The sequence below is a fragment of the Opisthocomus hoazin genome, chromosome 9 (genome assembly GCF_030867145.1).
Source record: "Opisthocomus hoazin isolate bOpiHoa1 chromosome 9, bOpiHoa1.hap1, whole genome shotgun sequence".
NCBI classification, from domain to species: domain Eukaryota; kingdom Metazoa; phylum Chordata; class Aves; order Opisthocomiformes; family Opisthocomidae; genus Opisthocomus; species Opisthocomus hoazin.
The window spans coordinates 21,194,916-21,339,094 of record NC_134422.1 but is presented as its reverse complement, the minus strand read 5'-3'; the positions used below and the strand labels follow the sequence as shown (position 1 = coordinate 21,339,094).

The window sequence follows — 144,179 nt, the reverse complement described above, 5'->3', positions numbered from 1 at the left end:
CCCTAGTAATGTTTCTTTTCCCAACACTACACTTCCACCATAGGTACCACGCCAGTCTCCAGCCTAGATCAGGTACATCTCACAGCAAACCAGACATGCTGATTTAAAGGAGAGTGGAACAAAGAGCTTTTATGTTTTGATATGCACTAAGAATTTTAAACTCTGTAACTGTATTTACATACTTGATTTTATGCTGCCATCCTTCTCCAGAGAAGACTATGAAGTTTTAGCTGTTGAAGCAGAAATTCTCAGAGGTGCCTTTCAGTAGATATTACTTGAATGACTTGCAAACCTATCAAAAAAGTTCTGCATTTTGTTTAACTTAGTCTGGAATGCAGACATGTCCTATGTTTTATTGGTGTCATCTAGGTTTTATCAATTTTATAATCCTTTAATATGTATTTATTAGCACATTGTAGTATGGGAGTTTTCTGAAGTCCAGGAAGAAAGTATGTCTCTCTCTCTGTGTTAAAATTCTGCTGTTAAATTGAAAGACCCCCCTTAATTGTGTCTGATTTTGCAATAACAGTCTTCTAGTGCTGAAAGCATCCCTTGTACTGGCTCTTGAGTCAAGGGCAATTTTGTGTTCGAAATGAACTGTAACTGATACAATTCAACTGTAACTGTTCCAATATGTGGTTTTCTACTTAAAAGACTTTGCATGAATAAATCCACACAGGTGAATTTATAAAGATACAAGTAAACAGTCTTTTTAAAAAAATCAGGATTGACAAAGAAGAAAATCATGTGCATAACAGAAACAGCTTGATTCTTACATTTATGACCCTATTTATTATTTCTGAAACTGGATTGAAACATTGCTATCTATCAGGCATATGCTGCTTGAGAAAATTCTGTAAGAAAACGTTCTAAACTTGGTTACATTCTAGTCCTCTGATTCTTTTAAATATATGGCTATTGATTTCATCATGGTTTGTTAAATTTTGGTGATTTGTTACGTTCTCCGAAATTCATTTAACATAAAGGAGTCACATATATATATGCATGTATGTATATATATGTATGTACATACATATGTATATATAAACACACACACATAAGCCTATAGAATATGAGTAATTTGAAGTTGAGAATGAATAATATGAGTATCCTCTGTATCAGTGCTGGGATTTTGAAAATGTTTTGTTATCAAATCAAACTGTGGACTTTGAGTTAGTTTTTGCATTATTGTGATCATTGTGGTTCATTTGCCAACCATTCCTTGACAATTAGATGTATAATGCTACTCCATTTTTATGCTGCTAAATGAGATTGATGATGGTTTTTGTCTTCAGTTCGTCCTGCGTGACAGCTATTTCACTTAAGACTTCTCAGTAAATAGATCTTTAAGCAAGAGTTACTAGATGGTGATAATCTCTCATGAGCTTTTCTGTTCTTTTCACTGATTTTTTTATCATTTCTTCAGTTGAAATATGTTGCCCTGTTTCAAGTATTAATGATATGCTAGCCTTGCTTTAGAGGGTCAATGGATTAATTTATAGGATGCATTGTAGTATTGCCTGTTCAGCTTAAAGATTCTGCTGAGGCTGTGTCAATATTAAATCATGTTTACATATCCTTTATGAAGGACAAGTCTTTTCTACTGTATAAATGCAGATTTAAAGATCTTTTGTTTCATGATGCTTTGTAATTTGAAAAGTGTAGACTCTAAGGTAGTAATGGTCAGTCAAATATTTTCATTGCTGATGGAGCTCCTTTTGCTCTTAAATGTTTCTTTTGCCAAAACTAATTGCATTAATGTAATCATACGCTCAGTGGTTTTCATTCACAAATTTGCCAGGTGACGATGGGGCTCTCGCAACCATAAGTATACAGAAAAAGGGAAGTCAGACATTATGGATGCCAGAATTTAAAGTTAACTGCTATTTGGCTGATGGCTTTAGAGAAGCTATGGTTCCTTCCTTTCCAATATTACAGAGTGTATTTTCCCTTTACTGAAATGACAAATAGAAATAACCTGCTATATGCTTTCCAGGAAGTCTGAATACAGAAAGAAGCACCTTTTTATTTCATAATAAAAATTGTGAGAGTGTTTTTTGGAAACAGTTAGGACTCCCAAGAATAGAGTTGTAGCTATCATCAAAAGCAATACTGAAAGCATTTAAGGATATAAAAATAAAGCTGTTAGTAGGTAAGTCTTGATGCAATAGACGAAAGGTATGTAAACTTAAAAGGAAACATTACAGCAAAGAACGTACAACCACACTACAGAATTACTAGCGAGTATACTTAGTTTAAGCTTCGAACAGAAGTGTCTTTCTGTGACCAAAAAAATAAGACAAAAGCAGCAATTTGCAATCTGGTAGTTTTAGTGGAGCTCAGTGAGAATGAGTGAAAACTAGTTACTACCTGTGTAACACTGTTGGGCAGACTTCTGCACTGAAGTGTGTACTTTAGATTTGTATTTATAAAACAGATTTGGTTGGTGAACCAGAGGTATTTAGCACTGCTTAACTACTGAACAAATCACAGCCTCTGGCTCTTTATCTTTTAGTACGATGCTTTCTTTTCCATCTCAGTGTTTTTTCAGATTTTTATCTTGTTTTGGCTTGTTAACAGTTCAGACTGGGGTTTGTTCTAGCTCTGTAAAATCCATTGGGAAACTCTCACTGGCCTCAGCATGTGCAGGATCTCACCACTGCCACAGTACTTCAAGCAGAGGTGTGCTGTGCACAGAAGTGGAACAAGTGCTAGAAGCAGCACTGTCCCCAGCTCCAGATCCTCTGTGGTGACAGGGCTTCACGGAGTCCAGGCAGAGGGAGAACAGCAATGTTCCACAAGCACTTGCTGGCAGGGTTTTCACGTCAAAAGCTGGTAGTGTGACTCACTATTTCTTCCAAGTTCCTCTCTCCACATGAGAAGGCATTTCAGGACACCAAATGTACAATTACCATTCTTACAGGAGCTAACCAGACAGTTTCTAACTAGAGCAGTGTGCTTCTTATCAATCACAGACTATCAATCATCACAAAATATATTCTGAAAGTTTGTCAGCTGAGCAAACCCCATGTACTACCACAGACTCCCTAGAGAATTTTCCTTCCTCCTGAAGTTTCTCTATGGAAGGAGGGTGGAATGGCTCACATTTGCTAAATAGGCATAGTTCTATATATTTTTCACACACAAAATCTTTATATCTCTTATCACACACATTATCCGGATCTGGTATGGGAAGGATATTTGTCTATTTCATAGATAAACTGTTTAGTATTTGTGACTCGGTAGCAACCAAAACTTAAATGTAATGTGAGGATTTATTTGGACTCTGACTGGTGTGAACACTGAATAGAAGTTAGGGACGAAGACAAAAAGGTGGCAGAGTAAACAAATGTATTGTGATTGCAAAACGTGAGATTGAACACATTCCCATAGCAAGGAGGGAAAAATCGAAAAACAACCATAATGCACAGAATTTTATATTTTTATAGTAGTTGTGTTACGTGGAGATCTAATTTAAAAAAGCAATTCTTGAGTTTCAGCCTAGAAACTCTGTTGCAACATTTGTTGTTTGGACTTTTTTTACAATTGGAATAAATTCTACAAAGTAAAGGATTTGAATCCAGGCCAGTGAAGAAAATAAGCAGAAGCTATCCAGTTTCTCTCATTCGGTGCTGTTGGAGGAGATGAGATTCAGGTATATGCTTCGTACAAATTCGGCATTTGACTCAAAACTCTTCATATGGAGAAATTAAATTATTTGATTATTCCTCTTTCTGCATATTTTTCTGTTCCCTCCTAGCTAAATGTTGATTCTGGGTGCTTCAGAAGACAGTACCATATGGAAAAGCTATAATTGCTGTATAGAATTCCAAAATCCAAATTCCAAAATGCATCAGGCATTTAGGAAAACTTCAGGAAGATCTGAATTTTCACATGTAGTTTCCTGACGGGTACGATGGCCACTAAACACTAGAAATTCCCAGTAAAATTCATGGCCTTACTGAATTAATAAGAGTACTGAAGTAATGCACTGAAGACAGAAAGGAAGTTAGAAACGAAGCGAAGATGGCTGTTAGACACTTCAGGAGTAAATTACAGATGTCATTCTGTAAAATCTGCATTAGGTGGGATCATGCAAATCAGCTTTCAATGGGAAGCTTATGTCTGCCACAGCAGTACACTTGGTGACTCAACTGTAGCAGGTAGGAAGCTCTGTACTGAAATAATGCCACATAGCCTGCTCCTGTTACCTCCTATTTTCCTTTGACTCCAGCGGTGTCCTTTGTTTTGGTGGCGGCAGAAAAACTGACAGCGGTGATATTGCAGCCTTGCCAAGACTGACTGACTGAGATTTCGAGGTGGTGTGTTGTATGCATCTCTCGTGATTTTTGTTCTGAGAGGCAAGGGCTATCTTATTTTATTTCTGTGTTCATATATTGCTTAGTATAGTGGCTTCTCGCTGATGACAGGGCCTCCTAGGTGCCATAGTAATGTAAGCAGTAATTATTATACTTGGGCCATATTGTGCTGTTTTGCGATCGTTATATTTTGTCCCTGTCATGAGTGAGTAACATATATATATATGTCACTGGGTGACGGAGGATCCGTTTGCTTTTGGTTTTGGTTCAAATATTTTTTGAGGAAAAAAGGCTTAGAAGATGTCTGCGTACTTGGTTCACTGCATTTTGTGCCTCTTCTGAAAAGGACACAGGTGTCAAAATACCTTATTTATGTAGCCAAAGTGGTTAGCAGTTATTCTAGGTTTGGGAAAAAGCAGTATCCTGCCTGTTACACAGAATATATTCACATACAGGGCAGGCCTGGCCCTCTCGGAACACTACTTGGCTCTTCAAAGGAGTCATGGCTGAAGTCACATGACATTTGATAAAGTGACAGCTGACTGATTTTGGCCTTCTTTCATATCAGCTGATTTGGAAAGATAATTTTGAGGGCAAAAGACAAGTATTTTATTTTAAAGCCAAAACTGACTGCTTGGATAAAATCTAAATGATTAAAGATAGACACTACAGGGCAAAGAAGTTACATGGTGACAGAGGCATATATTTAAAACTCTTTCCCTTTTGCTGAGCACTAGCTTTTTCCTTTCATCCTGCCTTTGTATATGATAGAAAATAAATGTTTCTAATGAACTTCAGCAAGTAAGTTTCAGGCTCTTTTCTGTCATATCGCAAGAGATGTGTTAGCTGAGAAGAGGCAAACACAAGTACCTTCCTACGCTGTTTGATTGAAGAAGTCACTCCACTAGGCACTAACAAAAAAAAAAAGGAAAAGAGATGATAAAACATGAGCATATTTAAACAATGTTCAGGTCACATAAATTTACTTTTGCTCATTTGCTCCTTCTATCTTTCCTCTGTTTTATTGCTTCACGGAAAGGATTGCCTGTCCTTTGAATCAGGTCCTTTTATATCCCAGCTCAGTACTCTGATGTGTGAAGCACAAAGTCTTTTCTCATCCATCTATTTTTCTTTACATTAAAATTCTTGGCATTGGCCTACTACAGAATAATAGGTGTCTTAAAATAATAAGAGTTTTCACAGAAGGATTATTACCTTCCCAGGACTATGTAGCTAGCTGTCTTCCAGACAAGAGAAAAATCCCTAAAATGAAATTTTGAAGGAGGTAAGGTATAAGACAATAGCATAATACATTGTTTTACAGCATTTTGAATGAGCTGCATGCTATGTGCTGACACCAAACATTTGTAACAGTGCTAGTCTACCTGCAGTGCGAGACAAATCATGCTCTTAGACTCAATTCATATGTTTAACAACATATATTAAATCTGCATCTAATGACTGGGCAGTGGGATGGAAAAAAAGATTCTTTCTTCTAATAGGACAGTAATTTTTAAACTAAACAAAAAGATTATGGTGTAGCCCATTTTGTGTAGAAATCTGATTATCAAAGTACCATTTATAGCGTGCTGGTCGTTCCAGAGGCTTCAGAAACCACCATGAAGCCTGCCTGGAGAGGTGGGACAAGTGTGAAGTTACCCAGTCACCATAGGATAATTGACATTTTCAGTCCTTCAGAAATTTAATCCTGGTTTTGTAGAAGAAGGGTAGGCCTCAGTGATGAAATGCAAATATATAATTGATGGCATATCAAATCATTGCTGGTAGGCTCTGTTGGGCTTGTCTAAACTTTGGGAAAAGCATGTGGATGCAGCAGTTTTAAACCAGTGTGTTGGAGAGAGGAAGAGGAGCTAGAACCTAGAGGTGTGAAGCACTGCCAATTTTCTTAGTTCAGGTCCAGCTACGAAAGCAGTGGGAATCAATCATTTCTTCCTTGTGATTCCTCCCTTCAGCCCTGTGTTCCCTGTATACTGCAGAAAGTGGTTTACAGGGCACTGTAATAGGAAAAGACCATGAGTGAGCTGGATCAGTATTCTGACTTTGTAGGCAGAGAGATGAGAGTGTGAGAAGCTTTAACAGAGGGAATGATGTAGCTGTCAATCCTGCCGATGCTGCAGGTGCGCTGAAGACCCATGCCATGATACTTCAAGGAGAAATTAGTCATTGTGAAACTGGGTAAGAGACCGAATTTCATTTCTTGCACATGCAAAATACAGGTAACGTGGCACAGGAAGTTTGTTACTTTAAATTAAGAACTGATACTTTTATCTGCTTTCTGCAAATATCTGATCTTATATTGCCTAAGAATACCAATGGTAAAGATACTAACAATTCTGCTTTCTGTAAACAAATCCAGGCTTTTGGAATTTATGTAGTCAGCTCTTGTCTACCCTGAAGTCCACTGCAACTATTGACTAACAATTCAGGGAAATGCAGAAAGATGCAAGGAAACTTGAAACTAGTCTTTCACTTTGGTGGCATCTGCTATGTTACTAAATGTCAGCTGAACCAGGAAATCAATATAAGCATTTTAAATGGAAGTCTTTAATATATATAGGAATTCTGTTTCCTCTCATACACACATCTGTAACAGGAAAGAACTGTGGACTTCTTAGAGCAGAATTCGGTCTAAAAGATTCTCCTAGTTCTGTTGCATGCTACTTTGTATATTAATTGCTAGTAGTCTGTTTCTATCTTTTATTAGGATGCAGTTCTTCCTTAGATGGGCATTCTATTTTATTTTTTTTCCTTGGAAGGCTGAAACTTATAGATGACTTGCAGGGGGGCTTATATCTTGGAACTGAAGCAGGATGCAACAAGAAAAACATCCTGAAACTTTAGCAGAGCATCAAAAGGGAGCCTCTGGGAACTGAGGAAGGAACTTCGCTGAAAATTTGCAGGTACTCCCAACTGATGGTTAATGCTTCTAAAACCACAGCCAAAAAACCCTCAATGTTGTGCTTGCTGTGCTATACTTAGATATAAACTGTGAGCTCACTTGGAACTCTTGTTGGTAACATCACTATTTTAACAATGTAAACTGCATTTCATCGGACTGTATTTTTGAATTGTTGAGATAAGAATGTTTTACAACTAATTATTGCTTATGATGAGATTTAGTAACTTGTGCAGCACCTTCTAGCCATTTCCTGTAATAAGTGGGGTGGTGCCAATGTGGAATTATAAAAGAACAGATCCTGTGCATCAGGATGTTACTGGGTGCTGGACAGAGTATCATGGGACTGGTAGAACTTTATGAAGTGTATCACTGTGACCCAAAAGAACGAAGTTGTTCGTGTGAAAAGATGAAGAGAACTAGATACAACCAGGCAACTAGATAAACTGTTGTGTTAAAATTTTTAGTTAATTTTCCTTCTCTGTTAAACAGTGATAAATAAAAAGTTCTTTAGATGTTTTCCTTGTAGTATACCTACCCCTTTTAGAAAAAAAAAATGAGCACAAACCAAGCCTTTAAACTGCTGTTTTGCAAATGCAAAACTAATGTCTTAGTTGGAATATTAAAACAGGTGCAGAAACATTTGTGTTATTCCAGGATCTTCACTTTTGGACTAACTCTACTATCAGTATTCTTGTAAAGGAAACTCTGTATCAAAGCCATTGGAATTCCTGCAAATTACTAATGCGTATTAAGAATTCATTGTGCTTTCTGTTTTTAGAACCATCTTCATCCAGACTAACAACTTGGACATTTTTTCTCCTGTATGAAGTGTTAGTGTTCCTTGAAGTATTAAGTATATTTCAATTCTGAAAAGACTCCATTAATGAACAGTAGTCTTCTGTGTGCTCTTTTACTTGGATTTAAATTTTTGCAAGCCTCCACAGGGCTCCAGAGTCTCAATCCTGAACATACATGGTTAGCTAAAAGTATAGAAGCAGTCCTATTTACTTCAACATGAAAAAAGAAAAAAGGTTCAAGTGTTTGTTGGAATATTGTAGGAATCAAGATTTTACGCTGACAAGTCTACTATGAAATACTGACTGTTACACAGAATATACCCAGATTGACTCCAATATTCTGAGCAGTAGACAAAGCAGTTGTGGAATACATATAAATTATTAGTTCAATTAACTGCTAGTGTCTATCCAATAATTCAGTACTCAAATTAATTAAATAACTGTTCAGCATATTAATGGACCAGCATTTTATATATAGGCCTTGAAGACTATACCTTCAGTTTAATACTAATATTTTTATTTAAATTATTGATATTTTAAAAATACCTTACTTCATTATATGTGTGTGTGGTATTTAAGTATATTTGTCAAAATGTTGGAAGAAAGTGGCAAGATGCAAATGCTCTCTTCTAAACTGAACATTACAAGGCAATTCAAGAAGGGTGTAAATTTTATACTAATCTTTAACAGAAAGCAAGTACAGATTTCTTATGTTACAAAATATTTTGGTAAGTTCAAAATTAAGCAAATATTTGCTTAGTGTTCTAGGGAGAAGGAGAAAAGAAGGCGGCTCCAGATTTGCTAATAGTTAACCCCGTCAGAATCCAGACTCCTAAACATGGGAACTTGTCATCTTGTCCCAGAGGAAATGTTAGGTCTTTCTCTTTCTGGAACGGAGTAAAAAGAAAGACAAGAAAAGCAGATGGCACTGGATTGCTAGGAGCAAGAGTAATTGTGATGATATATTTGAGGATGAGGTTCTGTCTGTAGATTTCTCTCCACCACTTTCCAGTGGTATCTGAGAATCTGCAAGAAATAAAAGACGGCAGTGATATCTCTTCTTTCCTTGCTGACAAGAGTTGTGGTAGAGGTGACATATGGTACGTTAAGACAAAAACAGTGGCCAAGTTGCTTTCATTTTCAGTGTACTTTAGAAACCTTTTCAGCTTAAAAACCTCACTGTGACAGGCTTATCTCAACCTATGTTAACCACGGAGCAGCTGTTTTAACCTTTCCAACACATCTCTTCTATAGCTGTCCATTACTACATTAATTTTATTATTTCCTCTAGTATGATAATAATGCATGACTTGTGGGAACTTTTAATAAATATGTAACAAAAGAAGTGGTAAGTCAATACAGGCCTGCTATGTATCTAGAGGTTACCAGCAGTTGAGAAATTTGGTTGTTGTTTTAGAAGCAGACCAGCAGATGGTGCTCAAAAATTAATCGCAGCATAACTGAGCTGTGATGATGCGTTTTCAATTCATTTATTTTTCTTTTTTATTCTTTATAGAATGGTTATTACACACCTTTCTTAATTAAATGGAAATGTGAATAAGGATAGAAGAACAGAATACCCAACAATTCTTGGAAAACAATCTCTGAATCCTTAGTAGTTTTCTTCTAGCAGTAATTGTTGGTTTTCATTTCATCATTTATTGTATTACTTAATTTCAGTTCAAATGTTAATAGTTTTATCTTAAAACTATAGATTTACTCCTAATCAGATATATGGTTTGCCTTGTAGATTTAAGAATAATTGTAATGATATTTGGAGGGGTGATGGCAGCTGCAGATGATAGCTACTAAATAAAAAAAAAAATAGAAAAAGCCCCTACTTGAATGAAAGTTAAGCTGAAAAGTTATACCAGTAATCTTTAGAGCCTTGGAAATGTTATACACAATATATTAACCATAAAACCTTCTGCAAATCAGAAAATTTAATGTTAATTTCATGTTCACAAAGCACACATTGGCCTGTGTTAAAATGCAGTAAAATTAACATGCTGTGCCATCCCGTTAAGTCTCAGACTACGGCTGTGACAGCCTGTTGACATGCTGTATTCTAGATGCTGCAGATGATATGTTGAGGTACTTTGAAAGCTGGCAGCTTTACAATCCCTGCTCCCTTGGATATTTTACTTGTAGGCACCTTGAAAAACACCCACTTCAGTTTGTGCAACAGAATGTGAAAAGGAACCTAGCTTGGGAGCTTTGGTAAACCCCACCCAAGGTGTATAGTCTGTTTTTTAATTAAATGTATTGACAAGTTACTGAAGCTGTTTTGTTTCAATATTAAAAGCTTAACATTGGCAGTAACTGCTGTTAGGTAGCTGTACTGGAAAGAAGAGATTTGACAAAGAACTGAAAATGTGACAAATGGTATACTGGTGGTGGCATTTTGTGAAGGAAGGATGAATTAGACTGGTCTTTTGCAGGACAGGGACGTATACAGTGCTAGCTTGCATATCAGTGGAGACAACTACAGAACTCACTATTAATGCACGAAGTATACGTAACAAATTTTGGGTTATGGAAATTCCAGGAAAATGCAAGCAGAGTATGCACTACAGTGGAGCTTATGAAGTAGAAATTATATGTGTGCATACACACACACAAAATACCCAAAACCAAAACAACCTGTGCATTCTCTGGAAAGAATTAAATGCAGTTTAGAAGCAGGAAAAACTTGCAAAACAGATAATTTACACAGCATGCAAACAAAACAAGGTACCGGTCTTTGTCTGTTGCTGCAAAGCCCATCATTACAGACTTATTCTTGAAGATAAACTTTCCATTAGTGTTTCAACAGATGTATTGGAAGAAAGTAAAGGTTTATCTGCTTCCTGTAAGTTTGCACATAAAAGGAGAGGCATTAATATAGGACCTTCAAAAAAAGCATTTTCAAATAATTACAGCTCTTATAGTTGCTCTATATACTCCTTGGTGCTTGGCACACCCACAGCATCCATGAGAAGCATGTCTCTGTGTTAGGTTTTCTGTTGTAAGCTACTGAGATTGCTGCATTTCCAGCAGAAAAAAAAGAAAAAAATTACTAAAATGTAAATTAGGATTCAGTTCAAAACTGTGTAAGCACGTATATAATGTGATTTTCATGGACATTCAATATGACATAAGATCTTTGATAGACTGAGAATGAATCCGACTACCCAACAAGTCCAAAGCCATATATATGGAGACTGACTGACTTTCAAGTATGCTGTAGGCATGACCAGGAAAAGAAAGATTTTTCTGTAATTGCCAGTGTCACAATAATCCAGTTTGGATGTTATGTATGCTGTGACTTGTCTTTGAACTCAAAGCTGACCAAACAGTTTTCTGCTCCTCCGTTCTTACTCTGCTGGCAGCTTAGGCTCCTGTATGTTGAACACCTCTCTTTGCTTTCTCAGATACAGGTTGGAAGTAATTTGTTCACATTTTTAGTGAACAGACAACCATTGTAATGGTGTATATTGGTTTTGTGGACTGTATGCTTTACCTGAACTTCCATACCAGTTAGGGACAAATAAAAGTGAGTCGTTTATCTATACAGCTAGTGTTTTTGAATGCAGCTATTGCTTTGCGCTGCGTATGAAGTTAGAACTGCACTTCACGTGCAGCTTGAAATCAAGGCCATTCACCCCAAAGCGAGATGTTTAGGGCATGTTCTCAGAGAAGTGGTTAGGAGCTCTTTTTGGAAAGCATGGCCATAGATTTTTCTTTGCCACACCACCATCCTGTCTTGTTTTTGATTTTTAGTACTGTTGTTGCTTTGTTACTCTTGTTGCATATGACATTTAGTGCGTTCCACATGGTGTCCATCAGTTCTCTTATTCAGTAAAGACTGTGTTTAAAAGCCTTGTTTCCTGCTCTGAATCCATAATAGTCTTCAAACAGTTTTATTCACATTCATCTTTGGCTAGGGGATGAGATCATTCTTCTTTTAAACCAAGTGCATGTATTTATATTTTTGTTGATCTCATCCACAGTAGACTTGGCCAATTGGAAAACCAGCATGGGTGTGTTGAGGTGGAGGTCATGGGGCTGAATGTCACAGAGTTCAGGCATGCAATACTTGCTGACTGCTGTTTCGCTGTGGAGGAGATCGCTGTGCCAGAGGCTCTGAAACCTCTGGCAACACGTAGTGGACAGAGACAGCAGTAGGCTCAGAGCAGGCGTATGTAAGCCTGGTGGTTTAGCATCTGTTTTGATAATAGGTTCAGTAGGAAGCTATTTTCACCTGATGCTTGGGGGCTACCTAACATATGGTGTCCCCCACACTAAACTGGCCCTTCAGGAAAACGCAGTATAGATTACCTCAAAAGCTGGCTCTTGAAGTAAGTTATGGAGGCTTCAGAGAGATGGGGCTGGTCTCTAGATCCAAATGGCACAGAACTGGTTATATCCACGGTATGTATCAGTTGGCCCTTGATGTCGCCTGGACAAAATGCAGTACTGCTATGGCTCTAGGCGTAATTTGTGTGTGCATGCATATGCGTGTGAGAGAGAAGGATACTTTTTTCAGCTCAAAATGTTTAAAATGATGTGAAGGATCAGAATCAGAGAATCACAGATGGCAGGGGCTGGAAGGGACCTCTGTGGGTCATCTAGTCCAACCCCCCTGCCGAAGCAGGGTCACCTACAGCAGGCTGCACAGGACCTTGGCCAGGCGGATCTTGAATATCTCCAGAGAAGGAGACTCCACAACATCTCTGGACAGCCTGTTCCAGGGCTCTGTCACCCTCACAGGATGTGCAGCAGCTCATGGGACTGGTAAAACATTCATAGATAGCATTATACAGAGGGTATGGGAAAGAATGGTAGCTGGTACAGTCAAACCACGCCAGGAGTGTTGTAACAATTAAGCACCATTGATGAACAAGAGTGCAATGTTCAGCCTTACTCCATGTTCCTGTATAATTCAGCAGTACAGACACAGCTTGCCTTTATGACTAGTGAAAAGTCTGTGATATATTATCAAGTGTCTATCAGCGATGTCAGGGAGATACCACTGTACCATTTACAACTGTCAGACAATGTCAATAGAGGCTAATAAGGACTAAGATAGGCTTGTTTGTTTAGTACCTACTTAAAACTGAAATCACTCCTAGAATTACAGCGGTTTCTTGTTCCACCTGCAGAGGGCATTCATACTATTCAGTACATCATTCCTCTCCAGTTGACACTGAATTTGAGGGATTTCTTGTTTTTATTCTAACCCTTTGCATTTTAATAGATTTTTACACTTAGTGTGCGCACAGTGCTAAACTCTTAAACTCCTTTTCAGTAAAGCTACTCCACAGAGCCTGCACTGAACTTGCAGAGGGCGGCAAAATTTGCAAATATGAAAATTTTGGAAAAGATATAATGAAGTCAAGCTAAAGTATAGAAAGATGGTATTTTATTTTCTTGGAACCAAGAAGCATAAGAGGAAAAAGATCATTCTATCAGGGCTATTAATAACAATATTTTTCAAAGCATTTTTTTCAGTTTTAAATTTATTATGGAAGTGAATATTGTCATTTTCTTAAAGAGGGAGCATGCCCCTTTGGGAGGCTCAGGAAGTATCTTCATAAAGGATCTCCCCATCCTGGAATTTGGGAGGGCAAGGAATGTAGACTAGCTGGAAGAACAGGTCTGATAAACGGTAACCCAGGCCCATTGTATCAGACAATGGCAGCTGCTGAACAAACACTGGCAGGGCAGTATTAGTCTGCACAAGAAACAAGCTGAAGCACAGAACACTTGAGATCCTATTCATGAGATAGCTGTTGATTCTTAGATGCCTCTGGAAGAGAAGATGACTGTTAGAAAGTTAGCAGTCTAAAACAGTTGAGAATAGAGCTTTAAGAAACAGAAGGATAACAAGAGGAGTTTCTGGCTCTTTTGGAGACTAGTCATTCTACTTTTGGGTATTCATTCTTCTCACAAGCCATAAGACAATATTCCGAGGAAGTCTGTATCCATTATGTCAAAGTGACTGTGAAGTGCATCACTGAGGGTCCATGGCAGCGAGATGAGGATAAGGTGCTTGTCAGGAAGGTCATCCTTGGCAGCAGCTCCAACCTGTGTTGCAGAACACACTATCACTGGAACGGCAGTTTCCTTTCATGTAGTAATTCAGTGCATATTCGTGAAACTGAGAGTGACTGAATGCTGTATTCCAACTTCCAAGTGCCTGACAGCTCTCCCCTTGGATGCATATATTTCTGTAGTCTCTTTATACTGCCACAAGCTGCTTGACACACAGCTTTCTCCTCTGAACTCTCATCAGCTCTCTGACAAAGCTTATTGATTATTCCTTTGTGGAACTTACAGAATAAATATTTGAGTACCATCACTGCAGATGGTGTGCTAAGACTTGCTGCTCTCAATCATATTTTTAATACAGAGGTCTTTCTGCTTATTCACACTTCCAGTAAAATAGTTTATGAGCCTTAGCAATTTGAGAAGTGACTAGGGTTACGGTGATTGCCAGGTGTAAGAAATGCAGGAAAGTTTTTGCTGCTGGCTGACACAGGGATCTCTTTATGTAGAATCCCCTCACCCTTACCATGGGCTCTATAATACTGTAGTAAATTAGGCTTACGATGCCTAATGCACGTATCTAGGTATGGGAATACAAAAAAGTACTCTTAGGTCTGCCGGGTCAGATGTTGCTAAAGAGATTAAGTTACTACAGTTACCTAACATTTGTATGCCTCTGGGTAGTGAAAGGGAGGACAGGAGTTGTTGGAACTTGCTGTTTGTTGTAAATTTGGCAGGAGATTCTACCCATCTTATTATTCCTCTGTTCTGTTTCATGTACTGCAGATTAAACACAAGTATTATTCAAGCAGGATCTGCTGGTGAAGTAGATTCTGTAGCAGACAAGGAGTGAGCGAGATTTCTAGCAGAAGTGGGAAAAGGTATTATGACCCCATTCCTTTACCACCAATTCCATGGCAGCAATCATAAAAAGTTTAATAGATAAGTGTATAATTCCACTATTCCAAATAGGTCCCATTTTTTGTCATGCCTGCTATGTAAATTTGAGGCCGGATTTAAGAGGTGTTGAGCTGACTTCTACGAATCAGTAAAATCGCTGTGTTTTTTCACTGGACAAGGTGAAACCATTAATAATCTCTGGAAAGTATATTTGGCCTTGATGAGACGTCTCACATAAAAATGAGAAGCTGTATGCAAAAGCTAAAACATGTACTACAGTCAGGTCCTGAGGTTTTCCTAGAATTTGCAGCATGCCTTTTTTTATACCTTGCTTTTAGCAGCTACAAATTTTCTCCTTCAATGAATTAAATAACTTCTGTTAATCTGTAACTGAAGTAGACTGTTTGCAAATGAAATGCTACAGTTCTAATCAGATTGCTGTCTGCTGTCGCATTTTGCAGTGTGTGATACTCGCTGGTATCTGGTGCAACCTGGAGAGATCTCTGGAAAGGCAGATTTGCTGGATAAACACAAGGAGTAAGCTGTATTGCATGGAAGGATTTAAGAAATATGATTTCACTTTCTTCTTCCGAGCGTCAGGTTAAAGTTGTCATGACTTAAGCATATTACAGATTCCTGGTGTTCTCTGTCATATCATACTGAACTTGGAACCTTTACTTTGCTGTACTCTTTTTTTTTACCTGCATGGTATTTGACTTGCACAGTCATCAGAGAAAGCTGCCCAATTTTAGTCATTTTTTTAAGGAACTATATACAGCTTAGATTCCTGTTTGTAACAGTTAGCTACACATAATTGCTACAGCTCTTAAGAGAAGATTCTCTTCGCAGTAGCTGCAATAATGAATTCAGAATGCTGCCCTCACTATCTCCCCCATTTTCTATTTTGCTGAATATTGCAAAGTGCTTTTTTCTTATCATAGCCCCCAGATGTCTAGGAATCTTTCACAGAAGTAGCTTTCAGAATATTATCTCATGATTTAATTTGGAGTTAAGAGAGAGACTCAGTTAAAACTAGAAGAATGGACATATATAAGGATAGAACGTCAATATATTACAAAATTCTTGCTCTGCCTCCTGGCATTTTTCTCCTTCAGCACTCTGGTTCAAATCTTCCTCTGAACGTAGAGGAAACTGTGGAATGTGTTCAAAAATTACATTGAAAGAGACATCAGTTAGGGATGATCTTTGCAAGGATCAGTAATTGTTAGTGGTACCCTTCCAGGCACGCATATAGCACAGATGGAAATCCTGATACAAATTCACTAAGAAGATAGGACAGCATTTTCCAGCTGTCTGCCTCGTGCAGGTGAACAGGCTTCTAATTAAAGTCTAAGTCATAAACTATGCATGAAATAAAATGCTGTAAGTAGCATCAGGGCTAGAAGTCGTAATAAAAGTATAAAGCAAGGTACATGTTGTCCACAATAATAAAATTTATTAGGAAAAAGAAAACAATGAAAAAGCTTCTACATACATTGAAAATAGCTTAAGATAATTCCCCCTTTCTCCTTATTCCCTAAGTGATCCCTATGTAAGTCCTGTCTTTCACCTGCTTTTGTGAACTAATCTAAACAGAAATGGGGACTTAAATGTATGACCTTTGAAAAATTAGACTTCTTAGCCTGAATAGTAGGAAGAAGGAAAACCTTGAAGACACCTTGGCTTGAACCTTGAAACATCAGGTAAATTTGCACCCCTAAGAATCACAAAGGATCTTGCCCTTGAAGCCTGTAGACCGGATTTCATCCGTGGTGTCTGACTTCTGCATTTGTGAATCAGTAGAATAGGTTCTCTTCTTTGTAGAGAGTAATTTCTGTTATTTTTTACTGGAGAAGCAATACATGTTACTGTGACTCCTTGGCTCTTAGAATACAACAGGTTCACTTTTATTGTTTGCTTTGCTTTCAACAGAACATATATTTAGTCTAATTTGCAATTCATAAGCATCATATTAACTGAATAAAGATGTACCCAGGATACCTATCAGTGGTTTAAATCTTTATGAACTAGAGGGGTTTTTTTGTCAGCTACAAATTTATTCTGTAACATAATTTTTATCAAAAGAAGGATTAAAAGTCTGTTGTTTTACTGAAAAACATGGGCAAAAATAATTTCATTTTCTATTCAGTAATTCCAACCAAAGATTGCAGTAGTCTAGGTAATTAGGAATTTAGTTGTCTCTGCCATTTCATTTTGAAAGACCTAAATTCAGATTCACATTCACTACCTTTCAGGTTTACATAGGAATGATAGCTGCTTGATGAAGCTGCATCAATTTGCTTCTGTTCTTTTCCTTGATTTTCTGACTCAGACAGTTGATCAAAGTTATCAGAGTGCAGACCTTGAAGAGCAGCAGCATGAAAATCTCACTCTTGACTAAGGATGAAGTTGTGGCAAAATTCGTACTGCACTTTTCTTTATACACTCTGCATTTTTTTTATCAGTGGCACGTGAAGTGGAAAAAAGGTGGCTCAAAAAATTAAAAAAAAAAAAGAATATTTGCTAGGAATGATGGCAAATAGTTATACAGTCTAGCCTGATAGTCACTCTGATCTAGAGAGTACACAGTGACATGGAGATTTAAGCCTCAGTATGCAAAGTTAACCATCTGTCCAGCCCAAGAACATTATTTTTATTTGTGCCATGAATCTGTTCCTGTGCCTTCGTGTTTCTTAACCTGTAGCCTGGCCTTGCTGGACATTTTTACTTCTTTGTTCCCTTCCTCTCATGTCAGTCTTCATATTTTGTGCTGAAAAATGTGTTTCCTTTTAATGTTGATAATCACAGTCTATGTTTTAAAAGAACTTCCTTCAGCCCTCACAGGAATCTATCTCTTGAGCCACTGTGCAGCTTTATCTCCGTGTTCTTTTTCATTCACTTCAAATGTTTCAAAAATTTTCTGCCCTTGGGCCAAGAATTTTCTAAGGTGCATCTTGAATTCCTTAAAACGGGTTATGCAGCAGGGTTCTGTCTGTACAATCAAGCAACAAGAGTTAGTTCACTTGAAAAATGGTTGTGTGACTCGACCCAATTTGATATCATGTTGACCAGAGTCTACAGTGGCTTATTTCTCAAATGCAGTTTCATAAGTAGTGAAATAAAAAAGAGTACAAACCATTTAGGGTGACTCTTTATTCCCCTTATTTTCTCCTGCTTCTGCATTTGGGCAGCTCAACACTGTTTCAATCTTTTCTCTGTAACTGTTTGGCCTAAATAGACTCTGGTGCATTTAATTAGCATATACGTGTTTATCTTTGTGAATCTTAGCCTGGAATAAAGCCCAAGAACTTGCATCTGACTATAATGGGATGACTTTTAAGGTTCAACCAGGTCAATAAGCATTTCATACACTTCTCGGGAGAGATAAAACATCTCCTTGTCCTAGTGCTGTCACTTTCACACATGCTGGCCTCAGAGTTGTTAATGAGGCCATTCAGCATCACCACTTTACATAGAGCTTCGAAAGTCAATACCCAAGCAAGCCATTCAGCACAGCTGTGATTTACCTTCTAACACCACCAAACTGCCTTTACCAGCTCTTTGAATGCCTAATACTTGAAAGATGTGGTGCATTACAACATAAAAAAGAAGACTGAAGGCAAAGTGTTGAAATAATAATTACAGTAAGTTCAAAGAAACCACAGACATCTATAGAATTCCTTTACCTTTATTAAAAAATTAGGCCTTTCTGTTTTAAAGTCAGACCTCCAAATATATCTAAAGAACCTCAGAACATAAGAATGGCCTCTCCATGTCAGACCAAATGTCTTATCTAGCCTGATATCCTGTCTCAGACAATGTCCAAATACGGATGTTGAGGGAACACTGTAAACGAAGGGAAAGCATATATACTTCCACAAATACTCCTATCATCAAGCAATCTGTGGTTCAGAAACTTCCTGAGCCAGAGATGGTGCTTTGTATTTAATACCTCTTGATGGATTTCTTTTCCATTAACTTGCCCAGTCTTCTCCAGGAAGAGATAGGGGAGATAAAAGCGGGGCCTTTTTCATTTTCTAACCTTTATTTCTGGGAAGAACATTGGCCCCATTCCACAAAGCCAGAAATAGCTGTAGTGCTGGTATAGCAGCTGTGTGGCCTATGGTTCCAGTATAGAAGGATGATGGTAGTTTCACATCTCCTGGCATAAATGTGTGACACTGGAGCTACACGTTGGTCATAGAGTGGGACTGACTGATGCATTCAAATTTTTTTTGCTGTATTTAGTTGGGTTCTTCTTTTCGAAGTAAAAGGTTAAAAAATACCTTTAATGAGTTACTTAAAAGTTGAATCTTAAAATCTTTTAATTGTGCAGTTGTGCTGCTATGCATAAAACATTGCACAGTCTTCTAAATCCGGTCCAATGCCCAAGTCAAATTGGTTGAGCTAAGGGCATTTCTGTTTGCTGGTTCCGTATGAAGCATTTAAAGCTCTAGCCTAGCTTGTTTATTTTTTACTTTATTTTTAATGAAAATACCTGGACAATTTCATGCAACCTTTGTCTCTGATTTGTACACAGTACTCAACTACAGTGAATTAATAGGTATTAATGTATAGTCAAAAGCAATGTAAACTGCTGCATGTATACATAGTAATTAGCATGTGAGAATTCTAAGCATCATTATATTTGTTTTTATGCTGTAGTAAACAGAACAAAACCAAACTAGATTGTTAAACCTATTTTATTCCCTTCTGAGTGTGTCAAGATGCGAATGAAACTTTCCAAGGCATGCCATGCTCCATGGATAGTAAGCAGCGACTTTAGCATAGCAGTTTGGAGGGAAGAAAGAATGGGGTAACAGCAGCTCTGATGCCAGGAAGAGTGCTTCCATGGTCTATGGACACAATCCTTCCATTAAAAAAATGGGAAAACTGGTGCTAGAAAATGCTCCATACATTTCTTAAATAACATTAAACTTTGCTAAAACTTAACTGCTTAAATTAGAAGTGTTTCAAGGTGCAGAGTATATACACTGCGGTTTGGTAAATGAACAGCAAATAGGTGTGCGTACAAGTTATGTTTTTATACAACACACACAAAGGCTAGACAGTTCTCAGTCCGTCTTGCTATGGCCTTACTGTTATGTGTGAGTCTACTTTTCTGCTTAATTACCATTTTTTGCTTACAGGTCAGATACAGTGATATACATACTGGTGCATACATACCAGAGAATATACTTGTACTACCCTTGAGCTGTCCTGTCCTGTGTACTGCTGCTAAGCATAGCCAAAGACATAAAGAATTAAGCTTCTATATTCTCCAGGAAACTTGGCTCTGAAAATGAGTTGTTAGTCCATGCTGAGCTTCATGCAGCTGCTGGTTTCAAACGGTCTTTGACACGTCTGCACAAGCTGTGTTGACTACACATAGATGCTCACTACCAAGGTAATTCTGTAAGGAGACACTGTAAGGTCTGAGTGTAGAAAAGAAACAGAGTCAAAGCTGGGCTTTGAAATGACTTGAAATTATTTATGCAAACTATCAAACTCAGATCAGTAATAATTTTCAGCCGAAGACCGCAAAGAATTTCTGCAGCTGATGTTTCTTCTCCCTCTGATGAGGCAAATACTAGACATAAAGCCACATTCAGCTGTAATACACAGCCTTGAGCTCTCGTCCATGTTCATTCTTGCTTCTTAGAATCATAGTGATAAGTGATCATAGTGATAAGTGATGATTCCTTGGAAAATGTGTTTGAAAAGGTTGTGGGAATTGTCACAGTTGATAAACTCAGCTAGGTACTCTGACTAAAACCTTTATATAAGCATCTGTTCATTACTTTTATTCAGAATTTTAATGGAAAAAAAATCTGGCTTTCTAAAAGCTTAGAGCACTAATAATTTCTGGATCTATGAAGCGGCACATGTGCCTACAGTGTGACTTAAATGGAACTTGGTGCAGTATGGTGTTCTTGAAACTGCCACCAATTGAAGGTGGGATGAGCCTTTTTCCTGATGAATATATTTCCAGGTCCCTAAAATTCACTGTATGCACATATGTGACCAGAATTATCTTGGATCTGTCTGTGCTGAACATCTCAGTACCATCTTGTGTTTAAAAGAGACAAGAGACGTACTTCCCTTTGGAGCTCTGTTGAGGGGTCCCTTCCAGTAGCAGGTCCCTGAAGCACACCTGATAAGCACACTGCACACAGAGCAGCATCTCTTCTCTTGCTAGAGTTTCAGAGGAGGAGTGCCTCTTCCCTCTCTCTTCCCCATTTATTCAGTTCTCTAATCAGAGCACGCATTTCATAACATCCGAGTTAAGTATTTTAACTCCCTCGCCATGCTTCAAAAGCATCTGAATGTATGGCACTAGATTCCACCTAAATGTATGTCGTGCCTCAGAGGATGTCCAGAAAGCATGAGCTCTGTAAATTTACCCAGGCTAATTCAGAATGCCAAAGTACCAAGAGGTACAAATTCATGCAACATAAAGCTTCTCCTGGGGTAATATATCTTGTTTTCATGATAGAGTACAACCGTAGCAATATAGCTTTTGGGACCTAAGATAACTCCTCTACTGATAGCTTAGCTATTGCTTCATTTTCTGTATCTCTGTTGAAGAAATTGCCAAATCTCTTCTGGGTCAAAGTGTATTTTTCTAATAGAACAAGGAGATTATGTTTCTTGTAGTGTTATTTTATGATACAATGACATATGCTAATGTGTTACGAATCACTTGAACAAATACTATATGAATGTATTTTTCCAAAGGTGTTTTTCTTCATAAATATTTTTCAGTGCTTAGACTTTACAGGCTTCAGTGTTGAGGATTTTTGAACAGCATACTTTTCTACTTATATATGGACATTCATAATTTGTAAATTTAGTGCATCATAGCCATTTAGTGAACTTGCAGTTTTTTCTAAACCCTAGGTGAGATTAACATTTAAATTCACTCTTATCTATCCTTCATTGCAACTATTGTGGTTAATATGATTTCAAAGCATTAGACAAAGCTGTTTTAAAAAATAATTAACATTGCAATAGGATACTTCAGGGCATAGAAGATTTTATATCTTAAATCACTCACTACTCCGCATCATCTGAAGCCTTCTAATACTACTGAAGTGCAAAGTTATTCCACATGAATACCTCACTAATTGTTATTTAATGCATTCCCCAAAATACTGCTCAACAAACAAAATAACTTACAAATCATGACATGTAATGTGGTAAAACATTCACCTTGATGAACAAAAGGCAAAAATAAAGCACTAGCAGAGTAAGAACATAATGGTAGCAATGGGAATGCATCACAGTATTATGCTAATCTTAAATATGACCCAAAGGAACAATGTATCTCTAAGAAAGTAAATGCCTGTAATGTATGCATTAGGAGCAAAATGTATTTGGGACAGTATTAATGGAAGAAAAAAATACTTTTGAATCTGACCCTGCACTTACTATTATATGTAGTAGAAACTATTGGGAAAACTTGTCTATAAAAGGCAAAAATTAGTCCTCTATCTGACAGTACATGGGGTTCCTTTCGGTAGTCTTACTTGTAGTTCATCTTTCAGGCCAAAGAGTTAACCAGACAACTGCATTGCTTAAAATTCAGAATAACGTGATCCGTCTCCTTCTCAGATTGAAACTGTGTAGGTGGCCAGCATAGATATGACCTACATATAAATTATTAAAATGACAAAGACTAAATGGTCCTATTTGTGTAATCCTGTTTAGGTTAGTGGAGTCCGTGATGCTTTACTTACTGTAATTGGTCTCCACTGCAAAGCAGTACACCAGTACAAACCCAGCTGTAGGGTAATTTTAATATTACTTTGGGTCGCATAGATGGGACAGTATTAACTTGAACTATTTTTTACTTTTTCCTGGTGTAAGAGGAGTGTCCTGGGTTTGGTCAGGACAGGGTTAATTTTCACCGGACTCCAGGAAGGGGCACAGCCGGGGGGTGGGGGCTGACCCCACCTGGCCAAACAGAGCCCGGTATTCCATACCATGTGACGTCACGCTGGGTTCCGGTGGGGGGGGGGGGGGGCGGCGCGGCGGGAACTCTCTCGCGGCTTGGGGGGGCGCGGCACCAGTGCTGTTCGGGAGAGCGGCTGTCTGGGTCGTACGGTTCGTTGTTGTGTTTTCTCCTTATTTGTATCGTTGTTGTTCCTGTTCCCTGTGTTTGCTGTTCTGTTAAACTGCCCTTATCCCGACCCACCAGTTTCTGCCCCTTTCTTTCCATTCTCCTCCGCACGCCGGCGGGGGGAGGGGCGGCCGCGTGGCGCTTTTGTTGCCGGCGGCAGCCGAAACCAAAAGAAGGAGATAAACCATTCTTTTATATATTCCATTGCACTTCAACAATCACCTGGTCCAAGTGGTCAGGCAGTTGGACTATATGATCATTGCAGATCCCTCAACTGAACTATCCTGTCCTATCCTATCCTATCCTGGCCTGGCCTGGCCTGTCCTGGCCTGTCCTATTCTATCCTAAAAAAAAAAAAAAAAAAAAAAAAAAAAAAAAAAATCAGTAGCCCTACCAGAAACTGAATATAAATCCATTAACATATTGCATAGGATGTCTTTATGTTCAGATGTTTACCAAATCCATGTATCAAGGCCCTACTTGGTAAATCTCTGATGAAAATTTTGAGCCTACTCATTTTAAAACCAGTTTAATTATTTTCTATGTACTTAAAAATACAGGATCCACCGAGGCAGATGCCTTTTATTATTGTCATCCAGTTTTCTTTAAGATCATCTGCTAATGAGAGTAGAGAATACAACTAGTTGTGATATAAAGTAGTGCTATCCCAGTTGTGCTGTTACCTAGCTGTGATTTTAGCAAATTGCATAATCTCCAGGCACCAAAGTTATTTAACATGAAAAATAGAAATAGTAATTTTACTATTTAGAAATGCTCCCTGAACTCCTTGGAAAAAAGGTGTTAACAAAATGCTTACTATTCCTCTTGTGTATTTATAGATGAGATGTGTATAGTGTTCTTCAATTACATGCACAGTTTAGATGGGCACAAAAACCTGTCCCTGTGCCTGCAGCAGTGCTTTCAGTGGCTATATGCGTGTGTGTGCATGCTTCCCGAAACCTCACCCGCATGCTGGAATGCAAACACAGAAAAGGCAACTCTTCAACAGGATGAGATGTAAGCTGATTGCCTGCCTTGTAGAAAAAAATTACATGTAGATTTAGTTTTCATTTAAACAAAAGCAAGAGTCATATAATAATTCCTTGTTTTATCTTTATACTATAAGGGTAAAAACCAGATTTTTATCATGTCTGCTATACTGGTAGAATAAAACAGCTTAGCTTCCTAATATATTTTAATTATGCGTCGTATAATTAAATTAACAAGGAAAACACCCTTCAATTGCATATTCTATTTCACACCTATATTGCACAATATTACTTAAAAAAAGTACTGTGTGATACAGTATGATTTTCTATGTACAAAACCACATGGAGAAAGCATTCAGGTTCCATCCTTAAACCAGGAAATGCACTGTTATATATGAATAAATTTAAAACTAAAGACCTTGTAAACAGACCTTTACAGCAGTGAAAAGTATTGTAAGACTCCAGTGGTCTGTTTAACACTTCTAATAGCTTTCACCACAGGCAATAATGGGCATACCTGTTTGAAAATCACATGGTCTATTACATTTCTACAGCATCTTTCATCCCCAAATATTTGTATTCGCATTTCTGGCACCCTCTTGAACGGAGGAGAGCAACCACCAGCACTGTCATACCGTGTGGGTGGAGGCATGGAGATTTTCCCAGAGCCATCGAGGACAACTCCTGGACTGTTATGAAAAATGCCATGGGATATTACTGCTTTTTCAGAACAGGCAGGACTTTGTTTTTAGTAATTTAACTTGTATGAAATCCCCATACTTAGCTGCCTGGAACTCCACGTCTCTACCTAAGATAGAGGTTCTCCTTCAAATAGCAGTTGGAATTTACAGTTCTCGCTACGAGCATAACTTCAAGGTTATGCTAACAGTAGTCAGCACTGGGTATTAATTTACAAACATTTGTATACTGAATATACAATGGCACCGAGTACATTCACTGAGCGCAGGGGGTGGCAGCTTGTCACACGGATTAATGCCTCCAGCTAGAGGATTGTTTTGCCTCCAATCATAGACAAAGGATGACATTATTGCAACTGTGTGATTAATAACCTGCCACTTTGTTAACTGCTACAATGATATCTTCACAGATCAGCTTGAAAACAACTAGGGAACTTTTCTTTAAATGTGCTTTCTTTTGACTATTGAGTTGGAGAGACGTGAATAGTGTATTAATAGCCCATTTACTTGGTATTCCCTCTTGCAGCCTTCTGTTTATTGTGTATGAGAGTTACCATTTGCTTTATATGAGCTACAATTTGAGTTCAGGACAAAGTTGTGAACTTTTTTAAAATAGAAAAATAAAAAAAGAGTTTTACTCTGTCAACATCTTATGAAACTCAAAGACAGAACTGATTTTCTATTGTTGAAAAAACAAAGTGCCATAGGAGTCTAGAATTTGTTTTTGAAAACTGAGATCCCTAGGACAAGTGGTATCTCCAGTATCTCATAAAACCAACTATTTTAAGTCTAGTCATCGTAAAACTGTCACTGCAGAACATGGCCTGCAGGCATTCAAGTTTAGAGCCTACAGTGTTTCTAGTTATCAGCAATTTGGACATGTTTCGTTAACAACCAAAATTTGAGTAAGAGAAGTGGTAGTGTAAGATGATGAGCGTAACCTGTCCCCTCTTCAGTGAGACTGGCATTATTTGGTGAACTGCTGTTTCAGGTAATTCCCAAGTCTCTACTGGAAGTTGCCACCACTAACAAAATGTTTTAGGCTATTTCCCCAATGTCCCTTTTCTCCCTGGCACTGCCGAGTTTCTATTATTAGCCCATGTGAGCTCTTCACTAGGTTGCAATCTTCATGCATTAGTACTTGCCAAAAGAATTGGACTATAGCATATAGTGGTTTTCAAATGAGATTTTAAAGAGAATGATACCACAATTCCTTACGTGTTGCTGGTCCAGCAAAGTTCATTAGAAGGGATGACAACATCACGCCAACCTATGTAATTATTCTAATGTACAATCAGCTACGATGGTCTTCAGTTCAGTTGAAACAGCACTGTAGTGTCGAATCATCTCTTTTGCAACATGGGAGTTTCATTACCATTTAAAGATGCAGTCACTTAATTGGTTTTGCCCAAGAAGTAGCTGTTGGGAACATGATGTTCTTTTGTACTTCAACTGAGGCTACGCTCAGAATGCAGGACTGCAGGAACAGTCAACATATAAGGGAATTACTTGTCAGCCTTCGTCCTAACCTAGGAAGTGGCCAAACAATTTGAGCAGCCTGAGAAAAGAAAGTGGACTGTCCAAAGAGAAAAAGGGTCAGAGACTCACGTAAGGTCTTCAGTGGGATTGTTCTTGCGATCCTTCTTACTGGTCAATTCATTGAACACCATCTATTTGAAAATTGGACCCTGGAAAATGCATCTGACTCATCACTGATGAATTTTTTGGTTTAAGAAACGTCCACAGATTAATGGGGCGTGCCTGATAACGGCATGTGGTTGTTGAGGGTGTGAACAACCCCTACGGTCTGTCAAAACAGGCAGCTTCAGGGTTATTTGATCTCTATTGAAGAAGCACAAAAGCAGAAGAAAATCTTTATGGAAGCACAGCACAGATGAGAAGGGCATACTGGGAGAAGCAAAATGTTATTGAAAGTACAATACCTATGTTACACTATATACCGTATTATACTAGACAATGTCCGTATTATGAATAATATCAAAGTGGAATGGTCAATTTATGATATTTTTTCCAGATATGTAATCTTGGAACTAGTCAGAAAAAGGACATTTATACTAAAATGCGATGTTCCACTTTTTCCCTGTGGAACAGAAAAGGTGTAAATGCTTTGTCGCTGGGTATTGTTCAACTTATGTTAAGCACTTGGCAAAACATTCCCTGCACAGAGCTGGATTTTACTGTGCCGTATCGTCCCCTGCTCGCAGGGGATCAGGCACGGGCAAGGAGCGCGTCCGGCCGGCGCTGCTCAGCGGCTGCTGCCGGGGAGCACCCGGTCGCCTGCCAGGACCCCAGCGCTGCCGCGCAAACGGCAGATGTGGCCGAAACCGCCCCGGGCGCCGGCCGGCGTGAGGAACCGCAAGGGAACTCCAGCGCACGCCCCCGGGACAAGTCCCCGACGCGACCGAGCTCCGCTCACCGGGCAGAGCGGCGTGCCCGAGGGCGCCGGGTCCCACTGGGACCCCCGCCGGGCTCCGCTCAGCGGGCAGAGCGGCGTGCCCGAGGGCGCCGGGTCGCACCGGCACCCCCGCCGGGCTCCGCTCACCGGACAGAGCGGCGTGCCCGAGGGCGCCGGGTCGCACCGGGCCCCGGCCGGGCTCTCCCCACCTGTCGAGCGCTCGCCCCGCGCCCTGGCGGCTGGAATGGGGAAGGGCTGGGCCCGAGGCGGCCGCCGGGCCGGTCTGCTCGGCGAGAGGAAAATTCCAGCCGAGAGAGCGGCCCTGCCCCCGCCGGCCGCTGACAGCCCGCGGCCGGGGCCTAGCGGAGCCCCGCACCGGCCGGGCGGCCCGCCGCAGGGAGCGGCGGCCTGTGGAGGCGGGCGGGCGGGCGGGAGGAGCCGGGAGGGGAACAGGGAGCCTCTGTTTGTCCGCGGGTGCCGGAGCGGGGAGCGTTCCGCGTTTCAAGTTTCTCGCCGCGAAGTTTTTATTTTTGTGTGTGTGTGTGTTTCTCTCTCCCCCCGCCCGAGGTGTTGGTCAGCGTTCAGCGAGCGGCCGCCGCCCCGGGAAGGCGCCCCGCGGCCGCGCAGCGAGCAGCGGCGAATGCCTGCGCTCGAGGGGGGCGAGCTGGCGACGGGGGCTGCGGCGCGGGGCCGTCCGCCTCCGCCCGCCCCGCGCAGGTGAGGCGGGGAGCCGAGGCGCTGTGCGGGCGGATCCCAGCGGCCGCGCCCGCCCTGCCCCCGAGAGCCGACCCGCGCTAACGCACCGCCGGCATGGACGGCCGCGCTCAGCGGGCGGCCGCCCCGCCGCCCTCGGGGTAAGCACCGCTCAGCGGGCGGGCGGGAGGCCCCGGCGCGCTGCGGCTCCGGAGCGGGAGCCGCGGTCACGCCGGGCCGTGCGTGAGGTCGGGTGAGGAGAGGTGCGAGGGGGCCGCTCGGGGCGGGGAGGCGCGGCATTTGGGAGGCCTCCGGGGGCGAGAGGCGGCTCCGCGGCGCCGGGGGTCGAGCGTGGGTGCCCCTTCCCCTGGCTTCGGCGGCGGAAGCTCCGCGCGGAACCGGGAGCGAGGAGGCGGGGGCAGAGGGAGCAGCGCGACCGTTAAACGGCTGCCGGCGCGGCCAGAGCGGGCGGGCAGAGCGCCGTCCCCCGCGCCTCGGCGGCGTCGCGGCCGGTTCCCCCCGCTGGAAGCGGCCTCCCCGGCGGGACGGGCCCCTCGGGTGTCCGGACCTCCTCGGGGCTGCCTGCCTATCTGAGACGCGGCGTGCGTCTGCGGGCTGGGCCGCCAGCGCTCGCCCCTCGCCGGGGGCGCTGCCGGGGGGCGAGCCGTGACCTGCCGGGCTGCGGCTCTGCCGGGCTGCGGCTCTTGCCGGCGGCGCCAGCGCGGTACCTGCCGGGCAGCGCTGCGGTGGCGGAGGCGCGGCGTTTGCCAGCCCGCGAGGGGTGCGTGTGGCGGCGGTCGGCTCGGTGCGGGGGGGCCGGGCGCTTCGCGGGGCTGCGGTGGCTGCCCGCGTCGGGGGGGGGGGAGGGGAATACCCAGGCAGCGTCTGCTGGGGGAAGGAAAGGGATTGGTTTGCTTGTAAGTGTTGGGCTTCTCTGGCGGGTTGCTCGTAATCTGACAGAAAATGTAACTTCAAAGAATGTAGTTTTAAATCTGAGTGAAACCACGGCAGTTCCAGGGCAGGAGGATGGGGAGGACTTCCCCTGAAGTAGCCAGGTGTGTTTGAAGAAAATTAACTCAGTAACTTCCGCGGGAGCTTGGGGGATTCAAAATACCGAGGAGGCTGCTGGAGTTACCTGTAGATAGAAGGGACAGAATACACAGGGAGTGTACATTTTAACACCAAGACTTTCCTGAAGCTTCCAGAGTACATACAAAAATGGATTAACTGGATTTCTGACCAGGCGAATACAAGATAAACAAGTGCAGCTGATGGTGATTTACCGTAGCCTTTGCGGTAGCAGTCAGATCGGTTTGAAGTCCCGGCTGTAGGGAATGCAGAAGGCTCGCAGAGGAGGGGTATTTATTCACTCAGGGCCTTGGGGTAATTCCACGTTTATGTATGGCCATTGGGAAATGTTAATCAGCGTAGAAGGTATAATTACAGTGTAGATAGGTACTGAGTTTGAAGACTTTGGGTATGTAAGCACAGCTGAAAGGACTGAGCGTGTGGTAACAGAGCACGATACCAGGTTAGAAAGTGACTAAAACAGCGTGGCTTAAAGGTCCTCGGTTTTACTTACGGGCAGGAACATGAAAACAAGAAAAAAGGCACAATTAAAATTTTGTCTGTTCTGACAGCTGCCCTGGGCCTGTCGCCTGCCATAAAGCTGTTGGTTATCCTGAATTTTGGCTGCTGCTTGACTTCTCGAAGTCAGGAAAAGTAGTCTGTTCCCTTAATGTGACTTCAAGCATCTGTCAGCATTCACATCTCAGTTTTGAAAAACATGTAGCTAACAGCAGTGTTCATTTGCATTAGCTCTGCAGATATATTTTCAGGCCTTTTGTCAGCTGTTCCCCTATAATTTGGTACTTAGGAAATCAGTTTATCATTCCTTTCTTGTTACAACATGAGTTCTTTATTGGCAGTCTTAATTATTTCCTGAAGGTGGTCTAATTTGCTCATCCACACAGTGTATCTGAGGAAAAAAATCTGGATATATCAGCAAAAACGGCAACTCCCAGTTTACTGAAAATGATCCACAGATACATTTTTGAATCATAAGCAGTACTGTAGTTCTTTCTCAGAGGTGATAGGAAAAAGTGTGCAATCTGGGAAGAATTTCAGTTGAAATGGCAATTTTCTTTAGGTGAACTACCAAATCATATGATACTGCATTGCATCTCTTCTTAGCCTGTCTAGCCAGGTGGAGGATGTTGTTAATCCGCAGTTTAAAACTGTTTACCAGTTAATGTGTTCTTAAAGCGCTGTTTGAAGTTATGTGGTGTAATTACTGATAACTTTTCACAACTTAGAAAATCTATTTATGCTAACTGCCAAGAAGGCTAGAGGTGTTAGAGGTGTTTTGTGAGTTGTCAAGCCTTGATGTTTATTTAGCCTTGGAACTTCTATATAACTTAATCATTGGTGGCTCTTAATAAAGTTCTGTGTTGATCAGTTCTATGGCGACCAGCTTTGGGAAAGGATCCTATAATTACATCGTGGAAGTCGATTTTTTTCTATGCAGGATTATACTTTCCTGTTGAAAATAGTATATTAAAACCAGTTGTGGATAAAAATGTTTGCTTGAGTTTGGGGAAGAATATGCCAGTGTTATTCTCACCGTGCAGTCAAGCTAAATCAGTAAAGAACTTTCATCCCCGGCTGGAAATTTTTTTAATATGGTGAATAGGAGGTGTTCCCAGAAATTGGCTGGATTCTTCTGGAATATGGTGATAGGAGGTGTGCCCGGTAACTGGCTGGACATGACATGTAGTTTGGCTGGGCCTACTTTTAAGGCATTTTGTGGCTCATCTATCTTCCCTTGAGTCTGAGCAGCACTCATGACAGTGTGCTCCTGTCGGGCCAGTTGACAGTCTGCTCCTGTTCGTCACAGAGCTGAATTGGCTTTATGTACTGGCTGCATTACAGGACAATAGGAAAATGTGTGTTTTAATACTTAAAAAAAAAAAAGGGGGCTGTGGTTGGTATCCTGCCTCTTGAATGCAGTTTTCCTGCTGTTGGTAGATAGCAATCCTGTACCCTGGAGTAAATAAATTTTTACATTACCAAGTAGATTTCACTAGTTGACACAGGCTTTTACCATGAAGAACTGTACTGTAAGTTAATATGCTGCTGAAATATCGGAGCATATTTGGATTTCGGTAAACGGAAGATTGATTTCCTTTGAAAAATTAGAATGCACATTGAGGTTCACCTTTAATTCTAATCAGTTTCTGATAATTTTACATTGTTTAATTTCTTCCCTTAAATTATATGTAAAGCTATTTGCTTACTTTCAAAAGAACAGCTTCTGACCTGCTTTACCTAAGCAAACCCCCTTTGTTTTGTCACTTTGGTTTTGTCTGTCTAATGAAAACATGCTTAGGAGATACAGCTGCTCTCCAGGGGCTGAAGGTAGAGATGGTTGCATTGGGAAGGGCAGAGCCAGGCTGAGCTTTGGTTGGCTTACTGCCAGAAACACTCCTCTCGTGTGTCTTCGTGCTCCCGTTCCCTGGTTGCTTGGCCTAGTGAACATATTTGAAAAGTTTAATAAGAAGAACAGGAGAGAAGTTTTTTTCCCATGGTTAAGGCTGTGTGAGGAAGTGAGAGATGTTTTCAGAAAGAACAAGAAATTTAGCTTTTCTTTTGTGTGTGCAACCGTTGAGTTTTCATCAAATCATTTCAATCAGATTATAGATATCTGGAGACATCAGCTGTGGCTCAGTGTTGAGAAGTATCTGGCATCAAGCTTAGAATTACTGATTTGAGCTCTCTTCCTCTCTTTCACGTTGTCGGTTGAGTCAGTTCATAACATAGCCATAGGTTAAGTATGAATTAAAGGTCTCCCTGTTGTGGAGTGTGGGATGGGACAGAAAGTGCAGCAATAGCTTCAAACCAGGCATTCTGTTGCTAAGCCCCAGCAGCAGACTCGGGGGGGTGTGTGTCTGCATTTGCTCAATTTAGTGAAATTTAGCTCAGGGCTGAAACTACATTTTGTATCTTGCAATTAATTAGCTGTAGCTATTGCTCTGTATACTGCATTATTGTATACACATATTCATGAATAAATGCAAGACCTTTTGTGCTTGTGCTACTAAATGGTAGCACTCTAGGATCAGAAGTTAGGCTGGCATGGGTGTAACAAGCAGTCCAGTCTTAGATGTGCTTTATCTCTTAGACTGAGGACTGCAAGATAAATAGTTAGCTCATTTTTTTCTCAGTCCCATGACCCTGATGAAGATCAACTGACTGAGCAATAACAAAATGGAAAGAACTTTGAGAATTTGTGACCATAGAGTTTGCTGGATGTTTGAAACAGAGTTAGCTGCATTGTGGGTGGATCCCCATCAGGAGATACTTGAATGCTAATCATTCCAGGGGGTCATTTGCCAACTGAGTTCTGAATGTACACGTAATACTTCTTGAGGCAATTAGGTTGTTCTTTTTAATGTATCTGCCGTAACCAAGGCAACATCAGATAGTTGCATGACACAGTGGTGCCATGAACTGAATGTTGTGTTTAAAAGCTGGTTTGATTACTCAAACTTTGTCAAGTCTGGAGTCATAGCTGGGTGCCTATCAAGTAGTCAGTGGTAATGCTTGCTGCTGGAGCGTCGTCTTGTGGGAATGAGATCAAGGAAACATTAGGGGGTTGAGGAATGTGGATACTAGGGTGAAAAAATGTGTGGGAGGGTAATACACAAATAGAGAAATCAGCAGAGTTATTTCAGAGCTGTCCAAGTGTGATGGTATCCTGCAAAAAGAAAAGGGAGAGTTAGTTATTAGTGAGGTATCAAAAGCATGTGAGGGGAAGAATTGCTTGACACTGCAAGGGGTTTCAATGTTATCTGAGGATAGGTTCTTTCTATTGTTACTGGATTTTTTTGGTCAACTTTAAAGGCGATTACAGTGTTTATGGAAACCTAAAGATCATTGCTGATGTTGAGTAGGTGCATCTGTGTTGGGTGGAAGAAGAAAAGAGCCCATTGTAGGGGACCAAAAGCTTAGATTCCAGAGGTAACTGAAAATCTTTACAGGGTTCCTGTTGTGTGACAGATAGATTAACTCACTAGGAATATTTTAAAAGCCGCAAATAAATGCTTTCTCCTGTAATCTGGCAACATCTACATAGGTCTCCCTTCATGAATTCCAGTACTGCTTTGGACTTTCTTGATTGTAGCTTCGCAGAAAGTTTTTAACCATGCAAGTTTTTCTAGCCTGACCGCTGTTGTTTCTAGCTGCCACTGTTGTACTTTTATGTGTGCTGGGGAGTAGCAGATGCCAAGTTATCCAGCCAGCCATGGGAGCTTTAACAATGTTAGCGCCTGCTCGACTAAATATTTTCTTTTTCTGGAAATTAACAAGTCAATATGATGAACTGCTCTGCTCATGTACTGGATACAAGGAGTGCTGGGTGTTCTTTTCTATGGCTGCTTGCAAGTTAAAACAAATCTGATTGTGCGCATGCTTTTCTTTTCACCTGGCTCTCGCTTTCCCAACAGCTGACCTGCTACTCTGACTTAAGTTCACGTAGCTGCCTGCTGTTTGAGAAAGAGGTGCTCTTTGCTGTGAGTATTTGCTGTCACTACGTACTGCTCTAAAACTCAGAGAGTTGACGTCAGGGCATTAGAGGATGACAAGAAGCCGAGATGTTGGCTCCTGGACTCCTGCGGAGTTCTATGGCCACGCCCAGCATTAGCACAATGAAGAGGAAATTCTGACTGTGCAGCGTACGACAAGGGAGGGTTCAAGGGGGCAAACCACCACCTGCCGCCTTGAGCTGTGACAAGCAATTAAAAACTTGAGGTTTCACATGAATTCTCTCCTAAGGTAAGGTCCCACAGTTAAAAATGCAACTCTTTGTTTGAAAGTAAACTTAACCAACTGGAGTTCTGGTAGATGTGTTCTGACTTAAAATCTCCATGGTGATGGACTAGTGGATAAACGTGCAATTTGTTTTTTTTCATAGTTTAAGAAACATTTTTTACGCATCCGAAGTGGAATACCATGGGAATCTTTGCAGAATTGAGAGTTCTTGGATTTGTTGTTTTTTTGCCAGGAGGTTATCCAATTCAAAGGGGGCGTGTACATTTATATCTTTTGGTGGTTATAGATGATCAAAGTGCTGTAGATGGTTAAAGGATGGATCCCTAATCTGTCTACGAAACGTTTCCCTGGGGAGCTTGCATCTATGTTGACTGTGCTGTGAGACTCAGGTTGTCAGGACTGCTATTTTCAGTTAAAGAAAATAGAGCATCTGAATATTTTTAGCTAAGCATAGGCTTTCTTCTGTGAGAAAGCATTGGTTTTGTTGGAAGCTTTAGTTCTACAGAGTTTTTCATTGAAGAAATAGCTTCCAAGATGTACTTTCTTAGCTGTAAAAATCCTTTGTGCACATTTCTTTGAATTTTATTTCTGTTCTGGAAATATAGCTACTTGGTTTGGAAAATATAGATCAATCTTATTTAAAAACAAACAAACCTCTCCTTCCCAAACAACGCAGATGATTATGCTAAACGGGAAACATTGTGAGCTTGAATTTTTCTCAGATACCAACAATGGTACAGTTTTTGTCCTCTGCCCTACATCTCTTCTACGAAGAGACTGAAAAAACCCACACCACTCTATCTCAGAATAACAGCATTAGAAACATGGGCATTTTCTTTAAAATCAAATCCCTTTTCAATTTAATATTATTGAATATTGATTTATTGTTTTAAAATCTTATTCTTTTCATGGGCCTTGGTTTCCTGTTGGGAATGAATTTTCGCTTTTGGTATTTTACCTGGCTTTCATGTCAGACCTTCAGATGCATTTTCTTCCAAAGACTAAGGCTCTGTACATGGGTTTTTAGCAGGTAACTTTCAAATATTTTGCTGTGGGAAAGGCATAAGCATCTCTTTCAGTTGTCCCTGTAGTACAATCATATTATTGACAAAGTTGCCTGGAGGGACTGCTTTTTCTACTATGTTTGTGAAATGAATTGTGTTTTTTATTGTATGTTGCATCCAATTTGACCAGTTGATCCTATGTCTCACCTGCCCTTGTCTGTCCCCCCACCGTGTGTGTCCCCCGAGTTTGACATGCTGGGAGCTTTGCTGAGTAAAGTGGGTTAAATAAGAATGTTCCAGCATATGGGACCATCAGTTGGGTAGCAGTGGAGACTTTGTGTTATTATTGCCCAGATACTTTTTATGTGTAGGTATCAAGGTAATTGGAAGGGTAATAGGGAAGAATGGTGTGTGAAGTTTGCGTTTCGTCATTTACTATTTTGCAACGTGTTTAAGTATCATTGTATTTCTCCTGACCTTTGTAAAACATAGCATAGGCCTTCTGTACTGTCAAACTAGACTGACAAAACAACTGGACATAAGACTGCAGGTAGAAAATAATTTACTGAGGTATCTGTTGTTTAACTCTTCTTGTCACAGCAATGTTGAAGGCATTTTTTACTTGGGTGGAACAAAATTTTGTCTCTGGATTTAGTGAAAAAAAGTAGAGGAGCCAAAATGTCTGTTAGTAACAATGCTGAGAAAACAAATGTTTACAACTCGTCATGCTGGGTTGTAACCTCTGCAGGCAAAAATGAAGTATGTCTGTCTTCACTACTAGATGTGGACTTGAACCTTTCGTTCTTTTCGTTAAAAATGCATGTTGTGCAGAATTAAATATGAAACCATTCTGGCTTTGAGAGCATAGAAACTATTCGCATGGCTGAACTTTTTTTTTTTTCAGTTCTTTAGTTTCCCAGACAAATAAGGCGTTTAGTTAGTTGATGACGATTGTGTAGTAGGTGGAATTTCTGATGATTTTTCAAGACTTTGTGTAAAATCAGAAATTCAAGGTGTGATAGATATCTGGACTTTGACAAGTGTGGTGTTTTATTTTTGTTTGTTTTTTTGTTTTTACTTCAGAAACTTTAGTTCCTCAAAAATCAGGTACCACTATGTGTTGAAAGTTGTCCCTTGGTTCCCAGATTTTAATGTCTTAGGGGTTACTGCTTTCTCCATCTACTCTATGAAGTCTCTAGACACAAACTTTTCTGTATCCGCTGCTGGTCTCTGATTCATGGTCTCTCACTTCCCCTTGCCTGCAATTTTGATCCTCTCCTTCCACCCACGTTACAAAGTAGCCTCACTAATTCCATCCTTGGTGCCCTCCTTGAGCTATTTTTGCATAGTTCAGTTTTTAAAGTACTTGCTACTTGGACAAAGTCCTGTTTTGCTGAACTTCAGTGAGCTACTGCTTCTTTTCTAAAAGCCTTTCTCATAGATCATGCTTAGGAAATTTGAAGAATTGTAAGAATTCCTAAGGTACTGTAACTGTTGTGGTCTAACATTTGGAAGCTGAAGTGGTCTTTCCCTATCTGCTTTTATTGGTGGCAGATGCTGTTGAAGACAACACTTGGGGTTTGGGTGTTTTGGGTGTTATGGGGTATTTATTTTCCTTGATGGGGGGAGGAGATTCCTTCCTCCTGTTACCCCAAACTGTTTTTCAGTGCACGACCCTGTCCTTAAACTCTTTCATGGGTGACTCCTGTTTTTAGTTTTTTGGATTCTGGTTTTTTTTGTGTTCTTTTAAATCTTGAGATTTAAAAAGAACCTGGCCCTTCAACTTGGTCCTTCTATCTGTGTTGTTTTTTTCCTGTGTCCCATTCTGCCTGTATGTGATTTCTCTTCCCCTGACTTCACCCTGAAACTATAGATTCTTCTCTTTTGAAATGTGGCTTTGTGTTTGAATATTATGTATCACGATTGTCCTAGGTTAATGCATCTTATTCCCTTGCACTTACATGGGCATGGAGACTGTTTTTGCTACCCTGTTTGGGGGAGAAGGGCTTCCCAGGCCCTTTCGTATGGCACTTTAAAGAGGGGTCATTGGCTGTCTGCGCAGTTACTGTTCGTGTCTGCTCACTTATCTGCAGTTGAGTAATGCCTTAGACATTGCAGGGCTTGGAACTAAGATCTTAAGGCAGCAGTGATAGCTAGAGACATGAAATAGGATTTATTTTATTTTTTTTTTCTCCTTTCAACTAAGTCAGAGTTTACTTATGACTTTGTTGGCCCAGTAGCAGTAACTTTCTTAACGTATTAAATGCTGTCCTTTCTCAGAATTAGATATATTTAATCTGGTGTCTGCAGGACAGGTTATCAGGACATTTGTTGTAGAAATGAACTGATGGAACTGGGTCAGATGTCTCTATGGCTTCAGCTCCTTAATGCTTCTCTTTTGTTTTCTGTTGGTTGGTTGGGTTTGAGGGGGGCTGGGGAGAGGGATCTGTTTTTCTTCCAAGTGATATGTACAAGGATCAGAGGATTTTGAAATCTAGGTAATTTTGGGGGTTTGTTTTGATTGCTCTGCTGCAGTATAGGGCACGTATTTCCCCCCCACCCCCCAGTGTTATTGAGATAATCTCAATACACCAGGCAATCCTTGTTCACTTTGTGGAAAAGCACGGTGAAAATCTAGAAGATATGGAAAACCAAAGACTTTTATAAGCTTTCCTTCAGAGCTGATTGTCAGTAATGAGGGGGATAGGGGAGAATCTGAAGCAGCTTATTTTGGAAAAGGAATAAGGATATGACATCATTGTCTGAATTGATGAAATCTCTGTCTTATTTCTAAGTATCTTTCTTTGACTGTTCTCATATTTCCACTGCCCAAGCATTCTTACAAACTTTCCAGTCTTCGTCCCAAAACACACTGCTGTAATGCCTCTTTATCCGTAAATCTCAAATGAATAAAAGAGGAGAGAAATGCATTGTATTGTAAATGTTAAATGAAACCTTAAAAATGTACAATGATTTATTTTAGAACAAAGATGGGGTTTGATGCAATGATAGTTTCAGAACTGTTCAAACAAATCAATTGATTCCTATTTTTTCTTTCTGACGATACTGCTTATAGGCTTCTGCCTTTTTTTTTTCCCTTCTTCCTGCTTTTACTTACCAAAAAAATTTCCTGGATTCTGTAGCTCCAATTTGTAAAGCCTGCCAGCTAACAGGTTTATGGGATTTTTTTTTTTTTTTTAAAGACTGCTTGCCAGCACTTAGTCCAAAATAAGTTTTTGTGGTAGAGTTGAGAATGTTTGGAAATAATGACACATAACATAAATGCTGAAATTCCATCCTATACAATGCCAAGCAGTACTTTATATGTGTTGACTATAAGTGGAGATTTTAAAATTACTTGGTACCCTGACTGACTGATCTTGTGTAGAGACCTGTATGGTATCAGTCCAAGCTCTACCCCTCTGCAGAAGAGACAGATGTCCTGCATGCTGTCTCCCCTAGAGAAGAACTGGATTTTCCTTCACATTTCCTACATGAAATCCGTCTGTACTCCCAACGAGCTGATGCTGCCCCTTCCTGTTTGTGGTGCAGAGATCTGTAGCAGGAAGGGAAGTGGCCAGTGAATTGTTTATTTTGTAAATAAATGTTTGTCAGAGCCACTTGGAGGAACTCTGGCAACTTAAAATAGACATACCCTCGCGAAATCCTGCCCTGATTAACTGAGAAGCATGCAGTTCATTTGCTAACAACATACTCTGAGAGGAACATGATTGAGTATGTAAAGACTTCTTCTGTTACATGTAAACAAAAGGTCCACGATTAGAAGTAATAATGAGTTTTTAGCTTTCATTTAAAAAATAAAATAAAAACCCAGTGAGATCTGGAGAACTATCTACAGTTACTGGCCTCGCCCACATCCTGTCACATCACGTTTCACATCTCAGTCATACACTGAGAGTCAGTGTTTCCTTGAGTCAGTTTGTGGTATCTTGTGAGTGCTCAGCGTGGTGGAAAGATCTCCAGTCTTTTTGAAAGAGCATGTGATGCTTTATCAAAGGTAGGAAGGGATAGCTAAAGATGGCATCGCATTTGTTGAAATTGTAAAAATTCAGCCATTAAGCTCAACCCAATAAAAAACTTTTGGCTTCTGACAGAAAAATGAGATCTGTCAGAAGGGTGAATCACATCCTCAAACTGATGTAGCTGTACCAGTGTTATGTACCCTTGTGTTTACCTGTGGCTTTGATTAACAAATATTTTCGGTTAAATATTTAAATGACAGTGAGAACTAAGTGGTTTGGTGTCTCTTTATGAGAAAGACTGATTCATTCGGAGATCTGCTGCTGCATATGGAGATTCACACACCCACACACACCCCGCCCCTTTTTTGTTTTAGTTTGTGTTTTTGATAATAGTTGAATAATTAACAGAGGTTGCACACCTATCTCCCCCCTCTTATGGACAGTCTAGATGGAAGGAAGTTTCAGTGTCTTGTTCTGAACCAAGTAGGTTTGCTGCTGCTGTTGAGCTGGTGGAGTAGTTTGTTGCAGCTTCTTTATGTCTTTTTCTTCAGTTACAAGTTGACAGTGATAAGCTGCTGGTAATGGTAATCACACAAGTCTGAGGTAACTTCTTTTTCTCTTTTTAAGGTTAAGCAAGGCTTTTGTTGCTTTAGGCCCTCTTCCCTTGACTGTATTCACCTGAGGATATGCTTCTAGTTTGAGGATGTTTTTGAAGTGTCAGCTTTGAATTTCTGTATCCAGAGAGCGCCTTTCCGCTCTAAGGTAGCGGCACTATGGTAGTGACTTTATGTCCATGTAATAGAAATTCCAAAAATTCTGGTCGTTGTCATTTTAAGTGTGTCAAAAGGACAGCCGCATGGCCAGTAGCCGCAACTTGAGTCTCTTCTCCGATCCCCAAGTGTAAGAAGTCGGGCAGAGAAGGGAAGAGACTGGCATGGCTGAGACAAGAGATGCTGGTCAGACTAAGGAAGAAGAGGGAACTGTACAGGCAGTGGAAGCAGGGACTGGCTTCCTGGGAAGAGTATAGGGAAGCTACCCGGTTGTGTAGGGATGGGGTCAGGAAGGCCGAGGCACGGCTGGAGCTGAACTTGGCAAGGGATGCAAAAAATAACAAGAAGGGCTTCTACAGGTATGTCAGCCAGAAAAAGATGGTCAAAGAAAGCGTACCCCCGCTCATGAGCAAGACCAGCAAACTGGTAACAGCAGATGAGGAGAAAGCTGAGGTACACAACAACTTTTTTGCCTCAGTCTTCACTGGCAACCTCTCTCCTTACCCCTCCTGAGTCGATGGATGGCATGAAGGAGACCAGGAGGGTAAAATCCCTCCAGCTGTAAGTGAAGACCAGGTTCGGGACCTCCTGAGGAACCTAAACGTACAGAAGTCCGTGGGACCTGATGAGATGCATCCCAGAGTCCTGAGGGAACTGGCTGACGTAGTTGCCAAGCCACTCTCCGTGATATTGGAAAAGTCATGGCAGTCAGGGGAAGTCCCCAGTGACTGGAAAAAGGGAAACATTGTGCCCCTTTTCAAAAAGGGTAGAAAGGAAGACCCTGGGAACTACCGACCTGTCAGCCTCACCTCTGTGCCTGGGAAGATCATGGAACAGATCCTCCTAGAAGATATGCTAAGGCACATGGAGGCCAGGGAAGTGATTCGAGACAGCCAGCATGGCTTCACCAAGGGCAAGTCCTGCCTCACCAACCTAGTGGCTTTCTATGATGGTGTAACAACAAGGGTGGACAAGGGAAAACCAATGGATGTCATCTGTCTGGATTTTTGTAAAGCCTTTGACACGGTCCCCCACAACATCCTTCTCTCTAAATTGGAGAGCCATGGATTCGATGGGTGGACTGTTTAGTGGATAAGGAATTGGTTGGATGGTCGCAGCCAAAGGGTAGTTGTCAACGGCTCAATGTCCGGATGGAGACCAGTGACGAGTGGAGTCCCTCAGATGTCCGTACTGGGACAAGTGCTGTTCAATATATTTATCAATGACATGGACAGCGACATCGAGTGTACCCTCAGCAAGTTTGCAGATGACACCAAGCTGAGTGGTACGGTTGAGACACCAGAAGGACGGGATGCCATCCAGAGGGACCTGGACAAGCTGGAGAGGTGGGCCTGTGTGAACCTCATGAGGTTCAACACGGCCAAGTGCAAGGTCCTACACCTGGGTCAGGGTAATCCCCGGTATCAATACAGGCTGGGGGATGAATGGATCGAGAGCAGCCCTGCTGAGAGGGACTTGGGGGTGCTGATAGACGAAAGGCTGGACATGAGTCGGCAATGTGCGCTGGCAGCCCAGAGGGCCAACCGTGTCCTGGGCTGCATCAAGAGAAGCGTGGCCAGCAGGTCGAGAGAGGTGATTCTGCCCCTCTAGTCTGCTCTGGTGAGACCTCACCTGGAGTACTGCGTTCAGCTCTGGAGCCCTCAGCACAAGGAGGACATGGAACTGTTGGAGCGGGTCCAAAGGAGGGCTACAAAAACTATCCGAGGGCTGGAGAACCTCTCCTATGAGGACAGGCTGAGAGAGTTGGGGTTGTTCAGCCTGGAGAAGAGAAGGCTGCGGGGGGACCTGATTGCAGCCTTTCAGTACTTAAAGGGAGCCTATAGGAAAGATGGGGACAATCTTTTTAGTAGAGACAGCAGTGACAGGACGAGGGGTAATGGTTTTAAACTAAAATAGGCTAGGTTTAGGCTGGATATAAGGAAGAAATTCTTTACAATGAGGGTGGTGAAACACTGGAACGGGTTGTCCAGAGAGGTAGTGGAGCCCCCATCCCTGGCAACATTCAAGACCAGGTTGGACAGGGCTCTGAGCAGCCTGATCTAGTTAGCGGTGTCCCTGCTCACTGCGGGGGGGGTTGGACTAGATGACCTCTAGGGGTCCCTTCCGACCTAAAACTTTCTATGATTCTATGATATGAAGGCAGAATTCTTTCCATGGATTTCCTCCTTTGGGCAGCATTTGAAACCCAACCATTACTTATTGAGAGAGAGAAAATGTGGCATTTAGAAGAGGTCGATGGGGTTTGTGGTAGGGTGAGGGTGAACCTTTGAGTTTCACAGAGTTTGCAGCTGAATTTTAGCACGCTCTTGTCTATGTCTCTGCTTCTGTCAGCTGTGGAGATAGCTGCCTATGAACTTTTTTTCCAGGCTGATTGGCTGCTTTGTTTTTCAATGTGTTAACTTGAGTTTAGAACAATATTCTGTGAAGCACTGATCTACTGCGATTAAGTTTGGGGAAATTGGGACAAATTTTGGAGAGATTTTAGCAAATGAGCTCTCTGCAGTTTGTCTCTGACCGAGCTCCTACCGCTGAGCACAAGAGTAGAGGCTCTGGTCTAGGTGATGTTCTGATCTACACACCTTGTCACTGAAGCTTCTAGCTGTAGCTGCTTTAGTGGTAATTTTGCCTATCCTCCCGCCTTCACCCCCGCCACCCACCCCACCCCAGACTTTTTTTGGCCAGTGTAGGCAAATTCAAGGTTCTCTAGTGCTCTTGAATCAGAGTTGTTAGTTTCTAATGAAGGTTTGCCCTATATTGGTATTAGTAATTGCCTTTTTGTTTCCACTGACGTTCTGCTGGCATGCTGCTTACCACCTGCTTGAAGATAAATTGGCGAAAAATGTGGATGTCTTGTACATATAACTAGCAATACATTCCTCATAAGTTTTTAGTGATTTAATGTATTCAACGAGCAACAACTTCTTCTAAAACTGTTTTGAACAAGAGCTGTGGTTAAGAGTTAAGCACTTTTGGTCTTTCTATTTCTAAAGCGTGACAACATGTGAATGGCATGTTCATGAGTTACTGCATGGTTGCAGAGTATGAGCATGTCAATAATTCAAATGCTATTTGGCTGGTTACTTTCATGGGTAGGAATGTGGAAAATACTGGATTTCTGACAGGATTCTGACTGTTGTGATAACACAGGATACAGAATTGTTAAATAAATAAAATAATCTGCGAGGTGTGTCTAATCAAAATTTTTTATACGTAGATTCTTTTAGGCATTTTACAGATCTTCTCAGTTATATTCAAGGAAAACTTATAAATCCCGGGAGAACTTACAGAGGCGGTTTCAGATCTCAGGAATTTTTTTGTGTGTGTTTTAAGGGCTTTATGAGATCTTACAGCTTAGATCATTTGAGCGGTATTTCTGTCCTTTCCTCTGAAAGCCATAAAGTAAAAAAAATCCTTTTTCTCTGAATTTTCTTGGGTGTTTTCCCATGACTTCCTGGGTGGGAGAAGTGTGTTACTTTTGTTAGTTAATATTTATAAACTTAAGTCACATTGTTACAGAACACTTGGTATACCTCTATCTACTCTGTGGATCAGGACGGTACCATATTAGATTTTTCAGAAGGAAAGATCCAGGAAGATGAAATGCTCCTAAACTGGAGGGTGCTGTTTGTCATAATGAGAAGGCGCTCAGTTATAGGAGCTCTGATAAATAAAGCCTGTAGACGCACTGCCCAGCTGTACTGTAAGATGAAAACAGGATGTTGGTTGTGTTGCTGGAGGACTACTGTATAAATCAAAGGATATGCTATTATTGCTGTGTAAGGAAGCTGTGCTCGCTTAGAGTAGTTCTGTACATAAAAGAATGGTAGTTGCTGTGCTTATCAAGGACTGGCAGTTCTCCTTTTCCAGTTATGACCTGGTGAATCCAGCTCTACTTCATGACTTAAAACAAAATGTTGCCAGTTATTTTAATCCTCTATTCAACAAGACAAACAGAATATGGTTATTTTTATCTCTGTATGGTTCCTTAGATTATACAAATAGAAAACCCCTTTCTTATATTCAAGCCAAAGGTGGTTTACTGAGGGGGATGTGGATTTTTTCCCCAGTGCTTGTTAAACCCTGCCAGTTCAAGCTGTGTCCACCTAGTCATGTCATGTGGAAATGGCCAGGTGTCTTTTTTCCCTTGCTGGTGTCTGACCTTTCCTTCTTCTGACTGGTGGGTTTTTTGTTTTGTTTTGTTTTTTTTTTTTTTTTTTGGCATTCACTTATAGCCCCTTTAAATTTTTGTTTTATAGGCTAAGCCTTTTTTTTTTTGTTTATTCTCGTAAGGTCTTTTAAAGCGCTTCTCTGCCCCTGTTCCACTCAGGGTACTGTTCTACTGTTCCTCAGTGCTGACTAGAAAGGTGTTGCCTTTAATTTTGTTTTTAAAATTAATAATTTTACGCTTCTAAGCACTATATCAAAGTACACTTTCTCTCTTTAGGAAGGAAGTATGACAAATGACTTTTCTGCTTTTTTGCTTCCACTGGTTTATTTTTCTCTTCAGGGAAATCATAGAATCATAGAATTGTTTGGGTTGGAAGGGACCTTTGAAGATCATCTAGTCCAGCCCTCACAGGAGATCTGTAGGATAGCCTAAATTGTTACTTAAGAAATATAAGTAAGTTTCTCGTAGGCAGAAGTAGCTGAATCTGGGACAACAATAAGTATATGGGTAAAGGTTAAATTGATGTTCCTGTGATATTACATGTGTTTTTATAGCAAAATATTGGGAATAAGTCCTCAAAACCAGAACTCTTTTGGTAGAGTGACTTTAGCATAGCAGTTTACACTGGTTAGTAGAGAGTTGTCAGCCTCTTAGTATTTGTACGCAAGTGCAGAGTTAGCCTCCCTGCAGTAAGACTCCTGAGCGTGAGTCAGATTTGAAACTAGTCCATGCTGCTGATGCGTACACGGAGGAGAGGAACAAAGAGTCTGATAAGAAAGTGAGAAGGCGGCAGTGGTGAGTCAGTTACACAAAACTGTAAGGGAAAGCAGATATGCTTCACTCATGAAAGAATCTTCACTCCTGAAGGCTTTATGGCATAAACTTAATATTGTTTTAATATTGATTTTAGTTTGTATTGAATTATAAATTAATCTTTCAAATTCATCGTTTTCATTGTTTGATAGTCATAATGACTTTTCTATTATTTACTGTTACTTATCTACATTTCCCTGAAGTTCTGTGCAAGAAGGATGTTGCAGGAGCTGTTTTGGCTTATAGAACAGGTCTTTGTAATACCTAAGGAAAAATATGTATGTAATGCAATGTTCCAAAAGACACTTCAGTCTTGTTGTTCAGATGGTAGCACATTTGAAATAGCTGCTTCTTTAAAGGGCTGAATAGTGCTGTTACTGGAACATTGCTCTTTTAAATTTTCACAGTTGAGAGAACTGGTTGTATTAGGTTAAACAAGCTATGCTTCTGGTCTTTGAGCTGTTTTCTAAATCGCACTTCAGTTCCCATGTTATTTATGTACACTAGAATACTATTCAGTCAAAGTACTGGAGGTGAGGTGCTCTCAGGTGATACCTATTGAAGCGCTTTCCATTATTTTTTAACATAAATGCTGATAAAATAGTTGATATCGACATATACTTTTAAATCTAAAGTGAACTGATGTATTTCTGAAGAAGTAAGGCCTCACTAATCTGCTTCTTTCTGCTTTTTCACAAGGGTGGAATAGGAGGGCAAAGTCTCAAAATCTTCAGTTTGTTTCATGTCTGTACTCAACAGTTGTAGCAATTAAGCAGGAATGAAGTCTTTTTGCTGAAACACAGTGAGTTCTGTAGTACAGCTCAAGTTATATTGGATGCACTTGGGAGGATACCATATTACATGTAGAGATATGTACTTTGTATGGAGGGAGAACCTTTTCTGGGGCAAGAAACTAATTTATCTGAAAACATATTTGTTAGACATGATGTGGAATTACCCTGGTGTGACCTTGTAACTGGTGGATTTGAAAAGCATTAAGCGTTATTTGAACTGGTCCAGTACCCTGAAGGCCTCTTAATTATACTTCTGGTATTATTTTTCTTAAGCTTTTAATGAAGGGGGATGTATTCTGGAGTTCTCGTCCCAGTTACGCACTCACATGGACAGTTCTCACTGTGCAGGTTATACTCTACCTTAAAATGATTGTGATTTTTTTGTTTGTTTTTTAACTTTTTGAGCAAGTATCACAACTTTTTATTCACAAAGCAAATAGCTGTTGCTTTTGATTAGTAACTTGAACCTTGGCAAGTATGTAAATTCCTCAGCAGGGCACTTGTTTTGGAGAGCTACTTATGTTCCAGGGAGAAATCTTTTGAACAGATTGTTTTAGAGCATGTGATTTTTATTTTTTTCTAAAACTTTTTTTCCTGCTTCTGTATTGTGTTATCTGCACTGATTTACTCCTTTCCTCCAGGAAACACATTTGCATTAAAGATCCGGTCTTCTGTTTATTTAGTTCCTGCTGCTTATTGCTTCCATGGGATCCTCTTTGACCTTATAATTAACAGAAAAATAACTGATATCCTGGGAATTAAATCAAGAAGAAATTAAGTAGAAAGAGCTGATAAATGTCAGAATTTTTTTTTCACTAATCAAGCTTCCATTTCGACATGTAAAGATCCTCAGTAATAAAAATAAATTAAAAGATTAAAAAACCCTCTGAGGAGCATGTTTTCTACAACGTCTCTGGTGCTTGGTGGAAAGCTTTAAACTACAACAGTCAGGGATACCACTGGTTCCTATTGTTAAATGTTGGCTTTGTCATTAGAAAAAAGTTCAAATGTGGTTTCTGGAAGGTACTCTAACCTGGCCCGAGCCAGTTTTTATTTATTTGATCTGTATTGGCCTTGTAAGTAGAGTATTTGCATTATGCCATAGCATTTCATAGTCCCAGCTGATACACCCCGACTTCTATTTTAAATTGGTCTGCTAGAGTAAGGATTTTTTGCTGCAATGAGTGTAATACTGAAATAGTAGTAAGTATAAGAGATCATTCAACTAGCTTTTATGCTTAATCACATACATCAAATGCAGTGAAATAACAGTGATGGTTCTGAGATCTGCTTTGTTTCTTTATATTGTATTATAATTCTGTGGGAAATAAAGAAGGACAGATAAAACTGGCATATCAAAGAACTGAAAAGATTGACTGCAATGTTGTCTGCTTAATGTCACTCTGAATATCTAGACTTGCTGATTTGGTCTGATTTGAATGTAACAGTGTCACATTGGAAGGCAGAGGATGCCAAGAAAGGAAGGAGACAATTTACATCCCTGAGCTTCCATAAGGGGGAGTTTCAGATTGGATTTTGGCTATAAAATATTCAGATTTTTCAGAAAGAACTACATGATAAAACAGGATGAGGCACCAAGGCCTGTAACTGGGTTCTTTAACAATTAAACTTGTATGTACCTTTTCTGAAATGTAGGAAAGGGTCTGCTCTGTCTTGGTAAACAGCCAGCTTGTTTCAGTTTCCACTGTCTTGAGCTTTGTAATGTACTTACATGTTTGAAAAAGCCAAAAAAATTCAGGCTAGTATCATAAACAAGTTCTGCTGTACATCTTGATACTAGGATCTCCTGATGCTAACTGGGACTAATCTTAAATTCCAGTTAGAAGACCAGACATAAGAATGCCAAGCCTTAGTATTGGTGAGTATGTGGAATTGTGTTTCATTGTGCTGGTGAAATTAAGCCGTCCATTCATCTGTCCATATTTGTTTGTGGCATATAAGCAAGAATAGGTTTTGCAGGTGGAAGGATCTGACTCCAGATACTACTAGAATTGCTGTTTACTCATTCAACTTGTTCTGTTGATTTACATATGCTTACATATAGTTAGGTATGTATCCTCACTGACAGTGTTTGAGTTCAAGCATTTTCCTTTGTTTTCTAGAGCTTAATCTTACAGGTTCTGCATATTTTCAGATAACAATGTATATGTTGTCACCGTTGGTAGTTGCCAACAGTAGAAATAATCTGCCAAATGTTAATTCTGAGTTCACGCTTTCCTTAACACATCTTCTAAAGAAAGCTGAGTGTCTTGAATTCCAAGTACAGAAACCGGTACACTCAATATACATACTCTTCTTCAGGAATCTGTGGTGACAGCTGTCACTGGCCACAGCTGGAGCTTCACCTGAGCTCAAGAAGAGCAGAAAGGTTTTTTTTTTCTAGTTTCAGTCTGTGTTCTTGTCCACTTCCAGCCCGCTCACACAAGAAGCATGGAAGGCTGGGACTTATAGCCACTGTTACTCAGCGGGATGTTGTGGGTTTGCCCACTATGAGCAAGGGAGGATGATTGCCTTTCTTCTTTTTCTTCTTTAAAAGAAAATTAAAAGAATATGAACAGGAGTAGACAACCTGAAGAGGCAGTCTCACCCGTCCAGTGAAGAAGGTGAGGACTTGGCAGTGTTAGGTTTACAGTTGGACTTAATGAGCTTGAGGGTCTTTTCCAACCTAAATGATTCTATGGTTCTGTCTTTTCCTTCACCAGTCACTTAGCTGCATCACTTAGCATCAGTTGTGATAAGGTTATGCAACCATGTAATTTGGGCTAAAAAAGACCAGTAAAAAGAGAGAAATGATAGCTTGGCCTACCTGTAGAATTTGCTTTGCAATTTTCTCAGAAGCTGATGTTGTTGTTATGATTCTTGGCTTTTGACAGCCACCTGGTATCCTTATTAGCCACCTTTGACCCCAGAAGGCAAATGGTATGGAATATTTTTAAAGGCTGCTGGATCATACTTTAACTTGCAGTCTGAAAAAATGTTTCACATAGTCTGCAGTGTTACTGTGATGGTTGTATCCCCTGTTCAACCCTGTTGTTTCACATCAGCAAATATCCAGAAAGTTGAATTATGAGACTAAAACTGATGGTGAGCTTGAGAAACCACGTGACTGCACACACAGAAATAGTGCACTGGTGCAGAGTGTTTTATGAACAACCATTATTTAGCCACGTTAATTTTCGTTTTTGTTTGAAGAACAGATTCAGCCAGGCTGTTGGTGAGTAGTTAGGAGGTGTGGTCTAGTAATTCATACGGTGATTAGCAGCGGGGTCCAGTGAGGTTGTGTAGCCAGTGGCTGGACCTTAGATACAGAAGATGGTGAAAGGTTGGTGGACCTTATGAAGAGGGGGAGGAGGAGGGTAAAGGCATCCAGAATCACGGTGTTTCCTCTGTCTTTATCCACTGTAATCCCTAATATGACAGGTGAATTCTAATATGTCGTAGCAGTAAGTCACAGCTTGTTTGGTACTCTGTACGTATCTGAAGGGACAAATAAAGCTGCAGCCTATTTTTCTGGTCCCTATCTGTATGTCTGAGTCAATACTAGACCAACTTTATCTAACAAACTTCATTTGTGGCTGTCCCAGCACTTTCAACACAAAACCACTTATGTATTATGGTAGCTGCGGTTACATGATTACTCTGTTTTCCATGTACATTCACTCCTCAGTTCTACGAAAGTTGCTAGTAAGTCTTCATGTATCCAGGCTACATTTTAAAACTATAGAAATCCAGGATGGAAATACCTTTTTGATCCATTAGATAATCTTGGTAGCTATTATTAATCTCTCTTTTAAGTAGATGGTAAAATAAATTTATTTGTCTTAGAAAAATGCAGAAAGTTAGCATAAGTCTTAGTCATGTGTCAGCAACAGACAGAGACAAGATTGCCATAGTGTGACTGGGCTTCTGCAGCATGGTTTTTGGACTCCTCCTGGGAGTGATCCTGATGATAACAGTAACCTCTCTGAAGTTTGTAATTTGGCAGAATATGTACTTGTAAGATACTCTGGTACTGTTCAGTGAAATAGGAGTGTTGCCTATATTTCTAGCTTATGCTGTCAGGCACACCATACTAGCAATACAGCTACTTTTGTCTCTTCTGATTTTTTTTTTTTTTTTTTCCCCTGGATCTTGCAGTAATTGGTTGTTCGTTTAACGGAAGACATTTGTGTTCTAAAAACAAATGACACACACACAGCTGTGTAGCCAAGTGACCCAGAGAAAATGAGTTCTCATGATCTGTGTGTGTACAAGTGATAGGGCCCAGAACTTGTTCTTTGTCCAACAGTTTAGTTGTGCATGGCCTCAAGGGAACAAGTGGCCATGCTCCTTGGCTGTTGACTTTCCGTGGGAATGTAAGAATGTTCCTTGCAGTGCTGGCTAGGAATAGTTGTGTGTGTGAGGGGGTGGTTTTGCTTTTTAAAATTTGTTTTCTTATATGTAGATTCCTACGTGTTGTGTAGAAATTTGGCCTACATATTGATTGCACTTTTGAGGAAGAGTGTAAATTGTGTGATACTGCAGTTGTGAAGAATTGGACATAAAGGTTTTGCGTTGCAGTGAAAAAAGCCGTGCAACTGTTTAATTTCAGTTCTTTACGTTCTAGAACAAATACTTCTGTTCTAGAATATTTGAAAAATGAAGGGAACTTCTTAGTCATCTGCATAAATAAATAGATCTGAAGTTCTTGGATACTTGATTTTGTGGGTTTTTTAGTTGTTATTCTACAGTGGGGGAGACAGGACTAGGATTGGCAGAATCCTTTCTTTGGTATTTGATTTTTGTGAGTTAAAATTTTAGTATTGGGGGGGGGTTTGTTTTTTTTCTTTTTTGGTCAGGATGTGTGTGTGTAACCTCTTATCTATAAGAGTTGAAAAATTCTGTAATACCATATCGTCGACCAAGTGCTGTTCAAGTTACTAATGACCAACTGTGGAAGCTTAATGCATTGGCTAGTTTTGAAATTATGATTAGCAAAATTAGCAATTTAATTGCATAGTGTTCCTAGTGCCATCTTGAGGCGTTATTCCAATCCTGTGTAAAATATGAACAAATGAACTATGAACAGTTCTCTGCCTTAAGTAAGGAAATGAAAAAGCAGAAGAAAACAGAACTCAAACAGAAGACATGCTAGTTACTTGCTCCATATATCGCATTGTACATAGATTTCTCAGAGGCCGTACTTCTAAGGGTAAGGCCTTGATGAGCAAAGTACCTGCTTGCTGAATTTGTCCAGTTCTGTTTAGCTTTCTAGTAATAATGGTAGAGGTGGCAATAGGGGTGGCCAGAAAACCCATGTGAAGCACTATTAGATTGCATCTAATGTGTCTGTTTTTAACTTAAATAGTTTATTTTATTTAGAATTAATGGACCTTACTCCTGTTAGTTGCATCAGCACATGACCTTGCTGTGTTATATCTAAACAATGTTATAGTTTGTGTAATTGATGAACTGGGAAGTTTTTGTGTGAAGTGTTCTAAGTATAGTTGCTCAGTGTCTACAGGCAATCACTTCAGCAGAAGCCCTTGTTTTCCATGTCCGAGCAGAGGAAATAATAATAGCTAAATAATCAGTAATAAGCATTTCCCTTTGTGTTGTATTTTTGGTTGGTCGGGATTTGGGGGGGGGGGTGGTGTCTTAAATACTTTTCTAGCAAATATATATGATTTTTAATAAATACTGATTCCAGGCACTGAAGTTTTGGTACCAAAATAAATTTATTTTACCAGGTCACTAACTTGTTAATTTAGTATTTGTCAGGCATATGTTCTGAAACTGTTTATTAGACTGTTGAGTGCTTTAGTATAGCAGTCAGCAAAACAGGTAAATAATATGCTCAAAACAAATTTGTATAGCTTTGGAGGTCAATACTGTTACATAATCATCTGCCTTATCACATGTTAAAGTCACTGCTCTGTTGGCATATTTCTCTGCCAGTATATTAATGTCATGTTATCTAATAGCAAAGTAATCTTCATGTACGAACAGTTTAAGAAATAGAAGGAGCAATCTTGTAGCAGAAAGAATGGCTTATAGTTACTTGGCAGTTGAAACAATTACCAGTCCACTTTTGAACATCTCTCTGAGGGAATAAAACTTTCTATTTTTCAGAATTCTTGACTTGTGGAGTAAGATAAATGATGGCAGGTGAACTGATGTTCCAGTTTATAATATGATGCAACTGAACTAAAACACAACTTTTTGCTTGTTTTCATTTATTACTAGAAACATTGACAAAGACGACTGTTGCTGGTCATACTTTCAAACTGAAATGATCAGGTTTATACTTTGAAGGAATATTTTGGTTTATAAAGTGGAAAGTAACTGTTGCAATCCTGGATGACCTCCAAATCTCCTTTGAAAACTGGTTACTTCACTAAATGAACAGAAATAGCTTTTCTTGCAAATGTTTTGCCTTTTAACTCAAATGCCAGGGATTTGAGATGTGGGGGAGAAGCAGCCGATAAAGCAGATTAAATTCAAAGTCTAGCTTTGAAATATTGCTGTACTAAGTCTTTTATTTTGGATGAAATGATGTATGATTCTTTTATACATGAAAAGGAAAACGTTTTAAAAGGATATGATAGTGTTGAATGCAGAACTAAGACCTTTTCACAGACTTTCATTCAGTTTCTCAGAAGTTAATACTTTCAGAAGAAGAGAGAACTGTTTGGAGATTTTGCAGTCTCCGTACTGATAAAAAGTCATGATATGAAGAAAATTCTTTAGCTTTTGTATGAAAATGTACATGCTTTATGAAATTATTTCTTAAATTATTTCAAAATGAACAAACAAACCCAAAATAAGTATCAATCCTTAGAGTATCTTTACAGTAGCATTCTGTTATTATGCTCTTAAATACCATTTAATGAATTTATAAAATACCCTGATATCTCTACACTGGAGTACCTCTTTTAAGATTTATATTCTAGGGATATTTGTTGTTGGACAACACAATGTTTGAAGAAAAACCAGTGAATCAGTCTCCTGTTTTATACAGATGGAATTAGATACACTCTGATTTATCTGGAAGAGTAAGAAGCTGCAAAATTGAGCCTACCTGCAGTGCCACCCTGTGGCTTTTTTTTTCATGGCTTCTCTTAAACTAACCAGTTCCTGGTGCCTCGTCCCCAACGGGAAGATTACTTGTGAACTTCTGAAATGTCTGTATTCTTGGCCGAAGACCTGGTCTAACCAGGACAGTACAGCACAATTCTTTGCCCGACTTCTGTGGGGCAGCTTTATTTCTCTCTGCTGAAACCTGCTTAGGTGGAGAACCAGAACCAGGATTTCTCGGTGATACTGATTCATTCACCTACCGCATCAAATCACTAAGCAGTGGCTGGTTTGGTCATTGAAAGTGAAAGATCACACTGGAGCTGGAGAGCAAAAAAATGTGTCAATTCACAGCGGTGACTTGAAGGAGCATGTTAATTGGTTTCATCTGCTCCAGCAATGCTGCGTATGCATGTCATTTATTTCCAGGTAGTCAGTTTTCTAGGAAGATGGTTTAATTTTAAAATTAGGTTTTCTGGGTCGACACAGCAATTCTTCTGGAGCTAGCTGATATTATTTGGCATTCAAGACATCTGCATTATGTTAACTTTAATAGAAGGATGTCAGAGAGGTTATGTTCTTAACAGCAGCGTTATGCTTTGACAGATATGTTGTGCTTTGCCACGCTCCATTTTACAGAGTCGCTCAAATCTTGATGGGGTAAGTACCTGCAGATTTAAGACTCTGAATTTCACCTATGGGAGGTAATGCAGTGTTGAGGATATTTCGCCCCAAGTAAGCGTATAGCAAGGAACTTTTCAGCACTTCACCTGCCTGGCCTGCCTCGGAGAGCAGAACCTGTTTTCTTCCCCTCAGCCAGCTTAGTCTTATTAACATCTCTGGACAAAAGGCAGGGTTTTACCTGTCTGTGTTTTCTTCCTGCCATTCTGGCAGGGAGCAGAGTGGAGTCTCTTGCCCCTTCTGTCTGAGTGGCAGCACGAACATCCCCACTTAGAGTGGGAGCATGAGCAGCAGCTCCTGGGCTGACCCCAGTGTACTCATCTAGTCCAAGGAGAGAGTTTGGCCACATTTTTGAGTATTTAAAATTGGTGCTTTTAATGTTGTAAGCGTTTTTATTGTAATGCTTTTAACATGCTTTCAGTATTTTCTTCCTACAGAAGTAGTTATTTGTTTTAATGAAATGAACTTTCCATGCTTGTGTTGCTGTGCTGTTGGCCCGATCGCTCTGCCTTGGTTTCCTCACTTTCACAGAGGGCTTGGGGCCTGCCCCAGAGCTACTCACCCTGTGCGGAGGCAGGACGAGTGACTAAGGGGACAAATTGAGTCTGGGCTTGCAAAGCCTTGGCATGTGTTACTCAGACACCTCTGGGCTTCGGCATCTTCATTAAGGGCTTTGTATTTTTCTGTAATAGAAACGTAAAATGTGAGAGCGTGGTAAGTATCCAGCTGTATATTTAATGTGTATAGGCTTTCTCTGATAAGCAGGTGCTTATGTTCACATTTGTGTCCTAATTATAGAAGTTATACCTGGCCTTTTCTAGAAAGCATGTTTCTTTTTCGGAATTCACATATCTTGCTTGTAAACTGTAAGTAGAGGCATGTGAATGTGGGGCCTGGGTTCTTGCGGAATCTTAAAGCCAGCAGCAGAAACATCTGATACTACAGTCTGTACCTGGGGGTTGTACTATTTGTTATGTGGAGCTGGAAAGTCTAAAATAGTGAGAATTAAAGATGCAGAGTTTTCTTGTTCCAGTGTTGGCAGAAGGATTTCCATTCTTTGAAAAGAAGTATAGCGTTTTTTTTTTTAATTCTGTTTAAAATAAATGCAGTGTGTGTGTAAGCAAAATGATGAACAAAAGTCTGAAAAAGAAACAGTTAAAAGATTGTACTTTATTTTCATAAAACTGTTTTGAGTAGTTTAATACTTGCAGTTAAATACATCCTTTTGGAAACCTTTGATTACTCATCTTTACTTAGGAAGCTGGTTTGCTCTTTCCTACCCCACCTTAGGCTTCTGCAGTATTGGGGTTGTGTAAACTGAAGAGTCTGGGATTTAAGGTAGTTATTGCGGAATCTCTTCAGGCTGCTATAAATTGCAATGTAAGGAACAGCTTCATTGTACTTTAGATCCTGGGTTTTATTCAGAGGATGATTTTCAAATGACTCAAATGAAAGTCGTGGTCAATTCTGATTAATCTTCTTAAAACAGAATATTGAAATGTACACCTGCATGTACATTCTTGTGCACCGCAGGTCCTGGCTTGAGTCCTTCCTGTATGAGAAATTTTGGCTAGCAAAATGTTTCACTTCATACCCTAGATCACAAAAAGGCTGCAGTTTTATTTTAAGAAAATACATTTAAAAACTTATATACATTGTGATTCAGGTTGTGGTAAAACTTCAGCATTGTGAATAAAAGCCTGTTGGTGTCTGTGATGCAACTTTAATTTACTGGGAAAGAAAATCTGTGCTAGCTGTTGTGAAAGTGGCCTTCATGACCATGCTGTATGCCTTTCCCTGTCTTTGTAATAAGTACTTTTTAAAAAAAATATTTTTCTTTAAAATAAAATTTTAAAAATTGTCACATGAGCTCATCTATAAAACTTTCTGTCTTTAGGAACCTTTATGAAAAGATGCTTTTTAGTTGTAGTAACAGTCCACAAGAAAAAAAAACCACCACCACAACAAACCAGTGTTTATATGTGCTGTTCCTTCAGTTCTGTGATATGCTGTGTCTAACTTGAGCTGTTTGATGTTTGATAGAAAAAAATTTGCCAGAAATAGCTACCTACCATAACTGTTTGCCTTTCTGTTGAATGCTTGCAAAGTTTACAGGGCTAAAGTAAAACACTGAATCGTAAAAACTTGGCTTAAGTTTAAGAGTGGAGAATATCAGGTAAGCAGACTGAATGTTCTGTGGCTGGTATATCACTCTACAGTAGTGTAATTGTTTTCAGCAGCACATCAAGACAATACACCTAGAAACACTTGTGAACTTACTATGATGTAAAAGGCCTCTTACTGGATGAGTAAATATTTTTCTTCTTCTCTCTCTGTTTTTTGTGTTTTTTTTTTTTTTTTTGTTGGGTTGGTTGTTTTGTCCAGCAGAACTCAGCTTCATCTAACTGTACTCTTTGCTTTTCTTCTTTCCTCCTGCTTTCATTCATGTTGTTCTTTGTAAGCTTTTTCATTTGACAGGAGTTCAGTATTTGTACTCCTCACAAAAAGAAGTGTTTGAATACTTATCTTTTTTTTTTTTTTTAATCTTACCTGAGTAGGTAGAAAAATCAAGCCGACAGTCCTGCTTTATGAAGACCTAATAAGAACTTGGGACGTTTTAACGTACAAAATTTTGTTAAGCATCTGTTTTGTACTATTGTGCCGAGGAGACAGTCTGCACAAGTGGTACAGCACTGTCTGATGAGCTGTGCAGCCATGCAATATAGGGTGTTGTACCTAGTTTCTGGAATATCTGGTTTATCTAGTAGCAGTTTCAATGAGCCTATGAGCTACTGCTGAGGTAGTGCAGGGAGGTTTCCTGCATGCAAGTGGGCGTTTCAGCAAAATATTAGAAAAGTGGAGGAAGAAATATGAATTCTGTCAATTTTTGCCAATGTGAAATACTCACCTCCTACTCACCCCCCCCTCCCACCACCCCAATGTTCAAGGCAGGAGCATTTTTCTAGGATAATACTGTAGGTTTTCTAAAAACAAAATAAAAAAGTAGATTTCCTGATACTATAATGTATAATAGAGATGGAGTATGACTGGAGCACTTGCACTTCTGAATATTACTTTAGAATTATGGTTTGAGGGAGACAAAATCAAACTTGAGCCTTTTTTTAAAAATTTAAATCATAATGGTGCAAATAGCAGTTTCAGAGTGCGAATCTGTTACGTTTGATCTTCTTGGAGGTATTTTAAACAGTCTTGTTATTGGTACCATACTGTCTCTGCTATATCTAAGGTGAAGTCTGTATTTTGGAAGGCATATTTTCTTTTTTTTTCCGGCTTTGTTGATTTGAGCTTTATTGTTTTGAATGCTTAAGAGATTCCCCAGGCATAACTAGCTGCCCCTTCCAGAAGTTGCTATGGTACGCTCCCAGGTTAGTTGTCCGTGATACTGATTCCAAAGATACATGCTTATCTGAATTAAGGAGCTTGTTTGTGTGCATATTAAATAAGAAAGAAGACTCTATTTTTCTTCCTCATTCCTGTCTTGTGGGTAGCAGGGAACTTGAGGCATGATCCTTCCCACATGCCATCTTTGCAGCTGGGGTTTTTTTGCTCCCCAAGTGGCTTTTTACCCCTTTGGAATGAGGCCCTCCTGTAAATCTGTTTCTGTTCCTGTAAAACAAACTCTGATCTGAATTGTTTGATGTCATCATTAAAAAGGGGACGGCTTTTCATTACAAATTTTAGTATTGATCCCAATGCCATTAACTGTACAGTTTTTCCACAGTGTTATGCTTACTTCACTTAGAGGAGGTACCTGAAACTAGCACGACAAAGTTGATAACTGTAGTATAACATTTGCTTTTGTTCTTTTTTTGTTTTCTTTTTTTTTTGTTTTTCTTTGTAATTTATTGTCTGACAAGCACAGGAACTCCAAAGACTAAGACAGCACCACCAGATATGCAGTTCTGAAGAACTGAGGGAGTGAGTGCTAGATGAAGCAAACACAAGGTGTCATTGCTTCACAAACTGTTTAGCATTGAAACATTGCAATTATTTTTAACTTTCTGTTTTGGGAGGGGAAGAGTGAATGTTACTAAACTTGACCAGAGGTCCAGGTTTTTAAAAACAGCATTATACTACATGTAAACATTCAGAGCAAGAAACTTGTTCAACTTTTTATTAAAGCTACCTCAAAATTCCTTACAGCAACAGTGCCATAAAAAGATCCATCGAAGTACAGACTTTCCTGTCAAGGAATGGATATGATTATGAAAACTTGTATGTGAAACTGGATCCCAAAGTTTCTGAATTAAAGCATGGGATTTTCCAGAAGAAAATCACTGTGGGAGCTTTGTTTTGTCTGTCATTTTTTGATTAACTTTCGAGGCCTCTGTGAGTGATTTAAGGAAGTACAGTAAGTCTGTTTGGAGCTATAATTCTCAGATCTCCAAAAACACGGTGGGTTTTTTTAATTTCTTTGTTTCTGATTACATTTGATTGTTGAATCCCATAGTGACATTTAGTGTTCCAGAAGATCTTTGTTGTGTGTGGCTCCAGCTTCGGCTGGTTAAGGAAGATAACATAAAGGAGAACTGAAACAGTATTATCTAAATAAATTGTGCAGAAATGGGAGGGCTCCAGAGTCTTACAGAACAATCATAATAATAATGCGTTTGTTAAATAATAAGGTGCTTGTTAGAAAATCCAAATTCTCTTTCTCTGCAGTTGTCTATCATAATTGAGTTTGGGGGCTTAAAAGATATTTTTTGCATTACAACTTTGAAGTAGTTGGATGCTGTCTCTTTTTAACAACGTAACTTCAGTCACAAGTCAGGTTTTCCACATTACGCCCCTTTCATGGTGGCTTGGCAGTAGCAATCCGCTTTTGAGCCGCTAGCACTTCAAAGAGCGGTATGGTCGTTTCCATTGGTCTTTGCCCGGTAACTCAGGATGTTACTGCTTGTACGAGAGTGCTGCATTTTTCTCACTGTAGATTTGTGGTGATGGCAGTTAAAAGAAAACCAAAACCACCAACAACATTCAATAATATTATGGGAGCTGGTTCTGCCAAATTACCAGTTTTCTTGTGCTGTAGCACCCGCGCAGGTATCGGTTGTCTGGTGATACGCCTGTACCTCCCAGGGAAGGCATGACTGGAGCGTGGGTATGGCTCATCACTGCAGCTTTCATTTTGTAGCGTAAGTAACACAGTAATGAAGGCGCACTGTCATCAGTTAGTGACTGGTGTGTGGATTATTAAACCTCAGAGAGCTTTTAGCTGTGACTACCACATCCTTCACTACTATTTTAGTCATATTGTTTAAGTTATAGCTAGCGTTATGCCTGTTTGTATTACAGCAACAGCTTCATTTATGGAAATAACCTGAGCACAAGATTCGTGGTGATTTTTTTTTTCTCTTTCTAGATCCCAGATTTAGTGATATCTTGGTGTTTTGCTAAACATATGTCATATTTCAAGCTTTTGTGGAGGGTTATATACTGGGATTTAAAAAAAAAAGAAATTATTTAAGCATTAATCAATGATCTTATGGTAACATTGTAGCAATAGACCAAGAGTTGTTGATTCTTCTTTTTCTGTAGAGTGTTTGGTGTAATGTGTATTTGAAAAATTCTCTAAGTGTAAGTCAGTATCTCTAACAAACAAGCTGAAAATTCCCAGAGGCAGCTGGATTAAGCCTGTTCATGGCTTTCCTGCCTACACATTGTGCTAAATAAAATAATACAGTTGTTTCATAGAGGGAGGGTTATAAAGGTAGCTTTACTGTGACATTAAATCTGTCTTGAGAGCTTTCCCAGAAATATGAATATAGTGATTATACGATTAAACAATAAGGAAACTTTTTGGGTTCTGCACTTCCTCAGGCTATTAACCTAACCACTAATTAATCAACAGGAAATTCCAGACCTGAAAGTTTCACTATTGCTATACTAAACTGTGAAAATGTAAGTGTGTTAATGAGGATTTCATTATAGCCATCTGTAGCTTGTTTTTAAATCGTGTCAAAGCAGGAAAAACATACCATCTGTTACCTAGCCATATCAAGTTGACATGAAAAATATTAGGAAAAAAATCCCTCAATTTACAACCCCAGTTGTATCTTATTTCTTATATTTTATTTGTGGCAATCACTAGTGCTAATGTGTCATTTACTCCTCAAATGATGTATTTTGTTTAGTTTACAATTTCTATATTGTAACTTCAATATTTGGGGAGGAAGAGGTGCTGACTTTCCAAAATGGTAATTTCTGGGCAATTAATAACCTCTCAATTTCAGTGTTGTAATCTCTAAAACATGTCTGAATCATCAAACTCAGAAGTTGAGGATTGTCTTGCAATTTACAGTTCTTTATGGTTTTAAGTAAATAAAAACTTCTGGATAACATCTATTAGTATTCTCTCTTTCTCTGACTAGTGAGCATGAATTGAAGCATTTTGCTCTCATCAGATGCTGGGGCTTTTGCTCCTTCTTTTACCTTAACCCTTGTATTCCTCAATAGAGCTTAATCCACACAAACTTTCCCAAGTCCCTTGACTTGTGGCTCTCCTTGACCTTAAAAGAAGGGAAGTTGTAATGTATTACCATGCACTTACCAAGAATATATTATGGATTCCTAATTGTCAGATGTTGGTAGGTGTAATGCAGGTAGAGTCTTAGGTGAGAAGAAGGTGGTGATCCCATGGATAAAGTTAAAAAAATTGTTGTTGGGAAGAGAATTGGCACAGAAGAAAATACTAAAACAACTGTGGGATAGTGAGGCAGATCCTTAGCAGCTGACATGAAATATGACTCAAGTCATAAAATGTACCAATGTTTGCATAGTACCTTTTGTGCTGAGGGGGTGAGTGTTCTAGAATGTGAAAATGAAGATAAAAGTTGCCATTGAGATAGAGAGATGGAAGGGTCATGCAGCAGTTTCAGGGAAGTCATGCTGTGGAGAGGCAGTCCAAAGTATGGGCTTGGCCTTTTGTCCCCAGAAGTTTCCTGGGTAGGTGCTCTCTGCTTGTCCTGAACTTGCCCAGCAACTAGCACAGCTTTGGTGGGGGCTCTGAAGTACTACCTTAGTATTCAAGACAAAGTATAAGTGAACAAAACGTGTTTCTCTGCAGACTGTGATGTAGTAAGCACAGTTAGAATAAAATGAGGAACTCTTCGATATTGCAGTATATCTACAATGTAATGTCTTAGTGCTGTAAAAACATAAAAAGAATTTAAGTGCTATGCTGACCAAATAGATGAGGAAAAGCCAGCTGATGCAATCTTTTTGGTCTTTTAAAAGGCTCCTGCTAGTCTTTAACCTAAAGCCTTTTCAGAAAACTAAGCAAATGTAGCAGAAGATTGTAGATCTTGCATGGCTAAATAATTTGTCCCAAAATAAGAACAGAGGTATGGGAAATCATCTACTATGAACGTGAAGGGACGTCATCTTGGAGTTCCACAGGGATCTGTGCTGGATCTCTTAGTTCAGCGTATTAATAATCCAGAAAAGTGGCTGGATAGTGAGGGGGCAATTTGGTGACAGTAGAAGAGTTGCTGTTTGTAGTAATTGGAGGAGACGTGACTTTGAAGACTTGCTGAAGGATTTTACAAACAAATGGACAATAAAAGGAGAGTAAATTCACTTTAGATAATACACATCAGTTGGCCATGTGCATTAGTAAAGCACAGAGAAGAAAAGAGAAAACATGATGATGCCACTGTATAAAATTATAATAACGATACGGTGCATGGTTCTGGTCTCTGTCATCTCCAAGAGGATATAGTGGAACTGGAAAAGGTTCGGAGAGGATTGACAGGGGGTGATCAAAGGTGTGATATGGCTTTCATATAAGGGACATAATGATGTGGTCTCTCTGCTCTCATGTTCATACGTTTACCATTTGTACATGTACCAATTTGTTGCATCCTGACTGATACAAGTAAGTGAAAAGAGAACATGCAATAGAAATGTCTAATTATGCTGTGTAAAATCCTTAAACGAAATGTTAATAATAGAAAAATAATTAAGTCCCCCTTAATGTTGAGTTGTTACGCAATCTATAATCAACTTCCCTTGTTGATGTGTGACTTGCATAAGAAAAACAAGTTCTTGGTCTGCTTCCAAGCTGTTTGGAAGCCTCTTGTCTATGCTCTCTTCTCCAGTTCTTTTTGATAGAACAAAACTATTTGCCTTTCCTTGGAGACTTGACTGTGTTGATCCTTCACAGATGAGATGTCATCTCAGTAGGTACAAAGCAACTGAAGAAATAGAGTATTTAATAAAGCAGGAATTTAATCTGGAAGAATGCCTGTTCTTAGCCTAGTAATCCAGGTTTCCTGCTATTCTTGCTGCTTTCAGACTTTAGTTTCTCATGGATATTATTTTAAAAAAATAATCATTACTATTTCAGCGTTAGATGAAATATCAGATAGTTTTAAAAAACAGCCTTTTGTTTATAACAATAGAGACAATAGGTTCAAAGAGCTCTCGGCTTCACAGATATGTCGCTGTTGGGGATTTTTAAAAAATTCTGATGAACTTTTCCATATGCAGATAATTGGTATACATCCGTTGAGTTCTAACAGCCTGCTGGGTTTTTGGAGTGGTTGTTTTTTTCTTTTCCCCAATGCAGAAATACTTAATGCTCTGGGTAATCACAGACAAGTGAATCTGAAGGTATTAAAGATCTAAAAATGAGTACTGGGGCTTTTGTTTTACTGCTCCCAGTAGTATACACAAGTCTTCATATCCTTTTGGTCTTGGAAGCAATTCTGTGGATTAAAGAGCATGAAACATCTGTACTAAAACTGTGACCTAGACAGGGATCTCTTTAGAAAGTGTTTAGAAAGCACTATAATGTCATTGTATTTAGAAAAATTAGATTGTTTACTTCTTTTAAAACATACATACGAGAAATAAAATACATTCCATGTTTATGATCCATTCACATTCATTCCCTTTTGCTGCTGATACTAGTCAGTTGATGCTTCCTTTTTAGGCAATGTTTGCTAATACAGCAATGCCAAGATGTGTAGTTTCAGTAGATGCTTTATGGAAAAATGAGAAGCATTTGAAAATTCTAACAAAACATTTAAATTCCATTCCCTTAGATTCCCCCTCCCCCCCCCAATACCTTGTGTTAGGTCTCCTCCCACCCTGTCTTTTAAAATTCTCAACACTTTACCTTGCACAAGCGTTCTAGGAACTTACAAAAAAAAATAAAATACTGGTAGCCTATGCTGAGTGATACTGGTGGGAGGAAAAAGTAAAAGTAAGCTCTGTGAGATGCAGGGGAAATAGCCAGGCACATACTTATAGAAATGAAAAACTTTTCCTTTCTTCTCTCTCAGGTTATCTGGAATGTTGGGCATTTGCTTATCATGGTTGATAGTACTAAATTCCACTGGGGACTCCCTGAATGGAAACCACGTGATTTTTAAACGGTGATAAATTTACTGCTTAATATGGCTTTCACATAAGAAGGGAATTGCTAAGTAGATAAACAGTATGTAAAATTTAGTACTGCAAGATACCAATAGGACTGAAAAAAAATCAGATATTTTGTTTATAGTGAATATTGACTGAGTATTTCTAGCTACAGCCCTTAGACCCGGGTAGTAATTAATGCCTCCAAGTAGAATTCCCAAATGTTTTGTTCTGTGTAGGACATATTAGCCATAGGGAATGTGTTGGCATTTTAGACAACGTTGATACTCTGTATGCACTGAAACTTTTACTACTAGCAGTCTAGTCCTGCAGGTTTGGCTGTGTCTGTGTTATTGCTGTACCCAGCTTTTCAAGCAATTAAAGTTGCTTCAAGGGTTTCTGTTCTTCATATTGTTAACTCTTGAAGTTTGATTACAGAGTGCACTTGACTTGGAACACAATTAACAATTGATTTAACTTTGTTTCATTCGACCTTACACACGTTACATAAAACTGACTTGGATTTCTGTTTTTTCTGACGTAATGGGGGATGGATGCTGGTGACAGGACTTCTCAGGTGAGAGAGGCTAGATAAGGAATTGTCAGTGATGTTCACTCAGCACACATGCACTCAGATGTTACCCTCTCACTGAAGTGGTGCACAAGCCACTTCAAAACACTGCGGGGCCTGATGCAGATCTAGAAGCAACGTTTACCAATGATAGGAACCTGCAGGATGTTGCTGTTGATGATAGGGCTTGCCCAAAAGAGTTTGTTGACTGCTGTTGTGGTTTAACTGGGCAGCCGGCAACTAGGACCCGACAGCCATTTGCTCAGCCCTCCCTGTCTCCCCCAGTGGGATGGGGAGGAGAAATGAACACAAGGGAAAGCTTGTGGGTTGAGATAAAGACAGTTTAAGATGGCAACAAAGGCAATACTAATACTACTACTAATAATGATAATAATGAATATGCAAAACAAACTATATACAATATAATTTTTCTCACCACCCGACGACTGATTAGCAGCCAGTCCCCAAGCAGCGATCACGGAATGCCAAACTTGTTAATTTTGCAAGTTTCGCAAAACTCCCCCGAAAGACCGAACTTCCAGAAGAAGTTCAAATTCCCAGGCAAGAGAGGATTCAAACTCCCGGAAACAAGAGAGAAAAGAAAGATTCCTGCCAACTGGCCAACGCCTTTCAGAAACTGAACACGACGTCCATGGTATGGAATATTTCCATTGACCATCTTGGGCTATCTGTCTGGCTGTGCTCCTGCCCAGCTCCTGCACGGCTACTCGTTAGCTGAATTTGAGAAACTGGAAAAAGTCCTTGATTTCTTAGCAACAACTGAAAACATCAGTGTCATCAACATTCTTCTTGTACTAAATCCCAAACACAGCAGCTACTGGGAGGAAAACTAACTCTATCCCAGCTGAAACCAGGACAACTGCATTCCTTCCCATTCTCTGGGCACTTAATTGTAAGCAGCCCTCACATGGCTGTAGGTGTTAGGTTGGACTTTGGAAAGAGGTAACTGAATTGAAAATTGCTTTTAGGCAGCTTCTGTTTTTAATTGACAATGAAGTCAAACTTCTATAAATTACCCTACTTCAGACACTGCAAAGTTGTTTTTTGTTTTCCTAATAGCATAAATACTGTACTTTGGTTTGTGAAATTGATTTGTCAAGATCTTAAGCTTCAGTAATTTTTGTAGGCAGTACTGATGATCAAATCAACTGGATGTAAATGGGTATCTGCCTCTGCTGCCTAAATATTCCAATGATCACTAAAATTTGCTCACCTGAACTGTTCAGTCGGGTATCTTACAGACAGTGAAATAGGGAAGACTAGAAAGCATGGAGGGAAGGAAGAGTCCCAATCCTAAAACTTCCCATTAAAGTTGTCTTGCAAAAATAAAAGGGGTGCAGCAAGCAGGGTTGGATTCTTTTTATGGTATAAAGCCACAGAAGACATAACAAAGCTACTTAATGCTCTGTTTTGAATTGGCTGAAGTAGATGTGTCAGGATTAATGGCTATACAAATCTCTAGATGTACTCTGTAGGCTGCTTGGTCAGGTGGTGGGATTATAAATAGGTAGGCTTACTGGTGTCACCAGCAGTGGCAGGGACCAGCGCTAAGCTGGCCATGCATACACACGCTCCGTCCCTTATACCTACATACGATATTGAAAAATATTTATTTGTTTTTAATGGAGAAGAAAAACCTGTGTTATCTTGTAGGTAAGCAGAAAAGTACTTTAATCAGTTTTAGCTGTTCTTCTTCCCTCTCCTTGTTTAGATGATCAGCAGAATGGCTTCAAAGTAATACTTTATTATCATACTGGGGAGTGTCATGCTAACAATAATTTTGTTTGCTATGCATGGATAAAGCTTTGACCCACAGAACTGTTCTGGTTGGTGTAAATGGGAATCCTGGAAGTGTTTGTGGATGTAAAGTAACACATACTTTGCAAGACTAAGGAAGCAAATGTTGGTGTTTATACAGCACTTCCTTGCTTGTTTGGTTGAACTTGTCTGAACACCTGCTGTGAGGAAAAATATTTACCAATAATTGTTTATGTGCAGCAGCATTTAAGTCATTGCTTTCCGAGGGAAGGCAGAATTTGGGTGTAGGTCAGTATATAGATTGCCAGAACTCAAACATGGGTCTGTAGAAAGAAAGAAGAATTAATGTCTGTTGTCCTGTTTTCAGAGAAAGTATGTAATTCTTCCAGTCCAAGGTACAAAAGCTTTTTCTTTAATCCTGTTTCTGGCTCAAAGATGAGGGTGTGTAAAGGTCTATAAATCTATCCATGTGGACGGACTGCTGAAGTTTCAGTGGTGCATTTCTGGGTATAGAAGCTGTTCCATATTTTCAGTTGATGATTGGGGCCCAGAAGCTCAAATGAGGTTACTGAGATTATTTTAAATGAGGAATGTTGTTATTTCATGCAGACTGTAAGGCTTTTCTGACTTGAATTATCTTTCATCTGATTTTGATCTAAAACTTCATTTGAAAAAAACAACTTGTTCTTTGTAGTAACTTGTAAAAGTCAATACCTTGAGTGTTTAATATGGCTGAGTCCTTTCTGTGTATTCTGTGTATTCCTTGAATATTATATAACACTTTCATTTATCATGGTGTTTTGGTTTCGGCTGCCGCCGGCAACAAAAGCGCCACGCGGCCGCCCCTCCCCCCACCGGCGTGCGGAGGAGAAGGAAAAGAAAGAGGCAGAAAACTGGTGGGTCGGGATAAGGGCAGTTTAACAGAACAGCAAACAGAGGGAAAACAGGAACAACAACGATACAAATAAGGAGAAAACACAACAAAAACAGACCCGCTCTCTCGGACCGCACCGGCGCCGCACGCTCCCGAGTCGTGAGAGAGTTCACGCCAGAACCCAGCGTGATGTCACATGGTATGGAATACCGGGCTCTGTTTGGCCAGGTGGGGTCAGCCCCCACCCCCCCCCCGGCTGTGCCCCTTCCTGGAGTCCGGTGAAAATTAACCCTGTCCTGGCCAAACCCAGGACATTATCCACCCCTTATTCCATACCATCTACGTCATGCCCAGGTCCCCCATTGTCCAGTTGATCACCACCACTTCTCCTGTCTCCAGATATCATTCCCTTAGTCTATGGATCATCACTCTAAAGTGTCCGTTGAGTTCATTTAATCCATGACTTCGGGCTCCATCTGTCGTAATGGTCTTCCGTGGCAGGGGAGGTGATGTGTGGTGATGGGCGGTCGCTTGCTGCATCCGGAGCTCACGGCTGATGTATCTGGTGCGGCCCGTGCCCACAGTCTGCAGGAGATGTTGATCTTGATGAAGTTGCTGGATGCCAGTTGTTGAAAACCAGGTCCAGTTCCATCATCACTGTGCTCTGCTAGGTTTTCATCGAAAAAGTCCATCCTTCTTTAATCTGGAGAATTTTTACTATGCTACTACTGGTACAAAATAGAACAATTATAACAGTGATAACAGACAGTGACAGGGTTATTTAACAATTAACTTTATACAACTTATTTATGGACTATTCTCACCCAAAATTAAATCCCCATGAGGTACACATCGGACTTCGCCATCCTTCTGCGTTACCCACCAGGTACACCCAGGTCCTTGAGCAAAAGCGATCCCGCGGACGGGCTTGCCTTTGCCCGAGGCAGGACTAACCCAAACCGTCTTCCCTAACATGTTCCGCATGTGCACTACAGGGACTTTATCCCCTTCTACTGGGCGCTGAGGTTTTGACTGGGCAGGACCAGCCCAGTTGGTGGACCCTCTGCTGTTAACCAACCAGGTGGCCTTTGCTAAATGGGTATCCCAATTTTTGAAAGTCCCACCCCCCATTGCCCTCAAAGTGGTTTTTAGCAGCCCATTGTAACATTCGATCTTTCCAGAGGCTGGTGCATGGTAGGGGATGTGATACACCCACTCGATACCGTGTTCTTTGGCCCAGGTGTCTGTGAGGCTGTTGTGAAAGTGAGTCCCGTTGTCCGACTCGATTCTTTCGGGAGTGCCATGTCACCACAGGACTTGTTTTTCCAGGCCCAGGATGGTATTCGGGGCAGTGGCATGGGGCACAGGGTAGGTTTCCAGCCATCCGGTGGTGGCCTCCACCATTGTGAGCACATAGCGCTTGCCTTGGCGGGTTTGTGGCAGTGTGATGTAGTCAATCTGCCAAGCCTCCCCATATTTGTATCTTAGCCATCGTCCTCCATACCACTGAGGCTTTACCCGCTTGGCTTGCTTGATTGCAGCGTGTGTCTCACATTCATGGATAACCTGTGCGATGGTGTCCATGGTCAAGTCCACCCCTCGGTCACGAGCCCATCGGTATGTCGCGTCTCTTCCTTGGTGGCCCGAGGTGTCATGGGCCCACGGAGCTATAAACAGTTCACCCTTATGTTGCCAGTCCAGATCCACCTGAGCCACTTCAATCTTAGCAGCCTGATCTACCTGGTGGTTGTTTTGATGTTCTTCAGTGGCCCGACTCTTAGGGACGTGGGCGTCCACGTGACGGACTTTTACAGCCAACTGCTCTAGCCGGGCAGCAATATCTTGCCACAATGGGGCAGCCCAGATAGGTTTGCCTCTGCGCTGCCAGTTGTTCTTCTTCCATTGCTGCAGCCACCCCCACAAGGCATTGGCCACCATCCAAGAGTCGGTGTAAAGATAGAGCACTGGCCACTTCTCTCGACTGGCAATGTCTAAAGCCAGCTGGATGGCTTTCACCTCTGCAAACTGGCTGGACTCACCTTCTCCCTCGGCAGTTTCCGCGACTTGTCGTGTAGGGCTCCATACAGCAGCCTTCCACCTCCGCTGCTTCCCCACAATGCGACAGGACCCATCCGTGAACAGGGCATACTGTTTCTTATCTTCTGGCAGCTGGTTATACAGTGGGGCCTCTTCAGCACGTGTCACCTCCTCCTCTGGCGATGCTCCAAAATCTTTGCCTTCTGGCCAGTCCATTATTACCTCCAGAATTCCTGGGCGACTGGGGTTTCCCATTCGGGCGCGCTGGGTGATCAGAGCGACCCACTTACTCCACGTAGCATCGGTGGCATGATGCGTAGAGGGGACTCTTTCTTTGAACATCCAGCCCAGGACCGGCAATCGTGGTGCTAGGAGGAGCTGTGCTTCAGTGCCGACCACTTCTGAAGCAGCTCGAACGCCTTCATATGCTGCCAGAATCTCTTTTTCAGTGGGAGTATAGCGGGCCTCGGATCCTTTGTATCCCCGGCTCCAGAACCCCAGGGGTCGACCTCGAGTCTCCCCTGGTGCTTTCTGCCAGAGACTCCAGGTTGGGCCATTCTCCCCGGCTGCGGTGTAGAGCACGTTTTTAACATCTTGCCCTGACCGGACTGGACCAAGGGCTACGGCATGAACTATCTCCCGTTTAATCTGTTCAAATGCCTGTCGTTGCTCAGGGCCCCATTCGAAATCAGTCTTCTTCCGGGTCACGTGGTACAGAGGGCTTACAATCTGGCTGTAATTTGGGATGTACATCCTCCAAAAACCTGCAACACCCAGGAAGGCCTGTGCTTCCTTTTTGCTGGTTGGTGGAGACATAGCTGCTATTTTGTTGATGACATCCATTGGGATTTGACGGCGCCCATCCTGCCATTTTATTCCCAAAAACTGGATCTCTTGAGCAGGTCCCTTGACTTTACTTCGCTTAATGGCGAAACCGGCTTTCAGAAGGATCTAAACTATTTTCTCCCCTTTCTCAAAAACTTCCTCCGCGGTGTCACCCCATACAATGATGTCGTCGATGTACTGCAGATGTTCTGGGGCTTCACCTTTTTCCAGTGCAGTCTGGATTAGTCCATGGCAAATGGTGGGACTGTGTTTCCACCCCTGGGGCAGTCGATTCCAGGTGTACTGGATGCCCCTCCAGGTGAAAGCAAACTGTGGCCTGCACTCTGCTGCCAAAGGGATGGAGAAGAATGCATTAGCGATGTCAATTGTAGCATACCACTTGGCTGCCTTTGACTCCAACTGGTATTGAAGTTCTAGCATGTCTGGCACGGCAGCACTCAGCGGTGGTGTGACTTCATTCAGGCCACGGTAGTCTATTGTCAGTCTCCACTCTCCAGTAGATTTTCTCACTGGCCATATGGGACTATTAAAGGGTGAGCGAGTTTTGGTGATCACTCCTTGACTCTCCAGCTGGTGGATCAGCTGATGAATGGGGAGAAGGGAGTCTCGGTTGGTACGATACTGTCGCCCGTGCACCGTTGTGGTCGCAATTGGCACCTGTTGTTCTTCAACCCTCAGCAACCCCACAACAGAAGGATCCTCCGAGAGACCAGGCAAGATGGACAGCTGTTTAATTTCTTCCGTCTCCACAGCAGCTATGCCAAAAGCCCACCGATACCCCTTTGGGTCCTTGAAATAGCCTCTCCTAAGATAGTCTATCCCAAGGATGCACGGAGCCTCGGGGCCAGTTACAATGGGGTGCTTCTGCCAGTCCTGCCCAGTGAGGCTCACTTCAGGCTCCAGTACACTCAGCTCTTGGGACCCCCCTGTCACTCCCGAAATGCAAATGGACTCTGACCCTTTGAACTCTGATGGCATTAAAGTACACTGTACACCAGTGTCCACTAGAGCTTGATACTCTTGTGGATCTGATGTGCCAGGCCACCGAATCCACACCGTCCAATAAACATGGTTGTCCCTTTCCTCCACCTGGCTGGAGGCAGGGCCCCTCTAATCCTCGTCAGAGAATTTGCTGCTCACTTGCTGTAAAAATGACTTGGAGGTCCTCTCCAGAGGATCGGAATCAAGGTCAAACTGTCTACCTGGTCTGGAGAGCTGGCTTTTGGAAACTGGAGCGGCATTTTTCCTAACAGAATCCCCTTTTGTGATTGTTTTACCTCACAACTCACGTACTCGTGCCTCTAGACTTGAGGTGGGTTTTCCATCCCACTTCCTCATGTCCTCTCCGTGATCACGCAGGTAAAACCACAGGGTGCCCCATGGTGTGTAGGCTCTGTACTCTCTCTCCTGAGCAGAGAAACGCTTGCCCCTAATAGCTGAGATGCGGGCCCGCACAGGTGGGGAGTAGGACATATTGTCTTTGAATTGCTGGAACTTCTGGGACAATTTATTCACAGCTGAGACAAGGGAGGAAGAGAGACTTTCCTCATATTGCCGGAGTCTGACAGCCACCTCATCCACTGTTGGTGCGTCTTTACCTTTCCAGTTTACAACTGCCAATGAGTTGGCATGTGAGGAGGGTGCGCTCCGCACAAACTTCCTCCACATGGATTGTGAGCACTGGAGTTCATCTGGGTCTGTGGGTACCTGCTCATCGTCTGTGTCACAGTAAACCAGCTCCCGCACAGCTAATTCCCTCAAGTACTGAATACCCCTTTCCATATTGGTCCACTTGCCAGGATAGCATACAAAATCTTCACTGAAGGGGTATCTCTCCCTCACGCCTGACAGAAGTCTTCTCCAGAGGCTGAGGACTTGTTCCTTTTTCCCAATGGCCTTGTCAATGCCCCCGTCCCTGGCCAGGGATCCCAGCTGCTTGGCTTCCTTGCCCTCTAATTCCAAGCTGCTGGCCCCATTATCCCAGCACCGCAGCAGCCAGGTGACAATGTGCTCTCCTGGGTGGCGGCTGAAGTCTTTCCGCACATCTCGCAGCTCCCCCAGGGACAGGGACCGGGTGATGATCTTTGTCTCTATCTCCCGTGATGACCCTGGCTCATCGTCATCCCTCCTGGAGCGATCCGCTCTCTTTGCGTCTTTCTTTAGTTTTACAGGGGCAACTGCTACTGGCACAGGTTGGTCATTGGGCTCAGCCGCGATGCCTGCAGCTGGAACTGGGGCTGGAGCAGCTGCTGTGCCCACCGGGGAAACCGAGGCAGACCCTGCAGCTGTGGCAGCGGCAGCCGTGGTGCCGGTCGGGGGGGCTGTGACTGCCTGCTGGGCTGGAGGGGCTGCAGGGCCGGCTGGGGGGGCAGCGCCAGCCGCAGTGCCTGCTGCTTCGTTTCCCCCCCTTTCCCCTTTAAGGCACTGAACAGTGTTGAACAGGGCTCGGTAGGCGTGGGCCAGACCCCAGCAGTGATCTGTGTCTCTCTGGAGTTCCCAGGGTGGCAGCACACTTTTTGCAGATGTTTTACTAGTTTGTCCGAATCCTGCACGTGTTCAGGAGTGAGTTTAAAAAACATCGGGGGTGTCCACTGTCCTAGGTACTTGCCCATGCTGTCCCACACACCCAGCCACTCACAGCTATCCGGCCCCGGGGCAGGTCTCTGCACGATGTGCTTAACTACTTGCTTAACCCTAAACAAAACCTGCAACCCATTCAGGAGGCAGAAGAAAAGGAGAGTGCTGGCCTGAGCATCCCACGGGTACTCGAAATTCTCAAAAGCAGTCAGGACCAGCCTGAGGGAGAAAGGGGCGTCGAAAGAGTGGGGGAAGGTATCCCCTTCGGTTTTCCCCACAGACTGGGTTTGATTATTCACAAATTCTAAGACATAGGATCCGAGGTATGGAAATGACCGCAGAGCCGCATGCAAATACAAGACTAATTTCATGCACATTGACGTTATCATGTCATAAGTCGATATCGTACAGTACAGTAAAATCATAATCCTGATCCTTTTCCCCGTGACGATGAATAGCACCACAGGGAACAAGTACAGCAAGTACGGATTCAAAAACCACAACCATCTGATGAAAGACAGAAACATTTTTACCGGCGACTGTTTAACTAACACAGCAAAATGCCTATAACAAAATTTTAACAAAAATCTAAGAAAGCAGTTTTAACACCCACTGCTCAGCCCTGCCGTTATCCCCGCCCCACGCTTGGGCGCCAAATTAATGTTTTGGTTTCGGCTGCCGCCGGCAACAAAAGCACCACGCGGCCGCCCCTCCCCCCGCCTGCGTGCGGAGGAGAAGGAAAAGAAACAGGCAGAAAACTGGTGGGTCAGGATAAGGGCAGTTTAACAGAACAGCAAACAGAGGGAAACAGGAACAACAACGATACAGATAAGGAGAAAACACGACAAAAACAGACCCGCTCTCTCGGACCGCACCGGCGCAGCACGCTCCCGAGCCGCGAGAGCGTTCCCGCCGCGCCGCCCCCCCCCCACCGGAACACAGTGTGACGTCACATGGTATGGAATACCGGGCTCTGTTTGGCGAGGTGGGGTCAGCCCCCCCCCCCCCCCGCTGTGCCCCTTCCTGGAGTCCGGTGAAAATTAACCCTGTCCTGGCCAAACCCAGGACACACGGAGAGCGTTAAAACAATTTTGTAGTACCTAAATAGGCTAAATGCCTAGGTAAGTGCACAATGCCAAGATGCACTTTGCTTAAAGCAACAAAGAAAGAGTTTAAGAAATCTTGTTCAGTTGAACTTGTAAAAGTCAGTATGCTTCTGGCACTGAATCATAAGTTAATATGTTAAAAACTTAGCAGTGAAGAATACTGGGTGTAAACTTGTGATCGTGACAGTTCAAAAGGATCAGGGGGTGAATACAAGAGTGAAGTGTAGTAGTTACAGCAAATTACTCATCAGCATAGTTGTATAGGAAAGTTTCTCTGTATTCCCCAGAGCAGGCAGCTGCTGCTAGTAATAGTTATAAATGTTCGGAAGAAGTATGCTTCTCCCTTTCCTAAAGAATTTTTTCCTACTTTATCATTAATGCTGAAGTCCTGTGCCCTTTTTCAGAAAGAGCAGAGGCTTTCTAATGGTAGTAATGGGTCATCCAGAATAGCTTTGGTGTTACCACCATCGTGCAGGGAGACAGATTTCTTTGAAGAAATGTCGTCTTCCTTCCTTGCCTGTTGCAAGAATCCAGTAAAAAAATGAATCTGTGGGATTTCAAGTGTGCAGAAGAAAGTGGAGAAACGGGCTCATGACACCTCTTGTATGTAGACAGGGGTGAGTTTGGGGAAGGAAATAACAGCATTCATTTGGGGCCCCGAATTGCCAACCAACAAGGGAGTTTAAGTTAAAGCAGGGCAAAGGGGAGGGAGCGTCCACTCTCAGCGGCAGCGAAGGTGGCTCTGAAAGCTGCTGGTCGGGCTTATGCCAGGAAGAGAGCTGGGACAGGACTTCTGGCTGTGCCTTGTACCACCCATATCCCCTCACACAGTGCAGAGGAGGTCAGGCTTGGGCTTCAGCAGCAGCACTGACGTTGGAGGAGGTAGCTAAATGCGATGCTTTTCCTGAAGGTAAGAGGGTTTCCCACTTTGCTTTCTGAGGAGGACGCGGGGGGGAGCGAGTGTTGAGGAAGAAACTGTGAAAGATGAACAGAAGAGTCTGGTGGCAGGTAGGTACTCAAAGCATTTCTTCATTTTGCAAGGAGTGTTGGCCCAGGGTGCTCGGTGCCTCAGTTTGTGGAACTAAAGCTGTGTTGTTCATACTTTGGGAGAAACCTCTTTATTACATCCTAACTTTCAGGGTATTAACTGCCAAGATTGCTATTGCAATCTAGTAAAGAAAACGCTTGTTTTAATACAATTTCTTAGCCTGAACTTAACTTTTTTTTCTGTCATTTCTTTCCTGTAATGAACTAGGATGCCTTGTTTGCTGATGTGGTTGTCTGCGTCGGAACTCTCGGTCTGTTCTTTGTGTGTCCCATAGCATCTGTGTAGCTATCTTTCTTGTTTATTGGTTTTTACGCTTCTTGCTCAGGGTAGGAAACTTTGCCTACTTCCCATTCTCTTCAAATTCTTAATATCATGTCTGTTCTCCAAACTACTAAACCCTCTTATTTCTTGGTTATGCAAATATACAAAACATTCTGAAGTTCTACCAGACTTAGGTAGCTAATGGATATAACTGCTAAGAGAAGGCTCCCAGTGGCTGAAGAGCTCCACAAGGGAGAAGGCTTGTTCTGTTCCACACAACTGCATAAAAAAAAGAAATTCACTGCAGTGCTTTCCAAAGTTGCATCGCTGTGCTTGGCTCAATTATTATTCCTGTAGCTGAACTTTCAACTGGGAAATGGGACTGTCACAGTTGAACCCAACCTTTCATAGCAGTTGAAAGGAAGGGGGAGTAAAGTTTGCCTTCCCTGTGGTTACTGCAGAGCTTCCTAGCTGCTGTTCTGCATTACTTTATCTGTTACCCACCCACACCTACACCCACATACCTATATTTGAGGCATGTGGTTATGTGAGGAAAAAGAGAAGGGTCTGTATTAGCCCCTTCCCTGGCTGCTGTGATACTGAGTGGCTCTGCTTTTCTCTTCCTTGTCTTTCCCAGCCTCTAAATCCGTCTAGTGCCTGCCTCCAGTGTTACTTCTAAAACATGATTTTGAACAGGAGAGAAAAGTGGCAGCAGCAAAGCTCAGATAAATTGACAACTCTTACCTCTATTGATGTTCAGAATAGCAGCTGAAAGAGCCATGAGCAGAGCTCGGTGTTTCATCTGCAGGCTTTGAAAAGACAGTGGTGTTATACCTGCTTTCATGATTAGGAGATAACAGCCAGAAGGGCAGATTCAGATTTTGCTCTATTTGAGAGCCATTAATTGAACTTTTCGTGCTGGTCATGGGAGAAAAACATCCGTATGAGCATCTTTTTATGGTAGTTCTCGAAAAAAGATTTGAGGGTTTGTTCCTAGTGGAGGTAAAATACATTTGCTTGAGTTTTAGGCATTCATTAGATTTATTAGTGTATCAAAGGTTAAGCTCCCCCTTTCAGTTCAAGCTGCTCTTTGTTTTCTTTTCCTGTTTATTCAGCCAGTTATATATTACTCAATTACTGTTACAGATTTACTGCTTTCTCTTCCCTGCTCTCCTTTCTGTCAGGCTGTTTTCATAACTGTAAATATAATAGAGGCTAAGCGAGTCATATGAAGTTTTAATAGCTCGGAGTGTCATTCAAGTTTGTTGTACTTTCTTTTAGTAAATCTGGGTTACTTTTTGCATTTGATACTTTGTGAGAAGGTTGCAAATAGATATGTGTCTGTTTACTGCGGAGGTATGTTGCAAATGGACATGCCAAAGTTTGTGTTTGTATTTTGTGTTAGCCCTATTTACTTCAGAAGTCCAAGTTCTTAACCTCCTTACAAGTAACGTCTTTGGAACAAATTTTCCACTACATCTCTTTGTTTGTTTGGTGGTTGGTTTGTTTTTGTTTTTTTTTTTGAGAAAAACAAAATACTTTTACTTTTTTTAGCACAGCTGAATGTGTTGTAAAGGCACTTTTGCATCAGAACACATTTCCTTAATTCCTCAGTAATAATAATAAACTTTATGCTAATTTATAGAATCAAGTATTTTTTATCCTCTGTTGCCTGCTAGGATTCTGAGCTCTTGGCTGTCTTCCTAACAGCGAGGCAATTCTTACGCCTAGAGAGGAGCTAACTGTGTTTTGCTGAATAGTGTAAAACAACACTAAGTCAGTGGCTGGCTGTGCTCAGGAGTTGGGTAGTCTTTTGTATGTTTTAAGTGAGCTTGAAAAGGTCATTGTAATAATAGTTATGATTTAGCTTTGAAGGGTAATGAATAAATCAATATTCTAGAAAAGTTTTAAATTTGTGCTTGGCTTAATTATGTTACATAAGCATATACTAGAGTTGGTGCCCCTTTAATGCAGAGGGGCACAATTGTAAACATGCCCCTACCATGGAGATTTGTGTTTACATTGCCTCTGAATCGCCCCTTTTTCCTTGTAATAAGAGAAAACATTGCGTGAATTATGGCTCGAATACAGTCTCTTCTGTTTTCAAGACCGCCACTGCCATGGGGACAGACAATCAGACGGGCAAGTGTCTGTTCCAAATGGTCTGGAGGGAACTGGAGGATTCATTTGCTGCTTTCTCGCTTTTAGTGTGAACCAGACATCTGAAGATTCTGTTAAGCTTTAGCCTTATTGTCATGGTTACCGTCCCAGTCCTGTGATTTATTTCTCTCTAGGATAAGACTTTTTTTTAAAAAAAATCTTTTCTTCAGCGCTATGAGGCTAGCTGGGGAGATTCCACACATCCCATTGACTAGGACAAACTTTCCTCTAGGAAGACCTTTGAAAACATGTCTGAATTCCAGGGATGCCTCATTTTCTTGATCCAATTTCTTTATGGAAAGAGAGTGGAAATGCAGGTATTTTACAATTTTTGCTTTTATTGGAGCAGTCATCTGAACATAGGCGTAACGAAGAGAACATGTGCAGATGACTTGTTGTTTGCTGGAACCTCACTGAGTAAACCCAGGGATAATCCTCAAAGATCACTTTATTAATAATCTTATCACCTGTACCATTACTACTGGCATGTCAGTTGGTCTGTCAGTTCCACAACACATTTTTGTATTGGGAGAGCTATTTGCTCAGTGCCTCATTTCTAGTACCATCTTAATCTTATGAAATAGTTTTAAAATACCAGTATTATTTGCAATATTGGTCTCCTTTCAGCCTTGGGTACCTGTGTGGAGAAGTGCACTGTGAAATACCCCATTATCACAGAAGATTTACAAATTGTTCGTGTTTGTTCCTCTGTCTGGAAATTGAACTAAAATGTGCTTCTGAACTTTGGGGTTTTTGGTACCTGTTGAGCCACCTGCTAGACACAATATCCATGAAGTATAACCTCAGACTCTTCCCCAAATAGCTAAGTGGATGAGTTTAGAACCTGAAAGCTAATATTTCTCAATGGAGTAGGTACAGCAAATATTTTTCCTTTATTTTGCCCTGCATGTATCTATCATAAGCCTGGCTTGAAGGGATAACCTAAAAGTGGACAGTGCTTGACTCTCATTGATCCATTCCTTGATCTTAACATCCAGCTGCTGCTTTTATAGTAGAAAGAAAGAGATAAACTGTGTATCAAACAGTGATATTGATCTAGAGATGGAAGCCTAGTATCAAGGCATGTTGTACAGATGCTATGAGGCTGGTACAGCAAATGTTTGGGCTGCTTAATGTTAAGGAAAATTATTAGAATACTACAGTATGTTAAAACTAACTTACAAGTAACCTTTTTTGCAGCACTTCTGGCAGCTGAAATTTTGTGTAGAAACCTGTGTGCCTGGTAATAACTTAGTCAAGATGGATAGAATGTGACATTTCAACTGGCCAAATGCCCATTAAAAATTAGTATTTGAAGTTCCACTAAAAATTCATGAGCAACAGCAAACTGTTCTTTGAGTGTGATTTTTAAACATTATCTTCTCATATATTCAATTAGCTCCAGAATTAAAAACCTAGTAATTTTCCAGAACTGTAGAGAAATAAATTCCATCTAAATTCTCATTTATTGAACTGGTATCGAAAATCAGTAGGGCTACTAAACCTTAAAAACCTTAGATAGAAGTAGAGGTGATGGCAAGTTAGAGACTCTGTGGAAGTCTTCAGATAAATTTTAAATGTTTTCATGTTAATCTTAGTGTGAGAATACTAGACATGGTGAAAAAGTGCCATTAGGAATGAAAAGAGAATAGTTCCTAGATGAATTTTATGTTCACAGTCCCATGTGGGTGTCTGTTCTCACAAAACATCAGCCACAGAGCTAAGTAGGAAGTTCAGACATTCATTTAGAGGGTGAGAAGATATGTTTCCACTTAGAAACTGCTCATTACGGTCTGCTGCTGCTTTAGAAACAAAATTGTAAGTCTTCTAATATGCAGAACAAACCTTAGTGTTTTGGAATAGCTTGTCTGTCATGTACCAGAAGTTGTCTGGTCTTAAGGATTATGATTAAGAAAACTATTATTTTAAGACTTTAATTGAAAGATGAATGTGGACAATGTATTACAGCATTAGTGAAGAAAGCAACGTACTGCTGAGGAGTCTCTTTTCTGTGATCCAAATGCAGTTATGTGAAAGCAAAGTAATCAATGTCCAGAGGAAGACACAATGTTATCAGTTTTGTGACTTTTTGAGATTTTTGGCAAGCAGTGTTGGAATTGAAAGGAAAAATTGAATATGCCATTCAAGACTACCTGCAGCATGTAATTTCCTTGCACAAGAAAATTTAGAGACTGTTTTACGTAAGGAGAGAGGAACAAAGAACTTTTGTGTATATGTACAGCCATAAATTTGAAGCAAAGGTAAAGATTCATGCTGAGTAATGATTGTATACTTGTTTCATGTATTATAAAAAGGTCAGTCAAAGCTGGGAGTGGTGGTGATATTTTTGTGTCTGCCATGCTGAGATACTTGTTCGAGGTGAGATGTCTGGACTTTTCAGTTTGATCATCTTTACAACAGCTGTACAAAATGACCAGGAAAAAGCCATTTCTGTTTTTTCCTTCACCTTTTCAGCATATTGGTTTCGTTGGTTGGTTGGTTTGTTTAGTTTCTCTAGGCTATAGTTTATTTCAAGCTTGGTTCTCCATCTCCTTGCAGGTTGTTGTGGTTTGCTTTCCCAGCTTATCTGAGCCTTTTTCCCTGTTCACATGTTCATTTGTCCTACTCTCTCAGTGCAAGACCCAAACACACTATAGGCTCTACCAGTAGACAGTAACTCTACCTGAAGAAAGGACACATATTCTAAATGACAGCCACTTAAATTGGTCTATGGTGTGGGCTTCTGCTGTAAACCCTGCACTCCACTGGGGGTAGTTTTTAGGAGTTGTCTCCGTTTTGTATCTTTGTGCCCACCTCCCACAGAGTGCTTGAAGAGGAAAGCCTACTTGTTGACTGCTAGTTCTGGGAGTTTGCCGGCATAGCCTTATGTGTTTAGCGAGTCATAAAGATTCAAGGAAATGTCTTGGTCATTTCATGTATTTGTACTGTGTAGTGCCCATTTCCCACTATGGGACAGTCGCGGTATGAATTCTGATTTGGAGCAGCTTTACGACAAACCAGCACTGAACATCTGGAACTGACAGAGCGACTCTGAAGAATATAGAAGGAGGAGCTGAGATGTTATATTAGTCTCTGAATGGTTTATTTGACATTCTTTATGTCAGAGGTTTTCTTTCATCTGGAGGTGCTCCTAAAAGCATACCCTTTTCTGCAGTCATTGTTCTCCATTAGATGTGACTGATGGCTTGCAGTCTTACTTGGAGGAGTCTTAGGGCTAAAATTGGGGCACTGCGATTGTAAAGGTAGCAGAAGGTAAGTAAATTCAGGGAGTTCCCATTCCAAGCCCTGATCAGAGAATCTAAGCAGTGAACTGTAATTTGCCAATGAGTGTGCCATAACTTGTGTTGTACAGAAGCAACTGTACTTTCTCTGGCAGGAGGATTTTGTGAGTCCTTGTCCTTACTGAACGGTGTAATACATAATGCTCTTGCTGATACTAGTTAGTATTAAATTCAGTTGCTGAATCACGAGAACAATACAGCTGTGCAGAGTATCTTGATAAAACTGTAGCATAACTTTTGACTTTTTGATCTAAAACTTTGTGACAGAAAAAATTCTGGAATTTCTTTCAAGCAACTTGTTAGAAGTGTGTGTGTATGGAGGAGGTAAGATGCAGCAAACAGCAGTGAAAGGTGGTTAAGATGCAGCGTAGATAGTTCCAGGTCATGTTCTCACTTCAGTTTTCTGAGTTTAACAGTCACTAAGGGGGAGAATCTCTAGAAGCTTAGAAACAAAATAGCCATTTCCATTTCTGGAAAAAGCTAAAAGTGTTTTATTTCTGAGAACAGTTCCAGTTCATTGGGCAGCGTAAAGCAAAGGACTTCCAGTCGGTTCTGTTTCTGTCAGCTTCAGACTTGGGCTGGGCATGGGTGAATCCCAGATGTGAAAGAGTAGTATCTCTGAAAATGAGTAAAACAAATTATCTTGTGTTGTGGTATGAAGTAAATACTGTTTTAAATATGCACTAGCAAGTGGACTCATCATCAAGAACTGCAAAATACATGCTTGCAGTAACCATGTGTGTATGCTGTTGAGGCTGTATGTAATATGACACTGTTGACTTTACTGATTTCATGCCATGTTTGCACATAATGATGAACAGGTAATTTAGGAACTCAGGAATTTTCTGCTCTTTACTGATAGCACACAGCAAAATAGAAACTCATATATTGTAGGATGCTAGCTGTTAAGTAAGGTTTTGTTTTTAAATACAGATTTTTTTTCAATTAAAGCTCTAATGAAAATGTATACCTTCTTACACATTACTTGTTAAATTCTGTGTTTTCACAGATCTCTGGAAGAACGTTTTTTTGCTTTAAGAGACTAGATGCTAAGTATCAGATCATAGACAGGGAAAAAAGCTTCATGCGCTTAGAAGATAAATCCTGTGCTCGTATATAGGCTATTCTGCTGTGCTGGTGAGGGTAGGGGTGGGAAGAGTAGTGGTCCTATTTCTTGAGTATTTTCATGTCAGTCTATCACAAGGTTGTGCAGAGTGGTTTTACATCTCTGTAGCTACTATAACAAGAAAAGCCATGTATTCCAGTTCTCGGGCTAAAAGAAAAATACTCCACATGGAATAGATATGTCAATGTGATTGTTAGTATTCAGGTAAAGAACAATAAAAAGGACAATTGAGCTGCATTTCACGAAAGGAAAGAAGACAAAAATATCATCCATAATTATACTGCAGATGAAACCAGCCGTTCAGACTGGCCTGCAGACAATTGACACTATTGTAAAATACTCCGTTTTTCATGTGTTTGATTATGTAATTATCAAGTCTCAATTTGGGAGCTCCAACTTGCAAACTAACTTAAAATGTGAATTACTGAACATTTATGTCTTATGAAATACTTCCCCTCCTCCTTTTTTTTTTTTTTTTTAAAGAGGTTATCTATACTTATGCCGTGAAACATACAGCAGTGATTTTTTGAGTGACTTGCATTGATAACTTCAGTCATTTGCTGGACTATAATGAGCAGATCAGGTAGTAATGCTGCAGTTGTCCCCAAGCTTTATCCTAGCAAGTAGTGTTTGATCTTGAAGATGTGCTGTGGTGGTGCTGTGAAACCATAATCCCCAAAGAGGGAACTGAATAAGCAGCAGGAAAGCAGAGACCTTGATGGTATTTGCTTAGTGTAGAAGACAAATTTGTTCTGTATTAAAGGTGGGCATTGGGCTGGGAATGCTTCTAGGCAAAATTAGGGGCTTAAATATTTTGTATACCTGTTGGCCAAAACTGGTGTATTGTTGTAAACGAAACAAATTAATGTATTTATTGTAGGCCTGAACTCTTGTTCAGCTGTTCCTTGGTTGAGCAAATGATGTGCTAGGTTTCAGCTGTCTGCTACTATGGTGTAGCAGCAGAGCAGCATTATTGTAATAATTGAGAAAGCATTATAATAATTGCTTGGGGTGAGAGGTCAAGGCAAGAAAAGCTTTAGTAGAAGCTTTATTCCTGTTGTGACATGCTCTTAGTAGCACTAGATCCTTTTCTGAGTTTAAATGAAAATAAAATGAAGTGCTGCTTGTACTTTTGGCATATATAATTTTGTAAAGTTTGATATTAAAAAATGTGTAGTTGCTCTTTGTATAAACCACTGTTCTTCATAGTGCCATAAGTTAAATTAACAAACTTAAATCTATCTGTTGTGCAGTAGACGTTTTTTATTGTACTGTGTTTAATGAACTTTTTCAGTACTTGAGAGCTGACTGAATTGCAGGTGAGGTCCCTTATGACCTTTCCTGGCTTAGGTGATGGCTGTGGAAAACTTCAGAGACAGTTCTGGTGTTGGACGTTAGACACAAAATAATTTCAGTGAGAGGGCTATCAAGCTGTCTTCGTAGAGTGTCTCATGTAATTGTGTTCAAGATGGGAAGTGCTATAAATGCTGATTTTCCTTGATACCAAGATTTGAAGAGGTCGATTGTTTATGCTGTAGGCTTTGCTTGTGCACAAATCTAGCAGATAGATTTCCTCTTTTTTTTTCTCCAGTTTTTTGGGAAAGTAATCCTTATCAAGAGGAAGGGCTGATGATAACTGGAATATCCAGGTCACTGAAAGTTCAAGTATTTCTCATTATTTTAAGTGCCATTCTTTAGTTACTGATAGTTAAAAATATATTGCTTGTACCTTTCTAACAGGAATTGAAAGCTTGTTGGTTTTTAGAAAGGTAACATCAAATAAATAGATGATTTATTTCTTTCTTTACTTGTTTATTTTTGAAAAGGGCTTCCGCACATTCAAATCATTTACGTTATTTTTTTTTTCTTGGCAAGTAGGAAATACGTTGAGATATGGCAATGACACTTGCTTTTGTAGAAGAGGGGTCTGAAACACACAAAATATTGACTTTATGGCCTTGCATTTGATTTTAAAAGACGTATTGTTTTTCTTAACAAAATGATGGAATCTATCCGTGTTTGGCTGAAAGAATTCTTTAATGTCTTTACAGGAGCTGTATTCTGTCACAGAGACTGGTGGGAATTGCAAGTGGGACTTCAGAAATTTAAATTTCTAAAAGATATATGAATAAATTCTCTTGGGAACAATATAATCTCATAAGATTAGGGCTAGCTGAAAGACTTGGCATAAGCAGTGGGCTCCTAGTGCACTGGTAACAAGGGAGGTAGAAACTCTGCCCAGTCTGCCCTGAGCTGTTTGTGGGAACCTGTGAGAGCGTTGTGGGTGTTCCTCTGGCTGCCTTTTCCACAGCTAGGAAGAATCAGAGAAGAAAGATGATTATTACTGTTTTTTCTACTTTGTCTTAAACAATTGATTAAACAGAAGATGGCACTCAGCCTGTTACAGTTTAATAGGTAGCTGGAATTGTTTATCTGGTGATAAAGAGTGAGCAGCACATCGCTTCTGGTGAGTAGAGACTGGCAGTTTTAATGTCTGGTGTAGGAAAAGTCAGTCGGTTGATGGGGGTGGGACCTATGGAGACAAGGAAGGAGTGAGGACCTGCATTGTGTGGGATACTGCAGCACAATTTCCAGAGGAGTATTTATTGTGAGTCGTGGGCTTTCTCTTTTAACTGCCTCTATGTCATAGCTAAATAAGCTGTGCTTTGATTCTTCTCGCAGCTTTCCTTTAGTTCTGTGGTAGCCATGAGAATAAAGAGTATGTTCTCATTGTTCTAACTCCTTCTAATGTTTACTTTGAAAATTAGATCTGCTTAGCTCCTAGCACAACTGGAAGTTGTCTGAACAGGAAAGGTGCTGTGAGTGAGACCATTTACTGAACACCTTTTTTCTGACCTAAAGTAGTATTTTATATGTTTGGGAATCTATTCTCTTTGTTATGGTTGTATTTTGACTTACTAAAAATCAAGCGATTGCTTCTTTTCAGGAGGAGAAACTACTTTAACTACTCTCTGCGTCATCTTAGCAAATTCTTTAGAAACCAGCAGCTCTTACGGTTTGTACCTGATAGAGGTGAAGAGGCACGGGAGAACTGTGTGTTTGTTCTTTGTGATGTGTAAGTGTTTGAAATGATAGCATGGACTTGGAGTTACTTGGCTAGTGCTGGTTCTACTTTTGGGTGTTTTGACTAAAATGGCGTGTGGAGGATGTCTTTGTGAGAGACATCACCTGTATCAGCTTCTTGGTGGCCCCAGCTGCCAAAGAGGAGGGGAGGGTTTGTAGGTTAAAACTACCCCTGCAAGTGTATTTCCCACCCTCCTGTCACTTGCTGCTCTTGATTTGCACCCATAGGTGTAATCATGGTAACTGGAATTGGCCTTGCTGCCCCGTGCTGGCAGTGGGGCACTGGGAGTGCAGGGCTTCAGTTACCTGTCTGGCAGCTTCTCCTTTGGCAAGGCAGAGACACCAGCTCAAGACGACAAAAAACTGTAAGATCAAAAGTAAATACTTTGGGCTAAGAATGAGAGATGAGAGAATTGGTGAAAAATGGAGAGAGGAATGAAACAGAGGCATGGCATCTGGAAAGAGAAAATGAAAGTATCGGGATCCCTGTTGTTTAATAAGAGGTTGCCAAAAACTCAGTATGACTTCCGAGAAAGTATACGTGGAGATTTTTCCTTGTTTCTCTGGGATGAGAAACATTAAGCATACCTAACCATAAGGAATGTGAAGATGTGCTCGGTGGTGCTGTAATTGGAGAGCCAGGAGACCTTGTGAGACTGCCCGGCCCCGCCTGTGTGTGTGTTCTTTATAAATGCATGAAGCTTCATCTATATAGCTGCTCCACACAGGTTTTGACAAGAATGTTTTATCGGTCCTAACTCTCTGCACTGTAAGTTAGGCACTGTATAAATAAAGCCACATTTTACTGATGTGGACCATGCATTTATTGCTGTGTGTGATTAAGCACAGTCTAGTGATAGTAGAGTTCTAGCAATGAGATTACATTTGTCTGCTTAATGGAAAATAGAGTCCACTAGAATTTGCAAACAAATCTTTCTGTGGCACATAGTCTTCAAGGATTAAATTCTGAGTTAGTTGTGAGAAGTTTCATTTAATGGTCATTTGAAGTCAGTTAAAGATGTAAGAATGAGTATAGAAGGGGAAAAGCAGTACTGCTTCACTTTGCGTTTGGATTTTATTCTGTATTAATAACACGTCATAGGGTGAGGTTTTTGATGTGTGGAGCTTTTTTTGTTAAATAATTGTATTGATGTTCTGTATTGGCTAATAATTTCTTTTTGACAGTTATAGGAAAGCTAAAAACCCACAACCAATAAGTGGGAGAGACGTAAAAAAAGTGTTTGATTCATACATTGTGCAGTGTTCATGTAACCCAGAAGCAACCCAGGCGAGTTGCTGTAGAGACCGAAGTTAAATTTGCAGCTAATGCCACATGTCTTGAATTGTATGCGGAGTACACCAAAACTAATTTAAACTATTAGCAGAGAGGAGGTATAAATTTTGGCAAATCTTCCTTAAGTGGTTTGGAGGTCTGTGAGTACTCCCAGTTCACTGGAGAGGCTGTGAATAGTTAATTATTCAGCAGAGTTCTGAAGTTCAAAACTTTCAGCAACAGCTCGGTCATGTGAAGTCTCGTTACGCAGTCGTCTTTTGCAATGCTGCTCTGGACCTTGTTTGCTCTTCATTGTGAGTGGCTTTAAACTTTGTTTTCCCAAGAAAGATGTGTGTTTCTAATTGTTGTAAGCTAGGTCTTTTGTTTTAACTCTGTGGGACAATCACAGAAGTTAATCTCTTTGGTTATGTTTAAAGTAAACAAACTTTGGTACAGCTCCAGAATCTAAATTGCAACCATATTTTTGGAACCTTTGTGTATTATGTTTTAAATCTATTTTATCTTTCTGTGAGTGTGGCTCCATTCAAGCTTTTTAAGAGAATGTTTATAAGAAATTAAAAAGTTCTCGTGAGGTAATGCGTTTCCACAGTGTGTTTTGGTTTTGTTTCTAATGGTGAAATTCGTTATAATAGTTTATAATACTATCTTTTCCTTGTGAGATTATTGGTGGATTGTGGAAAGTTATTTGAATAAAAGGGGATGCTAGATTTATGTTGTAGGACATGAGAGTCCTGCCCTAAGAATTTACTGTAACATAAACTCTACATCTCCCTATATATTTTCCTTTTATATCATTTTGGTTTTTTTTTTAAAGTGAAATGAGTGAAACTTATTTAGTGATCACTCCTTGCATTCAAGAGTACACTGGCTTGTCACTAAGATGGGAAAGGATAGTGAGAAAATTAAAATGAGAAATCAGCACAGGTGAGGGGAAAATGTGAAAGCATATTGTGACTCGAATGTCAAGATATATTACAACACAGTAGTATTGATTATACTGCTATTTTATTACTGTATAGAATTAAATAAACTAGAGCTGGTAGGATTTGTTTGAATGATTTTGATAATCAAAAGAAAATTCGCCTAGCTAGCCTATATATTAAACACACTGTCAGTGCAATTTGGTTTCATACTTCATAGTACAGTATTTCTGTTTATATTAATCCAGTAAATCTGGTTGCAAAACGCTAAATAGGGTTCTGTGTGTAACCCAAGGGAGACAAAAGTAATTAATTTACTCTTTTAAATGTATATTAAAAATAATTTTTGTTTTTGGCTTCATGTTTATTGTTTCAGGGTTTTGTTGGTCTTTTTTTTAAAAGCAAAAAACCAAGGTAGATACCTTAGCCTGTTGTATTTTCTATCACCACTGATCATATGTTTAAAATATTCTCTCATCCTTTCCTTGCTTGCACACTTACACGGTCTGAGTGAAAAGAATTAAATGTGGTTCACTCCTTTTCTGAGACTTGTTAGTTTGCCAGTATGGAATCATGTATAAATACATACTTGACTTTTAATTTTTATCCATTTATTCTAGAAGAAAATCTAAAGCACCGCCTCCTCCATCTGAAACAAAACCCATTGCTGTTTCTCCATTTGATGACACAGAATCAGCCAACCTCGTCATGGAACAGAAGGAGAATGTAATCGATAAAGACATTGAACTATCAGTGGTCCTGCCAGGAGATGTGATCAAGTATACTACAGTTAATGGGAAGTAAGTTACACAAAATGACATTTTTGTTTAATTTTCTTTTCTTGCTCTAGTTTATTTCAGTCTTTATCCAGGTTTTCATCATTCAGTAACATACATGAGTTGTGTAAGCCTGTACATTTTTTGGTAGGTGTGAAAACACGTTTCATACATTTACCTGCCTTCTGGGAAGACTGTTTTTTTGTGATTCAGAAATTCTGGATGGCACCTATCGGGATGCGTAGCCATACCTGTTGTTCTTTCTAGTCACTGCATATCTCTTAAAAAATACTGGTTTGTAGGAATCACTGATTTTTTCCCCATGTAAGTTTTCCATGTTAGACCTAAAGATGAGTTCCTGCATCCTCTTTGGGTACGAAGTCATGTGCTCAGCACTACTACCTATAGACTACTAGCAGTCTTAAAAAAAGGTGTCATCACTTCAGACAAAATCTATAATGCATTAGAGAAATAGTTTCTAGCTACAGCTTTGTAAAGCTTTTTTTTTAGAATCAAATATATTATGCCTAAGCTGGTTTGAATTTGCAATACGTATTTCAGTCTGCTAATTCATAGTATAGATTGTGCATATAACTCTCAAGTCACCTTTAGTTCACAAAGACCTGGACATTGAATGGTGAGTTGAAATCACAAATCCTGGGACTTAAAATGTTACATTAATTATCATAGCAGATCTACTAAGAAGGGTCCTGTGCAAGGCCTTGTATGGATCAGAACAATTAGGATGTCACTTTGTTACTTTCCTAAGCTGAAATCATAGAATCACACGACCACAGAGTGGTAGGGGTTGGAAGGGACCTCTGTGGGTCATCTAGTCCAACCCTCCTGCCAAAGCAGGGTCACCTACAGCAGGCTGCACAGGACCTTGGCCAGGCAGGTCTTGAATATCTCCAGAGAAGGAGACTCCACAACCTCCCTGGGCAGCCTGTTCCAGGGCTCCGTCACCCTCAGAGGGAATAAATTCTTCCTCATGTTCAGAGGGAACTTCCTGTGCTTCAGTTTGTGCCCATTGCCCCTTGTCCTGTCACTGGGCACCACTGAAAAGAGTCTGACCCAATCCTCCTGACACCCACCCTTGAGATATTTGTAAGTATATATTAGGTCCCCTCACAGCCTTCTCTTCTTCAGGCTGAACAAGCCCAGCTCCCTCAGCTTTTCCTCATAGGAGAGATGCTCCAGGCCCCTCACCATCCTCGTAGCCCTCCGCTGGACTCTCTCCAGTAGCTTTAATATAAGAAACTATTTCTATATTGTGCTTGTGTTAGTGTATTGCCAGTGTCTTTGCTACTGAAAGCAAGCCGACTGATTTATTTATTTATTTATTTATTTAAACCAGGTAATGTAAATGCCTAGTTACACCTACTTTCCCTCTTAATGAGAGATAGAGGCTTTTGTGGCTCGAGTCTGTTTGCACACTTTGCTATTTGCTAGAGTTCATGAGGTGATCACTTAGACATCAAGTACCAGCTTGTTCTCTGGAGCTGCAATGGATGAACCTTTGACTCCCTGTGATTTTCAGAATAACTTAAATCTGAGGTTATGTTCCTCAGAAGAAATGTTCTGAAATAATTGGTGACTACTATGAGGCTTTATGCTGTTCTTGTTAGTGTGTTTACAGCAAGGAATATTGCTGTCTGTAAATACGGTGCCTCCCTCTGCTTTTAAAATTTCTTGAAGACGTGGCTCCATGTCAGGCGCATCTCTTTCTTCCTTTCACTCCCTTTGCCCACCCTTATGAGTACTGTGTGCCCTCTATCTTGCTTTGTTCAGAGCAAAGTGCCAGAAAGAAATGTTGCATGTGTCTCCACTCAGTCAAATTACATTGTGTGTAATTACTCAGTGTTCAAGACAGGCCTCACAGGCTTATCAGGAAGCACACACATTTCCCAATCACTTTTATTATCTCACAGTTACTGGGTTTTTGCCAGTCAAGATACTGCATGGGATTGATTTCATAAATGGCTCTCTTGCAAATAAGAACCTGTATTAGCACTGCTAGGCTCACTCAGAATGAAGGGAGAACACTGTGCAGGACCTGCCGTCCGCTATGAAACATACTTCAAACTATCTTTTCTTCTAGTTCTGTTTTCTTGATAGTCGTATTTTGTGGACAAATAGGCAAGATCCCTCTAGAAATGCCATAAACAGATAAGTTGCTTTAAATAATAAATCTGTTTCCTGTGCACAATCGGAGATGAGCAGCTTCACAACTCCTGAGGAGAGGATACCTTTTTAAATTTCATGCTAGAAAAGGCAAAACTGTGAGTTTGTACAGCCATGTGCTTAAATGCCGTAGTCCACTAGAAGAAACTTCTCTGCTGTTCTCAGATGAAGTTGGGTTGGTTTGCTCCCTGCTTTGGCATAGAGGATAGCGAGACCTATATAGAACAAAGCAAGATGATACATGCATAAATATCATGACTGAGTAGAAGTAGGCAGATGAGGATCAGAATGAAATCCAAAAGGGTTGTTAGAGAAAAAGATTCCAGGAGAGAGTAATTTTTGATCCTTGAGTTGATCTGTGGGCAATTAAGGCGAAAAACTGAGAGACCAGGAAAAGGAAGGACTGCAATAGCTCATTCCTCATTCTGGAACTTCAGGCATGGGTGGATTCTCTTTTTTAAGCCTAGATGCCAATTTGTATTTTGTCATAGTTGGTGATAGGGATTCAGTTCATCTTGTCAGAATGTGACAGTGGCATCGCACTCTCCTATTCAGCAGGATTCCTGCAGGGGGGTCCAGGCAGATGGTTATTTAAAAACAAACCCCCCTAAAAAACATGATAAGAGGAGGGAGTGGTAGGAAATGAAGGTACACTTTTTGGAGGAAGGAATGAGTGAAGCTGTTCGTTTGGTGGTGTGTTTTGTTTTTTTTTTTAATATTGGGACGTTTTTCAGAAAGAGATTGGTTCAGGAGGTACAGCATAGGACTGAAGAATTTTCTGCAGCCAAAGACGAAAAAGAAACCAAATTTGAATTATTTTATTTAGCAGCCTGATCTTTTTTTTGTCCATAAAGAAGAAATGCAGAGTTTGAGAAAGTTTTCTCGAAATTGAATAATTAGTTTCAGTTGTATGCAGGAGTAAATTAACTTTGAGAAAATTAACTTTGAGATTTCAAGTGCAAATATAAGAGTGACTTGCATTTTGGAAATGGTGTGTCAAAGTGCAGGGTGGCATGTTTAGGGCTTCAGTTTCAGACGCCTTTCATAAAGTCCTTAGCTTTGCTGAATTTGTTTCCTTACAGTCCTTTGTGAGTTTCCACCATTCTTGAGTATTTTCAGTCATTAGAGTATTCTTAATGAACAGTTGGTTTACTCCATGTAGCTGGCTAGTGAATAACAAGCTTTGTAGTGTTGCCCTACTTTTCAAAACCTGTTGTACTTACATTTGTCAGTAACAAATTCTGGGGGTTTTGCTGATTTTTTTTGTTGTTCTTCATGAAAACAAATGTCTTTTGCTCTTTAGAGAATAGGATTAGTAAATATTTTTGCAGGGAAGGCCATGAAGCCATAGGCTTAAATAATCAGAGATCTGTTGAAAGCCAGACTGTGTGTAGGTTTCTTTTCTTTTTTTTTTTTTTTTTTACGATTCCATCCCTACCTAGGAATACTTTTGGTGGTTACTGAGAGAGTTTTGTCTGTTCAGTGGTGCTTACTGTGAGTCTCATGATGGGAAGATCTTGTTCCTGAAGTTTGGTTGTGTAAGAATCTCAGCTTTTTTAAGTAGCAAGTTTCTAGCCCTCGTTTTTGGAGAGGAGTGTAGAAATTTAATGCATTTTTTTTTTCCTTGAAACGCTTGATCCAGTATTTGTAGTGACACCTTTCACTGTTGGTTACAAACAGAACATGGCTTGATACATTCTAGGTGAAGTTTCATCCTGTAACTATCATTTATGTGATGTAATGAGCGGCTGCTATTAGCCACTTTATTGTTATTTAGTCAGGTAGCAATAACCAGAGGAAAACAGGTGAGAGATGAAGGGGTGCAGTAATATGTAAGTAAATTTATGATCAGAGATTTCCAGAAAACTAAGTAATGTAATGAAGGTAAGTTCCAAATAAAAATTTTACTGAAGTTAGATAAAGGAGGGCAAGCAGATGATGCACTCTGAGACAGCTGATGGCCCCTTCTTGGAGTTTTACCAAATATTTACTAAGTATTACATTATGGAAGCTGTTAAATTTACTGTGATTCCTCTACCTGCAATCCTTGAAGGCTTTAGCAAAAAATAGTTTTACAGGTTTTGGGGGATGCAATTACGAAAGGAGATTGCTTTTGTATCACTGCAGGAATATCTGCCCAGAGCAGTTGTTGAAGGTGTCTTGGCCTCCAGTGGAGGCGGGGGTCTTAGTCTAGCATCCTCCAGTCAAGCAGGTCTTTTCTGGAAGTACCAATGGAAAGCAAATTTGCACTCAGTCACTGTTTTCATGTACTAATTTGCATGTACCTGTCTTCTGTTTGTGAGCAGCTGTGTTTCTCTTATCATTCTGCCACTGCTTGTGACTCTGGTTACCGTGAGGGCTCGCCCCTGTCACTGGGGTGCAGTGCCATAGGACAGCTTTCTGCGATCTTTGCTTGTGAATACTCGTCCTGGCCATCCTTGGTGTTCTTACCCTTCTTCAGTAACTGAAGGCCAGAGAAGGACAGCCTTTAAAGCCAGTCAGTGTATAAAAATTACACCAGAAAAAAAGTAATGGGTAACTTATTGGATAGGCCGATAACCGGAAAGGTCACTACAGAAGTGGCATCTGCTGTGCCCTCTGGCTCCCTCCTACCCTCCCCTCTCCTGCCCTGCCCGCAGTGAAATGGGGGAATGACAATATTTGCGTTTGCAGCTCTTTTCTTATTAGGGTGAGATGGATGTACTTGTGCTGTTATGGGTTAGAGGTACAAGAAATAGAGTAGTTCCTTCTGCTTTCTTCTAATCGGGGCAGTGTGTGATATATGCAAGAGAAGAATTGAAATAAACTCTCTGGTTTAGCTATGTGAAAAGGGAGGAATAGTTATTTTTCTGCAGTGCTCAGTGCATTTCTCATGGTATTCCTCAGAGTGATGTAGATCATCTAGATGAAGGCAGGAGTATATTACATTCTTCTGTAGCTCTTCAGACCATCTGATAGCTGTTTTTTGATACCTTGGAGCATCATTTCTATATGGTTTTTTTGGTTTTATTGTTCCTCCTGCCTTTGTCTCCTGAGGCAAGTACTCTCCTGCCACTTAAGCAGGCAGAAACTTTCCTCTGGGGGAAAAAACTAAGAGTCACAGGTGTGCGGTAACTGTAACTGTCGGCTTTCAAACTGCTTCCATCTTCTGGAAGTGCAGTGTGTGCACCAGAGAGTCCAGCCCTGCTTCTAGAAATCAGAAGACAGTTTGCTTAAGGAACACTTGTTCTTTAAGACCAAGTGAAAATAGGAATTATATTCTAGGGTTAATTAAGAGACACACACACACACACACACACCAGTGTTCACAGTAATTTCTACCACTGAGTCCTCCTTAATGCTTTTTACAGAACTGTATCATATGAAAAGTCTGTTTTAACTTTCTACTTAATAAATGTATTTATCATCTTTGTATTATCTAGAGTTCTGCTTAGTTTGATGGCTCTTTATAGAAGCTATCTATTTCCACATTTGGCTATGCTACCAGAATACTTGCATCTGCTATGAGATTACATCTAGAATTTAAGATTTCTGATAAAGCCATGCCAACCAAACCCTATACTGTTTTTCTCTTGGACACTTCAGTGTTCTTTTCAACATAGCATTTGATTGCTTCACGGACTTCTGATTATTTTCATAATATCCTTGTGAGACAGAGCAGGTGATAGATTTCCCTGTTTGTAGCTGTAACTGAGAGATGCAGAGGGCGTAAAAATGAAATACTTCTTACAAATGATTACCCAACTCTAAAAATTGTTGAGGAATGACCAGTTCCAGTGACCTGACAGTACCTTATTCAGTTGCTGTAACGTGCAAAGTTAGGATAATTCTCCTTACCTTTGGTCTATTTAAACTTCTATGCCACTTCTATTTAAAGTACAGTTTTAATAAATTTATTCCAGTAGCAACTGGGAATGTTCTGCTTATCTTAATACACTGTTCTGCATATTCTTGATTGAGCACTGGGAGAACAAGGGCATGCAGTTAGTGACTACGTATGAAAAATTCGGTTTGCCATTGTGAAAAGGACATCTGTTGCATCACACGGAGCTTCTCAAGAAATTGCATTCAACTACTATATTGTCATTTAGCTTATTTCTCTCTGTATTAAACACCTGGCTCTCATTTTGGGATCCCTAATGCAAGACCACCTTAAAAGGTGACTTCCTCAAACTTCATTTCTCCTGTTTCCTCCAAATGGCTCATGCTCAGAATTTCTGAAAATAAAGTCTCTTGTAACTTCAGGATGGATATAAAAGTTTCAGGCTTTGGAATGAAACTGTTCTTAATGCATAGCAGGCATTTATCACCACAGCTACAGATCCCGTGAAATGTCAGGTGAGGTGGCTAACCTACATGTCCCTGCTGACCTCAGGAAAAGCATCACTTGACACAAGCGAAAATTTCCGCCTTTGCTCAAGCACTTGGCACACTTCTGTGCAAGCTGGTTTCATTTTCTTTTTAGTGGTGTTTTTGGGGGCTTAGCTTTTGGGATTGGTTTAGGCTGTTTTGATTTTTCTGGGTCTTTTTTACATTCAGGATATTTAAAGTTGGTGTCTGGCAGTAATTATTTAGTTATGGAAGGGAAAGAATGACTTGGGTTAAATGTTTAGCAGCATGATTTGTTATAGCCTGCTTAATTGTCGTCTGTTGTGACAGTTCCATTTTTCTTTTACAGGAAGCCCATGATGGACTTGCTGATCTTTCTCTGTGCACAGTATCATTTAAATCCATCAAGTTATACTATAGAGTTGGTGTCAGCAGAAAATAGCCAGATTAAATTCAAACCCAACACACCAGTGGGAATGCTTGAAGTGGAAAAGGTGATTGTAAAGCCAAAGCAAATGGACAAGAAGAAACCTGCTCCAGTCATACCAGAGGTGAGAACTAAAATTAAAGCATATTGAGAAGTTAGAATCACTGTTGTACTTGACAAGTTGAGCTGGTGGCTCAGCCGCTTGTTTCAGCTTTTTCTGTTGTGTCTCATCCTCTCGCCATGCACCCCTGTGAAATGCTTGGCTCCGTGTTCTTGACTACCTCCTCTCAGGTAAAATATATCTCAATTTGTTGCAGCAAACTTCTTTGCTGCCGAAAGAAGGAAACATTACAATATTATTTGAAAGCCCACGCCTTACTATCCTTTTGGCAACTTCTGCAGATGAAGTGTGGCTGAATACAGCCTGCCGCAAACTGAAAATCAACAACTTGTGCCATCTGTCAGGCTGTGATATATATGCCCTTCCGATTGTATGTTCATTTTCCTTTAATACATACTGTACTGTTTTGTTGTTACTCGGCTTTTTAATATACCCTGAAGAAGGGAGGAACTTTTAGAAGTACTAAAGCAACTTCTGGGTGTTGCCTAAATCTTTCCCTCCGCCTTTGTGGTTCTGCTGTATAGAAGAATATTGGGTTTCAGTTTACCTAAAGTGCTTTATACAGGGCCAGGAGAGCTCTTCTGCTGCCCTTTACCTTTGTCCTACCCATGTGCTCCTGGCTTATTGGCTGATGTCTGCAGCTGCCAAACGTAACCTAGAGGGCATCTCGCTCCAGGCATGTACCCTGCTGACAGGCAAACGGCAGATGAGAAAGCAGGAGCAGACTGGGTCATGTGACCTTTTCTTGAGTAGAAGGGAATCACAAAATAGTTCGTAGGTTCTCTTGTGTTATTACTGAATCCGTAACACTGATGAAGTTGGCCATAAGGGGAATTTCTGCGATTACTGTAAGGCTGTTAGAAAAATGCCAGTTGTTCCAGAATTTGTGCTGGTATTTATTGGAATTCTCTTCTCTTCAGCAAACAGTAAGAGTAGTGATAAACTACAAGAAGACACAGAAGACCGTAGTAAGAGTTAGTCCACATTCACCCCTTCAAGAACTCATACCGATTATCTGTAGTAAATGTGAGTTTGATCCTTCACACACTCTGCTGTTGAAGAATTACCAGTCTCAAGAACCCCTTGATGTGACAAAATCTCTTAATGACCTTGGACTGAGAGAATTATATGCCATGGATATCAGTCGAGGTAAGGTAACTTGCGTAAATTGCAGTTACAGAAAAGATAATTACTTAGTATTTCAATAATGTATATGTTTTGTTGGGGTTTTTTACTTATGAAGAAATTAATTTCTAGCAAATTAGTATATATTTCATTAGTCTTCCACAAAATTGAAACTGGGAGAAGTTTACCTGTACTTATGTTTGAGAAGTGCTATATAAAGGTTTTATTTTCTAACAAAGTGTTACGAGATACCAGGAAAGATGGCTAAGTACAAATCATCGCTTAAAAACAGCTCCTTCCTATTCTTCCCCCACCCTTTCCCTCAAAAGACACACACCACTGTATTTCCATTAGCTCATAGAAAAGACATAGAATCATGATGAGCTGAAAAGAACAGAAACATTAGAGAAATTTAGTTTTGTTTTAAAATTATTAAAAATCTTAAGTGTTAGAACATTGTGATGGTATTTATATATATTTCTGAGTGCTGTTTGCTAGTTTTGTAGGTTGTGAAGGAAGAATAAATCTCTTTTTAATCATGGTCCAACAAGGGCACTATGAACTAACTTCCTCATATTTGTACAGACATTCCTATGCCTGGTTTTATCTTCAGCTGTAAGCCTGTCTGTTTTAAAGAAGGGTTTATTGTACTGTGATTAAAAATTCTGTACAATGTGTTTGTTCTGTTTCAGGTGTTTCTCACAGGAAATTTTACCTCAATATAGAATGCAGTAATATTGGCTCATTCCTGTTCTTGATCACTGTTCCATTTGCTTGTTTTCCTTTCTGCTCTAAAGCTTGAGGGGTTTTGTTGGGTTTTTTTGTTTGTGTCTTTTTTCCCCCCTTCTACCTAAATACGGTAACCTTATCGTCTGGTGGTTACACTTTCAAGAGTTCTTTCAATTACTTCCCAAAGGCCAGTTATCTTGAAGAACAGGAGAATGACAGATTTGGAAAATATGTCCTTTTGCCATGGAGAAAACAAAAATGAAGTATCTTTATCTTATTCACTGGAAAACAACGTATTTGTACTTGCCCAAACATGTTACTTGGCCTATATGTGCCCATAGTACATTGTCTTGTTTGTCTGGCTGCTGCTTCCATCTGCAGACTGGCAGAGCTGCCTTTCGCACAGCATGACTGTGCTTCATTTGAATCAACAGCCAGAAATCCTTAGGAGAGAATACGAGGGTGTATATGCTTTCTACATGGCAGTGCCCTACTAGGAAATTTAGATATACTTCAGTTCTCTTGTTATGAAGTAGTTTGGCATTTCAATTTTGCAGACAACTTCAAAGCTGTGAATTTTCAGCTTTCTCTTGAGATTAAATGGTGAGATGTACCTTTTACTTAATAGAGTTTAGATTCAGATTTTATTTTATTCAGATTCTATTTTAATTTTACATTCCTCTTTATTTACCAAGTTTGGACTTTACAGAGCAAACTATACTATATACCGATTTTCCTCTTTCCTTCAGAAATATAAGTGGAGCCTCTCTCCTTACTTACAAGATTCCAGTCTTGGAATATCTTTTGCTTCAGCTTACTTTTTCCTAAAGTTGAAGCTTCAGCTTGGCTTTCTGTGTTTGTAACTTATAACTGTGTCCTTGATTCAGATTCACATCTTATGTCTTTCTTTTTGTCTTTCTGTAGCCACATCACCAGTTGATTTAAATTTACCGTCTTTGCAAGGTACGATTTACTGAAATAGGCAGCGAAACTGTAGCACTTAAGTGACATTACCATCCGCTCCTGTTATAACATCTGCTTAACTGTGACATGAGCAATTATCTCTGTCCTATCATAAATACATATTTAAAAAGATAATACAGAAGTGGATATACCCAGCTGTATATAAAGTGTTTCTGTACGGTTTTACCCTAGATTGATTGATTAAATTTACATTCATGTTTATATTGATACTTGGTACCAAGAGCCCGTAGTGGCCTTGCTGACTTCTGTTGCTTATTGCACTCTCATTCAATGGGATTTCTTTAAGAAAGACAAATCTAGTAAAAATTAGAGACAACCTTTAGATTTATAAGTCATCTGCATGAATAAGATAATGTAAGGAGGATAAATTCTGCAAGATACCAGAATTGACTGCCTTTACTATGACTGCCACGCAGTTTGGTGTGCAGCACCTATCAGGTGTTCCAGTGAGCCTTCTCCACAGTCACACTCTGCGCAGCCTTGTGCCTGACTTGCCATGACTTTAAACTGTTAGGAACTGAGAGCTGGAGAGGTTGATGCTCTTCTCCCCTTTTACAGCCTATGTGACATGAACCATAACATGACAAGCGATGGGCTGGATTAAGAGCTGGGGGTATTAACAGCATCTGAAACTCATCCATTCTGAGTTCTGAGAAAGACAGGAGGAACATGGATGGTAGGAAACCTGTTCATTTTGCAGTGTTTAGAAAAACTATTGATATAGGTGATTTATGGTGCATTTTGTATATCCTTCCAGGAGGCATATGACAGACAGTGAAATAGTAAGAATGCAGGAGAAATCATCAGTGCAATAAATAACACCTAGAACAATTGTTTTCTATTTTAGACTCCTACCAATCTGAAAATTTAGATGTTCTGAAGGAGAAAGAAAATAAAGGATTTTTCAGCTTTTTTCAACGAAGCAAAAAGAAAAGAGAACAAGTAAGATGTAACTCTGTATTAGCAAAGCTTCTAGAAACATATTCATATTGAGAAATCGGTACTGTTGATTGTTTTCCAGAAGGTATAAGTAACTTGGATTTTTTTTTTCCTTCCCTCTGCACCCCAAGGCTGCCAGTGCCCCAGCAACTCCATTGATGAGCAAACCAAGGCCAACATTTATCATGAGATCTAACACTGTTAGCAAGCAGTATGATTCAAACACTCTGCCATCTGAAATGCCGAAGAAACGGAGAGCTCCTTTACCGCCTATGCCAAATTCTCAGAGCGCTCCCCAGGAACTTGGACAAGCTCAAGTCAGACCGGCGTGTGATACTGTGAAATCTAACAGCCTTGATAGGGATGAACAGGTTAGTTACATTTGCTTCGCTTCTCTTAAATCAAGAAGTTTAGACATGATAATCCTGATAACCCTGTTAATATCTGCTGAGGCTTGACATAAATGGGAAATAAAAGTGTAGTACTTGCTTTTAAAAATTTTAGTTTAAAAATAATGACTGAAATTGAAAGATGTGTTCCTTTTAAATTTTATATCTTGCACCCTAAGTAGCTGCTGTATTTTGAAAAGGCAAACCCAACGTCTTATATAGGTTGGTTTTGCAAGCACCTTTTTGTTCTTTTCTATGAATATTTTATATATTTAAGTGTGAGAACATGTCTCACTTTATCATCTCTAGTAATTGATGTTTGATATTTCCAGTCATTTTTAATGTTAGTTATGTGTGCTAAAGAGTAGTTCGTGCTTTACGTTACGTTCTGGTAAAAGGTGGAAATCTTGGGAAGTAGTCTTAACATTCTTGTGCTCCCAGCAAGTTAAAGTAAGGTTTTATTTTAATCAGTTAGGGATATATTTAACTGAAGCTATGGGATGTGGGCTACACATTCAAGTAACCTATATATCCCATGCAATGCAGAAGGTCTGCCAACAGAATTTGGGAAAATTGACACATTAAGTATTATCCCGGTATTGCACATATTGTCAATTGTGAATTGCAATTAAAGATCAAGACTAAAATTGTTGTTATAATTTTTTTATTTCATACTTTCCTTTGAATGCAGTATCGAAAGGTGGTCTTTAATAAATGAGGTTGTTGGCATGTTAGAAAAATAAAATGCAGCGCTAAGAAATACAAGTCTGAGGGATTAATTTTGTGTTAAAGACAAGAAATTTCAAACTGTGACTTTCTTTATACAATGACTGACTCTTTCATTGATGCACAGAACCACAAGAGAGCACTGTTTAACAAAAGTTCTGAATTTGTGCATTGTGTCCTGCTGAAAAGCTTTATCATTTGAAGACAAACGTTTCTTTCTGTATTTTAATAAACTTTTTGGAGAGAGAAAATATTTTTTTCCTCATGTTGTTTGTCTTTTAACTGAATTCTGATTTTCTGAAAATAATTTATTAATGTCAACATGCTTTAAATTATTAATATCCTATTATGTCTAACAGTAATGTATGACTACTGGGCTAGGATCTGTCACTCAACAAAATTGCTTAGATTTATTATTTTGTACTGACATTTCTTATTCATCTAAACTGATTTGAAAGAAGTTGAATAGCTCACGAAGAAAGGACAGAAGTCCACATGAAGCTATATTTTTGTGTGTATTTTCTGTTTTGTACTACTTTGTGCAGCTCCCTTAGAAGCCTTTGGCATGTGTTTTTCAAGATGACTTGTGTTTCATTCTGATTTGGTTGCACAGTGATTTATCAGGTAATACAGAGCTTGAGACTTAAATGTGGGCAAAGATTTGCTCTGTGCTTTGAATTTTCTTGATTCATGTAAAATATTTTGTCTTTGTAGTATCTGCTTTCCAGTAAATACCATGTAATGAATGAATTTGGACTGCATTGCTCAACTTGATCAGGGAACTCTTACGAGGGATCCTGTGAGAGACTTCCTTGGAGGATGAGGCTGCTCCTTGGAAGAGTGCTCAGATATTTTCAGACAGCTTTCCTGCAGCACAGGAATGGTCCGCTCCCCTAAGTGGGAAAAGGAGTAGGCATGAAAATAAACAGGCCTACGTAAATGTGCTACTGAGAGAGCTCACATGCAAAAATAAGCATGTGAGGGATGGACAGGGGACAGAGCAATTGCCAAAAAGAAATACAGAGGTACTTCTTGAACATGTTGAAATGGAGTTAGCAATACAAAGGCAAGCCTGGATCTCGAAGTGGCAGGAGGTGTCAAGAATAAAAAGAAAGGCTTTTGTAAGTTGGTGGCAAGCAGAAGTCGAAGGATGAGGTCATCTACCTTTATTTTAGCAACGTATTTGTCACAGTCTACCACAACTTTTTTTTTTTTTTTTTTTTTTTTTGGTTGAAAAAACAGTAAGGTATGGACTAGACAGATGAACCACAAGATAGGACAAAAACTGGCTAAACAGCTCAAATGTTGGTAGTTAATGACTTAAAGTTAGACTGGTTGTCAAGTGGAGTTCCTGAGGAGTTGGTAGTATGGCCAGTATTGTCAAATATCTTAATAAACGACCTGATGATGGAATTGTATGCAGCCGCAACAAACTTGGAGTTGACACCAAACTGAGTGGAGAGGTAGGTATACCAGAAGAGCCACCATTCAGGGAGATCATGACAGGCTGGAACGGCATGATGTTTAGAAAAGATGCACGTGAAATTCTCAATCTGGAATTGAGTAATTCCAAGCACCAGTACTGGCTGGGGTCTGGCTATGTGACCCACCTTGAATCCAGTGTACTTAATACTTTTTAGGCCGCATCTGTACTACTATGTCCAGATTTGGTTCCTGCAGTTCAAGACAGAGATTAAAAATAGGCAGGAGTCCAGTGGAGGGCCACCATGATGTTTAAAGGTTGGAGAACGTGAATGTTCTAGCGAGAAGAAGGCTCAGAAGGGATCTAACACACTCTTCTGGTACCTAGAAGGTGTTACAGGTAAAGTAGAGGTATACTCTTCCCAAGGATGCATGGTGACAGGATTTGAACCAATGGGTGCTAGTTGCCTAAGAGGAAGTTCCATTCAGATACAAGAAGACAACTAATCACTGTGAGAACAACTGAACATTGGAACAGGTCGCTCAAGTGAACTGGTGGAAGCTCCCTCATTGGAAATATTGAAGACTTCCCTTGACAGGCTTCTGTAATAATCTAATCTAAGACCTTGCATTCAACAGAAGGTTGGACCAAATGATCTCCAAAGGTTCCTTCCAACTTAGACTTTTCTATTTCACATGGGTGAATCAGACTCTTGATTTTCAAAACTGTATGTGCATAATTAGGAGAACAGAAAAAAATATAATAGGGCTCCATCACTAATAGAAACCAACAAATACTTGTTTTTGCTGTGAGATCAAGCACCGCTTGGGTAATGCTGGCAAGGGGAAGACTTCGAAGCTCGTTTCTTAGAGCTTCCCCTGCAGTCTGTAAAATAAACAGAAAGGTATCTCTAGCTATTGAGACTTCTGGTTTCACTTAACTGTAAAATAAAGGACAGTTCCTTTAAATACACAAGGTGTTAGGCAAGGGACAATGTAAAATAGTGTTATTTAAATAAAAATGTCATATATAGGATTTGTAACCTTATAAATGAAATTGGGCAATATTTAAATACATAGTAAGAATCAATCTTTACTCCAGTCATTTACATACGAAGGACAGAACTTGAGATGAAACATATAAGCATTGTAGAATAAAGTAAATTTTGATGGTTGCACAGCATTTCTTCATCTGTATTGTGCATTAATGTTTTCTCAGCTCAAAGTGACCAATTTATACTTGTTTAATCTAAGTCAGTTCTCAGTAATGAGGCAAGTACAATGGTCACGACAGACCACAATTATTTCATTGTAAATAATATAGGAATTTGGTCTCTCGTATTCCCCACTGTTGAAAATGTGCATCCTGCTGGTAGGATTTAAAGTCTTTTTCGGGTTGCTCACCAGGCCGATTGGTGTGTTTGCTGGGCTATTTAGTATGGCTGGGAGTTTCACTGTTACTGCAGTGTCCCATTAAGGTAATTTACAAAACTTGGCATATACTTTTTTTTTTTTCTTAAGGGTTACTTTTTATCTGCTTTTCCCTTACAAGAAGTGTTTCCTTGCAAATCATATTGCTTTTAAGAATGTCAAAGTTCTGAAGCCTGCCCTTCAGTTTGTTTGGCAGACCACAGACATACTTTATTTCTTCTATGGACCAGGATGACCTTCTGCACGTGCCTCAGTATGGACAAATGTCTTCTGTAACATCTGCAAGGAAGACAAAGTGAAATGTCAGTTTTGCCTGGATAAACTGTTCGCCTGGGTTTGATAGAAACATGCCAAAGTAGTAACATCAGACAGCAGTGAAATGAGCCAACTTTAAGGGAACAGTGTTCTCACTGTTTTCTTCAAATTCACAGTGCATTGTAGTCCAATTTCTCACAGTATGAACAAGGGTTTTAATGTTTACCTCCTACAGCTTCTCCACCTCTTTTCCCTTAAAAAAGAAAGTGCTTTCTCTTTATATGAGCAGTTACATTCTGGTATGAGGGTTGGAATTTTTTCTGCTGCAATTTCGGAGTGATGATAGAATTAGTTTTTGGAGTTATGTTCCTATTTTTAGGGGAGAAATTAGTACAATGGATGTAAGGGTAGCTTTTACAAATTATTACATAGCATGATTTGCTCATTTGTTATGAGATGCAGATGACCACTAGTACAGCTTAAATGGTTAATGTTTGTCCAGCAGATTTCTGTGTTAAATCAGGTTGGAAATGAGCATGTTAGTTTCTAATACTGATATCCCTCACTTTCTTATTCAGTTCTAATTTTGGGCAAGATGGCTTTTGCCAGAAGTATGTTTAGAACTAGCAAGTTTAAATACACTAGCAAGTAGGGAGGACTCTCAAGGGTTTTTGCAAAGTGCTGTTGTATAATGCAGTATGTGTATCTTCACAGTTTTCATAAAAGTGAATGCAATTTCTTAGTAATAACACTTCTTTAAAAGAAAATTTCTCCTAAAAGAAAAATATTTGATTATGCCGAAAATGCCATTGCTAATTTTCTTCCTAATGCTTTATAAAAACTAGATATCTTCATTTTATCCCATGAACACTTGTCTCCTTACGCTGTTTTCAGTTATTGTGAAAGAGCTTATGTAAACGATGTCTGGGTAGGAACAATGAAGTGGAGATTTTTAGTCAGAACATTTACTGTTTGAAAGATGGATAGAACTTCTCAGCTGTAGAAATATAGCTTGCTTTTATTTACACTATCCTAACTCCTAAAGAAATTTAGATCTCCAGTCTACCCCTTAGAAAAGAGAGAAGGAGAAGATGGAAGTATGGAGGAAGGGTGGGAAGCACGTAAAGCATGAAGTATTTTTGAAAAGATTTATTAGTCACTGTCATGGAACAGCTTAGTTAAGGTTTCTGGGAGAGGTGAGTTCCGTGCTTAAGAAGTTCCACCAGAGGCTCAGTTGCCTGAAACTTGATGGTCAGCCCTTTGAAGGAGAAGTTGGGTTATGATGCAGAGAACACTGTGACCATCTGGGAGGTCTTGAATTAGAACCAGTGTTACCTGGGAGAAGACAATGCTCAGGACTACCTATTTGCTCTTGCTGAAGTTTGCATGAAGATCATTTGATAGGATTCTGATATGATTCAGAATTGGTGGTGAACATTGCATGCATCCACTTTTCAGTTTACCAAATGCATAAACTTATCCCCTTACTGTATTTACTTCTGTACCAGCAAGTATGTAGAGAAATCACAGGAGAGAATAGTAATATTGGGTGTTTGGACAGAATAACACCAGCTGAGTTTCTCCAAATATATTCTGTATGTCCTTTCTTTCTGATAGGTCAGAGGGATGTTACTTTCTCTGTAGTACTTTGGCTAAGTTTAAGTATTTTGAGAAGCTTCAGTCATGTAATAGAAAATGAGTGCATTAATCATGGTAAGAGCAAATACAGTTTTTTCCCTGTTACTCCTTGGACATACATTTGTTTGCATACTTTTACAAAGGGAAGAAAGAAATACTAGCAATGTGCTTTGATATCCCAGTTGCCCATGTATCTTCTGTTAAACCTAGTTATCTGTGGAGCAGAAGAGGTGGGTACTGGTGGCAGTGACCCTTGGGGTGAGGTATGCTTTCTAGCACACTGAAATGCTCCACTACTGCTACATTCTTTCCTAAGTACTTTTGGTGTTTTGTTTTTTTTTTTCCTTCCATTCCAGCTGCAAAATTACCGTGGCTTAATTACCTTTCCTTGGATTTTTGAAATGCTAAGAAGGGCCAGGCAGTCTGTCTGCCACTGCTTACAGAGGCTGGAACTAGGGAAGTGCTGGCCTCTCCAAATGTCTGCTTGGGGTGGGGTGGGATTTGGTGCCAAATTTATCTGTACACATTTGAGTGTAAAAAGCTTCATATCCACCCTTGCTTGTTCCAGGATGGAGAGGGTGTACAGCGTTAAAAGTGGAACTTCTGCATATGTTGAGGAACTTATGACAGAGTTCACTGGTGTTTCTGCACAAGCACAGTTAACTAGTGATTCTAACATGATTTTTAATTGAAGTGTAACTGATAAAGCACTGGTTATCCTTGGCAGTTGGTATGACACATGAATACCCAGATGTATATTCCAGAACTTTGTCAGATACGTCTTTATAAGATTATCTTTTTTTTTTTCCATCTGTTTAAAGTACTATTTTCACATTACAGCCTTTGTTAGGATTTGAAAGCTCTTAATATTCATATGTTGAATAATTCCTGAGAAAATCTGTTCAACACTTGAACCTTAACTGGAACATTTAGTACTTTCTCGAAATCTCTCTTTGGAAATCGTTTGTTTCTTTGGATGCAAAGGGCAGTAGAAAGGCTTAGAAAAATCTTCTAGTAGCATTTGTGCTCCTATGCTGAGAACATTATTTCCCCCCTACACACATACTCTTTCTGTGCAGGAGGGAACTCTGGTGACATCTGTTTAGCTGAGCGAGAATGTGCAGAATTCTGTGCCAGCCGAAGCAGCTGAGGGTGCAGACCTGTGAACGGAGAAACAGCGTCTTTGTGCAGAACGCAGGGACTGCAGCCTGGAGAGCAGCTACCAAAGAGGAGAAAAATAGAACTGCCCAACAGCAAGGAGGAGAATGATTTCACAATAAAAAAAGCCTCATGTGGGGAAATAATACCACATTTGACGTCCCCTCCTGCATAAATTCAGATGATGAATGCTATTCATTCTTTGAAAAAGTGATTTTTGTTGTCTGTTGTTTTAATCTAGAAACTGACTTTTTGTTTAAAAACTGTTCAAGCATGCAAGTATTTTTAATTAGGAGTGGAGTGCTATGACCATATCCGCTGCTGTTGTTAAAAGAACATTTCTCCTTGTGCTTTGGTTTTTTTCTCCTTAAAACCGCAAGTCCTAGTTTGCTGTAAAAGGTTTGAGTTGCTTGCTTTGGCATTAAAGTGATAGGTAGAAGAATTGTGTGAACACTTTGGGCAGTGTTGCCCCTTACAGTGCAGTAAGGTATCCAAGGGATCTGTCATACCTGACATCGAGGTGGGACAAAACAGATGACTGAGTATGCCCGGGGTGGCTTGGAGGATGGCTTTTACCGTCCCAGTTCGTTCATTCAGGTATTCTACTGAGATCTAACAGGAGCTGCCAAACATTGCTTCCTAGGCAACTTGTGCCAGTATCTTTTCTCTTGTGAGTCATTTTCTTTCTAGCTTTCATAGCGTATAACCAGACACTCTAGCTTTTTGCTCTTTAATATCCCCCTCACTGTAAGATTTGTATTAGTTTGGTGGTAGCTTTCTATATGATAAGCGTCTCTGTCAACAGTTCTGTGTCAGTGATGTTTCCAAAAGGATCATCAGTGAAACAAACTTTTGTATGTGTATTTATGCCACCTCTGTACCTTGATTTTCTGCTCTGTGAAGTGGGCTGGTTAATGGAAGCACAGAGAAGTTCTGTGAAGATAACCCCACATCCAGTTGCTGTGTGGATCCTTCTAGCAAGAAATGAATGTCACTTCTGGATTTTATTATACTGTCAAGTAGACAAGTGATAGGGATCAGAATTACTGCAGAAATAAGCAGCTGTGTCTAGTGCCAAAATATACTCCTTTATTGCTGGAATCCTGAACGTTATCATTCTAACACATGTGGAAATACGAGGTTTCTTCAGCATAAGGCAAACTGCAGTGAAGAGTGGCAGGCAAATTTACAGCCACGGTCTTCATGAGACACAGAATGTATTTTTAAAACAATTTAAAATGCAATTGGACTGCTAGATCATAAACTGTGGATTCTTCAGCAGAGAGCCTTGGTCTGTTTTTTTTAATGGTTTTGAGTGTGAATTAAGAAAATTTTTTGTCTTTTGCTGCAATAATAAGGACACTATTACAATTTAACATCAGTAGGTATTATTGTTATTACAACTCACTACAATTTAACTTCAGTAAGCATTATTGAAAAGTTGTACTTTCCAAGATAAGTTTTGAAAGCTGACATTCAAAAAAAGCTCAAGTATTTCAAGCAGAGAAACAAAATCCTAGTAATTATGTGTGCAGCCCAATTAGGACTGCTGTTGAAGGAATGGAGAAGGAGATGCTGTGTCATGTCATTGCAGTGGGGTGTACTTGAAGCTTCTTTCTGCAATGAGTTTTAGCTACTTTTAGAAAAGAATTATTTGGGGTTTGTAGAATAGCCTTTGGGCATAAAAGAATGCAAATTCTCTTTTATACTATATGTAATGACTGATTTTTTTTTTAACTGCTGTATCTTGTACCTCTGAATATATTCAATTACTCTAGAAATTTTTTTTTTTTTTTTTAAACTACTCCTCAGAGGAAATAAAATGAGAAATGTAATATGTTTGGTAATAGGTTTATACTCTCTCTTTCCCAAATGTATATTATAAATACTTCTGGAGAATAATTAGGAGATCTGTTTTGCTGGGGTTTTTTTGATTGCTAATAATCTTTTTCCTCCCCTGTCTCCCTTCGTAGGTCCCTGCGGAATTAGTACGGAAGGGTTCTCTGCCGCTCAGTGACACCGCTTCCATGAACTCCTCTCTACGGAGGATGAAGCGCAAAGCACCCTCACCACCCTCGAGAGCACCAGAAGATCAAAGTGAAAGCAGTAATGAGACTGGTAATCTTTTTATGCGGTTTAATTGGGAGGCAACAGAAAGTATGGCAATTTGGCTAAACTTTAAAGAATTACCTTATAAGAACTTCAAGTAAAAATACGAGTGCCAAACACCTTCAGATTGTAAGGAGTAATAATACTACTTTGGAGAGTGGGTCATGTAGTGTGAGAAGGTAGGCACTTTTTAGGGCACACAGATCAGAAAAATGCAGAAAATACCAAATTACTTAGGTTGACTATAGCAATTGTGTTTGTGGCAATCAGATGGACAGCTTGGGGTGGGGAGAAAAGATTAGCTTCTCTTGGTCAGAGAAAGTTTAATAGGAAATGGACTGAGAAGAAGAATTTGAGAAAGTTTTGTATTGTTCTTTTGTAATTCTTATGTTTGAACAAAAATTCCATTCTCTTTGGTTCAAAAATACCTCAGAGTTGAGATTTAAATATGTGGGAAATGTGACAACGAGCATTGGTTGCTTAAGAGAAGGCGCATTTCTTGAAGAATTCGCCAGTCTGCAAGATCATAGTTTTACATTTTATCCAGAAGTTCTGTTGGTGCAGAAATCTAGAGGTGATAAAAAAAGCTTGTTTTATTACTTGACTTTTTGCAGTAACAGAGTCAACAGAACCAGCCCCTACTAAAGTGGAAGAAAGAGCCACCGAAATGCAGTCTGAAACAGGTTGGTTCTTTTTCAAAATGCATTGATAATATCTACTTCACAGCAAGCTATGATAATTCTTAGTAACAAATTACTATACTATAGATGTGTCCTAAGCATAGAATTTTAACACTTCAACTCCGTTAACTTTTCCTTTGAAGTACAAATATGGCTTTCTAAAATATGTTTTGACTTTACTGTCTATAGAAACACATACAATATATTTTGTACTGGTCTCTGTGCTTTACATTTAATAAACTAAACATTATCTCTATTTTCCCTCCTCTCCTACAAGTTGTAAACAAGCTAGAACTTCTGTGATTTTTGTATGCCTCAGAACAAGCCTTCAAATCTGAAGCCCAGTCTTGTTCTCAGAACCCCACCTTGTGCTGCCCTGGACCTGCATAACCTAGGGGTGCCTGCCTTTTGGTTTGCATCTAAACAGCCTTTGAAAACAGAAGTTTGTAAATATAAATTGGATGCATAAATAGTTGTTTATTCATTAAATCATTTGATGGGTGCTATGGAAGAAATGTGATATATAAAAGTATAGCTGTTTAAAAACACAGTTCTTCAGCTGCTGAACATAATGCTTTTAAAATTTATTCAATCTGTATTGTTAAGTGCTGTTGTTTGTAAGCACCAGACTGTATGGTCCAGATATAAGATACGGCATCTAGGGGTCTTCTAAAATTTGTAAAAGCTTTTAGAATAATCAGTGCAGTCTGGAAAAAATCACTCTTCAATGTGTTTCACTAAGAATGGACTATATAAACACTAAGCATGTGGAATGCCACTGGCATTACGAGGCTAAACACTTGGTTTCTGTGCTACTTGACAGGAGGTAATTTTCCAGCTATTTTATTCAGGATGCCATTCAAATTGGTTGGAGTGGTAAAACAAATGTACCACAACGAGAGTCCTAGGTCTCTGGCAAAGTGGAAAAAAAAAAAAAAAAATCTGTAATCAGTAAATTTGGGCTTGGTTTGTGTTTAGGGCAATTTATGTCAATTATCAGAAAAGACCTTTAAAAGAAATAATATGTAACTTAATAACTGGGAATTATGAACCTATACTGTACAGTCTGAGGCTGGAGATGGAACGAAGCTGTAATCTTTCCTTTTCCTAGTTGTTGTAGCTGGTGAAGGAGGGTAGTCACTTCTAAGTGAATGGCTCTTAATTATCTTTATTAGTACTTAATTTTCTGTGTTGAAAACTGTGTTTATCTACATGTGATGAGTGTAAGATGATGAGCAAAGTTATCATACTATGATTTAAAATCAAGTCTTTTTGGTTTTCTTGAGCTTGTTTCTATCTTAAGATTGTAGATCCATGCTAGAATTTCTGCATTTCCCATCTCTGTAATGTCCGAGTGCTGCACAGATAAACAGCCTTGACCTTCATGGAAATAGCTTGTTTGCTTTTCCATAGATTTTGGAAGCTCTGCTTAAGGCATTTGAGTTTTGTAGTTAAATATTTAAGATGTAATGGAAAGCAGTAGAAAAATGTGATCATCTTCACTGGGCTTAGAACAGTCTGTGGTGAGCCCGGGGATTTGCCCCTGCAGTTAGTGATAGTCTTCATTCTCTGGTTCTGCTGCTGATGTCTTCGTGCAATGTCCTCTGCTGAAGACTTAATGCAGTGCATTTTTTTAAATTTGGGGACAAGTCACAGCACAGCTTCGGTGCCTTTTTTTCCTTTTTCTCATGGGGTACTGCTGCTCTCTGGTGGCACCTCTGAAACTGGCTGGAGGCCTGTTTGTGGAGGGTCCTTTCAGCAAAGCCGTCATCCTGTGAGAATCAGTATTCACCTGCGGCAAGATCAATTGCAGTGTACTTGTCCTATTCCTAGTCTGAAAAGTGTGCACATTTGGGTATTGTTTTAAATAGATAAATTAGTTCAATATCTCTCTAATTGCTAAGTGGACATAATTTTAACTTTACATAAACTCAGTAGTTCCTTCCATTTGGATTAATATGGCTTTGATTGTCAGGCTTCTGGAAGCACTGTGAGTTTTTGTTCAGCTGTGACTGGCATTCCCAAGGGCGTTCTGTTATGCATTGCTACTTTACCAAATATGGCATTACCTTCTGCCCTGTAATGAACCATTGCAGATGTCCAATAAATGTTATGTGGGGTCTAAATAGTGCATCGCTATTATACATGTGCGTTAAGTGGAACTATTCTATGTGATTTGGAATAGGCAACTTTTCTGTTGTGAAATGACAGTGTTCCCATGGTGTAAAACCAGACTGTACCTTGACAAAAGTAATTTGAAGGCATACATCTACTAGAATAGACATTTAGAAAGCATTAATTTGAACATTTGGGATTATAAAAAACTTCTTTTTTTCTCAATTATGATTTTTGTTCCCCTTCCCAAAGTGCTCAGTCTTTTTTTCTAGAGAAAAGGGTGAAATGGTATTTTAAAGAGAATAATTTAAAAATTGCAGCTTTTTAAATAGTTTCCCATCACACAAATCCCTTGATATAATCTTCTTGGTTACAGTATCTCTTAAGCACCCTTGTTAAGGACTATAGAGTGAAGAGCAAAACCACTGGCAAGTTTGCATGGCGTAGTCAGGCTTTCTGGCCTTGGTGCTTACAAGCAGAAGGGCTCAGAGCGCAGCGTCAGCCCACGCTCTGTTGTGCAGAGAGAAATCTTACTGACTCAAAGGAGACTGGCCGTTGGTATGGCAGTCTTCTCAGGTATGTCTTCACAACATCATCCTGTAGGTTTTAATAACATTCTTTTAGGGCTAATTAAAACTCAATGACTAATGTTCTTAGAGAATAAATTACACACAGACAAAAATGTAATTCATATTACAGAAGTATTTACATATACAGTATATAAGCAATAAGGCAACAGTATGTAGCCAGTATTGCCATAAGTACTTCCTAGCAGTATGTTGCACGTAAAAACTCTAAACTGAGGGTTTGGAAACAAATCATAAAACCTGAACTGTTCCTCAGGGGAGTTAACTGCATGATGTAAGTGAAGGATGGCTGTTAAATGTTGTTTATGTATCAAATGTATTCAGACTTTATTCTGCTGCAGCAGTGGTGGCCCAGGTCTGGAATGAGATCCATTAAGAGATGAAAACCAGTAGCTGAAATTAACTTCAAGCAAGGCTGATATTATGCTGAAAAACGAAGCAGAGCACTTCATAAAAAGTGTGAGGGTCGGCTTTGTTTGGTATTATACATTTATAGGTCAGGTTATCCCACTCCAAACCTTGTAAGTGTTCCTAGCACAGCAAAGGACAGACTTTCACGTAACAGGAATGTCAGCAGTGTCTCCTACCAACCCAAGCTAAGTTTCCATCCAGCGTAGATACAACTCAGCCTTTGTTATACTTCTCTCCAGAGGAAAAGCAACAGAGATGACAGCAGTGCCTGGGCACAAAGCCATAGCAACTCCAGAATGCTTCCATTTGTCTTGTCAGAAGTCCTGGCTGTGCTTTGCTGTATAATTCAGGTATCCAACAGAGTACTTAGACTGAAGGCCTTAGTCTTTGTTCCTGTGGCTGTTGAAGGCTCAGGCCCATGGCATAATAGTTCTCATTGGTAAAGGAGACAGTGTTCTTGAGAGCTGCATATGGGCTGTGGCATAGTTTCAGCAGGTTTGATATTTGCCCATATTCTGTCACGCTTTGTTTGTGCCTTGTATATTTATCTTTGCATGCATAAAAGCATACTGCTATCCCTAAAATCATCTCCCAAAGTAGGGAGGCTGCTGGCATGACTTTTCCCTAGAGGGAGATGAAAGGGTTTGGGTGGGAGGAAGAGAAGGCTCTTCTGATAGTAACTTCTTAAGGAGTCCCTTTAATACTAGTGTGGCATTTGGTATGTACCGAAGGAGCTCACCTGCACCACTTTGCAGTCTTGTCCCTTTTTCCCTGGGGATCTAAATCGCCTCTGCATTCGGCACTGTGACACAGGTTGATCACATTGTTTAATGTGTAACTACAAAGCAGTATTCTAAGAGTGCAATACAAAAAACTAGAATCAATAGTAAAATGTTTGGCTTTTGTAGTTGCTCTGTAACTGTGAATGAGTAACTTTGGTATTACTGAACTCTTAACTACTGACCCTATGGTAAAATCAAAGTTCCTGTTCTGTACTGAGATTTTCTCCAGTATATACAGTCCTCTATGCTGTTTCCATGACAGTGTACTTCTAGAGAAGTACTGGAAGCATTGCAGGATACCAGTCTCTACAAAAAAGTCAGTCTAAGATTTTTTCGTACTCTGGGATCTGCTACTTTCCAGCATTGCTTGCTTTAAGCCAGTATTTTGTTTTCATTGTTAGCCTTGGTTTAGACTTGGAAATTTGCTGATACAACTTAGAAAAGTCTGAAACCTAACTGCCCAAGTGCAAGGCCTGAACCGAACAGGTATTGGTGCGTGCGAAGCTGACAGGTCTACCCTAGTCAGGTCAGGCAGAGTGCGCTGCTTGTATGGCTGTTGTTGCCAGTAGCCTTGCATGGCACCGTATTGCAATATATAGCTGGAATTACTATTTTCTTTGTGTTGTGGAATGCAAGTTGCAAAGCCAAGAGGTCTGCTTACTAATATTTGAAAAACATGAATCATCATCTTGTGGTAGGAAGATTGCTGGCAGGGAGGTAAAGCTAGAGATGGTTAATCCAAATCAAAATAGGTGGATTTATTAGTTTAATTTCAGGTACACTGACTTATGTGTGTCCTAATCCACTAACTAAACCTTGGAGTTGAGCTATGCTCTAACTGAAAACTTCATTATTTTTGTGGATTAACACTTTTCTATGTACTTTATTTTTGTGCACTTCTGCTGTAACACAGGGTTCTGCACAAGACACCTACTTCAAACCTCATTGCAAACCTAATGAAAGTATTAAGAAATGTGGGCAAAATAAACTGTCTGCCTCCATGAAATCTGGGATTGTGATAATGTTAAATATATTTTGTTATATCCCAATCCAGTATTTGGGTTAAACAAGGGAAATGTTATACAGTAGTTACAGATGCAGAAACAGATGGACAGTAGCATGGTGATGAGCATATTCTCACGTGTAAAAAGAGAGACTTGGAAAGAACTAGAAAATACGGTGAAGTTAAAACTCTGAATGGGTCTCCCCCCACACACACATTATGAAGTCTCCTCAGTTTTCCTTCTTCAAACTACTTAGGCTGACTTCACAGACCTTTTGTATATATATTCTGCATTGAGATTTGTGAGTTGGTTTTTTTTGTTTGTTTGTTTGTGTGTTTGTTTTTTCTTTCTGTGAGTGTAGGTGCAAGGAGCTCAGAATACAACCTGGAAGAAATCGATGAAAGGGAAGAGATGATCATGCAACAGAGAGAGGACAGTGAAAGTACAAACACCTCTCTTGGGACGGGAGAGGTTACTGCAGCCTTCAGCTCTGCTGAGGTACCACTGGAAACTGAAAAAAATTATCCCGCTTCACCAGCTTCAGTTCCTGGCAGTGTTTCTGTAGACAACTCACAAAGCTTCCAGGAAGAAAAACAAGAAAATATGAGCACAGATGGCAAGTAAGTACGTTTTGTGACAAAGAAAGGAGCATTGGGGAGGGAATGGGGGAGGCAAATAAAACGTAGAGTGCTGTTTCATTGTGGAGCACAGAATAGAGGATTGTGAGAGAGGAATGAGCTTAATATGCTTAGCTTTCATTGTAGTGCTCTTCTGCGCACAGTAATTCATGAAGCTTTTCAACAAAAATTACAAAGAAGTGTTCTGCAGGCTGTTCTGTTTAAGCCTCCCTTTCCTTACTGCCCAAACAGCTGGACCCCAGAAAAGCTAAACCTGGCTCTAAAATACGCAGCGTATTTACCAGAGCAGCATGCTGCAAAAAAATTTGGAGTGATTAGTTAAATGAGAGTTTAGAAATTCATTCTTACAGTTGGGGAAAAACAGGTAGATTGGCCATTTCTGTTCTTCTGGGCACAGTTATCTATTGCTTGCATATTTGTTTTGGTTTAATTTTTCTTTTGTCTCTTCCTTATATGTTAGCCAGTTGTCTTGACCTGTCTCCATCCATCTGCTCTCAGGAAAACAACTTAATTCTTCCCTTTTAAAGAATAAACACATTAGTTTTCTTAACTGCTCTTTTTCCCTTCTGGGGATGCTGTACCTTTGCCCTTCAGCATCTTTGTAAAACTACCTGACTCAGCAGGTTTCCAACATGAGTTAGTTCCCGAGTGAAATAAATGTTGATTGTCCAGAGAAGTCCCTGTGTGTTAATGTAATTCACTGTTTCTCTGTTCCCTGAGGCAACTAAACTGGCTACTGTTCCCAATTTAAATTGAAAGACTATTTCAGTTACTGTACTGAAGCCAAAATGTGTGAATGCTCTGGTAGCCAAGAACTTTCAAGGTGGCACAGAGAGCTCGGATTTGTATTTCAAGGGTCTGTTTTGTTAGTCCAGGGCCAAGTGGGGCTTTGCAAACATCTTTGGTGCTCTGTCCTGACAAATATTGTGCCGGTTGCTTGCGTGTTTCTGCTCTGTGGGGATCTATGAGGAGGAGGATCAGCCAAATGTTATTTTTAAGTTGTCTTGAATTTGTGAATTATCAGACCTGTGTTACTGGGCCAGTTAGGCCAATTGTCCTGAGGACATTTCTTTTTTTCCCTGCTAGCTTGTAATAGCCCTTCATGGCCTGTAATCCTGGTGAGAATCATCTGTTGTGCGCTGTGCTCTAACTTTAGAGTTTGGCAATCCTGTCTTTCCTGAAATATCACAGGGATTCCACAGTGAGGAATAAGGTTTCTCTGACATTGTATTTCTGGAAACCTTTTGATAATTCAGATCTTTTGTATAAGATCTAGTTACTTTGAAGAACTGCTTTTTAATCAAACCAGGGTTATGTGTAATATTCCAGTCAAAACCACTGATTTCTCTCATGATATTCTGTGGTGTTTTGAGGCTTTTGGGTTGGTGTTTGGGGGGGGGGGGGGTTGTTTTGGGGTTTTTTGTTGTTTTTTTCTTTTAACATTTCAGCCTGTTGTGAATACTTGTAGTTTGGTCCCTCAGCTGTGTTCAAGGGAGTGGGGATAAGCAAGAGTACGGAGTGCAGGACTGAGCTTTAGCTTTCTTCCAACAATAATTTTAAGAGCGTATGCTCCTGTTTAGTGGTTTGTTGGACACTTACGGTGTATTTTGGACTGTACGAGCAACATGAGGACGGATGGTTATTGAGGAATTCATCATTTTAAATAATTCAAAGCAGATGTTTCTGCTCAAGGCACTGGTTCCTGACAACTAATACATTTGATGTGGCAAATGAATTGGAATCTTCATAATGTCAGTGTTCATAACTACAGAAAATAAGTGTCTTAAAGATATAAGTTTGAAGTTCTAATAATTTCTTTAAAGAGAATTTTTAAGTATTTTGGCCTTTTTCATATGCCTTTTTAAGTCAAGTCCCTACTATTCTCCCTCCTCCCCCCCCAAAGAGGAGGAGTTTTCCCAGCATTTTTGCAGTTGTCTTGTCCAGCATAATCTTAGGACAGAAATTGTACGCATTTGCAAAGTGTTTAGTATGAAAGTAGCATGTTTGATGCCTATTTCTGTCTTGTTCTCGAGGTATTTATTGAAAGGACAGAAAATTTTCCATTACTATTTGGAAAAGTCTGTACTGCACAGTTCGCATGTTCATATGCAGTCAGCGTCTCGTGCAGCTTCCTGCGTGTTGTGCTGGGGACAAAGCCAAGGACACTTCTTAAATGTTGGGGATGTCAGAAGTCTTTGCCCCAGGAACACTGTTACATGAATGATAAACCATCACCTTTGTGGCTTCACTGAAACTGAGTTGTTAGTGGAAAGGGGCTTGTTCAAACTGCATGAGGAAACAAAAGGAGGGGAAGAAGGGAAAGGAAAACTGATCATCTGCTGACATGGAGGAGAGTGAAGCTGCATGTCATTTTGGTAAAATATCATAGCAGCATTTCCTCTAGGTGGTGGTTTGATTTTTTTTTTTTTTTTTTTTTTTTAAATCTGTTCTGTGGAGTACTCCAGTGTTTGGCAGAGTGATTCTATTTTGTCCATCTGTGTTTGGAGAATATTGCCAGTTCTCTTGCATCCTTTCTTGTTTTTACTGAAATAAATGATACCAGCAAATTTAATGTACTGTTGTGCTTTGCAGAGGACTACAGACTAAGATAAGCAGTAAGCAAGCTGCATTTGAAAAAGACAGGAAGCTTAGAATTTTGGATCAAAATGAAACCGATGGTAAGTAGTTCCCACTCATATTTAATACTTCAAAACACAGCTGAAGAGAACTTTTCTGTTCCTTTGAAAAAAACAGCAATGCAGTCAACTCTTGAATGGCTATCATTAGATTAATTTCTTTATGCTGTCTCTAGCTCTGGTGTATCATCTCTGAGATGAGGTGACTGCAGTTTGGGTTTTTTGGGTTTCTATTTTTAATATATTTTTTTTTAGTACTTGCTGTAGCAGTAGTCTAAGCTGCGTCGCGCTGCCGTAGGGCAGTACGGGTGGAGCAGCGCTGAGGCAAGGGAAGGCTGGACGCAGAGTTTACCCTGCCACGCGGTGGGGCGTGGGCACTGCACCGCAGCGGGGAGGGAGAGGCCATCTTTGCTTACGAAATTAGCATGAATTTTCTACATGAAAATGCAAATATTTTTAAACACAAATAGAACAAAGTGACATGCTGATATGAAAAGAAATGATGGCATCCTGTGCATCTTATGGATCGTAAATTCTTCCGTGGATTTAGTGACCTGACTGATTTATTTTACCCTTTTTTGACACTGATTTTCAGATTTACATATTAGTCCTTCTGTAGTCTTATATTCACTACACCTCTGTTGATAAATCATAACAACGTACTGCTGAGTGCTGATTATATGTGACATAAGTTCTAACTGCCATTTTATAACATACTTCAAATGAGGAAAGATTTTTTTTTTTTTTCAAAATACCACCCCAAATAATTATTCCTAAAGAGTTTATTTTTTCCCATTATTGTATTTAAAACAATTTGACCCAAATATTCCTGTGTTTTGGAGAGGACAATGTGTTTAGTCTAAGGATAGAAAATTGAATTATCAGACCTGCGAAACAGTTGGAAAAATAGTTAGAAAATTGCTTTTGTCCATATGTTTTTCAGTTGTTCCCTTGTACAAATACATAAGGTGTAGTTCACAAATAACATTTGTAATGTTAAAATTAAAGAATGGAAGCCAGAAAAGTGTGGAACTAATAAAAATTGCGTCTAACTTAATATTGAATAGTCCTTGAGCTCTTGGATGCATGGCTTCATGATCTAAGGGGGAAGGTTGAATCTTTTCGGCATTTGTATTAATTTTGGAATCTCTTTTTAAGTTAAAGATCACAGTGATACAAAACTCCTTCCAACAACAGAAGAAGGGAAAGAACTTCAGACAGCCAAAATTAAACCAGCAGATTTTAGAGAAAATAACAAGCTCGAAGCTGACAGACTATCAAACTGCCAGGCATGTAAAAATGACATCTCTGTAAGTCACAGGAATTATCCTCAACTGATTCCAGAAAAGCAAGATCAGAAAACAGATGAAACCAGCTTGGACACAGTAAAAACCCAGGACGTTGCAGTCCAGACAGGTCTGTTGGATAGTAATTTGGGAAGGACTACACAGAAAGAAATTACTGTTCGTCAAGGTTACGAGTCATCCACGTTTAGAGGACTGGTCCCTCAACACAACACAGATACAAACAACCCCCTTCCACAAGTGACACGTGGAATACTAGAGGATGAAGTTACTTCAACAGAACAAAGTCTGGAGAGACAAGAAGTTACCCATGAAAAAGTAAATCCCATAAATGATGAGAGTCACATTTGTATAAATGGCAGTCATTTTGCTTCACCAGAAACAACTGCAAAAACTCCAGACGGCTCTCCTGTAAAAGGTTACCCTCTTTATAGGCAGGACACCAAACCTAAACCCAAGCCTGCTAATGAAATTACAAGAGATTACATACCAAAAATTGGAATGACTACTTATAAAATAGTGCCTCCAAAATCCTTAGAAATAATGAAGAGCTGGGAATCAGAAGTTCCATCAGATTATAAGGATCAAGAGGTATCTACTTTGGAAAACACTCTGAAGCATGAAGACCCCAAAGAATTCATAGTGCAAGCTGAAATTCCTCATCCAAAAAGCATGAGTCATTTACACGTTGGTTCACAAAACGAACTTGCAGCAGCGAATGATCTGCTGCACAGAGTGAACGGCATTTCTGAACATGTTGTGACCGCTGGAGCTGAGGGTAGTGCTGAGAGCAATCGGACGGAAACAGAGTCTTCCAAACAGCATGTCCCACTGATGCTAAGCTTGGATAAAACAAATGCTGCTTCTGAGACTCAGGACAAGTCGAATGCATTAAGTCCTACAACGAAGCCTAGTTCTTTTTATCTACAGATGCAACGAAGAGCTTCAGGTCATTATGTGACATCTGCAATTGCCAGAAGTACCGTTTGTGCTTCTAATTCCATTCAAAATGAAGCTAAAAATACAGATATGGGGAAAAAAGTCTCATCCCCTGATGCAACTTCTTTGTCTTTACATAAAACAAGTACTTCCTCTTCTCCAGCAGATGAAGAAAAAGTTGATGATGAAAAAAAATTTGAATCCGCTGCTTCTGTTAAAAGCAATAAACCTCCAAGTTTTCCCTCCTGTCCGCCAGCACCGTTGAACCTAAGAACTCTAAGAACTTTTGCAGTTCCAAAGCCGTACTCCAGTTCGAGACCATCCCCTTTTGCTCTTGCTGTCTCATCCGCAGTGAAAAGGTCACAGTCATTCAATAAGACGCGTACAATCACTAGCCAGGCACCGAGAGAGGAATCTCCTCTTGAACTTTCCTCTGGCGCTTCTGCAGCTGAATGCTCCTCAGCTACCTCCGTGCCTCAAGTGAAAAGCCCTTCCTTACACACCATAACAGGGGACTCACAAAACAGTCTAATAGATAAGGTAATCTTTATTTCTAATATTGGTTGGCTGTTGATCCACTGTCATCGTGTGACCAGTCTCAAGGCTCGTCCCTGAACTGCTCCCTGATCAGAAAGTGCTGTATTCATACAGTGCAAACACCTTGTGGTATGTCTGGCAGTAGCACAGCAACATAATGAAATACAGGAATACAGGGAGTGTTAAAGTGAAAACGACCTCATTCAGATTATTTGAAATAATTATTTCATGCCATAATTAGCATCCTCTGCTTCGAAGAACAGTAAGTTGAATAGAGCAATGAATACTGTGTATACCTATTTTTATGTTGGGAGTGCTTATGATTTGTTCATTATGGTTCTGTGTGTTGATTTCTTAAATCTAATTCCAAGTAGTGTGATCAGTTTGGCTTCAAGTGATCATGGTACAAACATACTTGAGCGGGGTATAAAATACTGCGGGCATAATTGTCTGAGGGAGAAATAGTGGAAATGTGGCTGATCTCTAAAATCTTGAATGACGCAAACACTAGAACGGTGGCAGTTTGATATGCAACCTTGTGCCAGGTTGACTTGGTTTTCCGTTTATGACTAATTCAGATTAAAAGGTTCTGTTTTGGTTTTCCTCCCACTTCCTCCCTTATAGAAAGGCAGCAATGTGAATAGTGAGGAGAAAAGCCAGGCGCAGTCAGGTGCTTCCACTGACCACCCACCCCCTGTCACTAAGAGACAAACCGCGATGGCGTTCCAGCGCTGTGACCCAGAACAGATCCACCAGAGCTTGCTGGCTGCAATCCGCTCTGGAGAAGCTGCTGCCAAATTGAAAAGGGTGAGTTTTCACCATTGCATCCATAACAATGAACTCATGGTACTTCTTCAAAAGGGCCGTACTCATGCCCGACACGAAAAGCGGTTAGCTTTGGCACGAAGTGCTGCTGGGAGGTCTCTTAGCAGTGGGAAGGGAGGTGGGGAAGAGAGTTCAGTTTTGCAGAATGAACTGGTGAATGCACACGCAAAGCTTTGTATGTCCATATTTCCAAGCAGTACAAATCCAATCGGAAATGTTCCTGAAATGAATTAGAAGTCTCCAAGTTATCTATTAAGCATCTTTTTTCATGAAATTAGGAATGTATTCAATTGCTTGTTTGTGTTTATATGGTTTGAAGCGGGTATGGTTTTAGACACATGCTAAGCAAATTCACCCTAGACCTGAAGTAGCTGCAATCTTTTGCAGGCACATAACACACAGAAGTTCTGAAGATTGTATTTTTCTATTTATTAGACTCTATCAGGTCCTTAATTCTTCTTAAATGTACTTCAAGCCTCCTTCTGCCATTTGGTATCATTAGTAAGTTATTTCTCACTGTGTCATCAGCAGTCCTGGTAGGACCATCTTACCCCGTCCCCTCAAGTTAAAACTGTGGCTTAATTTTTCTTTTCTCTCTCCTAAAATTCACCTGTACTTCTCTCATTGGGTAAAACATTGCACACTTGAAAAATCTGTATTGTTTTAAATTGGTAACCAGACATTTTAATGATAGTCTCACACAAAGCTTTCTTGACCCAGCATTAGTATTTTGCATTCTGTACAGAGGAATAATTTGTCATTGCAGAAGGTTAAAGAAATTCAGTATTTTTTGTTTCTCTTCCCTTTCCCACTTCAAAGAAACAAACGATGTGTGGTGGGTGGATGTGAAGGGTGGTTTTTTTTTTTGGTTTTATGTAAGTCGTTGATTCCCTGGGGTCAAAATCTCTCAGTGGATGGTCAGGTAGGACAATCCATTTCATACGTAAGGTTTCGTTTCAGTGTAGCGCTGCAACAGCCTGTCTGAGACTTGTGGAGCTCCCGCCAGGTACACACTGCATGGGAAGATTCGGTTTCCTGCAAAGGTCACAGGCATGCTCAAGTAGTTTTCGACTGCTGCTGCTACTGTCAGTATCAGTGGTGTGTAGTATGGCTTGTAACTGCCTGTCACTAACCCCAGCCACTTAAAAACAGGAGAAGATTAAGCAAATGCTGTATTGTTCAGAGTCACTAAGAGGTCAAATCTATCTGTTCTACCAGAAATATTGTTTGGATTTTGTTTGCATGTATTTTTATTAAGGTTTTTTTTTTTCCCTCTAATGCATAGTTACATTCTGAATAGTACTGAACTTTATTTATTTTGCATAGTGTGTTAAGTTTGTTTTATGATTCTATGGGAAACACGCATGAGCATGGCTGTTGGCACAGTTTAAAAAAAATAAAGTTCGTAATGTTCTTTTCAAAATTCAGGAAGTCTGTTGCTACTAGGAGGAAAACAAAGAAAAACTCCATTATGTGGATATTCATTCTTTTCTAATACAAAAGTTCTTAGGGTAGATTTGACCCATGTAGACTTTATCAATCTGGGTACAAGAATGGCATGGGGAAGAAGCGAGAGATGATGATTGAAGTCCTTTTTCCCCTCCTTTTCTCTTGGGTGGGTGGGAGATGTTCTTTCTCAGTATAGTATCCAGGGAGGCTGGGGGTGAGGAGAGGGCTATACTTTTTAAGCAGAAATTTTAAGGAGAAGTAATGAAGATGCCGTAAGCATAAAGAAAAGCATTCTGCAACACAGAAACTTAAAACAGGTTTCAAAAAAAAAAACCCAAAACGCACAAAAAAAACGCAATGAAGAACGCAGTGAAATTTTGCCAAACAGAATTGCACATGCTGTTCTTTTCACTCTTACCCAGACCACATACACTGTGGTACAGGTATGTCTGGCAGCAGAAAGAGAGGGGGTTTGGCCTATGGCAAAAATAATAAAACCACGGTCTCATTTTGTGTTGAACACGGAGAACTGGGAGTAGTAGGACAAACAGAGAAATGAAGCATTTTGTATCAGTAACTTAATAGCACCCAAAAGTGAATTTCAGTATTGAAAGGACTTTTTAAATGCCTTCACCTCATAGCTTCCACCTTTGTGCTGCACTCAGTAAAAGGAGTAATAACCTGATCCATTTGAATAGCGAAAGAGGTCTGTCAGGTGCTTGCTTCTCTTTTTACCTCTTACCATATTCTCCTGTCTTTCAGCTCGGCGAGGGGATCATTGAAAAAATAAAACCCTAGCACCCCTAGCCAAATTATTTATTTTTTGCCCAGTTTTACTTAATATGTTGTGAGCATGTAATGCCGAGATCTGTGGCCTTTTGTGTTGATGGTCTTTTCTGTTCAGTAGGGCCCTCAGTAATTGCTAACCTAAAATGGGTCAAGTGAGGTTTCTTTTCCCCCATTTTTCTCTTCAGAATGTTTTCATTGTGTTGAGTAAACCGTGTGCTGTGGTGTGTGGTTCGCATGGCTGTGAAGCATCCACAGCTCCCGTTAACTCCAGTTGGAGTTGTTGCTTTATGCAGCTCCCTTGAAAATCAGGTCGTTGCTGTCTGTCTGAGAAATGATAGTTTGCTCCGGATGGTATAAAGGAGTGTTCGAAGATTTTGTTAGATATCAGCTCTGTCAATATTTAACAAAAAGTGTTTGGTTTAGCAATGTTTTTTATGTATTTCTTTGCAACCAGGAGGAGGACTAAGAATTGTGCATGTTTTGCATAATTATACACGGAATTTTTAGACAGGATAAAATATGTTCTTAATTTCTTGTATTTCCACTTCTGTAGATGTGCTTTGTTCAGAAATCATGTAGGAGGTCTTTCATTGTGATGAGAAAAATGCTAACTAAAGTAACAGTACTTCTGTTTCCTTGCAGTAATATTGTGTAACATACTACAGGGAGAAGAATCTGAAAAGTTAGGTTAATATTTCTTTTTTCTTTTTTTTTTTTCCTTCCCCTGCCTGCAGGTTGGTCCTCCATCAAACACCATATCTGTCAATGGAAGAGCCAGGCTTACTCATTTGTACTCCACAGAAGCAAAAGCTAATCACTAGATATTATACCAAATATTTTGCACTTTACTACTGCTTCATAGGCCAACTTAATACTAACTACAAATTTTTGAAAGTGTAAATGCAAGTATATGTTAATATATTTTTGTCAATCCTTATAGGAATTTCAAGGTGGGTCCTTTGATGCCTTGGAAAGATTATTAGAATATGTAAATTATGGTAATATTTTGCCTTTTTCTCTTTATAAAGCTGACTGCTGCTAAAAAGGTTTAAGAGAAGGTGCAGATGAGCTTTGCTTATGTTAAAATGAGATTAAAAATTCTTTATTTTAGCCTTCAAGACTGAACAATATGTAGCACTGCTGAAATTACAGATTTAAAGCAATCTAACAATTTTAGATCATTAATTTTCAGTTGTGTATTACTCTAACAGATTGTATGAATTTCAATCTACCACATGCTGCCTCCATATTACCTTGTTAAATTAAATTTGTAATTAGTAGAAAATCTTAATTATATGCAACACTTTGTTTCTCTTTAAAAAATGAACGGTTTTGTTCCTTCAGCTGAGAGTAGTTGGGATAAGTATTTTGATTTTTTAAATCTCCTTTAATTTTTTCCTGGTAGCACACACACACAAAAAATCAGGACATAAATTATTGGAAATTTTTGTACTACTTCAAAGCTTTTCTTAACTGTAGCATTACATGATGTTTCTCATCTACTCTTTGACTACCTGTATATAGTATTTACCTAGCACTCAGATAAGCAATAGTTTTTGTGAACTAGATATATATTTTTAAGTAGTCATCAGCATATAGTCACTTACTGATAAAATGCAAATTCCAGTTTTGATACTTAATGATATAGAAGAATTTTTTTTCACTGGAAGTATGACTAAGGAATGAACAGCTTTGGACTTATTCGTGTAAAATATTTTAATCTTATAACAGCACAATAACACACTTACAAAGCATTCTTGTGTCTGAAAGCGCCTATTTATAGATTAAACATTAAATACCAAATTGGGAATATATATTAAAAGAAAATGCTTCATGTTATATTTTATCTATTTTCCATTTCTTGTCAAAGTTATACATTTTGGGGAGAGGGGTGGAAATCTGATCGCACTTATAATGAAATAGCTGGATTATGGATGCTTGCAGCAATTGCTGGGGTATTTGCCATATTGAAATGTTTTCTTGCTGGACTTGATTTAAATAAAAGTAATTGTATTTAGTTTCTATTCTTTAACAATATATTTATTTTGTACTTTAGTGACATTCTGTAACTTAATTTCAGAAACTGATCTATATGTGCATTTCAAGGGGTTTTTAATGGTTTGCTGCCAGGTTTTTGTGCAATAATCTCAAAGAGGTCTCATTACTTTTCTAATACAAAGTCAATTATTAATTACAAATAGCAGTGTTAACTTAATGCTGAAACCCTTCAAGGAACTTTTTAGTAAATAAAAATTCATAAAGAGAGCTGATGAACTTTTGTTCACTGCTGTTCTCTCATGCTTTCTCTCCTATATCTGAGTCCTTTGGCAATGTGTATTGCCGCTTCCTTCTCCACCTTGTTCTTGCCTCCAGTCAAGGGCTAATTCTAAGGGTGGGGGGAACCCATGTGGTAATTCAAAAGATCTGCTTCAGGGTCTGACTGCAAAGGAACGCTTCATCCTTCATTTGAAACTGGTGAGGTAGAAGAGGTAGGAGTTTTTTTTCTAGTTTCTAACTGGGGCTTACATTCTAGATTTCACTGTCTTGGAGGACAGACTTCAAACTTCTAACTCTCCCAGGATTCTAGTGTCTGTGTTCATTGTGGTATTTGAAGTCCATGTTGTAAGTGTTCCTGTACAACATCCTGATCCGTAACTGCCACGGAGAGGTTGCACTGCGAAAGGAATCCCCTTGTTTGTACTTTGACTGGGAGGGGGCTACATTTTTTTTCTCAAACCTTTGTATTCTCCGCCAAGGTGACTAAAGTTATTTCATAGGACCACTTTAATCTCTATCCGCTGTAATACAAGTCTGCATGAAATTTCACTATTTCAACCAGATTGGTGGAGTCCATTTTTTCTGGTTTGGGGAAAGAGCAAATAAGCTTGCTTTATTGTTGTTTGCTTTGGTTTTGACTACAGAACTCTACTACTGTTATGTTCCTTAATCCCATATGTTGAAAGTACATTGTCCTTTTATGTGAACTCCTGAAGGCAAACATCATCTTATATAACAGAGACTAAAACTAAAAACACTGTGCTTGAATTTTAGGGTTTCTTGTCTTTGTAACTGAACTTGCTTGATAATTAACTGAAATGTCTACACACAGTAGTACTGTGAAACTCTTCAATGAGATTTTCTGTTACCTGCTGGCAATATTGTTTAGCAAAACTTTCTCTTTCCCCTTCTTCTGACATATACATGTAAGACATTTTTAAATCTTGCTATTGTATATCTAGAGACTAATTTTTTTCTTATACTCTTGTATTAAATTCTACCACAAAAGCTCTTCTTCATGAACTTGACGTGTTGTTTATTGTTCAAACAAGAACATTTCTGCTCAAGTAATGAGTGTTTCTAGCAACTGCAAGCCCAGGTTTGACAGCAGTAAATTTGTGTTGTGGATGCCTTACATGAGGGAAAACAGACTTTTTTTTGGCCTAAGAATACTTACAGTTTGGGCAACCTGTACTACAGATGTCTTCCAACAGAAGGCAACTAGTTATGCCTTCTTAGTTCTTCTTACTTACGGTCCCCTTGTTGCTTTTGAATGGCAGTCCGTGTTTAGGGAAGGAAAGTCGGAATACTGCAGTAAATGAATGTCAGTGTGATTGTGCAGACAGAACAGCAGACCCCAATAAAGATACACTATGACTGACTGTCCTGAGTTCTTTGAAGAAGCACCAGATATCCTTGTAGCACAGCGGGATCTTGGTCTATCTGAGACTCCAGGGCTTTCTAAGTAAAGGAGGGCTAGAAAGAAGAAAAGAGATAGTAAAAATTCTCTTGTTAGTTATTGTAGGTACCATTTTAATTTATTCTACAGAAGAATGTAATTAGGACTACAGGTGTACCTGGAGAAGGGAGCAGTTTTGCTTGGAGAGCATCACCAGATAATATTTGAAAATATTATTGTGACTAGAAGTTTTAATGCCAGGGCAAGAGCGCTTATACTTGCAGCTGAAAGATGTTAAAACCACTGGATGTCTCCATTTTTGGGAAGTATCTTTAGTAATCAGCGCCATAGTTTTTCCCAGCTACTTGTGATTTGTGCCCTAGCATACTGTAGCATACGCCATGAAGATCTCTAAGAGCAAGGAAGACCTTAAAATGACATGGATATGGACCAAGAGGTATGGGATCACACATACGAGGTAAAGGGTGAGAATACAACATGACAGCAGCTAATACTTTTGATTTTAACTTTGTACAGGCACCTGTTACCAGCTGAAGCAAACATTTTCAGTTGGAGCTGCTTAGAATCCTATTTTTAATACACAATTGTGGAGAAGGTTGGAAGAATTCTGTTAAACAGAAACAAAGAAAAGATGCTGTTGAGCAGTAGGGTGCACATCCTTGAATGTAATGCTTGGCCAGAGTGCCTCTATCAGGTGTTGGACAACTACAGCTAGATTGAAGAGTCACTGTAAATGACCAAGTTGATGGGTTGGTAGCCAAGGAAATAGAGCTGTTTGCAGAAGGGAAAATGTGTCTTAATTTGTTTATGTCTGCGCTAACAGAATGTGAGGCTGAAGTCAAAACAGTGTGTTTGGACCGAAGCTGCCATCTTCACAGGTACGGCAGCTGTTTCTGGGTGCTGTGAAGGGTCTGAGGTTCTGAAGCTGTGATGTTCTGTTCAGCTTCACTGCTGACTGGATAGCTGAACCTGAAACATCACTGGTTATAGATGGATTTCTTACAAAGTCTTATTTCGATGATTAAGCAAAGCTGTGGCAATATCAATGGAAATGCTTCAAAGCTTTTAATTGAAAAGGATGCTTTCTATGTGGATTATTTTATACAACCCAACTGAAAATCACAGGTAAGGTGGATTTTTTAGTTGTCTTTAGAATTTCTGATTAGGTAGCTTTGTGAGAGGGAAGGTGTCCTTGTTAAATGACAATGAATTTGCAAGTAATGGGTTACTACACTTTTAAAAAATACTTCATTTTGTTTTGTCTTCCTTGTAAGAACTATGTGACATGGTAACTAACGTGGAAACTATGTCTCAAGAATCTGTCACCATGTATTGTACATAAAGTTGCATTATTTTTCATCAGCTGTTCATGCTTGTTAACACAAGCACTAAACACCTTAACATTTTTGGTGTGTATATGTCTTCAAGGAGCAGATTTGGAAGACATAAATAGTTTTGTTTAAGTGAAAGAGGAGTAGATGAACACTTTCTTCCACCCTCCCTCCGTCACCCTGGAAAGACCACTAAAACTGTTAATGGAGTTAGTTACTTCTAAATTATTCAAGACACTTAAGAGAATAAAATTAATGGGAGGGGGAAGGAGAGAGGATGAGGTAGAGAAAAAGGACTTCTGCTTTTCTTGATCTGGAGAATGACCACTTGTCTGAGGACAGACAGAAGGATATTTCTGCTCTTTCCCTGTTAAATGCACAAAGGAGTAATCTTCTACAGGCAAATTATCAGTTGAGGAATGACTTCAGTTGCTTCCCAGTGGAAGATGTTGCATGAATTTGGTATTCGTCATCAGTGTCTTACAATAGGAAGTGCTGCTTCTGCCCCCACCTTTCATATTTTATGTTTTCTGTTTTGGCTTCGGAGTTCTACAAATATTGTACCATTTTGGAACGTGTGGGTACAAGCCAGAAACTGAAAGCTTAACTCCGACAGTCTGATAACTTGTGATCCCCATTCATGTAATCAGTACAATGATGAAAATGCAGTCCTGTGCAGGACAGGCATTGTTCCACATTTATTAATATAGCAATGAAAGAAAATCTCTTAGCACCGGGAAAGGGAGAAACAAATGTATCTGAAAAGGACACTAAAACTATTAGAAAATTTTAACTATGTCTATTGGTAATCGTTATTTCAGAGTGACTGTGCATGTATAACTTAGGGCTTGGAAATAACAAGGGCTGTGTCATCTCCAACAGAAACAGATACAGCTCCAACTCTTTGGGATTCTTTTTGGCACTGGAGTTGGATGTAAGTTGCTAATTCCTCTGTGAACTTCTCAAACTTTGAGAACAGTCTTGTGCCAATAACATAATACAGCCAATGTGATTATACACAAATGCAAGTGACATTTACTAGTTACTGGTTTGTGATTGTGTGATGAGTATATTTTTAGTAGTTGTTTGGTTGATATCAGCTGCTGCACGAAAAGAACAACTGTCTTCTGCTTCAACAAATGATCCGCGTGGAGTTTTCTAAAGCATTAGTTTCCATGAGTGCATGGGCATTCCCAAACAATGCTTACAACAGGAGTTTAGGGGTAGGGTGGGAAGCTAATTCTTGGGTTCCTCCTTAGTCCTTTGAATACTCCTCAGAGCAACCAGTAAAATGGATGGAGAGGCTGAAGCAAACTTATTCAGAGTGGAAGACTATTTCTGAAGAATACATTCTAGTCTTGTCTTATATGGAATGTAAGATGGCGTTGTTTTGTTATTCATATTAATAGTGACCCAACTCTCTCTCAGTAAAAAGTGGGCGGCAAGAGGTGGGGGAGGTTGGGGTGAGGGAGGGGAACTTCAAGATCAATGTAGCTGAACTCCTCCACAAAGAACCCACAACTTGGTGATGGAGCATTCCCTTGTTCCTTCAATTGGAGAGAATAAACTGAAATACCTAAAATTCAAAGCCTTAATCTTGGATTTCATTGGATTGGCATGATTCTTCGTAGTATACCACCAACATATGTCCCACGTATGAATTAAGTATCATATTCCCTTAGTTATTTAGTGGCAAAAAATGGAGATAGATCATCATATGGAATATTCAAAAGTATTTACATAGCTATCTCACAGATTTAATCTTATGATTTGTTGACATTTTTATGCAGCTAATATAGGGGGTTCTGCTTTTGTTGTTGCCATGCTCAGAGAATGTCAAATCCATGGGGCATCACCTTTTTATAGTTCCAAGTCTCTATCTGGATTTTTTTTAATCTGAATTTCATATTGAACTTAAATGTTGAAAAAATGTGCAATTGTTATGATGTTTTAACATCTTTGTGTGAAGGATCCCCAGATGTTTAACAGTATATAATTAGGTCGATCTAATCACTTTATTCATTAATGAAATACTATCACTTAAGGTATACAGTGGCTTTGATTAGAGACATTCCCTTATTATGTGGACTAGAACCGCACCTGAGGATGTCTATACCGTATAAGTGAAGCTGGTCGTGTTTTAGTAGTCATGGCTCTTCTACAACTGCCTTCGGTCATTTTAAAGATGTAAATTCAAGCCTGCTCTGATTTACGAATGAGAACATTGTGTGCTTCTGACACTATGTGAGCGTGAGTGCTGCTCTGTAACTTGCGTAAGGAAGTCAACATTATTAATATGAAAGAAATTAATTAACCATTGAAGCAACTTGCCACAGAAACAGGTTTAGTCATTATTTACATTCCATATGTGAATTGAGACTTAACTTGATCACAAATTATAGGCTTGATGCAGAGATTACTGCATGAGGTTATATAGTATTACCACTGTATAGGGTCAGGTGGTCACAGTGGTAACTTATTTTCATGTAGGTGTCAGATGCCTGAATTCCTACAGGTAACAAGGAAAAAAAAGAGTGTACTCCATCAATATACATACCAGAAAATTTTGTTAATTTTGAAGTAAGCGAATACAGAAGCAGGGAGGGGAAAACACAGAACATAGCGATGTATTCTAAATAGTGTGGTTTAACTAAAAAGACAAAGCATCAGGTTATGCGAGTACTTTAAAGAAGTCTGCCAGCTGACAATTTTTTGTTCAAGTAGGGACTGGAATGATTTGAAATACTGAAACTGAAGTTTGTGGACAGTTGTTTTGTACTTATCACTCAGGTGTAGACTGTAGCACTAAAGTGTTGTAGAACAGTCTTTTGTAAGTGTCAAAAGAAAGCTGGGTGTGGAGAATATACTTACTTAGAATACCATATGGCTGGAGAGCTGATGGTTCCACCTCTACAGAACTGACTGTCATGCCTAGTGACTCAACAGCTCTCTTAGTTCTCCTTTTGTGTCCTGTTTTTTATAAATAAGCAGATTTTAATGCGGCAGGGTTTTCTAGTACTCTTTGACTTACTGCGTTACAGATGGGTAAAAACAAAATACCAGCTAAAAATAATGCAGCACCTCCTCCTGTACTATGCAGAGGGTAATGACACTCGTTTAAAGTCTTTCTTCTGAGTACTAAGCAGGCCTGACCTTGCTTAGCCTGTGATATTATGGTGTTGGGTTGACGGTTGGACTTCATGATCTTAGACATCTTTTCGAACCTATGATTTTATGACTCTATGATTTGATATAATCACAGCCAGGGCAACAAGAGCACACTAAAGTACAGTACATACAAGAAGTTTTCACAAGTGACAGAATAATTAAAAGAATAGGAATGTTAAAGAATGGGCTTGCATATGTGACAGTGAACATCCAGAGGAGTAAAGGAGTTGAAGCATCAGCTCAGGGTAAGGGGAGAATTAAGTCCACAGAGCCTGCAGCTGCAACAGCTGTTAAAGAATAAATCTGGCCAACAGTGGCTATTTGCAAGTACTTGTGTACTAGTTCTGGTGTACATGAACCACTAGTGTACTTACTAATGGTTAACATATTTCTAGTTGAAAAAATAATTAATAAACTATTGTTGGATTCAGAATTTCACAATTTCCCCCCAGCTATATGTTTGTGTCTGCCTGTTTGTTTACTTTTTTCCCCTATGTGATCCTGAGTGAGAATTAAGATGTGAGGCTACAGTCACTCTTAATCTGAAGTGATAAAGCAAGGACAGATGAATTTATTTCACAGTTGCTTAAGGCTTTATATAGCTCTGATTTATCAAAAATACAGTGAAAATAATCTTTAAATAGTTAAGCTGATTGCAATTTTCTAAATGAAACACTTGAACTAAACAGGGAAATGGGAAGGAATGTGGAGAGAGCTGCAATTGGTCACCTTGGTTAAACAGCATGATTGATCCTATCAGCAGATGCTATTCCATTTCTTCAAATGCTCAAAGTGCGTTAAACACTTGAGTGTGGCCACACCAGTGTGGACCACATGGGAGGACACCTGCAGCTACAAAATGCTTGTACCAAGTAAGTCCCTATGCTATGCACGCTAAGTTGCTGCAATCCTAAACTCCAGCACCTAAGTGATACAAAGAGGCGAAGCAAAGGCTGAAGAACTGGATTGCAGATAACTTTCTTCTTAAATTGTAGAGGACTGGGAGAGAGATGGGAAGGCAGGTAGCTGCAGAGTTAGGTGCCTCACTTTCAAGGATTAGCATACTGTTAACCCTTATTAAAAGCTGCGGTACTGCTAGGGTTAATTCTTGAAAGGTCAGAAGGTCTGTTGGGAGACAGCCACCAGGCAGTCGAGCTGCTGGTGGCCCCAGCTCTTAGAGTAGGCATGTTCTAACCATCTCCAGAGCGCTGAGGCCAGAAAGCTCTGACAGAGACACTGTTCACCTGAGTCTTCCTTTACCAAGATGACAGAGGGGTGGGAAGAGGAGAGCATTACAGTTTGTGTAGCTGCTGGTAACTGTGTATGGTAACTCTCTTACACGTAGATGTGTAAGAGAGCTCTACCAGAAACTATCATGAGACACAGGCATGCGCTGTATGCACGGAGTTCACCTGGGGCTGGCCCATCAGGACAAGGGACCCTGAGAGAGGGAGGTTTTGGGGAAGTGGGCTTCTGGGTTCTACCTGGAAATGGTGGGTTTAATTTTTTTTTTTTATTCAGACTGTGTCTGCTATTAACGCTTTTTTAAAAAATGAGTATTTTCAAAATGAAAAAAAAAATATTCTAGGCTGTCAGGTGTGTTTGGAAGTTCAGTAGACGTAAAAGGCATATTCTTTGGTGCCCACTGAAGATAAAAGGCTGAAAAGAGAGGTAAGGAAGGCACTGTTAGAATGTATTGTCAGGAAAAGGAAGGGAGTCTTTTCTTGTGTAACTGTTGCATTAATTTAAAAAACATAATTTGGTAGTGATGTGAAATGTAAGTTGCCTGATCATCAGTGGGGAAAACAACATAGCAGAAATCAAAACTGCAACCCAGCAGGAACAATTTTCTCTCAGAAAGTGGGGGGAAGCAGTTACAAGAAGCAGTTATTTTAGATTGAATTCTGACTCTTTAGATTGATAATTTAAAGGTGGAAGGCAATTTGGGCAAGAGAGAGAATAAAACAAGAGTTATAAGACCTTTAGAAAACATGTCAAGAAAGATGAAAGGAATGAGGTTGGTTTAGCGTAAAAAAAAAAAAAAAAGACTGATTAGAATGACATAACCATGTTTCAACACAAAAAAAGTGGCTACACCAAGGCAAGTGATTAATCATTGTATCTTCAAGCAACAGTCTGTTCCACTGTTCCAGCTTTACAGCCTAATGGAAGAATGGCTGTACTGGGTCAAACTGAAGGTTCATTTAGCCTGTTACCTGGCTTTTGACAATGATCAACAATTCATGCCTAGGGAAAAACATAAGATTAGAAAACACACAAAGTAACACTTACCCCAGGTATGCTCAACCTTCAACAATTTTTAGCTCTGAGAATGCCTAAGTGAAGGTGATTTATATGTATTTAATAGTCTCAGTCGTCTTGTTCAAGAACTCAGCTTCTCATTCTTTCAACTCCTGTAAACTTTGAGCAGTGACAGTACTGTGTGACAAGGAGCTCCTTGACTTAATGACACACTATCTAAAGAACAATCTTTTTGTTTGTTGTGAACTTCCACTTGCTAGCTTAATTTTATCCTCTCATTTTTCTCAAAGAGACATTAACTCATCAATCCCCATTCATGGTCCCTGTGCCACTCATGTCTTTACATAATGTAAGGGGTTGTACCGTAGGCATTTGAGAATTGTATACTTTTGCCATTTTGTTAGATGTCATCGAGGTTTGTCAAAACAAAGATGTAGGTCTAAGCATGCCTTACGATTCACTTCTCTCAATATCTTGGGAAGAGAGTATTTTCTCTTAGCCACATTTAGTTTTCAAATCTGTCTCCTTTTGCAGCTATTTGCCGTAGTAAGTCACCTGCAGGATACACCGATCTTCTGTACAAGATCAAGACTTTGAGAGAATTTTGTGTGACACTTCTAAAGTATTAAATATCCTGCCGAATAGAACATTGCTAAGTCCTATTTATTCACAGATGTGATTATCTGATTCACAGATGATCTTTTCAGTTCTCTGACCAGTGAACAAAAGAGTTTAAAGACTTGAGGATGTGATGCATTTCTGTTGAAATCCACTACCAACTTACTATGTTTGCTTAGAATAGCTCATCTAATCTTTCTAATTCATTGATTAGCAATTTCCCAGGAAGTTATCAAGGCATAAATATATAAGATTTTCAACAGTGAGATGAGAAATGAAGAGGCTTAACAACAAAAAAAACCCTTGCCGAGCAAACATTCATGCTACCTCCCATCTGAGCACCAAGAGCTGCTGCTCCCAAAAGGATGGCAAGTCAGAACGGCGCATGGTAACACAGTGACCATGCTGGGCAGGACCCTGTCCTGCCATCACTGACTGAGGGAGCACGGCAGGCCTGGAGACAGCAGCCATGGTCAGCCAAGAGTTCAGATTACCAGACAAATCCATAGTGAGGAGGAGCAGTCTGTGGCTCTGGGTGCAGACCAGCAGGTCCATGGCCAGACACAGGCATGGATGCAGCAGGAACTGTAGCTCAAGTGGGGACAAAGCACTAGAGCCTCAGATCAAGAGCAGCTCCCTGGGAAGGGGACAGCCCTGACTACAGCCTTCCCTGCCTCGAGCTGTCTGAAGAGCTCTTCCCCAGGTCACCAGCTTCAATGGTCTGGCCTTGAGCTCAGGGAGCCAAGCCCAGAAGACAAGGGAGGATGTGGTTAGGGCCTCGATACCTGGCTCTGATGGTGAGTATGCCCCTGAGCGGAAGGAGCTACAGCAATGTAATACTTGAGATATGCTAGAGTTCACCCCTGGAAAAACATTTTGCTAGTGAATGCACACCCAGCCTAGCAGGAAAATCAGGGAACTGTGAGCAAGTTATTAACACTGCTGTGGTTTTCTCATCCCCTTCAGTCCCCATCCACCAGACTGAATGCAGTAGGCAATATGGCCATAATTTGTACTCCCTCCCCTTTTTAAAAATCTTTTTACTATAGTTAGTCAGTATGCTGAAGGTTACTCTAAAGCATCAGTTGAATGAAGACCATGTGTATGCATGATGAGCACTTTTGTCTACAAACACAGGTAGCTGCCCCGAAATCTAGAACAGGGACAATGTATTGCCTTTAGTTCAAACACTCTTTCTAGTCTGGCTTGCAATCAAACACAGTGTTTTCTCCTGAACTATTTCTGCCAATTCATTATTAACTTACTTCGTATTGCAATGTTAAAGTGAAACACGTTTCTTTAACTCTCTTTAAATGAACTACCTTTGTGGCAGTATTTTTAGATGGGTCTTCTGATGCCTTTTTAATGGTACACTAAAACTTAATGAATGCTGAGTAACAGCAGAATCCGTACAGAAGCACATATGGTATCTACATTAATACTGAATGAGTGCGTAATGATCAGTAGAATTTCTGTGATTTCCACATGAATCAACAGTGATGAGCCACTTAGTGTTACACTCAATTACATCATGTTTAATTTATGTAGCATTGTTTGGACATTATGTTTAAAATGTCTTTAGTAAATCATTGAGACTCTAATTGAGCCTCTATTTCAGTGATAAATTGCACTGTAAACATTAAATTCAGTTTTTTACACAACAATTAATTTATGTTGAATCCTGCTTGCAAAGGGTCAACAATTTGATATATTCTCACTGTTACTCCCTGGAAAATGGAATCCTAGTATGAAAACAAATTCTGGTACCTGTTAAATTATTTCTGTTCCCTTAGTTATGCAGCAGCTGGACACTGGAAATGCATTAATTCCCTGAACTCTGGAAGCAATGGCAATACCTGAACTGCTCTATATGACTGCTGCCAAGCAGTTCAGGAGACCATTTCAGGTCAGAGTACCCTGTCCACATCTGTGTAGCAGACGCAGAAGAGTTCTCCACAGTGCCTGCCTCACTGTGGTGTCACACCACCTCTCGTGTTTGGGAGGCCCTTCTAGCACATCCATGACTCACTTGCAGTGCATGTATAGCACAGCAAAGTGGACCAAGAGCTTCTGAAGACTGACCATGCCACCAGTCTGTCAGAGGTAGCTGCCGAGGTGGTGAGGGAACCTCCACCAAATACAGATACTGTCTTTCAGCTGTTCTCCCATCCTGTGCAGCACAAGGAAGCAAACACTCCAACGGTGTTGGTTACCTAACAGCCCGTGCAGAGGAATATAATCTTGCCTCACTTCCAAAGCAAGTGTGAGGACCCAGTACCTCGCTTCATCTCTCCTGTTCTACCTTGTAATACAGTGAACGCAGGCAGCTGGTTGCATAAGCCCTGGGGTGAAGGTTCTGTAAAAGGCTGCCAGTGGCAAGAGGCCTGTCTGTAGCTGTAGCCCTCCACTGAAGTCTTCCACAGTAACTGCTGCAGCAACAGAACTTGGAGTGAAACAGAGCAGAGGCTTATCACGGGAGAGACTCCATCTTTCCAGACTGGCTTCACATGAAGACTAGGGATATGCACGTATCTAATCACAGTGAAAAATAATACAAGTAAATACACTTCATAAGGGAAAACTGGAAATAAAATATGCATACTTCAAACTTCCCTAGGAACAGTAAACTTCTGCTTGGCTTTCACTTTTTCCTGTCAGATACTTCTAGCAGATAAGCTCCTGACACGCCGTTTCAGTGGGTGTCTGCTTGAGCTGGCTTTCGAGATGTTCCAAGGCAGGTTTGTAAAGATTCATTCACAGAAGACTGGGGTTTTCTATTTTACCTAATCAGCACAGTTACCTGAAGAGCTATCTGAACTTGTCTGATTTTTGGCAGAGAAGATACCCTCTTCCACTACTCCAGAAGGGATCTTGCACTCTATTCTCTCAAACTGGTCCTTCTCCCTGGTAGTTCAGGCCAGCAAGGTCTTATCAAGAGTCTATTGTCTTTCACATTCTTCCTCAAATAGCTGTTCAAAATACAGTAAACTTGAGAGGTCTTGGCTTAGGGGAGCTTTTAGTTCTGAGAAGTTGTCTAGTCCAGCTGTCTCAACAAGAAGGGCTAGGGGGAAAGAGAACCAGGTTTGGAGACAAAATTCTACCAGCTATTTACAAAAAAATCTGTCACTATGTTTTTAGCTTCTGCAAATTTCTTGTGTTAGCTTCTAGCACTAGGCACTGCATCCAGTTGCTTTAGTTTATAGAGGATTTACCATCTGTGAGTATACAAAGCTATCATTTTAATTTGCTGTTCTTTTTTATCCACAATGAGATTAACTGATAACTGGCAAGGCATCTAACAAACAGCTGACCAACAACTTTGTTAGAAGATCTATAGACAAAGAACTTTATAATGATAACAATCATAACAGTAGCTGCTCTCATTTCTCTGGATTGCTGAAAAATGCAAATTCAGACCTTTAATAATTACAGCTTAGGCTTTCATTTCTGACAGCAAAGTAAGAGCAAAAAAAAGCCTTTCCATCGTAAGAAGCTGTAAAAGAGGCTATCAGCTTTTTTTTTAAATTATAAATCACTTCATTCTTGTTAGAAGAATTTAATAAATGAGGTGTAAGAGAGAAAAGATACTTATGGAGAATCTTTTTATTTTGCTTTAAAAAGTCTTTTTTTGGTTTATGGTAATCATTTTAATGATTCTGTTCCCATGATTCAGGAATTCTATGCTGTGTTAATTTAATTCAGCTTTAATTTGAATTGAATAAAATATTGGTTAGACTGCTGGCTATGATGATAGAATACACGTACTGCTTAAACAGAAAATATTTGAAATATATAAAATAATCTGAAATACACTTTCTTCAATGTACGCCTAATAGATTTTAGTGATGTAATTATTTCTAATTTGTTATGTAGCTATATATTTTTAGAGCTTGCCGTGTAAGAACGTTTTTTAAAATTAGATGTAATGAGGTTATAATACCACTATAGCCTTTGGAATAACACCAATATAAGAAACAGTACAAGAAAATAATCAAATATATGCCTTGAGCTACATTTGAGATGACTGTACAAACAGACTTCACGGCAAATTAGATTTCCTTGACTAGTGTTGTGGTTATAGTGATATAATTCATGTTTCATAACTCTGAAGAAATAATGAAGACATTGTAACCAGAAATGTGTCAATTTGAATAAAATTATTATGAATTGCTTTGGTTCTAAAAGCTCCCAATATGTTATAATAGAAGCCTACGTTCTTGCTTGAGAGCCAGCCAAACTATCTGTAGAAAATGGAATGGGTTTTTAACATCTTTACAAATCCCTTAATGGTAGATTTTTCCCTTCAGATAAACAAAAGGAGAACTGTTCTGAAGGGACTGTGCTAATAAAAGAGATTGGAATATACCTTGCTTTTCAAGCCACTTTGAAAGTAGAATGTTTGGAAGCCTCATACCTAGATGGTGGGCTCTTACTTCCCACAGAAACTCAAAACATTGTTAAAACTGTACATCCATTTTCACCTGAATCCAAGTTGCAGTGAAGCGGAACTTAGCCCATGCAACAATTAAGTCTCTTCACTCATTGCTGAACTACAATTACATTTGTACTGAATGCAATATTCAATGGGCGGCCTCCAGCTACGGTGCAAAGTAACTTCTCCAACTAAAACCATGCAGGCTGGCGGAATGTAAATTGGAATTTAGGTAAGACACCATCTAACACTTGCACAAAGTACCATTTATCAGTTAGGAAGTTTCGTTTATCACCTTCAGTGATAACATTTGGGCTTTAATATGATTTCTTTGTCAGAGGCTTGATATTGGCTCTGATGCCATGTCTTGACAACATGCTAAAATGGGCTTGAGGCTTTGAAGAGTTGCCACAGGAAGGAGAATCCTCAAACTCCCTTTGTTAGTTCAAATTTGTTAAGAGATTTTCAATGGGTTGAATTTTTACCAGTAGGCTTTTGCCAGATCAGCTATCATCTGTCCTCCTACAGCCTGCATAAAGTCAGTAGAGAAGCATAAAGCTGCTACATATTCTTTACATATGTGCTGTGGCTAATTTGACAGAAATGTGACTGTGTGCTTATTCCTCCTGTGGAATGGGTATGTCGAGTGATCTAGTAGCACAGAAATCCAGTCATGAGAAAGAATAACAACTTTTGTGTCTAGTGTGGATTTATAAAAGCCTGGACTTTATGAAAAGGGAATGTATTAGTCCAGTAGTTCTTGGATGATAGGTGCATTGCTATTGTTTTATAAAATAAGTTCAAATAATGTAAAAAAAAAAAAGTATTGCTTTCTCATACTTTGAATTCTCAGACAAGTACAAGCTAAATTTGTGGAACTGACAGAGAACACTGAAGGTTGAATTTAAAAGGGTTGAGTGGCTACAACAATTTTCCTAATTTTAGATGTAATCTCAGTTTATACTCCTGCTTCCCAAATGCTTCAGATAAATCAGATGTTACATTTCTTTAAAGTCAGGTGCAAATTATTCACGAACTTGTTCAGTAGCCAGCATTTTTCTCATTTCCCCTCCCACCCCAAGGGAAAATTTTGTAAGACTTTTTGACTTTTAAGTAGAATTTACAGGGCCACTGTGTGCAACACAATTGCCTGGAATTATCTTGTATGTTACTGTTCATGTATTGTGTAACGTCTCCTTCATAAACGCACAAAAGTGAACTAGAAGGTTGCTTACATTCAGTGTTATGAAATTGTTATATTTGTCAGGGTAAAATTAGGACTATTAGAAGAAAGTAACTTTTTAAATGCAGTAGCTACTAAACAACTCCAGAGCACAGCTTCAGTAAACATGAAATCAAAGGAAAAGGTGCTTTTTTATTCCAGCTCAAAGGAAAATCACCTTTTGGACCAGACTTAAAGCTGACTTCTTGTCAGGAGTACTGAAGTATTTATTAATACATTTTACCTTTTTTATTTTTAGAAATAAGAAACCTTCATTATAGTTACAAAGAAGGACAGCCTGATTGTTAGAGTACTAATTTTGGACTCAAGAGTTTGCATTCCTTACTCAGCCACAAATTCCATTAGATCTTGAGAAAATCACTTAGCAAATTAATTGCATTGTCTAATTTTCAACAGCTGAGATGCTTAATCAGAAGACAGCTCTCCCTAGGTTTCCCATGTAGTCAGAGGAAACAGAAAGTTATTCTGGGATGGCTGTCAGTGCTAACACCCCTATGTGTTTCTCAGTTGACCTCTGGAGTCTTCTGTTTTTCTCCATGGAAGTTTTATGCCTCCATGTTAAATGGCCACCCTAACTTGGTATAGTGTCGAAAGTCAGGTACTCTGAATACCCACTTGGTGTTAATTTTTAAACATGTGCAGGCACACAAAGATGCAAACATTTACTCATCTGTATGAAGGGAATAAATACATTAAAATGTTAGGTGCACTGATGTTGTGATAATTAGGTTCATAATAAACACTGAGATTGTCATTGTTAGATAGGGTTCCTGAATTACAGACATTTGCATTAATAACCTTTAATATTTAATATGATAACTTCCAAATATTCAGCACAATGCTTTTAAAACATGAATGGTAGGTTGGTTTTTCAAAGCCTTACTGAATACCTCATTCCCTGAATACAGATTTCTTGGAAAAAGTCTTGAGACAGAGCATACGCCCCTTCTCTCTGTAAACCCTGTGGGACTAATTCATTCTGAAGAGTACTAAATGTCCTACCAGGTGATGTATTAAAATGGTGGCAGATATGTTACCATACAGTGGCACTACCTTAGGAATTCCAGATACGCATTTCTGTCATTTGGGGAGGAACGTAATGACTCCATCGTTAAGGTTAAGCAGAGCTTTCCATTTCAGAGCCCATTTTCAAGGCATTCTAAATTGCACATGCATAGGTAGATTGATTTAGAAACTGCTTGGCTCAATCAGGGCTGGTGCAAATTTAGGGGTGCATATCTGGGCTAACTTATTCTAGTGATTTTGGAAGAGAAAAATTCTTCTTCGTCTCACATGTATGCAGGTATGCATACAATGACATTTTAAATTTCTTACTATTCCCAGGATTAGAGAAAAATATCCTTAGATCTAATGAAAACTTCCAAAACCCAATTTCATAATGCAATGTGTCTGACGTTACTAGACTAATTTTGTTTCCTAAGTCATGGATAGTCTGTTATGAGCTGCATGTTACAGAAGCAGAAAAGAAACAATATGAGTGAAATTCAGGCACCTAAATACAAGTGTCTGGTGCCATGTTTAATGTCCAAGGATATCTGAAACATCCACACTGGGCTGTCACATGTGACACAGAATGAACATGAAACCCACGCCTTCTTGAAGGCATGGTAGAACAGGTATCTAAATTGGTATTAGATGCCTGCATTTAGGCAAACAAATCTCTGTACGTCAATTTTTCAAAATACAGAATTCATTTTGTCTTTAAATTTCATGTACCAGCCTTGTACTCTGATAACAAAAGTGAAATGCTGCCTGCCTTGAGTCGGATCAGGTATGTTGTTTCTTTTTACCCAAAATAACTCTACATCTCCCTTCCTTTTTGCATATATATGGAGACTCTTAGTGTGCTTTGGTACTATTGCTTCAGCGTCCTTGGCAGCAGCTCAGCAACAGCTGAGACTTACGAGTGCTGTGGCTGTTTGTGAAAAGTCATTTTAGCTCTACATTTCTTGTTGGTGTGGGGCTTTTTTTGTTAGTGTTTGTATTTTGTTTCCCACTCTACAAAATGACTAGTGTTAAAGGATCCTGAATCTGATTTCCCAACAACTCACATTACAGAAACGGAACTTCTGTGTGCTGGATAAGCACAAGGAGTACGAGATAGCATAGTCACCTGCACCCTTCCCTCCATAATAATTGCATGTTTGTGTGCAGTATTCTGAAGGTATATAAGGTCAGAAATTATTTTCTTTGCATAAGGTGGAGTTCCAGAAAAAAGGCTGTGAAAAGTATCAGCAGTACTCTGATGCTGTGAAACACTGTCTGTTTAATTTACCTAAATATTTTATCACTTACCTGATGTTTAAAGTCGTCCACTCTTCACAGCAGTTATTTCAGAGGAACTAAAAAAAACATTAATTATCACAAATATTTACAAAGGATTAATAAGAACAGAGAAATGCATTAAAAGAAAAATGTTTCTTCCACTACAATACTATCATTACAAATGTTTGGCACTGCTAAATCAGTTCCCTGAGACTCGTCAACTCACTTCCACAAATAACTGCCGCAGTGTATTATGTGGCTCATTCATCCATAACTAGCCGGAAGATTACATCTAGTCCAGTAGATTTAGACCCATCAAATGAAGACCTAGCCACTGTAATCCATATATACGTAATATTCAGCCTGGCCTATTGCAGTTCTCTCTAGGAAGGAACTTTATGCCTTATAGAAGTTCAAGGTTGGCAGTGCAGATCGCATCACCTAACACACAGTTTATTATAGATGCTGCTGAATGACTGATTTCATGCAGCCTTAGTGTGAGGGAGCAGAAGCCAGGATGTCACACTGTCTGACCTGTGTCTCATGGGCCCTACATGCCGCCCAGTCATCAACGCTATGCTGAACCTAATTATTTGGTTTTAGCTACAACGACCTTTCAGAAATCATAAGCTCTCGATTTGATTGATTTGAAGGGTATCATTCTCAAAACCCTGTACAAAATTTAATTTTCTTCTTGTGTTACAGTTCAAGGCAAAATTCCAGCAGGGGGGTGTTCTGGGCTGAGGACAAAGCTGTCACAGGCAATCACAGAACTTGCTATTGAAATAGCAAAGACTGTTGTCAAAGCTAGCAATAAAATACATCCCTCTACTCAAGTTTCTCACCAAAGTACACCGAAGTATTCATGCTTTTCAATAGGTAAAAAATCCCAAGCCCAACCCAAACAACAACAAAACACACTGTGCAAATCTGCTTCTTGATTGGAAGTGCAGAAAAGGACAATTAAGGCAGGGGAAGCACCAGAGTATTACCGTGCTGTGGTTTGTGTAAGTGCACATAGAGGGAGTTTCAGATTAGGTTGAAAAGCAGCTTTTGGAAATGACTGGAACTGGCGGTACTGATTTGATCCCTTGGAACATTGCCTTATCTGCAATAAAAGATACTCATTTTAACAGCAATTCTAAACTTAACATTCAATGTGAGCTATAATAATAGCAAGAGTCCTCACAAAACATTCAGCCACAGATAGTTTTCCGAGAGTTATGCACTACTGCCAAGAAGTCAGCTAGTGATATCTCTACTTGTGCTCCCTGGATAAATTTGGCTCTCATGAAGAACTGCCCAAACAGATGGGCCAATTTTCAAAGTTAAAAATGGGCTTTTGAAGTGCTCAAGAAGGAGCAGCAAGAATGCACAGCTTGGTGTATCAGGACCATAATATGTGTTCAACATATTCTAAATGTATTAAGATAATAAATACACAAAAATTACAAATTCAGGCTTGTATCTTGGGGCATGCCCTCTTTTCTGGACAAATCACTTTTTTTTTTTTCATTAAGGTCGTCTTCTATCATTATATTCGATGCAATTTATTTTGAGGTGCTTGTAGAGCCAACATTGTATTGGGAGACAAGACATAGGCCTGGTTACAAACTTGCACTGCAAAAGCTAGCTGCTTCTGTGGCTTCAGTCTAGTGCTTCAGCAGAGAGAATGCTTTTATCTGCTACCACAGCTATGACAGAAGATGGTGTAAAGGTATGATATTAGTCCTCTTGGTGTAACCACCTTTAAGAAATAATAGTGAAGCTTTTTACGGTGAAGCCATTATACATATAAAACCACAATGAAAATATCTTGATAAAAGCAAGGTGGGATGTGTGGAAGGGTGAAATAAAAAAATCCAACAAAAACCCTCTACAGTTTTCAGAGATAATCACAGATAGCTCATATTTTTTAAGCCTTCACTTTGTCAGTAGTAACTGTGAAAGTTTACCTAATTAAAAGCATAATTTTGTCATATTAATCAAGTGCTGTGGTTCTAAACAGCGCACAGGCTTTTGAGAACTGGAGAGCTTGATTTTCTGGAGGAGAGGCGCATACTGAATAGCTTGAATCAGTTGAGGGTTTTCTCAATATATATTTTTGGTTTTACTTGATAAACACCTGGAGCTGATTAGGGCTAACAAAGACTAAATTAAAAGAGAAAACAAGACTACTGAGTTGAGGATTGAAGAATGGCCAGAAATTTAGATTTAGGGAAATGTAAGTCTTAGAAGAAGGACCACTGTGCTGCAGAAGCACAGCAAGTATCAAAAACCAGACTAGGCAGCTTAGGTGTATTTATGATAAAAAGGAAGCCAAGTCACACAGATCAACAATATTTTGGTGTCAGGACTTAGCAGAAATCTGCCTTTTAATATCGATACTATTAATTGTCCAGAGATTACTGGGTTTGTACCTTTTCAAAGAAAGAGTTAAAAAAGGTTACACTTGAACAGAGAGTAGGTCAAATGCTCTCAGATATCTTTAGCCAAGCTCAGGCAATCTTTTTAATCCTTACAGTTGTTTGCAAGTACTGACAGGAAGTCAGGAGAAGCTTCAGTTTCACATTCTCAACTATGTAAGGTTTCCAGTGCTACACTGGAACAATCAGGTAGGCCGTTCTGTAACTCCATTTTCCAATGACTGTATTTTTCTCATGCAATGTTATTCCCATAGAAAGCACTGAAAGCAACGAGCATCAGTACAGACTATGAGAAGTAGAAAAAAAAAAGTTTTAAAATCAGTTTGTTCCTTAAATTACTACATTCAAGTGAAATTATAATAGCATTAAATTTTTTATTGATCCTTCCTACAAGTGGCATTTTTGCTGTCATGACTCATTAGAATCCTAGCAAAGTTATTTTGAAACACAGAAGGATTAATTTATTTGCTAATATTCCTTCTAATTGTGTTTTTTATTTGCCTGCCATTTTAAAACAATTACATGACTCAGCCAAAGTCACAAAAACATACCATGTATGGCAGGTTGCAGCGATGTAACAAGTTGTATGCACCAAGACTGGGTGAAAAGTCAAAACGTATTTTCTTTTCAGGGCTGAACTTTTAAAATGCTGACTCATATCAGCATACAACTGCCACTTGAAAGTTATCTTTTCCCGACCTCAGTTTTCTACGTAGAACACCTACACCAGCTGTTCACCCTTCTATTCTTTTCAAGACAGTGAGGTTTAACATGCCACATTTATGCCAGTCAATCAATTAGGCAAAAAACCAACAGTCTGACCTGTGCAATTGCATAAAAAGATAGCTGTTCGCAAGCAAAGAGCAAATCCAGTCAATCATCTGACAGTGTAAAATTCCAGGTATGTGTGCCAGTCTCTGTATACAGGAATTGTTAATCGACTGGGACTTGCACCTCTGCTGTCAGCATAGCAGAGAATAAGCTGTTCAGAGGACAAGGAATCCTTCGTTTCATCGCAGGTATACGTCCTGCAAAATCATCTGTGACTCAGCTAAAATGAAAACTGTGAGTATTGTTTCTCTGTCAGAAAAATCCTTCTCCAGAGCTGGAATTTTGGCTTGTGTGTGAGGATTGCATCGGTGGTTTCAAGGAAACAGCAAAGCACACATGTCCCAAAACATTCTGTATTTTCACCAGTCTGACATCTCAATTACTGCCTGAGTATGCCAAGTACAGTCAGGAGGTTTCTATGCACAGCTGTTTTTACCAGGGGCTGGGCTTTAATTATTTGACTTTCCATCGAATTGACTGACACTATTTTACCCACTCTGCCTGGTACTGTGAAACTGTTCTTCGTCCAGGGAGCCGGTGTTTTTCTTTTGCAGTGGGACGAATGCTGATAAGCAGGGCCACGGAACTGCCACACAGGATTTTGTGTCGGCAAAGCTGGGCAGGAGCTGGGTTCCTCAGCGGCCCAGGATGCTGTGGAGGAGCTCATGGCACTGAGGAGAAACCTTCCCGCTGCCCGCTGCCATCGGAGCCGGGGGTGGACGCGAGCGCTGGGCCCAGCTCCCCACGAGCTGTCGGTGCGGCGCGAAGCGAAGGGGCCTGTCCCGGGCCTCCTGCCCCTCCTTCCTTCCCCGAGGCACGGCCATGAATCCCCGACCCCGCAGAGGGATGGGGCAGCTTCGCTAACGACTCGTCAGCAGCTTCGACAAGTGCCAGGCCCGGGCAGGGAAGCGTCTCCCATCCGCTCCGGCGCAGGGGCCGAGGCACACGGCGGGCAGCGCCCGGGGCCCGCTGGGCTGTTGGGAGCCGCTCAGCGGGGCGGCCCCGCTTCTCCTCCTGAGGAGACAAACGGCGTCTCCCTTTCTACTCAGTCGCC

General features: G+C 39.9%; 2 protein-coding genes across 6 annotated transcripts in view; both read left to right on the top strand.

The window, feature by feature from the left end:
• The window catches only part of SLC38A11 (solute carrier family 38 member 11), a 25,621-nt gene extending 25,161 nt beyond the window's left edge, over positions 1–460 (top strand). For both annotated transcript variants that reach the window (XM_075431052.1, XM_075431051.1), the window contains one exon: positions 1–460. This exon is cut by the window's left edge and continues 203 nt beyond it. In XM_075431052.1, the coding sequence (XP_075287167.1) occupies positions 1–43 (43 nt within the window). In that variant the 3' untranslated portion in view covers positions 44–460.
• A 27,457-nt stretch (positions 461–27,917) lies between these two features.
• COBLL1 (cordon-bleu WH2 repeat protein like 1) lies at positions 27,918–123,096 on the top strand. 4 transcript variants are annotated; one of them, XM_075431047.1, is made up of 14 exons: positions 27,918–28,045; positions 86,017–86,193; positions 93,032–93,233; positions 94,151–94,379; positions 96,009–96,047; positions 96,916–97,010; positions 97,139–97,378; positions 106,000–106,144; positions 106,750–106,818; positions 112,076–112,334; positions 114,945–115,030; positions 116,147–117,771; positions 118,393–118,575; positions 121,566–123,096. In XM_075431047.1, exons 1-14 carry the CDS (start codon positions 28,002–28,004, stop codon positions 121,650–121,652), a joined length of 3,480 nt encoding a protein of 1,159 aa, XP_075287162.1. In that variant the 5' UTR covers positions 27,918–28,001; the 3' UTR covers positions 121,653–123,096. The 4 variants fall into 4 exon arrangements, with proteins under 4 accessions (XP_075287162.1, XP_075287161.1, XP_075287164.1 ...); XM_075431046.1 differs by having other exon boundaries at positions 86,014–86,193; XM_075431049.1 differs by lacking the exon at positions 27,918–28,045 and adding an exon at positions 72,838–73,108.
• Positions 123,097–144,179: the final 21,083 nt, after the last annotated feature.

Bases quoted from the DNA above. Each gene is read 5' to 3' on its own strand.
- COBLL1 (XM_075431046.1), top strand. From the start codon at position 28,002: ATGGACGGCCGCGCTCAGCGGGCGGCCGCCCCGCCGCCCTCGGG. The intron at 97,011-97,138 runs GTAAGATGTAAC...CTGCACCCCAAG, and splicing joins GCAAAAAGAAAAGAGAACAA to GCTGCCAGTGCCCCAGCAAC. The intron at 117,772-118,392 runs GTAATCTTTATT...CCTCCCTTATAG, and splicing joins AAAACAGTCTAATAGATAAG to AAAGGCAGCAATGTGAATAG.